General features: G+C 40.8%; 2 protein-coding genes across 8 annotated transcripts; one reads left to right on the top strand and one right to left on the bottom strand.

Annotated features, from left to right (window-relative positions):
• The first annotated feature begins 1,103 nt into the window (after positions 1–1,103).
• LYSMD4 (LysM domain containing 4) lies at positions 1,104–5,221 on the top strand. Its single transcript, XM_082769003.1, has 2 exons — positions 1,104–1,524; positions 3,535–5,221. Exons 1-2 carry the CDS (start codon positions 1,309–1,311, stop codon positions 4,168–4,170), a joined length of 852 nt encoding a protein of 283 aa, XP_082625129.1. The 5' UTR covers positions 1,104–1,308; the 3' UTR covers positions 4,171–5,221.
• A 432-nt stretch (positions 5,222–5,653) lies between these two features.
• MEF2A (myocyte enhancer factor 2A) lies at positions 5,654–91,494 on the bottom strand. 7 transcript variants are annotated; one of them, XM_082769381.1, is made up of 12 exons: positions 91,133–91,494; positions 57,399–57,597; positions 51,355–51,558; positions 34,716–34,847; positions 34,513–34,650; positions 31,246–31,465; positions 31,058–31,117; positions 20,732–20,922; positions 19,125–19,148; positions 15,434–15,560; positions 10,313–10,439; positions 5,654–9,807 (listed from the first exon to the last, which is right to left on the bottom strand). In XM_082769381.1, the coding sequence occupies exons 2-12, from the start codon at positions 57,450–57,452 to the stop codon at positions 9,444–9,446; spliced, it is 1,641 nt and encodes a 546-aa protein (XP_082625507.1). In that variant the 5' UTR covers positions 57,453–57,597; positions 91,133–91,494; the 3' UTR covers positions 5,654–9,443. The 7 variants fall into 7 exon arrangements, with proteins under 7 accessions (XP_082625507.1, XP_082625508.1, XP_082625511.1 ...); XM_082769382.1 differs by lacking the exon at positions 91,133–91,494 and adding an exon at positions 90,499–90,644; XM_082769385.1 differs by lacking the exon at positions 34,513–34,650.
• Positions 91,495–121,896: the final 30,402 nt, after the last annotated feature.

Genomic DNA, 121,896 nt, shown 5'->3' with positions numbered 1-121,896 from the left:
GAACCAAGACCTTCACTGAAGTTGTGATTCTTTATCAGAATGACATTAACCGTGACATTTCCCAGGAAGGAATTTGCGTCCATGTGAATGTTGGCTGGTGCCCAGCGTCACAGACACTGCCACTTGGGATTAAGGGAAAGACTTTTCAGTTCTGTTGCCCTCTGCATTGACATAAATCAGGAGTAGGAGGATTTCTTTCTGGAATTCAGGGGCCATATGACAATTGTGTTGGTTAAATGTGTATAATGACAAAAGCATTCAGCTCTCAGACAGGCTTCAGTTGTTTGTGGCTTTGCAGCTCTCACAATATATCTGTGGACAACAAAAACATCCTAATGCTTGGGCATGACGACATCCCCCATCCAGCTGGCCTGGAGCCAACATCAGCTCTCCTACAGAACAGGCAGTTGTTTCTTGGTAAGAACGATTGTGCTCTCCATATTGACCACAGTTTGCATAAATTCAGCTTCAGCAGTGCAGAAGGGCCGTGCTGCTCTGCGCTGCGGAGTTGAGCTGTCCTGCGTGAGCTGCAATGGCTCAGAAAAGGCTGGGGAGCCAGCAAAAGCTGCTTGGGAATGACGAGGCTGAACCTGAGCGGTTACAAACAGAAAGCTCAGTGGAGGACACTCACACTGAAAAAGCCTGGAAACGGCAGATAATTCTCTAAGATGTTTTGGAAAGCCTCCCGTCATGGTGCTTTTTTTTCAGGAAAATAAATCTTTGTTGTGTGAATTAACTCATAGTGGAATAACCCCACTCTGCTAGGAGCAGGATTCTTACTGAGGTGAGAACAGGTATGATATTTTGAGGTAAAATTGGGTAGTTTGAAGGCCCGGCGGGCTGAAGGGGCCGGGCAGCACTGAGGGGACGGCTTCTCATTGCCCCGCCTCACCACAGCGCCTCCGTCAGCGCCGGGGCCTCCCGCCAGGGGGCGCTGTCCCTGGAGGCAGAGCCGCGGCGCCCTCCCGCCGGCCACGTTCCAGCGCTCAACCGAACTCGCTGCCTTTCTGCTCCGCCTCCTCCCATTGGCCGGCTGGCGCTGAGGTCCCGCCTCCCGGCGCTGCGAGCCAATGGGAGGGAGAGAAGGGCAGAGGGGCGGTAGGTTGAGGTGCGCGGCGCTGAGGGGCGTTGAGGGGAGCCCTGGCGGGGCCGTCCCGGCGGGCGGCGGCGCTGAGGCGATTTCAGGTGTGGGGGGGCTGCGGGGCGCCGCCGGTGCGGCTGTGAGCGGGCTGCGAGCGCCCCGTGAGGCGATTCGGTACAGAACCCGGCCCCGCACCCAGCCCGGCCCTGCCGCAGGTGCCGAGGCCGATGGAGGCCGCCCGCAGCCCGCCCGGCCGCCAGCCCCGCGCCGGGCCCGGCCCCGGCCCTGAGGAGCGGCCCCGAGCCGGGCAGCTGCGGCCCCGCGGCGGGGAGCAGAGGCCCCGAGGGGCTCCCCGCGGCCGGGCGGGGGCCGTGGTGCTGCTGCAGCGCGAGGTGGCGGAGGGCGACAGCCTGAACAAGCTGGCCCTGCAGTACGGCTGCCAGGTGAGAGATGGGCGATGGGGGGGGGGGCCCCGAGCCTCCCGGCAGCATTGGCCCAGCCCGGGTCGGGAGCGGTCGGTGGCCGGGCACGCTGCAGGGTTGGGCTTAGAGGGGCAGAGAAGCCAAAGTCCCAACCACAGAGCCCCTGTGCTGTCCGGGGTGTGGGTTTGGTTGTTCCCTGCAGCACCCAAAAGCCTGAGCAGTTCGGCCATCAAGAGTGCACGGGCACAGGGAGCTTTCTCTGGAGTTGGAACAGACTAAAAAACATCAGCTCTGTTCCAAAGGGGTGAGCTTTATGGGAAAAACTCTTGGGAACTTTAATTACCTGATCTGAACATCAGAAGTACCCCATTGGTTAGCAGTTAAAGCTGTGTATTTAGAGCCTCCTTCATCTGCCAGTGAGACTGTGATTAAAAAGTTCCATGATGCAAACAGTTGGACAGTGACCTGCTTGGGGGTAATGGCAGAACTGGCTGAACGGCTGCAGTGCTGTTGCAGCCTGTCTTGCTTAACAACAGCTGTGAAGTGCAGCTGAAGCAAGAGGGCTTGGGAGGGGAGGAATTGTTGCAATTCCTCCATTCCCTTAGAAACAAAACCAAAACAAAAAAGCCCTCCTGGGCTCCACTGCCAAGCTGATGCTTGTGAGGAAGAGCCTGGTGGGGCTTGAGCGGGCTTTGGCTGGAACCAGTAGAACAATGAGACCTCAGAGCCACAGCAGATGACTTTGTAGTGGGGATATGCTCCTCTTTCAGCACCAGCAGCTGCATGGTTATTGCCACTTACACCAAATCATGGCAGTCCATGAACTCCGAGGATTCTGAACAACTCCTGGTTTATGTCAGGAACCATCCCAGTGTGCCCCGTAATGTAACATAACGGAGGGCTTGGTCCTGCCTCTGCCATCCCCGCAGCACTTTCAGAGCCCAATTGCTCATCTGGTGGGGTTGGGGAGCTGATGGGGGCTGGGGTGGCCGTGTTCTCCAGCAGGAGGAACATCCTACTGGCCCTGCTTCCAGAACGCACACTTCTGACCTGTCCTGGTTTAACTAGAGAGAGAAATCCTCATTGCTGGAGATCCGTGTGTCCGTCTGTGTACCTGCTGGCCCTGACATGGTACAGTGTGGGTGTATCTTGGGCTACTCGCACAGTTAAGCAGCCCCTGTAAGGGCACTGAGATCTGTAACTGCACAAGTCTGTGACCGTTCAAAAAGTCCAGGATGAGCTTTTCTGAAATCCAAGGGAGTTGGTTTGTTATCAGGGCCTATTTGGGGCAGGGGCACTGAGGCAGTGCAAGGAGTAGTTAGTTCTGTGTGTGCTGTAGACAACTTGGCAGAGATGCGAGGCACTTGAAACTTCTCCTTTTCACTCTTGACCATTTATAGTCTGGGCCTGGCTTTGGCATTGTTTTTAGCTGGGACAAGAGGAGCTTGCTGCAGCCAAAAATGAGTACAAAAAATGGCCTAAATGGCTTGCGCAGCCTCGTGCCCTTGCGTTCTTCCCATCAGCTTTGTTGGTGTGCTGTGGGTGCTGCTCCCCTTCCCATTCCTGGGGCTCCAGCACAGCATCGCAGCGCTCGGCTGCAGACGCTGCGGGGAACATTCGCTGTCCCAGTGATCGGTTCTGGATGGAACAAAACAAAACACTGAAGCATCACCTCAGTTAGGATGCTTTGTGTCAGCTTGTTAGTGCCTAACAAATTAACATTGAAGGGTTTAATTCCTGATGTTAGGCAGGGGCAAGCTGCCAGGCATCTGACCCCGCAGCTGAGGGTTCCCTTGGCTTCAGGGGCACCAGACCAGGCCCTGGGTTAACCACCCCCTGTTCAGGTGTCCCCAGCGTCGCAGAGCAGGCAGGAAAGGCTCCGCACTGCACTAAGCCACTTGCAGCCAGGGTTTGTTTTCACCTCAGGCTGGTGCTCACAGCCTGGTTTTGTAGCCAGTTCCTGTTTCAGTGCTGGCAACAGGTTGGTTGGGTCGTCTGAACTAATCCCGGTGTCCTCTTTGGGTGCTGCAGGTGGCGGATATCAAACGCGTCAACAACTTCATCAGGGAGCAGGACCTGTACGCGCTGAAGTCCATCAAGATCCCGGTGAAGCCCCACGGGCTGCTGACCGAGAGCAGCCAGGAGCTGAGGCCGGCCCCGTGCAGCCCCAGCGGCGTGACGCTCGTGGACCTTCCGGAGCCCGAGGCCGGTGCCGGCAGCTCTGAGGGCAGCCACCTGAGCGACTACTTCAAGGGGATCGACCAGAGCATCCAGGAGGCCGTGCGGGCGGAGGTCCAGCTGAACGCCGAGTACTGCACGGAGGCGCTGGAGAGGCCGCTCTGTGAGTCGGGGAAGCGGGAGCCCAGCACTGGTGCGGACTGGGGGATCCAGTGGTGGAACGCAGTGTTCGTGATGCTCCTGATAGGGATCGTCCTGCCGGTATTTTACATCATCTATTTTAAAACCCAAGAGAATGGCCACGCAGCCCATACCTCCAACACAACACTAACCTCAAACATCTCAGCAGATGGATTGGAAGGGAAACCACTACAAAGCTCAGAGGTAGAAAAAAATCCTAAGGGGGAGGTGCAGCCAAACACAGCCCCTCCTCCCAGCACTGAGGCCCATAAGCCTGTGACTCTGCCACGAGTGCAATCGGGGGGATAACAGTACAGAGATTTTTTTTAATTTCTTTTTTAAAGTAGCTGACAGTGTAGTCCTGAACTCGACTGAACCTGAGGTGATGTGGTTTTATGGAAGAATAAGGATGCTTTGTTGCTTGTAATGATGAAGAGGCAGCTGGCTTAACACTTGTGAACTCTTGAGGGGAAGTATTTTAAAGCAACCACTCCTGTTTGCTGCAGGTATTTCTTACGAATGGCCTTGCTGAAGAAGCTGAGCCCTTTACTGCTGTGACACAGAGTGCAGTATTAGTGTGACGGGAAAGCTGGCGGCTGTTTGTGTTATAAGAAAATACTTTTTGCTTAGAGTAGAAGTGGGGACACTTTTTTGCTGAATTGTTTTTCTCTCCTGCAGAGGGGCAGTCCTGGTGTACCTACCCTTAAAGCCAAGGCTTTGAGGGGATTAGCTGAGGTGCGCCACAGCACAAGGACACGGGGGGTGACTCACGAGCTTTTCTCCTGCAGGAAACCCTTCAGAGGCAGCGTGAGCGCTGCTGTCTTGCAGGCAGAGCTCCTGGCAGAATCCTTGCGTGTGTCAGGGTTCAGCTGATCCCAAGCAACTGCTTCAGCATGGCAGCAGGCATCCAGGCAGTGCTGTGGAGTGGTGGTGGGCCTGTGGTGTGTAGGTTTGAAAGCCTCTTCTGTTGCTTTTAAAGCTCTGTGAGCAAAAGCAAGGCTGAGTGAGTGCTACACCACAAGCTGGTGGTGTGCACAGGCAATCTGTTCCTGGCCTGAGGAAGAGCAGCCTGAGAACTTTTTTTTTTTTTTTTTTTTAACTTTTTTTTTGCTTAGAACAAACGCTAAGGGGCAAGGACCATTACACAAACCAAGCAGAACCGTGTGGTATTAATCCAGTACCCCAGGCTTCCTGCAACCTTCAAAAAAAGGCTCAGGCCAGCCCGAGGGGACAAGGCACATTATGTATCTTGTACTGAAAAAAAACAAACCTTGTATTTTCTTCTGTGAAGGAAAAAGTATCTCTCATGGTTGGGGAGAAGGGTAATTAATTACTACATTTTTAAATAAAGGAAAGTGAAATAAAAGCACAAGGGGTGCTTACCCACCCCAGACTATGTGTGGGTTTTTGTGTGTGTGTGTGTGAGTGATTTTTTGGGGGGGGCAGTATTGTTACCACAGCCTGCTGTGCAGCACAGCTGAGCAGCAGTCCCAGAGGAGCTGGGGTGTGCAGGAGCAGCACCTGGCAAGGGACCCTTTAAGCCAGGTTGTGCTGTCAGGGGTTGGCTTGTGTCTAGCCCTTTTGTAACAGGTGTCTTAGAGCACCCCAGGTCTTAGTTTGACTGTAAAGTGCATGTAACCAAAAAAAGTTCCTAATGGAACTTGTCTCTGGCTGCCACTTAAAACCAGTTACATCAAGGCAAGCTGGTGAGTATTTCAGGTACTGGGGGCGGGGAGGAGAAGCACACTAAGTCACAAAACACCGTGCTCTGCAAATACGACAGAGGCTGGAGTACACAGTAAAAGCCAGTATCTTTACTTTAGTGAATGCAGGATACAAATATTTTACAACAACCTCTAGCATTTTTCTTAACCATTTGATAAAAAGTTCACTAGAATATTTATTGTATATTGAAGAAAAAACAACACATTCAGGGAAAAAATTGAGATTAACTTATTTTTTTTCTTAAAAGATTCGTCTCAAGGATGGCAACAAAGTCCAGCTTGTGCCGCCAAACGGCTTATCATCATTAAACCGTGAACAGCTTCTTTGTGAACTGTTGACTACAAACATTTACCAAATACATAAATCTCTTTTAAAAAAGCCATTTTAAATATAGCAAAGCAGTGTTCTCTTGCACAGCAAAGTGAAGAAAGTTTCTACTAAGATTTAAATGTTTACATTTGTTAAGTCTTTCTTTCACATTCTAATTTAACGTCTTTCCATGATCAATTGTTAGGAGTTATTATGTTCCTTATTTACTATGTATTTCTTGTGCGCACAGTAATTCGCAAGTTTCTGATGCATTAGTGTCCTTTAAGTGAAAGGAAAGGCTAAAGCATTTTTCTCTGACGAATCCCTGATTACATGTGAATTTTTAAATACTATAGTGAGAGCTCAAAGATGGAGAGGTGATCTGTCACGATAGAAGATAAAAATCTTAAATCATTCAGACTTGAATGGGTTCAAACTAGGATTGGATCCACTTGCAACATCATTCAATATATTTAATTAAAAAAAGTATTTTTCAACTGTTGAAATATCTGTGCTATGTCTTTTTTTATAAAACTTTTTTTTTTTTTTTTTTTTTTTTACAATTCCTAAAAAAGTATGTTCCAAAGTTCATTACTCGTTACTAAAAATCAGGATTCCCATTTATTTAATGGCATGAGATTCTCCCACTGACACGGGAGGTCTGCAAAAGACTTGTTCTGCCGAGTCTGTTGGAGGGGTTTGGGCAACACGTTAACAGTCCCAGGATCAGTTCTTAAGAACCATTTTGTTTGTTTGTTTGTTTAAATTCACTGGTGCAATTTCAATACAAACTCTAACCCTTATGTAGCTTTTTTTCTTTAAGAAAACAGCAATAGTACTTACTGTTTAAAAACCTGCATAGAAATAAAGACTATTGAGATACAGTCAGCAAAGCCATCTTATAAGGCACACAAGAAAATAGACAGTAAATGTGAATGCAGAACTCCCACTCAGATGTACAGCAAAGTTCATAGATGTGCATAAATAATGAAAAAAATCACATAACTTTTCAAAGCATTAAAAGGTTCTCTGTAGTGGTAAGTGAATTCAGTCACTTTGGAAATTGAATTGCTGTTAGAAAAAAGTCTCGTTTTCCTGTCGGCTTCTGCAAACTGATAACGAACTGCAGCAAATGGAGAACGATTTCCACAGTTAAGTGGCTGAAACAAACTGAAACCTGTACGACTTCAGAAGTTACCATGACAACACGCGGTGGGTTTTAGAAGCTCTATGTCCTAACTTTGTTCTTCCATCACACATTAAAGCAAGCAGCCAAGATAGCTGTCCGCACCGGATTTTCATTTCCCATACTTCTTACTTACAGTATCAAGTGAGCGATTAAGAAAAAAAAAAAAAGCCAAATTTTATTTTATAAATAACAGGGATTACTTTAAAGGGGTTTCAGGAATAACACAACACTCTAGTTTTTCCTCAGAACTACCCACCCCAGTGAGATTTACCAATACCTACTCCCTTTGGTTCCCAGTACAAAAGAACATGTGCACAGGGAGATGAGATGCCCGGCACATAACTGGAATCAGATTTCTACAAGGCAACAACGCTCCCTAACACAAAACCACTCGCACCCAGCCAGGTCACACAGCCTGTGACACCAAACTCTTGGCTCCTGTGGCTGCTGCTCACACCCAGCCTTCACCACCACTCGCCCACTGCCCTGCCCAGGGCCTACAAGCCAAGGGCAGACAGCGCCACCAGTTCCCTCCTCACCCTTCTCCTTACAGCACAGCCGGGTTGTGCAAACCCCAGGTAACGCCACGCGGTGAATCCGAGCCCAAACCAAACTTCTCCTCGCCAGCTGTGACAACACCACGGGCCTCTGGATTCCTTGCTCTATTGGATGGAAGCAGCAAAGAGGAACAGCGCGTTTAGTTCTGAAGGCTGAGGTTTTATCCCAAACCACTTACCACTTAAAAAACCTTTTGTGCTCATCTGATATGTGTTATTTCCCTATCATAAGAAATTAGGTCAAGTTTTTTCCACTGTTTTTTTTTTTTCCTCCTCAGAAGAGGCAGTTTTAAAATGATGCCTTAAAATGTGTTGTAACAGATTTTTTATATTTATGCAGGATGAACTTAACACCGGATTTTTTTTTTTTGCCACTTTGCTATTTATATACATATATATAAAATGTATAATGAAGCTTAACCATACAGCACAGAGATTACAATTTAACGGCACACATTCACCACCAGTGAGGGGGACAACCCCTTTATACACCCTCTGAAAAATCTGGATAATAATATTAATAATAATTAAAATCCAAAGAAAGTACAGTATATTTAACAAAATAGTAAATATTAAACAGTGAATACTCTACTTAATAAGGACCTCGCCTTTTTCAAGTTGGCGTCAATCCACAAAAATATACTTTTTAATCTGGTGAACGTACAATACATAGGTACTTACACCAAAGGTGATAATATATTTAAGATGCTATATACACAAAGAGTTTGGCTCAAATTTAAATTTACATATAAGTGTTCATGGCTTATTTTTCCCCCAAGGTTCCGCCTGCAAGTTTTTCCTTTTCATCTTTGAAAGCAAAAACTAGAAAGTCAAAATAAGATAAAACTATACTCTACAAAAAAGCTACAACATACAGCTTTGGCTTATATAAATAATTCATAGCAGAATGTGTTCAAAAGTACTGTATATAACTTTATATATAGTCTTCAATTCATTAGGGTATTGTTTTCTTTAATATAAAATATACATGAGCTAAAATCCGTTTCTATATTTTTCAAAGGTATGAACGTAAAAACAAATTTGTCAAACATATTCCAATTATAACTTAATATATTAATTTTATTTTGTTAATGTTCTATTTTCTAGGCTAATATTTTCTGAATATTTCATGCGAGTTCTCTATGTCTCTCTTTCACTCATTAAAAAAATCACTTCTTTGACCCAATACACTATTTTTTTGCACGTGCAAAACAGGGTTTTTGTTTTTTTTTTTTTATGTTTTCTAGCATCAGCCCTTCTCCATGCACCCTCTGCAATAGAGACCCATGCCAGGTTGGGTAATATAAAGGTCATTTTATGTACAGTATTGCTTTCTTCTTCCTGCTTTTCTACTGCTCTGCTGCTACAAAGCATTATTTCTTAACTACAAGTAACCATACAGCTTTAATAAAACACACAGGGACATTACTACAGGCGAGCCCTCTTGGTTTCTGCAATCTAGTGTGGTAGGATTATAATACGGGTACAATGTTTCTTTGCAAAACAGGTTATATTATTAAAACAACAAGTCCAGGTAAGTGCCAGACTAGATCAATACCTATAGGATTGTTCTGTTACATTTTACCATGGGACATCTGCAGCTATACAAGAAGTTTGTAATAAGTGCCTGATGATTTTGTGTATGCTACACACACTAGCACATATATATGCATGTGAAGATATATATATGCATGTATGTATATACATATAAATATACTTATTTCATGTCCTTATTTATAAATTTAGATATGTCAGGACAGTTCATTTTGAGAACACAAAACTGAAGAGGCAACACTGCAAGTTTATGTCACCCATGTGTCCATCCTCATTCGTTTTACCGATGGACTCTCTCTATCTTCTGAATTTGGTGGCCTTCCCAGCACCACAGGTGAATGGAAATCGCTCCGTGGGTCTTCCCGGTCGCTGCCGTCGTAAGAGCTGCTGGAGCTGCTGAGACTGTCAACAGGAGAGCGACCCATTTCCTGACGCGACTGCTGCTGTTGCTGCTGCTGCTGTTGCTGTTGTTGTTGTTGTGGCTGCTGCTGTTGCGGGAACCCAGAGGGAGTTACACGGTCCCGGGGAGGTGAAATTGGTTCAGATTTTATGTTGATGTTTTGGTTGGTATTAATGGATAAATTTGAACCCTGAGATAGCTGGCTGCCAGTACTGGGAAAAAGAAAACCAAAAGGAAAAAAATAAGAAAACACGAGAAAAGAAAAGAAAGTGACAATTCATGCGTCTGTGGGATGGCATTGTCTTGTGGTTCAACACCCACAAAATGAGCACGTAAATAAATGCGACTTACTGAGGGGAAGAAAAAAAGTTGAAAGAAAGCATCAGTTAAAGGTCTGAAGTGCATTTACAGAAGCTAAAAACCAAATATCTCATGTTTCCAAACATTTAGGTTAACCGCGTAGGTGACTCTCCTGCAAGAAGATGGGCCTGGAGGGACCCAGCTTGTCAGCTTCAGTACTGAACTGACAGAAAGGATAAATAACAGAAATCATCGGTGCTCCTGCAGCCAATGAGCAAACTTGAAAAGCAACAAACACAGCAGCAGCAGAAACAAAATTAAAACAATCTCGTGCTAAGCATTTCCCAGCGCAGAGAAATCAGCTTGAAGGCAGTAGTGCCCGGCGGGATGCCGTACCGTAACCTCGCGTTTACTTACACAAGAGAGCTGAGGGTTGCTGGACCGAGGTGGTGCTGCTGCCAGGCAGATACCTGCCCTAGGGACAGCATCCCTGGGGAGTTAAATCCCTGCAAGGCAGACAGGTCTGCGCTAGTCAAGGAGTAATCTAAGAGGGGAAAAACAAAGAAACAAGAAAGTAATGAACAAATTTATTTATATATACACACATACACGCATAAATATGTGAGTGCATAGGATACACTCATACATGAATATAAAGGCTTTCTACCCAAAACAGGGCAAATGACCCAAAGGAGTTCATGGGTGAAAACTCTGACACCCAGAGAGAGTCCTCCTAACTTCACATGGATCTCAAAAGGACACCAGCCACCAAACACATCCTGCATTTCAATTCCTACACGCCACTGCCTTACACAGCTGCAGCTTTGATGCACACACACACACACACACACACATACACTAACTATAGACTCACATTAAAGTACAACAGGTACTTGCATTTCTCAAAAACGAAACAAAAAGGGAAGAACCAAGTCATGAGAAAGGAATGGTGTTTCTTGCACTGAACTCACCAAGGAAATCCTGGCTCCGGTTCAGTTCTAGATAAAACGTGCTCCAGATGGGAGGCAGCAGTTGCTCAGACAAGGCACGCATACCTTCTGGCTGCCTCATCTGTTGTGGAGCAGTTCGTAGCCCTACAGCCTATACCCAAAGCAAGGTGCGAAGCAGCACGTGCTGCTGTTGGCCTGGCTGCCAGGCACAGCAGGGCTGTGGGTGGTGGGGGCAGCACGACGGGCACTGCGACCAGGAGCCTGACCGACCCCTTCCATGTCATTTCTGCAGCCCTACTGTAAAGCACCACGTGCTCCCTCTTCCCACAACAGACTGGTTATTTTATGCCTGATTAAATTGTCATCTCTGTATCAAATAAACAAAAGAAATCTCTATTTTGAAGGCATAATATCATTACTTAGAAATACAATTTAAATGGGTAACTGAAAAGCAACATGCTCCTAATCACCAGTGAATGACTGGATGTTGGTTTTGGCTAGGCTGTAATGCTTCGACAGTTCTCACTTTTTGTTCACACATGGGAAGTTATTTTCATTTTATCATTATCACCCCTTGCTTTTCTTTCAGGTTTTGAAACAAAACTGCAAACACTTCTCTGCTTTTAATTATCTTGTAACATTGCTTCCTTAAAATAATTTCTGGTCTCTAGAGAAAGAGACAAAATGCCAGCAGCCAAACTTACTTTACGTCGCCAGCTGATTAACCAAAAATTTCACTAAGCAGGGTTGTTTGTTTTTTAAAATGTACATCCTTGCATTGTCCTGAAACGCCAAAACCATTACGATTCCTCTCTCTTAAACAGTTTCCCCATTCTCATCCACCAACTTGTTTTCTGTGGACAGTTCCTAGGTTTCCCTTTTAATGCCCCATAAGGGAAGGGAAGGCCTGTGGCAGCAGGCACACTGCGCTTTTCAGAGATGCAAACACATCACTGCGGGAGTCTTCGTGAAGATCTCGGGACTCCCAGCTGCACCCCAGCAGGTAAAGCTATGTAAGCTGCCCTTTGGTTCCTTCTCAGAGAAGCTCACAAGTATTTCTGCACAGAATCAAACTTGTCCTTTTGCAAGTCAAAAAAAAAAAAAAAAATCATCCTTCCACTCAACGTGACCTGTGCCAGTCTGCAACTGTAGGCAACACGAGCACCTGAGATGTGCTGGACTGTGTCAACGTCATTTCTGTAAGAGCAAACGAAGGAAATGTTTGCAGGAGTTTCGTTTCCATCTATTGTTTCTTCGTAATTATAGCTTTAGTGGTAATGGGCAATTAGGTTCTGATGCTTTAGAGCGTGCCTGATGCCAGGGGTTAGAGGAGACTCTTTTCCAAAGGTTACATGTGCCGCTACCGAACTATCTGCATTCTAGTTTCTGTAAATAATCACACATCTGCCAGCAGTAAAAACAGAAGACCAATTTCTACACGAGTGCCTTGGTGCAAAATGGACAAGTTGACAACAGAGTGCCTTCTGCGTGATGGAAACCTTTACTGCCGGGACCCAAACAGTCAGACACCTTTGAAGTCTGTCTGCAGAATGACTGACCAAACACGAATACAATTCAGATGGCTGGATATGCTCTGCTGAAGTGTAAGTTGCTACTGAGCTGATATCTCTGTGTATTTTGGCTACTGAAAAAAAAAGTTTAGCCTGTGTAAGAACAAGGACTTCAGCTTCTGGTGGCCCTTCTCTCAGCAATCTGCAGAAACAATATTTCTCTGGCAAAACAAGTGATATGGAATGGTATCTCTGTACAGAACTGATAACAAACACTGTAATAAATGATTAAAGAGTTGAATCTATCCTTTCTAGCCCTGGAAAAAAAAAATCAATCTGGGGAAAAAAAAACAACAACCATTGTTTATGTATTTAAATTTTATCTTAGCCCTTAGAGCTGCAGAAGCGCAGTTGCTACAGAAGCAGTGACCACCCTGATGCCCAGATGACAATTTGGTTTCAAAGTCAGATTTCTATTTGCAAGACTCCTGAAAGGCTCAGTCCAACACAAACATCACTGAAGTGTCTGAAAAATGCCAAAGGCTTAAAGCTTCACAAAACACAGCATTATCAAAAGGAAATGGACTGGTTTTTAAAATCATACCCTAGTGATAACAGCCCGTTTCAATAGCCCTTGCTGCTTCTGGAGCCTCAGACTCCAGCCCCTCTCATCCCAAGAGCCTGTGCCAGCCACCAGCTCACAGGTTATTGTGGATGAGGGACGCACACAGCACCGCTTCCCAGACAGTGCCCTACTGTATGAGGAAACGATGGCAATTGTTAGGTGCCTGGCAAAACGCGGGTCCTCTGAGTAGAGACCAGAGCTACTGATTTATTTTAAACAGTAATTAAAGGCAATACATGAACACTCGCAGTAGCAAGAACCAAAACAAAATCTGTGTCCAGCAAATTCGTGGAGTTTATAATTTGGAACAAGTCACTACGCACAATTCTCCACTCGTTATGCTGTTACTGCAACCCATCTTCTTCATTCACTTCTGCAGACTTTGACCCCCCTCAGGGCAGCAATTATTTGCATTCATGTTTAACAATTTAGTTGGGTGCTACCACAGCATAAATATTTACTATTGCTGAGGAGTAAACAGTCCCTCTCCAGCTGCAAACCTCACGCACGCCAGTAAGTGCTCGGGGCAGTGCCCCTGAGGCCAAAGCAACGGAGAAAGCACGATAATGTTGGGTAATGAAAACATTAATACCGTTGGGGAGAGAAGGGAAAAGGACCAAAAATGATTTGAGCTGCTTAGCTGATAGATGGCTACAAGCATAAACTAAAAAACCACAGTGGAGACTTTTAAAGGCAAAGAAGTGGACAGAATGTGTAAGATCCAACCTTTTTGCTGGGAAAATGGTTATGAAGGGATGGCTACTCAATCTATTCCATCTTTTAAAATTACAGACTCCTGATGGTGTCCTTCCTTGCAGGAAAGGAACAGAATTGTGAAACCTCTGTTTAACTCAAATTCTAGCTATTTTCTACACACTTAATAAAGTTTTTTTTTGGATTTGTCCTGGCCTTTGCACAACATTATTCTTTGTTTCCTACTGTGCCCTCTAGGGCTTTACACCCCACCACATCAGATCTGAGGTACCAACTGCTACGTCTATTCTTTCCCTTCCTGCAAGAACGCGTGACAGCTCATGAAACAACTTCACACGTGCCCTCTCAAAAATATTGCTGCATTAAAAAAACTGCTTAATCTTAAAACACTTCATACATTGCCTTTTCTGGTTTTTAGTTTCACAAAGCTGAGCTTTGAAGACTGCTTCAAGTCTCTGCCCACAAAGAGTGCTCATACAGTTAACGCCAGAAGTCTCCTTTCAGAATTTTTGTTGCATAAGACTACATCATCAACAAAATACATTTACACACTTAACTGCAGAGTATTTACCACAACTGGACTTTAACTCTACTTGTATATAACAAAGAGCAAAATTTATAGTTTTGGGAGGAACAACAGGACTACGCAGTGGTCAGGAATTAGATTAAACCAAATATCCAAAGTTTAGAGATGACAGACACACAGTGATTTTCAGAGAAAAGCCGAGTGAAATTTACATTTCAATGTCTTAATTAGACTTCACTTAAAAAGAACCGTGAACTGGGCACTTACTTCCTTTCTTTTCCTTCTTGCTTTTAACCAACAGCTATTTTAACTCAGAAAAATTTATTGATAATTATCTGCAATGTAGTTTCTCTGCAAGTGCATTTAAATTAAACATCACAGACCTGCATCAGGCCTGCATCACAGACCAGCAGTAATCAACCTTACGCCACCAAGGGTACAGGCGTATTTCCTTTCCAAGGAAAGGATTACCAAAAAATGCCTTTACCTGTTGCATACAGGGTCTGTAACAAATAGAGAACCTTAAGATTTAAGTCTAAGTTAACACTGTTGGTATGGAGACAAAGTAGGAGGCACCACATCCTCGACTACTTTTGAAACGGACAAACCAATTACGACTCAGATTATCAAATTCTTCGCATCACACTTTGGATAAAACTAGTTTTAAGGTCCTTTGGATACTTAAGTCTCCCTGTGGTGATACGCTGACAACACCCCTCCAGCAACTCCCCACCTGACTCTAGATAAAAATACTGAAGAGGAAGAGGCCCAGATTGGGTTTTATACAGCTGGGCTTTTTGTAAACTGAAAGTCCCCATAGAATCTGATTCCCTGGTGCTGCTGGAATTCAGCAGAACAGAATGCAAGGGACAGCATGCTCTGAAGTATCAGCTACCACTTCAACGTTAGGCATTTCAGTTCAGATGGATAGCTTGAATACTGCTGCTATAAAGCAATGCATTTCATTGTCTCTCTCCCTGCATTCAGCTGTGTGCAACCTTACTGAAAGCTTCTGCCAGCTGTAAGTTTCAACATTTACACATTTTACATGCTAAAAGCTTTTTTTTTTTTTTTTTTGGAATAAAAACCTTCATTTGAACTGAAGAGGAAAATCAAGTTAAATGTCACGGAAATGCAAATTTTCCAGGCTTACGAATCACAAAAGCCTTGTACACGCGACAAATCAAGTCACTTACTAAAAACAATGCTTACCAGTGTTGTAGGCAGTAGGCATGGCCGAATACACCAGTCCCTGCGGAGGCAAGCTTGGAGTTGTCACAGACACCACAGGGGTAGCAAGAGGCTGTGTAGACTGAGAACTACTTATCCTTTGGGTATTCTAAAAATGATTAAAAATAACATGTCTTGTGAGATATCAGTTAGAACAATGGAAAATTACGTGCCAATATAAAAATAGCATTTGATTAAAATGTGTTTCTTTGCTTTCTATTTTAGTTAAGAACATGTACTTTTTATCAGAATAAATTTTCTAAACAAACCAAAACATTTCAAGACTCAACCAAAAATTATCTTGGCTAACAGAAATTAAAAATTAAGACTTGGTGGTCCCCCTTCTGTGCATGCAGATTTCATCAGTGTTAATTTGAGTTGTAGGACATAAATAAATGCAATATCTTAGTGATACACACAATTCTCAGAAGTTCTTAAGTGATTTAAAGAGTTTTAAGCCATATTTTTGACGAGGATTTAATGCAGATGGCGAGGTGCAGTTCCATCAGAAAAGAGACTCCCACTTTCCAGTTGGTTATCAGATTTTCAAGTTTTAGCTGCCAGCTTTGACACTGTGCTGACTACACCTGTCCTGAAAGGAGATCTTATACATTTCTGTTGATAAGACCTCAGTGATAAAATAATCCTGCCGTTCCCATGGCTCCTGAGAAGCTGGTAAAGTACTTGTTACAAAGCAGATCCCTTTCAAAGCAAATGACATCTGACTTCACACAGAGCAACTATGCTTTTTGACAGGAAAAACAGCTGAACTACATTGTCTCAGATTATCTGTTCTAACTGTAGGCGTGAAGAGTCTGTCTTTGCCACATACTGCAATGAACATCTGTAGCAAACATATCACTCAAATTAAGCTCTTCAACTAAATTTGCTGTTTCGAAAGCCTTACATTAAACATTGCGCTGAATACCACCAGACAGAAAGCTGCTCTGTCACAGAAGTCGTGGAGGCAACTTCAAGTGCAGCAATGCCACATTTTGATTTTTGAACAAGAGATGCTTACCCTTACCTACAGAGGGCTTAGTGTCCCTTTGTCTATGCTCTGTATTTCTGCATTCTCAAAGAAGCATTCTTGATTAAGGCAGCTAGATTTCAAATTGCTTAATACGTTTTTAAAGTAAGCCTCCCTCTGTCTCTGAAAAAAATATTTGCTATAAGAATAGCATTTTTTCATCTCTTTGGTAGAGTTTCATTTCCTAGCTTTAGAAGGATGAAGCTGCTAGGACTTGTTCTCATTTAGGACAGGCATATGAGCATTTCAGTATCTGCAGTACTTTTTCTTTTCCCTCCACTCTGATCTTGAGAGAGTGAGCAGCTTTAAAAACTCACGATTCTCTTTATAATAATGGGATGAGCAGGTACAGAAATGTGGCTCTACTCAAATTTAAGCTAAAACTTATGAAGATGAATTGAGGGTTATCAATCCCTGGCTTTTATCCTTCCAGTTTTAGAAAAAATCACACACCACAGCTACCATATTAAAATGGGCTACAGTCTTCCACTGGCTACCACCTTCTGATCTGTTTTGTCTGGACGCTGCAGAAAGCCCACCTCTGGGCCTGGTAAGGCTTTGGCATTCGCTCAGTAGATGTACCCACTCTGCTTCACAGGTCCCAGATTTCAAAGCCAAAAGTCACAGAGAAAGTCCCACTGATCTTCTGTGCAATTTATCCTTCTAAATCACTTATGTACTTCTGAAAATCTCCACTAGCCCGAGTTGATCTGGCAGAAAGGTATGTTATTAGAGCAGATTTCTGTCTGTTGAATTGACCTTTTTCCAAAGCTTTCTTGGATGGCAGCCTATAAAGTTGGGATTACAGTATAATGGAAAAGTTAGGAGTATACTGGGAAACAATCCAGACCAAAGGATTTCCCCTTGGGATTTTTATTTATTTATTTATTTTGAGTGGCTAATAAAGGTGGTTTTCTGAGGTGGTTTATTTTTAAATAGAATTCCTGAACACTCAGTCAAGCAAGGACACCGAGAAGTACCTACTATTTGTTGTACCTGGGAGTCAGCCAATCCAAGACTTGTGACAGCCTTCAGATTTTTATTTTTTTTAAGCTGGTGCAAATAATAGCAGGAACAGGAAGAGCTGGATACCTTCGTTTCCTGCTATGCTACCGGTGCTATCTCTGGTTTTCACGTTCTGTGCTCGGTTCCAACCGCACAGAACGAGCACTCACAGCCACGGTTTGGAACTGCTGTCTAGCGCTAAATTTAGCATCAGAAACGAGCATAATAAGCAAGATTTCAGGTACACTTCGTATTGCTTTGCCATGTTTAAGAGCCTTTAAGGAAGGCATTGCTGGCTTTCCTTTGTGTGCCTTTCCCCTAGCACCGGAGCCCACGGGAGAGCCACTAGAGGGCCCACGCTGCACACACAACCCGCCCCTTCCACCCCGTCTCGGCATCTCACACCGCCGAGCAATGAGTTGAGCTGGTAGCAAAGCCTTAATTCAACTGCTTTTGAATAATTCCAATTTCTGACATGTACGCAACGCTATTTGATTAAATGTTCCTGTGTTGACTTAAAGCTCTATTTCCTGCCCTGGAAACCAGACATTGCTCTACAGAAGCAAGGACGTGCGTGACAGCTGTTTGGAACTGCTCAATTAGCAAGTCATTCCGATAAACCTTAAAAACCTCAGTACCACATTTCAAAAATCGTTTCTCCTCGCTTTCTTAAGTCTATTGTTCACGTTTAAGGTAAAAATCAACCAACAGCATGCATTTATTAAGAAGTGTATGCAAGTCACTACATTTTCCATGCTTTCATGCAATTAGAGCCTCATATTAGCAACAGGTCCATGTTCAAAACCACATCAAATTGTACAATCTGCAGAATTCTTTGTCTGTCTTTACAATTGCACGCTGTTGCAGCACCTTCTGCACGGTTCGTGCTACGGCAGCTAAACAATTTGCAAATTGCTCTAAAAATAAGTTATGAATTATTTCAGCCTTACGTTATTTTCCAGACAGAATGCCAAATGTTAAAACCTTTTGGAAAAAAAAAAAATAAATAGAAAAAAAAGAATCCCAAGGGTTTCCTTTCAAAAACAGAATCTTTCCACTGGAAAAAGGTAGAATAATTCATTTTGCAATTCTCTACTCCTTTCAGTAAACAGGGAACACCCCTGTGGTTTGATAATCTCACGCAGGATGAAATAATTCCGAACTCCAAAAAGGTGACCTCACCAGCAATGATGTAATCTCCATGAAAATAAGTAATACATGGCTTGTGTTACTATCTGAAGAACTTCATGAGCGAAGCCACTTTCTAAAAATATTTCAATAATTTAGGGAATAAGAGGTTGTTTATTTTTTACAAACAACAGTAATAAAGACCATTAAACATCCTATACACATGGACAGTTACTCTGTAAGGCTCTTTTCCAATGTTCCCTCCAAGAAAAACAGAAATTATTTCAGGAAAAAAAGGAAGTTTACAAATAGAAAATGCTAGACTTTGGATGTGTATTCAACTTGAATTGGTCAGGTTTTAAGTTTGATAAAACAAATCTATTTTAGTCTGCTAGCAAGGGAACACTGGAATTCTTTAAAATATTTAATGAAACTACAGTTAAGAAGAACTGTAGTAGAAGAAGTTTTCAGCATCTTGCTCTCTCTCATCAAACAGGAGCCCAAACTCACCAACTCCAATTCATCCTCCTCCGACTGTACTCAGCAAACAAGAGGGATAACAGAGTTACTAAAAATAGCATTGCTTTCAAAAATGAAAGAAAAAGTCATGTTTGTGCTTCTGTTTTTTTACTTAATTAATAATGTGAATTTGCCACCTGAATCTGTAAATAATACTACTACAGTTACAATACGGTACGCAATTTAAGTCACTTAAAAGATGTATTGAAAAAACACTTTGACAAATCAGTGCAGAAAGAGCTTCATAAGAACAGGGACACAACCACACAGTGACATCACACATAGATAGGTAACACAACAGTTACTGGCTGGACTGATGCAATGCATAATCAGCTAAGTAAAAAAAAAAAATTTTTCATATATAATCATTATGCCATCCTAGCATCTCTAGCTTGAAATCTTCCAATTTCCTCAGATAGACAAAAAAATAAATTGAATTTTAAGTCATCCTTGACAACAAAGCAGTAAGTAGGTACTGTACGCTACTAACATTAGAACTGCATTAACAAGATGCTCTTCTTGTATCTATTTCTAATTAATCTTAAAAAATAATCTCTACTTTAAAAATCAGCCAGTGCATTTCCTATGTCTTCTACCCTTCAGTATTCCTGAAAAAATAAAATAAAAAAAACCTAAAACTTGATGAATCATTACTCTGAGGATAATTGTAACTTTTGTTACTTGGATTCACTTCGTATTATTCATCATGAATACCAGTAACAAATGTAAGCACTTGTGGTATCTTAAAAACAAACACAAATTATTCAGAGAGTACTCTTATTGTTTATATCCTGCTCCTCCTGGTTATGGTTCATTCCTCCATAAACAGAAAACAGAAAATATGCACATAGATGTCTAAGATTTCTACGTGACAGGGAAAGAGTAAGGCCAAAGGATTTGGTCAACCAAATTAAAGGAAAAACAGAGCAACTCTTCCTGACAGACCTGTTCTGGCCTCAGTGCTGTGGTTGCCTCACGCCTGACACGAAACTTGTGTGCTATGCTGAACCAAGGCTGAACAAACACTATTACCAACATGCCAAACTGCATAGTAGTACTGAAAAGCACACAAATAGGCACTGAACGTGATCCTCATTACTCTTTCGTGTGCTCACTGAAGACAGGACACCAAACACAGGACACTACACAATGCAAGTTGCATTCCAGCACGTCACACCACACAAGAGTTTCTCTCAGACCACCATTACCACTGAAGGTACACTTTGCATCCCACAAACATTACCACCCAGTAAAAAGAGGTACAAGTGTGCTTAGGGGCACGTTAACAGCATTTACGTTACCAATAAAAACAGCTATTCCTGCACAGAATAATGCATAATCCTTGTTAAAACCCACATCCTCCAAACCAGCAAAGTTCTCCGTTCCCAGTCAGTGAGACATCAAAACAATCCCAATCTACGTCTCTGGGATCGCATTCTAACCACTTTTAGGTCAGATTGCTATTTTTTGCTTTAAAAAAGGCTTTTCTGTTACTGTAACTTATGGTAAGCAGATGAGATAGTGTCTCCCTGTGCAGACCACTTTCTTTTTAGCCTGCCCTAAAGAAAGCAAATTACAGAACAAATGTTTTAACTTACCAATGGTGGCATCATACCCTTGCTGGAGGGTGGGATGACAACACGGAGGTCTGGTTTGCGATTGTTCATTCCAAGGTTACCTCCTCCAGGTGGAGGTGGAGACTTTGTAGGCATGACTTTCCCTAAGCCATTCCCACCGCCAGTAGTTCCGAGTAGGCTTGGAGAAGCTCGAGAATTCACAAACCCATTTCCTGAAAGAGGAAGAGAAAAAAACAAATGTACCTTAGAATAAATGGGTCTCAAGAGAATCAACAACAGAACTTTTTGGTGCATGTACAAATTACGTAATATTTCTTTTGCTAAAATAATTATTAATTTCTCCAAGAGGAACAGTATAGAGAACCAGACAAAAACCACTTTCACCACAAGATCAATGCATAAAGGCAGTATCACCTTAAGGGCACACTGTGGCAGCTTAAATGCTGAGAAAAGCATACGACAAAGAACTTTTCCTAGTAACATCTGTTGTTTTCTTTTTGTTGTTTTTCCCTTTTAAGTTTCTCCAGGCTGAGCTTGCAGGAAAGCGTGTGCTTTTGCACAACCCCACCTCATCCCTACCACCACCCCACACAGCACACAAACATTATTACGTTGTGGCCTCAGAATAAGAAGTCAGCTCCTCAAGTCTCCGTTTCTAAAATGGGTGCTTCAAATATCTTTAAGATCTGCAGGACTCCAGTATGTATTCAACAACAGAAGTAATTTCAAGTCTCAAAAATATATACTGTCTGGTTGTTATATTTAGCAACAGTAAGGAGAACAAAATCCTTCCCTTTGAACTCGTGCCAAGCCCTGGAAACAGATACACATGTCATTTATGTCCACTGATTTATTTTGCACAAGTCTTTGTCTCCCTTACTCCCAATACTCATTCCCAAGGAAAATTAGACAAGCCCAATCCTACAAGTCCTGAGCACAGTACTGAAATCTCCAAAACCTGAATGTGCTCAAAAACACAGGCCTTAGCTTTCGTTCAGATCAGCAGAGAATAATGTGGTGCTGAAATAATTACGTGCATAGTACAGCAGTTCCTGAACTGAAAAAAGCACCCATCATGTTACCAGGAATACCTTTATCAGATTTTTTTAAGCTCCACTCTAATGATTTCATCAGATTTACAGCAACAACTCCTCAAATACTTGCAGCTTATTCAGCTTCAAATGAAAAAAATTGTTAAACAATGGGATATTTCAACAGGGAACACTATACTTCACACTACATAACGTGTGTGCATATACATAAATACAATTCGTGATAAAATTATGGTTACACTGACATTCCAGTACTGAAAGTGGCCTTCGTAGTCAAAATTCAGGGGAAATTCTGTTATACAAAGTTCACTGTGTGGGAAATTCTCTTCTAATAGCCTGTAGCGCCATACTGGCATGAATTTTGTATTATTATTCTAATTTGAATAGGCCCCTGTGCCCAATCCAATTTTATTACATTAAGTACACGTTAATCTAAAAGCAATTAAAATGAGAAAGTTGTCAGTGTCACATTCTACCTTCTTTGGTAAAAGTTCTAATGCCTTTAAACGCTTAACAGGAATGAAGAACACACATCAGTAGGACAGCACAACGTGCAAGGGCAGGTGACTGGTATGGATAATATCCTGAGCTAAGGTATGGTGAGAACCTCAGTGTGAACTCTCCAGGAGGCTAGTGAAGGAGCCTCTTCTATTAATTATCTTTGTTACACAGTGGGGGAACTGCCAAATGTAGTCCTCATCTTTTTCCTCCCCACTCTGAGTAGAATCCTATATATTATTTTCTAAATTTAGCATGTGAAAAAGCGAAGATTGATATAAGAATAACAAATCCCTTATGCTGATCTGGAAATGTTCTGTGGAGTTTTACAAAGGTCTTTTGGAAACCAAGTTGCTACTAAATATTTTTCAAGAAAAAACTGTACGTGGATGGAATTTATTGAAACTTACAACCACTGAATTCTTGTTCGCATACGGATGAGCAGAAAATCCACAACTTTCAAGTTCAGATTTCGAATTATGGATCTGCTTGCCCTGTGAATTTCTTACTGTGCCAAAAGCCTGGCCACATATGGATGATCAGGTATGTCCCTTGTTTTTCAAGGGAAACAGAGCAAGAACAAGTTTTTATAATTTAATACTTTCCTGAAGGACTTGTATAGGAGATAGGGGAATCAGTATTCTGAGAATTCTACCATTTTACTCAGAAGTCAGGCAGGAAAGAAAGGATACAGTGACAGCAGAAAGAAGCAGCTGGTTGTGGCAGTGTTCTTCCTTAAAGACCACAGCAAAAATATATTTCGTGGTTAAAGTGTCTACATTCTTCAACGAAAAACAGCAGAATTTATTGGGATGCTTTATGTTAGTGACAAAATTCAGCTAAAGTGGATGGAAAGTTTGCTAAGAGTGGAGAATACATAATGGAGCTAAATATACACTTGAGTGCTAGGAGAAAATTGGTAACTTTTTGTCATGGGTTAGAAGAGATTTGCAGGAGCTCCAGGCAAAAAAAAAAAAAAAAAACACGAACAAACCACACACACAGAGAAACTGAATCCACACAGAATTGGTTTATTTCCAAATTACTGCTGCAGGTGTCTGGGTTGCTTTATGTGGCTAGGACAGAAAAATGAAGCAAAAGAGTGTGCAGAACAAGTACATAGACAGGGCAATTATAACAGATGGAGAGAGCGCGCACACTCCAGGTCACACAGGAAAAACAACTGAAAAAGAAACCAAGTTCTGCGCTGTGCCTTTAGGTTCCCGAAAGTGCAAGACAGCTTTGTTAGATAGGTGTGCATCCATACCCATCCACTGTAAATGAGCGTACACATTAATTATGAAGAGCCTACACAGCATCACATTGCAAAGCAAATCTCACACGATGGACAGAGGAGAAGTGAATAAGGAAAAAGATGCAAGGGAGGAGAAATTATTTGAAAATAATACCTATGCAAGTCTGACAAACTGTTACAGTATCCACCGCTGTATCAAAAATGACAGTATATTTAAAGCCCTTATGGTAATAACAAAGAAAAGTTGGTGCTTTCAACTAGTAAGAAATAGCATTTTACTGCTCGCTAGGCTGTAAGGACTTTCATATGCCAATGCTACTGTGTCTGAGTTGTATTTGAAACTTGAGAACAATAACACTTCTCAGAAACAATGGAGTTCTGTATCGCATTTTCGCCTCTCCTATGATACCATTTCCTGTCCTCTGTTTTCAAGTATTTCGGTAGCTCATGTGTTAAATCTGGACAGTGTCTTTCTTCCACACCCAATACAGTCATTTCCTGCAACCCTTATTACAAGGCTCTGCCAATCCTTCAGAAACATTTCATGCTTTTATTGGTGCTGTCAAAAACAACAAACTCCTTGCCATTGCCTTCTCTGGGCAATACCATTCGGCAGCAGGGCAGAGTCAAGCATTTGTTCTGTCAAAAGTCAGAGCACTTTTTAAAAACAGAGTGTGAGTGTTTAGAAAAAAATGTATTAAGAATGGGAGAAAAAAATATCAGAAGTGTACAAGAGTAGGGGTATTGATCTAACAGAAGCATTTTGCTGGATGTTTTAAGTATCTTATTTTTAAGAAACGCTGAAGTACTTGTATCTATTACTTGAAGAACCAGATGCTGTGGCTGCAATAAGACTGTAAAATATTAATATTTAATATGGAATTTAAAGCATTTTCTCCTGTTAAAGATTACAAGTTAAGAGCGAAAGGATAACTAAAAGCATGGCATTTCTTTGAGTAAGGTCAGGAGCCAGAAAAAGATAATGATTACAGGATGATGCAACTGTTAGGCAGCTTGCCAAACTGAGGCTTTAATAACCCCATAAATTCTACTTACTATGTTGTATAATACAGAAATTGTATCTACCACACCCACCATACATCTTCCCCCAAATACAATTATTTTATGTTTTAAAAACACCAAACTGAAAAATGGAAACAGAATATAAAATCCTATGCAAGTGTAAATTAAGACTACTGTTTTTGCTTCCATCACAAAAGTTTTATTTAACTCTGAGTTTTTTAAGCACAGCCATAAAAGCATTTTCAAAACATGTATTTGGAAAAATGAAACCAAGGCAAAAATGATAAACTAAATTATACGAACCATTTTAAACAAAGATTAAAATAACTCGAGTAGATTTTTATGACAATAAGCATTACCAACGGACATCAGCCCCCTTCTTGTTTAGTCAATGACTAATTTTGAAATAACTTTCTGAAGCTAAATTTTAAAACCCAGCTATTTCAACAACTGTATACCCTGCCTTCAGAAACGTAACACAGCTTAATCTCATTTCTTGTCCTACAGTCCAAGATGCAGCTTTCAATTACATGAGCCAGACTCATATTTCACTGTATAAATCGCATCAGCTGAAACAATGAACACACGTGGCTGGAAAGTACTGCATGTTCTTATTACTACTCAAGGAATAAATTATAGTCATCGATGCCATTAATCTTTTTTTTTTTTTTTTTGTGGTTCACCTTCGGAAAAACTAAATGGTTGTACATAGTTCTGAAAAATAATCATGGGCAAGGAGCTAAGCAATGTAAGACTAAGCAAAAATGAAAACAGTAGCAAATAAATATTTATGCAAATGACATCATGTAATCTGACAAAAGGCACACGATTAGGAGTAAACTGAAAACCGTTTGCAATAAGCCAAATCATGATGCATACAGAAGATGAGATAAGATCTATTTAAGAAAAATGTTTACATGTAGGACCTCGGAGGGGAGGTGGGTAGGGCTAGGTAGGGGGAGTTTTGAAACTAAATACAACAGTAGCATTTCTATGCGCATTGTGCGCCATTTAATTGCATTTCTGAGTATGATAGCTTTAAGGGGGAAAAACCAACCTACAGCTGCAGTTCCTACGATTTGCAGCTTTGCATAGAAATCACTGTCGATTGTATAATAATTTCAAAAAGACTAGTTCTCTGCTACCTTTGGAAAAACTTCATTTTAACATCTTAAGGAAGGTAGAATAAATGTATTAGCATAGATCTTTAAAGAAGAATACTTCAGATAACACCATGATTACAATTAAAGTATACCTTCAACAGCAGCGTAAGATTTTAAAACATCTAATATATAAGATTTAGACTTCTAATGGCAGTACTTTAGATAATAAAATACAGCAAAAAACAACACATGGAAATGCCAAGGAAATGTATACTTATGTTACAAAACTGAAGAAAATTTTTAAAAGACTCGTTTTCAAGGTTCCTGGAATTTTTTTTCCTTAGGTTATATGGAAGGATGAGAGAGAATTTTCAGTAATACTGACATTTAGATCAGCCTTCTTCAAGATGAGGGTTATTATTCAGAATGCAGCAGCAAAATTAAAACAAAAGCAAAATGCTTTTGTATCTTAATATTATAGAGAATAGAAGTGATATGTTCAGAAGATGTGTGATGTGGTATCCTGGGCAAGCTGACATTATACAAGTAGCTGATTCTAACCAGAATCCTTGTACCTCCTCATAAATCAGAAATTATGGCAAGGCAATGTGAAATTTTAATGAAAAATCTAGATGTGGTTCAGAGGCTGAAGTGATCACATGCTGATGTGTTGTTTCCAAGGATATTTTGCTACAATTAGAAAAACTCAAATGCTTTCCTCTACCAGCTTATTTTCCATGTCAATATTAGCCCATCATTTCTCATGAGCACATTTAATCAGAGGACGATGGATGGATCAAACTTTTTTTTTTTTTTTTTTTTTTTTTTTTAAATGTGCTGACAACTGGGTCTGCATCTAGCAAAGGAGAAGGGTTCAGCGAACCAGCTGGTCTGCAGTCCACTTTCAGTAGTCTTCCTCGAGGAGAGCTTGGAAGCTGTAAGGTGCAAGGGTGAACAGGCTGCTCTCTGTGTTGCTCAGGCATCCTTCAACTTCTTCCTTAGAGAAGAGTGAAACACTGACTTGTATTTACCTGGGTAACCCTGAACATCAGAGCAAGGCAAAACGTGCCAACACTGAGACTACAGAGCAAGAACCTTTGTCTACTACTATTTGTATCACTTGAACATCAATAAAAGCTACAAAGTGAGGAACTGCATCAAGTGAAAGACTACCTCTGACAGATACTACCTGTCACACTGAAGAGAAAGGCCAGCAGATAAGTACCACAGGTAACGTACAACCTTAAGCAGGAATTTGCTCAAGGTTTATGGCTGCTTTCCTAGGGCACAATGGTGGTAAGCTGTTTATCTGACACAGGAGATACAAAATGATGAGTCTGGGCAGAGGGTGAAGGAAGTGATTCCTTCAGGAAGCCTTTGGTACCAACAATCCAATTTTAAGCAGGAGTTTTGCAAGAGGTAGTTTTTTTTGTTTTTTTTTTTTTTTAGTTAGTTGTATACTTCTCATGAGGTGCTCTCTTTCCTTTAAGAAGCAAAACAACATGAAGAGAAAGGTATGCAAAGAAAGATGTTAATTGAAGCCTTATGGGAACTGCAGCATATTGTTAGCTGTTTCGCTTAACAGACTTGTGAAAGACCAATCTGAAAGATCGTTTCATCCTTAGGCACGTAGAAAAGGTCTCCCAGTCAGACAAGCCCTCAAGATAAAACGAACCATTTACCGGTGTGGTCTTTCACAGTCCCATCTTGATCCCTTTCTGGAAATGCACAAGGCAGGTTACAGTTGCAAGCAAGCTGTTAATGCAACTCCCATAATTCTTCCTGATGTCATGGTATCATGATGAAAGATGACACATGATCTAGATCGGCTCTTAGCAGGGATCCGGTAGCTCACAAGACACAGTTGTTCAAGCAGTTATATCCTTCAGCTCTAGTCCAAAGAAAATCAATACACCTGAAGTTACTTCACATTCTCAGAACCTGAAGATTAATGAGGATATTACAGAAGACGTGGATCCGGAATGAAGAGGAGAAATTCAGTATTCAAGACAACTGTATCTTTCTTACCCATTCTTTCTGATGACAAAATTGTAAGAGGAAAAAATTCCCCAAATGAACTGAGTCCATACACTGCATTACTGATTAGAAGGGCTACTTCACTGACAAAGAGACTTACAGACAGGTTGTATTCTGTCCCTGCAAAATTATAATGACTCTCTCAACAGCTCCTTCAAAGTCACCAAGGACTGGAAAATACTTAGGGAGCTCACCGCACTTCAAAGGTCTCAGGGTTTGTGTTTTTCATGCAAGCTTAGCAACAAAGGCCACAGTCCCAAGTGGCAGCTCAGGTCTTTTGCATGGATCTCACTCAACACCATATGAAAAAGGCACTGGAGCAAAAGTAGGAATTGGTTAACAATGGTACTCCTTTTAAGCCTTTTCAATTTTTAGAGTTAACACGAACAGGACAACTTCAATGACAATGCACTTCAGTGGCAAATACCACCAAATGTACTGGAACATAGTGAAACAGATCTCCTTGTGACAAATTTGAAGGTGATCTGTCCATTGAGCATCCTTTCAAAGTCAAAGAATCTCTCTCCTGTATTTGTTTATTCAGAGCAAGTGATGGTATGCTTGGGCTAACAGAATCCACACCCTTTGGAAAGGAATAATAAAGACATGCAGCATGCATTCAAACCATGATGATCTTGATAACAAATAGCAAACCGTACACGTGCTAGGAATATTGGATTCTTGAAGCACATTAGATGCTCATCACAAACTGAACAGGGTTAATTAACACTGATCATGGACAACAGCATCATGAAAATTCTAGCTCCAAACCATCCAATTAACAGAAAAAAATGAATTAGCTCAAAAGCAAAGACAAACGTAGAACATTTTCCCTCTCTCAAAACTGATATATTTGCTAAATGAAAAAGATCTGCTGAAGTTTTCATGTGGTGGGTTAATTTTTTATAAAAAATTATAGAAAAGCTTTTTCAGAGTTATGACAGCTGCATGTGAAATAAGCTCTCAGTATTGTAAAATGATCACAAAATTTTCTGTTCTAAACATAAAAAGCCATCTACCAATCTTTGCTACAACACGCAGATATTTTTACTCATCAGAAAAAGCTATTTTCCACAGAAAAGCTGTTGTTGGCAGATTGACTGTTAAAGCAAACCCTATCTATTCCAACCAAGTTACATAGGACATGAGGAAAACAAAAAAGACTTATGTGAACTAAATGAGCCATTTTATGCAACGTTGTTGCTTGAACTAGGTCCTAAGATAACCTCTACTTGTTTCTCACCAGGAGATTAAAGTGTATAAGTATCTTTCGATGAAAAAGAGAACAAAATCTTAAACGCTCAAAACTTTGTAATGGTAAAAGCCGGGTTTTTGCTTTATCTCTATATCAGAAAATATGGGCATTTTTACATCTAGATTGCAAGTACTCCATCTTCATCTTTGACACCTCTCCTTTAGAGAGCTGCAAAATTAACAAATGACCTTTCACAACTATATCCATATGAGAGTTCTCCATTCTTAAAAAGTACAAAAGAACAGACTGAGAGCTACAAAAATGAGATATTTTGTTTCCAGTGAATTCTGCAGTAAAGGTAGCAACAAACTAAAGCCATTGTTTTCTGCAGACATTAACTTGATGTACACAATTCATTAGCAGCTGCCACGCTGAAATTGACAGGGTAGCAGATTGAGTCAATCTGTTTATGCATGGTTTCTTAATTTTGGTTGCAACTGAGAAGGTTACTGTGCACCTGACAGTATTTGAAAGAAGCCATATCATACCCTAGTGGACTGTGGAGCTCTAAAAACTTACGTGTACTAACTCTGTACTGTGGTGTTAACTAGGTATATGGGTTTTGCTAGAGGTACTTCGTATAGGTCTTCCACTGTTCTTATATAGCCACAGCTCTTATTTGAATTAAAATCTTTTTAGAAATGAGTGGGTATGTGTGTAACATTTTAGGTGTGATGTTCTGGAAAGCAAGAGATAAGCGATGCATTTTGACTTTTCACATAAACTATTAATAACTGTAAGAAGGAAAACATTTCTACTGCATTAAATTATGTTCACCAAGCTGCTCTAAGTGGGTATTTCTCTGGTTTAATATTCTATAGCAAGTGCTGTAAACAACAGTTTTATTTTCTTACTGATAGATAGCGTCATAAACGTGAAGCCGCTGTTACTAAAGCTTGATTTTGGAAAAGACGACTGAAAAGTCTTGATAATCAGTTTATTTACTCTGACTTGAGAAATACTATAGAAATCCACATCTGACCTCCACAGTTTCTAAAAATAGTCATTTTTCTTCTACCAAGGAAGTTTCCTCCATTCAAAATCTTGCTTACCCAATGGAAGCCACACGTAAATATTTATTTGCTGCACATAGCCAAGGAATGGATAAAGAATAGAAAGTCAATGCTGTGCTTTCTGCCTGGTAGTTGCAGCATTTTTTATTCATAAATTCAATCAATTGAACTTATCTTCAAAGAACCTGTTCCCAGTTGCTACATTAAGTAACCAGTGGGCAAATACTGAAAGGTCAAGAGTTGCTTCTTTAATTCCTTGCCATGAACATTTACCAAGGCAAGTTATGCACATTTCCAAAATCAATCCTCAGTTATCAAGACATCTCAAGGAATCAAAGCAGTATGAGGGTGGTGTGTGAAGTATCATTTGTCTTCCTGTGGCATGACAAAATTCAGATCTGCCTGTTCTCTATCGGAGTATTAAATTTTGTTTACATGAGACAAAAATATTATTTACCTGCAAAAGTGCTATCATCAATTTACTGAAGCCCAAAAAATATCGTCAATTTTATTTTTTGGCAAGGTCTCTAATTTGTTCTGAACACCTTTTAAAATTAAGACAGAGCCTAGGTATCATCTTCCAAGCTTTATTGCTTTCTTTGTATAACTGCTAGAAAATAGTTAGCAAGATACACGTGGAAATATAAACAATATATTCTGTATTTTCTTCATTTTGATTGGCACCAGAACCAGTACTGAACATCCAGATCTTCAGAAAACTAAAGCTGAGAAAACAGCTCAGTTGTCTTTATTGTGATAGTTTAGTAAGCATAGAGAATTTCATGTAAAGGAAAAAAACGGGGAATATAAGAACTCGCTAGAGTGCTGTAATTACACTTGCAGGGAAGCACAAAAGCAAGAGCAGCAAGCTACTGAAAACCACTAAAGTAGAAAATGCAAATGTTACTGCAGTGGAAGGGTCATGGCAGTAGAAAGTTAAATGCCTGATAAGAATTTACAAGACTCAACAATTACAAGGCAATTAAAAAAATTATGACCTTTGTACTTCCAAAAGTACTTTTTCAAAGGAGTCAAAATACAAAATTGTTTTTAAGTAACTGTACAAACTGAAACCCTGTATTTTTCAACACAGACATGATATTGCACTTACCAACTGGACTGGTACCAGCTCCATTTGGCACTGTGAGGTCAGTTGTCCCCAGCATTGCACCTAATAATAATTTAAAAAAGAAAATGCATTGATACATTAAAAACTTGTTATTCTTTGTTGCTGTTGGCCAGTTGTTTTAAACAAAACATAAAGATAGGGTAAAAAAGGTAACAGTTCTGAAATCCTACCTGCGTTGCCAGTACTCGGTGGTCTCTGAGGAGCCCCAGGTGATACGTTCCGATGCAGGGTGGTCTGAGGTGGGGAGAGCATGGTCGTGTCTGTTAAGGATGAACTGGCTGCCAACGATGGGGATACGAGGGAACTCCCTGGGTTACTGTAGGTTAAAGTGTTGGGATTGGACACTGGGACCGTAACCGACATCGAGAAGTTCTGAGCAGGCAAGCCAGGCTGAAGGAAAGTAGATGAGGAACACAAGAGACGACAACGTTAGCATTAACCATATTTGCAGAAAGAGCACATTATTAAAACACACATGAGAAGTTTGCCAAGAATTACTGAAGTAAAAAATAAAAGTTAATTATGTTAGTTTTGAAACTCTAATTCATTAATCATACAATTTTAAAACATCCATTTGTTGTGGATTCTGGTGTTGAAATATCATACGTCATATAAATACAGTTCCAGAAGAATTACTCATAAATTTAAAAATACTGAGAGGAAGTTCACATACAACAACCTGAAGATATTCATATAGCTCAAAAATACAACAAATTCATCAGTTAATTTGGATTATTATAAAGCCACAAGAAGATAAATACGTTGACAAATTAACAAACTGTTACATCTTCAAAATGTAAGCATAAACATGCACATCATAAAATAGTCAAAGACAAAAAAGAATAGTTAGTAATAACATTTTCTATTAATAACCTTGCCAAAATTTTGCTTATCTCAAAATTTTTTCAACACACTAAAAACATAAACAAATCTTTATAGAAATTTACGAACTTCAGTAATTTAGCCATTTCAATTGGTGTTATTCTGAGCTGTTCCACAAATCCCTGCTTTAATAGTATCTTTTCTGCAAAACTTTTTATTCTAATTTTTACAGCATTATTCAAAAGGCAACTATTTTTCTCAAGCATATATGTTTGTTATTCAACAAGTATTTGAATCAAAAGCTTAAATGCCTGCCCATCTATGGCACTCATTTGGTTATGACTAACTTCTTTGGCCTTTGTCTCATTCCTATCCTTTGACAGTGATGTGTTTCTGAAACAAAAGCGACTATTTTCCTTCACAACTCTCAGAATAACTTGAAACAAAACCATGACAGGTACACGTTAAGGATAAATAAAGAAATCATTGGAATTTGTTGACAAAGATAATAGTTCAGATTTAGAGGTCATGTAGATGACAAACATTCATGACCCAGCAAATATATTCATCAATATATACTTTGTCATGTGCAGCTTAAAATTTACTCAGAGCGATACTTCTGAATGACAATTTTGAAAACATCTGAAATACAAGAAACTACACTAATGAAAAAAAGCACATTGTATTTGACACAAGAAACAAAACCTCTTACTAGTGAGAACTAATCGCAGTGTCCATACTGAAGCATTCTTCAGAATTATCAATTTTTGGCACAGATAGAAACAAAAAGTAAAGCACAGCAACGGAACGGTGGCAAAACATTCACAGTATCTAACTAATAACAAGCTGTGCTGATACCTGTCTTCATGGGAAACTACTTCAAGAAACTGTTTAACATCTATAAAATGGATGTTTTTACACAGCATGCTGTTAAGTAACTCAAACTGAACTCGAATAGCTAAAGTATGCTTAAAACAATGCATACAAGTTAACAGTTGGAACATTTTTCTATAGGTTTCTCAATATAGAAGCTATAAATGACAGCTTCCCCCCACACCTTACAGTAAGGGCTGCATCTGCCCATCTATGGTACGCATTTAGGATGACTGAATTCTTCATGCTTTGCCTCATTCCTATCCTTTGACAGTAATACTGCACTAGAGTGAAAGAAACCACGTACGTATAGAAAACCTGTAAGTGTTGGAACCAGGACCATTACAGGTATAATCTAAACTATAAATATAGAACCACAGAACTAAAAAAATAACATTTCCCTTTTATTTACATCAATATCAACATGGAGAATTTAGGCTACTCATTAATACCACCAAAAATCAAGGGAGAGCAATTTATCCGTATCACACCAAGAGATGAAGCCTAAAGATGCCTCAACACACAAGTGTTGGGTATCAAAAGCTTCAAAACAATGTGCAAATAAGAGATACTGACTGTATTCAAGTATAAAGAACTTGCTAAAAGAACTGATGCTAGGTGTCATGACTGCCAGTTTGCTGTTAACTTCACAGAGATGGTCTTATTCCTGTGAACAATGAAATCATTTTCACTATCAGCAAGTCATTTAGGGACACGCTATCCAATTACCCCAGGGTCTGTGCCAATTAACGTAGCCAGTCCATTTATTTTAATTGCTACAAGATTTGCAACATTAAAAAATTCAAAGGCAGTGGCAGAACCCCATATAGTTTTCTTAGAAAATAATTCACCTGTAATACTCATCGTGTACACCTCCATGAGGAACATTTAACTTTTACACTACTGTTATCCCCAAGTATGTCTCACCTAAAAGTACTCCTGCACTAAGTCTTCCTTTTGTCTTTGACCCCAAAATTGAAGGGGAGGTATGAAACTCAGGAGAACATGAACAATCTGTCCAGTAAACACATGGAGTTCAGACAATGACAAGGCTCATTTTTTAATTAGATAACATTAAAATGAAAAATGATGCCCTGATCACACTATAGAATAGGAGATTATATCCTTCCAGAGTAATTGAGTTATGCCTACAAATGGGTTAGACACTTTACAAAATTTTCAAAAGATCTTTCAGCATGCAAGAAAGTTCTCTGTTGCAATTGCAAGACAATACTAATCTTTTTGAGTATCCCATTGTGCACTAATCTTCACCATTAAACAACTAAATACCCTTCTAAACCCAGTATTCAGCAAAGTAAGCTCCACTGATTTAATAACAATATTGTACAACTCGATTTGTCAGCTTGTAACATACTGTGAAGTCTTGATCAGACAGGAAAAGGGCTATAAGATGCAAATAAACTAATCTACACCCCAGAATAAATACAAAGTATTTTAGGCAGAATCAGGCAACACAGCTAAGTTCCTGAAATTTGGAAGTGTTACCTCATGTTGACAAGGTAAGAAAAAATCTGTGAGCATAAATGAGAAGCTAGAAATACAAGTTCTTCTTTATTTCTTAAGATAAAATGTAATCAACAAGATCAAATATAAACACCTCATTTTTTCCCTCACAAAAATATGCATTCCCTTCTCAAACCAATATACTTTACAGCTGTAAGCAACATCTGTGAAAATTCTCATGCATGTAATAGAAGCACAAACCATACTTAAGTACTCACTGCGATTTTATGATTCCGCATCATATTATCAAACTCTTCATTAATTTTTTTATATTTTTCTTCTGTATGTGGCGTGAGCACATATGAAGTGTCAGGGTCCGGGCTGTCGCACCCTCTGTGTTCCTTCTTGTTCAGAGCCTAAATAATGAAGTTAATAAAAAGGATCAACAAATAAAAAGTAGAGATAAAATAAAAGTACTTACAGGGCCTCGCTTGAAAATAAAATCACTATCTTCATTTAGTTTGCTGAATCTGTCCTCCGATAGTGGACTGTGCTCAAAGTAATCGTCAGCATCAGGGCTCTCACAACCATTAAGGCCTTTCTTTCTTAAGGTCTGAAATACAATTGGAAAATTCACATACAAATCATACTAACTTGCCAAGATCTTTTGTACACTACTGAATCAGTTAAGAGCCACTGAAACTACACGAAATTTTCACAGACAAAACTCAATAGACAAGCTCAGTCTTTCAAAATAGTGGCAAAGTATACCAACAGAAAAGATTCATTCAGAGGCAGACTCTCCCAAGGTGCCACCTCATACATGTAGGTAGCTTTAACCTAAAACCACTTCACCTCGCCAGCATTCTTTGCAAAACCACTTTAGACACTGGCTGACAGAGTACAGTTGCCTGACATACAAGGAACATTCAAGCCTACAGGAAGGGAGTTATAAGTCCACACCGGTAATTAAAAACCATCTTAGTGTTTGCTGGATCTTTAGTGAATTGATTTTCACATCCCAATTGTAATATTCACATTTTAAACAGCGTACAGTTCAACCTCAGAGATACAATTGCTGATTTTTTTTTCGTTTGAATTTAGTGACTGTATGACATTAATATATGTAACACTCAGTTTCGGTGGTTTACAAAGGCAGGATTTTCCTGCACTGCAGTCATCCTGCATGGTAACAAGAACTGAAAAAAAAAAGTATAAAAAGAAATGACATAATCCCGCTCCAAAATGACTTAGTTTGCTAAATATAAGCTTTTTCAGACTCCTTCACTCTAACTTGATGCAACTGCTTTGTGGGGTACTTCCTGTTTTCTGATGGAGAACTTGCATCAACATCCCCTCGAAACAGGACTTGTCTACAATCTAGGCATTGCAAATAAGCTGCCGAGAAAGGATGTGAAGCTGCAGCTCTTGGGGCCAAACAATTAAATAACATGTGTGTTCCTTTTTGTCCTTTTCATCCTACTATACCATCAGAAATTTCTAAGGATTCATTTACAACAAGAAAGATTTCAAAGGCTAACCACAGAAACATCTTAAATGTTTTAATAGAAATTTAATGGGGAAAGCAATCTACATTTTTCAATAAATCCACATTAGCAGTATATAAGGCAGCAGTGGGACTACAGAGGCACAGGGGTAGGGTCCTTTTGCTGGTAAACTGAATTCTATGAACTTTGCACTAGGAGACCCCAAAGAATCGCAATCTGCAAGCTGACATTCCCAGCACCGTAAAGAAATTCCAGTCATTTTCCCGTAGAAGCTATGTTTCCATAACATACCGAATCTTAGAAAAAACAAAAACCTGTTTTAGTTTCATCTAGAGCAACCATCAGCATTTTTGTTCAAGTGCTATCTTTAATTTCTAGTACAAGCACACAAAGCTTTCTTACTGCTCCTATCTGCGCAAAACCCTACCCAGTCCTACTTCAGCTTTAAAGCAGTCCCTAAATCCAGTTACGCTCTCTGAAATCCTTTAATATCACAGGTCACCCTAAGCCCTAACTCCTTCTCAAGTTTCTTGGCTGGCTCGGTGTATCCCACACAGCCTCTGGAGCCCCACACGCCACCGCTCGAGCGGAGCAGCACGTGGGGCGAGCAGGTGGAGCTCCCCCAGCACCTGCCAGGGCACCGCGGGCGCCCTGCAGCCAATCCCCTGGGCACCAATCCGGCCGTGGCCATACAAGGGCCGGCCGCTCAAGGTCGGGGCCCCGTCTCCCTCCCAGCCCTTCCTACCAAGTCAGGCTGCCAGTCTGCTACACTTCGCTATCAGGAGGGAAAATGTTAACACGGGGTAATCTGCATCGCACTTAACCCCCACAGCCCAGAGAGCTCTAAATAGAATCCCAGTAGGTCCTTGCGCAGTGCTCAGCGCAGAGTTCGAGGCACGGTTTGGATATTATATGGAAAGATCTTGCAAGAAATACACAGCAGCCATAGCATGGGACTTCAGTTGACTTCACATCCCTGGATAAAAACATTAGAGCGATTTTAAGTATCACAACATGAGGCATTTGTTAGTTCCTCCTTCTAAAAACCAACCGAGTGAAAACCTCCATGTAATGCTGCTGACCCTATAAAAATCCTACTCACAGCTCTAATCCAAAGGAACGCATTCAGTTAAATGCAAAAATGCATCCTTCCTCTTGGCAATCAGTTATTTTTATTTTCACTAACAATGGGGTTAACTTTGCTTTGACTCATGAGGAAGGAAAATGCCTCAGTGTCTCCTGATTACGATTCTGGAAACCCTCACTCCAGATGGGGTTCCTGTCATTGTGGCAGGATTTAAGCCAGGGTTTGCTGTTACAGATAATAAGTCTGGGTCTGATAGCCAAAGCTCTGTCTCCTTATCGCTGAAACACGAACTGTCGCGTTGAGGACCTAACCATAAAAAGGCTGCCTGCTTTATCGCGGCCCGGGAACACCACAGCCAAGCATTTCGGCTCCGCGGCTGTACGAGCAAGGGGAATGCTGTCATCTGTTCGCAGGGCCAGGCGAAGCCTGCACGACACAGCCCAGCCGCAGCTCCTGCCCCGAGAGCACGGGGCCAGGGGAGCCAAATTCCACACGCGAGTGCCGCCTCCACCCTCTCTCAGCGCGGTAGCTCAGGTTTGTCGGTTCTCCAGTGAAGGCAAATAACCTGCCCTACCTGAGCTATTTCCAGGATGTCATCGTCGTGAGGACTGAAATTTTACCAGCTCTGCAGATAAAAGAAATCGTGGGGGGGGCATACAAGCTAGTGAGACTGAGTAATATTGCCGTAACAGAGTTTCATTTCTCTGCTGTGATACGGCAAACTTTTTTTTGTAAGTAAAATCAGACACAATAAAATAGAACATAAATTTTCTTCCTACCGAACGCTCACTGCAATTACCCTCTGGTGTTAAGCCTTATTTTGCAGATCAGTTAGAGGAATGCACAGCCCTTGGAGTTAAGTTGCAGTACTTTCTGCTTCCTTTAAGACTTGTCCAAAATTACTGGAAATTGTTCCAACATGTTTGCCAACACACTATGTTATGCCCTCAGTCACTGAGATTCTGCAGCTTTGATGTCAGACTGCCTGAACTAACGGATGAGGGAAAAGCGTTGATTTTTCTCAGAAAAACACATAAAGCAAACATTTAAGAGGAACCGAGGCAGGTATGAAATCTTCTTAAAAAAATAAAAAATAAACAAAAAAAATAAACAACATAGTTGTGTTGTATATGAAGTTACTATAAAAATGCAACAGGCAGCTGAGGTAGCACGGGTACTGCAGAACAACCTAGAGGTTTTAAATTGCTTTTGTTCCACTGTGTAGAACAGATATGCAAATGTAATAATTATTAGTCTTATATTGATTTTTTTTAAGGCAGAGCTTAGCAGGCGTTGTATGAGAAAGGTTGGACTAGCAAAGAAAGGCTTAACTACTATATTCAAGCACCCAGTACAAGAGCCCCACTGTTCTCCTAACCCCTCCCACCCCCACAAAGAAATTTTAATTGCTCTGCTTTTTGTTAGTTTAAAGGAAGAATCATGCCTCTGCAAGAAGCATCTAAGGAACAGAAGGGCTTCCTGCAAAACAACAACAAAACATAATTAGCTTCTCTCTACAAGTCAACACATCTTCTACTTAAACCGCACTGCAAAGCGTACAAAAACACCAGTTATTTCTGGTGTGACCCCTGCGGGTGCAAAGACGACTCGGCCGTCACAGGGTGACCACCTCCTGTCACAGAAGCTTACACCGGCTCAGTATCAGCAGGTCATCAGCAGGGCTGGAAAGCAGAAACTGAACTGACAGGTACAGATTACTGCTACCAGAAAGTCAAAGGGCAACACCTAACTGTCCTCTTCTCCATGAAGATAATGGTTTTTATGTCTGACTCTGAAAGGAAGAGTTGCTGATGGTCAGAAAGCACAAGCAGCATGTTTTGTGCTCTCACCCGAACTGCGGTGAAAGGGCCAAGACTTCTGGTAGCAGTGATCTGGGCTCCTCACCAGCTCCGCTGGCAAAACTGCAGAGAAGTTGGTTATGTTAATTGTCACCTCAGGAAGTCTTTTTCTGCCTTAAAAAGGCAGAAAAGTAGGAGGACCTGAAACTCAAAAAGCGTTACGAAGTGCAAAATAAAAAAGTCCATTCAAAAAAGTTTTCGCTGTTGGGTTTCTGGTAGCCTACTAATATTACAGAAAGGAAATGTTTCTTGCTATCAGTGCATCAAGTCAACTGCTCCATTTCTGCACTTACTATTGGAGCCGGCCAAACAGAATTTTTGCTGGTGTTTCATCCCAAACCATGAGGAAAAAACATTTCCAAAGTTTTTACTAAGATTGAAATGATAAAAATGATTTCCTTTGGAAAAGGCAAACCTTTCAAATAAAAATAATGGCTAGTTCTGTTTATGCTGTTTCAGTACAAGCATGGAAAAGATGTGAAGCAGCACAAAGTTGGAGTAAACACTTGATTAAAAAATGTAATTCTCTAAGTGTAAGTATTCCTCAGGCATGAAGTAATGGAAGAGGCTCCACTAGTACACTTCTAAATATCACTGCTGCTTTAGTAAGCATCAACACCATGGTTATCAGAAAGGATAACTGATTACACGGTTCCCTGATGCTCCAGAGAGAGCTGCCGTGCAATAGCATGGAGGGAGAAGGCACTGCTGGCACTTGCATCAAAGTCCAAAGGCTCCTTATTCACGATGCAATTGTCAGCACTCAGCTTCTGTGCAGGAAGGACAGGACTGAGCAGCACTCTGTCATCTGTGATGGGAAGAACCAGGAGATCCAGAGGTGAAAGACTGAAGCTGCAACCTCACACCAAAATGCAGAAACCAGTAACGTCAGTCCACATAGCAATAAAGCTTTTCCTGTCAATGTTCAAGAACATCAAAAAAATCGTAAAATAGAGAACTGAGGGTAACTGAGCTATTCAGCCATACCACAGCCTTCAGGATCAGTCCCTCACTCCATCTCTGCAGAAGATTATAGAGATCCATGCTTTAAAGGCACTTCCCGTGCTTTAAGGGAACTGCTGAAATGTCTGTGGGTGCAGTTTGACAAGGTGACAGAACAACTTACTGCCACAGAAAGGCCATGATCCTAGATATAAGTCTTAAGCCAGCTCTGGCATCTGTTTCAGCCTGCAGTGAGCCATCTTCTTTCTTCACTAGAACAACAGAGTTCTCCTTGGCCATTCTCTAACTTATTTTTGGTAGGTTTGTTTTCAGTTGTCATAGCAGGAATAAACGGGCTGAGCACCAGAGATGCAAAGTAGGCAAAGGGGATGGCCTGTCCTCTCTGGCAGCTGCAAACCATTGTCCAAACCCATCACGGGTAACAACAACCTACTAAAAAGCCCCACCTTTTTTCTGAGATATTCATACACAAAGGAAAAAGGAATAAAAAAAAAAAAAAAAAAAAAACATGGTCACAGCACCAGACTCCCACCCAGTTTTCATTCTTATTACATGAAACATCCGAGAGGAAAAAAAAAAAAGGGCATATTCCTTGCATGCAGTTCACCTTCCTGCAGCAGAGAGAGCTGGGCTGGCGAGAACAACATAAATCATTACAGACTCACATAGAGCAAAACAGCAAGCTGAAAGCATGACAACTGCTTTGTTATTTGCTTCGTATTACATGCTACTGCCAATGAGCAGAGCCTAAAACAAGGCTGAATTTCTTCTTTGATAACACGAACTATTTCACTCCTCTCGCCCTGAACAATACTGCTGTGTATCACCCTTTACATATCGCTGTTTCTCCCCTACTATGAGGAGTATTTTTAGTCACTGGAAACTATTTATAGTTTTTAAACTTCCTGCAGGTCACTTGGCTTCAGAAGTAACATTGTTTCGTTTTTCTCCCAGGTAACAGCATGGCTCCACAAATTCAAGGCTTGACCCAGAAATACTGGATATAGAAATTTTGCCACTCTCTAAAATAAAAGCAGGAGGGAACCTTAAGTGCAGCGAAGTGAGCAGCCGGAGAAAAATACTTACTTCAACTCAGTAACACTGTTTAGCATGTGAAGTTCATCAACACAGTCTCTGTAGGCTTAAATTTCTATTTTAAAAAAAATTATAAAATCATAGAAAAATTAAGGTTGGAAAAGACCTTCAAGATCATCTGGTCCAGCTATTCCCCCACCACCAATGTCACCCACTAAACCATGTCTCTAAGCACCACGTCAAACCTTTCCTTGAACATCCCCAGGGACGGAGACTCCACCACTTCCCTGGGCAACCTGTCCCAATGCCTGACCGCTCTTTCTAAGAAGGAATGTGTCCTAATTGTTTTAACTGTTGCAGAGTAGCGCTCTTTGTCCAACTCTTTGTTTAAATTGTTGAAGAGTAGGGACATGACATTTCCATTTCTCCACTCTCCACGAACATCACCCAACTGCCAGGACTTTTCAGCTACGATGGTGAGAGGCTTGGCAACATCATCAGCCAGTTCCCTCAAGACCCTGGGATTCACGTCATCTGGTCCCACAGACCTGTACCGGTTTGGATTCATCAGCTGGTCTTGAATGTGCTCTTCACTTACAGTGGGTGGGACTTTCTGGGGCTGGCTCCCCCAGGCCATTTGGTTTGCCAGAGAGAAAGGCTGCCCCACGCAATCCTGCCTCAACCCATTTTTCTTCACATCTCCAAGGATTAGAATCTCTTGTTAACAAAACAAATTACATGTACTGGATTGTTTCGTGCATTGTTTACTGACGTTGTGAATCTTCCTCTGGATCTCTTAATATTCTCAACTTCAACTATGTAAGCATCTGCAAATTTCATCACAAAGCTGTTTTCCTTTCCTTTGCGTTAGGAGGCTACTCAAATTCTGCTCTAATGCTGTTCTTTCCAGTACTGCAGTCACTTTTCAATTGCATTTTGTTCTGCCATCCAATTTCACATTCTAGTTATAGCCCCAAATAAATACATACCAGAGCAGCACAGTAAAAAAAATAATCAGTAGTGCCCAGCCTTCTAAACTTCAGTGCATAAGAAGTCCAGTTAGATTACAACCACCATTTTTACAAGCTAAACAACTTGGAGAGCTCCACTTTTTAACAAAGAAGGGCTCACCAACCTGTCTGGCAAGCTCCCCAACTAAAATAATGTATACTAAGAAAAAGCTGAAAAATTTATGCACTCTACTTTTAGTCAGCTCAAATACTATTTTCCGTACTTGTGCTCAATTAGTAGCAGTATTATAACTGTTTAAAAAAATATCAAAAGTAAATAATTGACACTATGCAAAATATATCTAGACATCAACAATTCTGAGTATAGCACATCATGTTCAAGTTTGTTACAATGATTTTAATTCCTCAGCCAAATATTATGTTAGGAAAAATATTTTAAGGATTAATTACTTAATGCAAGGTTTTAAAAACCAAGAAATCGGAAGCCTGCAGAGCAACAGGCTGTAAAACATGAGGGAGAGCTCTGTAGACAATGCTCTATGTTCAGTTTTAGGCAAAGGTATTCATCATTTACAGACAAAATGTTCATGACTTGAAATTTTATCAGTGTCCCTGTTATATTCCACTCTAAGAAAAGACAGGGTCTTGTTTCAAATGTTGGAGCACTTCCAGTATCTGGCAAATTTTAACATGTATCCTTAGCTTGCCAAACATGAAAGCTAGCTGTCAAATTCCTCCGAGATACGATAAAGATGGCACTCAGGATTCAAACTCTCATTTATATAAAATAACACATACAAAAGGTTTTTAGACTTGATATGGTATGAAGCTTGAATTCTGCTTTGAACCATCTTTGCTGTGAAATATTATTTTAAAATAGATAAACCACTAACAATTTTACAGGCTGTAAAATCCACTCCTCTCGCTCACCACCAGAATATTACACAATGCACTGGAGCAGTGAAGAAGGGAAGCTCTGAAATCCTGTTTAAGATTTTTGAGAAATTTTCAGTGAACTGTGGACTTTATGATGCAGTTACTCACCTACAGAATCAGACAGATTGCTCATTCCTAAATGAAGTGCTTAAGGCTTAAAATGATTAGTAATCCATTAGTACTGATAACACTGTTTCCTCTGGGAAAGCTAAACTAGGGTCTCAGTCTGATACCTGATGCATTTGTCTTCGTTTCACTTTCTAAACACCGTAACAGATTATTAAATCATATACTGCTGAGCAAGTTTTCATGTTACCTGTTTTACAGAAGGTACCTTCAACTAGAATTTTCCACTGAGGAGTACTAAATCGACAATCTAAATCAATCTTAATCTTTTTACTAAAACCAAAAGACACAAAGCAGGATCTATGCTAGCCTTCAGGAAGCAGAAACTATTCCTTAACTTACAAATTAAAGGCATTCCATAGACCTTTCAAGTAATGATGTCTGCAACAAAACAGAGTAAAACCAAACAAAATCCAGTTCTATCTGTAAGAAAGATCAGAGAGTGTCTACCTATATTTTATGGTACAGAAGGGCTATTTTCAACCCTTACTCAAGTGATAGCATGTGTATGTACATATGCATCCTCCCATGTATACCTGTCCGCATACCTACAGGGGTTAAAGCAGCCCATCAGCATGGCAGTTCCTGACTGAATGCCTCCTTTCAGTAACACCATATTGCAGATAAGTCCTATGGAACATGGAGAGTTTCCAAATGCAACAAACTCAGCTGCATAATTCACTTCGGAGTCTTTCAGAAATTCTTCAGGAAAAATATTATCTACTACTCTGCTTGCAAAACTTGCTTAGTGGTTTGCTAAGAAAATCTTCCAGCTCTCGTACAACCCAATGACCATGAGCATACAAACCATGGGTTTCTTACAGCCAACTGACCTATACGGAAATGTCAAATTGCTGCTTCAAGCAGTTCACGTCCTGAATTTCTCTTTACAGCTTGAAAAGTAGAAAGGAAAACAGAAACTATTTCAAAGGCTTGGTGCTCAAGATAAATTAGTATTATGAGAACAGTAACTAAAACACGAATAGCATCTACTTCCAATAAATATGTTTGGTAGAGTCGAAGTATTCATAAAATAATTCAAATACCATTCACATGTAAGATCATAGCAACTGGATACACTACTGTCTACCAGAAGCAGCTTTGTTTACCTTTACTAGTGGTACTGGGGTTAGGGCAAGGTGTATGAGCTTGATCTAGCAGCATTATCCCAGCTCATAATACTGCTGCAAAATGTTTACAAGAAGTCAGCAAAACAATAAAGGTGAATAAAACAACAGGAAACGGGTACTTGAAAACACCAACTGAGATAAATATTTACAACAGGAAGCAACGAACCTCTCTGCAAATAAAGGTGCCAAACAGATGTATTTCTATTCTTCCTAAACTAAACTAATTACAATCTAGGCTTTTAAGGCACATAAAGCTGAAGTATTTCATAACTCATGCTGAATACTGAACTTCTCTGTTATGTGTCAAAGGAATATATTCTATGTGCCCTTCCTTGCATTCACTTAGTGAATGATTCAAAAGCAAAAGCAACTCTTTTGAAGACTGTGCCCACCAAACCTGGAAAGGAGAATATGGATGCAGAAATTGGATCTACCAAGGTAGAGAGAAAAGGCTGAATAGGAATCAGGGATAGTGAACTCTGAGTAAGCTTCACTCTGCCTTGTGTAATTAATGTCAGTATTGAGCAAAGACTGGCTTGGCTCTGGCATACTTGATTTTATTATTTTATTTTTATTTTTTAAATAGTCTGCAAGCATCACATTGTAAATCAATGCAAAAAAAGAGCAGGGCTTTAAATATCAATTTGTACAGTTAGACAATCTTTAGTGGGCCAATGTTTAGGTACTTAAAGTATCTTCATAATTTTCCCAATAAATGTAGGAGTTCTTATTAAAATGACATTAAACACTTTCTGTTGAAAGTAACTGATTGATGTAATTCCAGAAAAAAACATCATTTATATGTTAATATTCACACTATCACAATTTAACTAACTGATATTCCATAGTCTCTACTACAAATGACGTAAATGCAAGCTTCCATGTGAAATACTGGATTAGTGATGTGAAATTATGAAGATATCATAACTATCACCAGTAAGTCACAGAAAAGCCATTACAGACATCATGCATACTGCCTCGTAAGTATTTTGAAGAACAAGAAAGATACAATACAAAAGAAGTCCATTAGCAGATTGATAGGTCTGTACCACAACAACTACCACCACAAATACTTCCTCTGTTCAACTGATAAAAACATTACTAAGCAGAACACATGTGGTGAAAGGATCAGCATCGAGTCCTCTGCTCAGATGAGTGTCAAGAATCTTACAGGTGGGCGACCCTACTTTCAGTAAAACACTATGGGCAAACCACTTTCAGTAAAACACTATGGGCAAACCACAACCACCATTATACGATGAGAACTCTCTCATCACAGCCGCATCTCAGTGTAGGTGAGTAGGAGGTTAGATGAAAGAACCAACACCCAGACCAATTTGTCTTGGAGGGCTACAGACTCGCCCAGCTCTCTTCTGCAGAAGCACCATCAGTTAAAGGCCCAAACATTAAAACTGTTCAAAAACAATGTGTTAGAAGCTTCTTCAACAGAAACACAGCACATCAACATGCTGAGCTCCAAAAGGAAACAAGCAGTAAAGCATCCTATAAATGACACTCTCCCTCCTCTTTCAGGGTTTGTGCTAAAACAGTTTGATGAACACCCATGATCAAGATGTTGGCACTTCTGCTGTCCCTTCTGCAAGGTGGTTAGTCAGGCAGATTGGCAGGGTTGACAGCTGAACACATGATCAAACTGTCATACCCTTGAGCTTGAAAGTCAAAAGCTGGGGCTGCGTTAACCCTACAATCAAATCGAGAGCATCTTCAGAAGGAATAGTCATTTACCTTACTGTAGTTCCAGGTGATGCACTATTCTGAGACCTGCTCTTTGCATGCACAGCTTGCCCGAAGTCACTCTCTCGAGTAACGGATGCCACAGTCCCCGCTTTGAAAATCGCCAAGTACAAATCTGCTGTTCTAACTAGCAACACAGAGCTTCAGAAACACCGAACCCTGCAGCAGCACAAGAGCTGCAGAATGCATAAGACAGCACAGCCTGAAGAACTTGTTAATACAAGGTAGATAATTATGTCTGAGTGTGATTGCCTGCATGAACTCTGGCACTAATGAGTAGTGAGAAGCTGCTGATTCTCTTGCAGGTGCTTTTCAGTCCTACTTAACACAAAGTCACCAGAACAGCTGAACCCAGAACCTCATCTTGGATGCGTATTTTGAAAGCAGTGTGGGGAACTGGACTGTGCGCGCCCACCCTATATATTAAAAAAATTATAAGAAATTCTTCAAACACTGCAAAAGACGCCCGAAAACAAAAACAAAAAAGTCACTTTCACAACATGAATTTCTCTATTTTGAATTTATTTGTGAAGGTCTAAAAAGACCTCTATTTAAAATTTGTAAGGGTTTGTAAACACAGCATTCTTGTAAAGAATGTCTTAAATCAAGCTACATTGTAAATACCAACAAAATTAAATCAGTAAGAATACAAAGAGTAGCTAATGCTACTTCTGAAGTCAACCACTGACATTGAGAACAAGTTAGTGGCCGTGCACACTAATTTTCTATTTTTTTATGCTAAAACACACTTTTTTTGTTAAGAGATAAATGTAGTTCTTTTAACCCTATAAAACTAAATTTAATCATTGGTTTAGACACAAGGAAAGCATAGCTTTAGATTATTTAGAAGCAAGCCAGAACTTCTATAAAAAATTAAGCCTCTCTCACTTCTGGCAATTCTTTATATATCAGAAATGAAGGAACACAAAACAACGTTAACTAAGAATGATTTTTTTTTTCACTGTTTTCACTTTTTTTTTTCCAACACTGTTGACTTTCTTGAAGTCACTAACAATTTTATTTTTTTTTTAATAACACCAATGTTATTCACTGGCATGCCCAAAGAAATTTCAGCAGGGCCAAGTAAGAATTAAAAAAAACATTCTACATATGTAACAGAACAACTCCACCAGATGCAAAATACAGAAAAATTAATGAAATCAATAAACAAATTAAAAAAAAAAAAAAAAAAAAAAAAAGACTTTGGGGATTAAGTCTTGAACTTAATCTCCCAAATAAGGGGACAAGGAGGAAAGCAAGTAAACGACACCCCATTGTGAGAGGTAACTGCTCTGCTCAGCATGAAATATACCTATACCCACGTTCAAAGTAAGGATTTGCTACCTTGACAGCACGTTAGATTTTTCAAAGAAGCCATTTCTTCCTGAACCCCGAGTGGGAAATAAAACCCCAAGCCACACCTTGTTTACAAGTCAGGTTTACAGTAGACACTTCCACTCGGAAGAAGCAGACTCAATATGTGTATGTACACACATGTATTTATACATCTACATTTCTTGGTGACTCATATTCCAAAGCAGCTCAGTTTTTATGCATTTTCTCTCTTTTTAAGGTAAGCTAAAAGTTATTTAGTCCTTAACCATACATAAATCCTTCTGAATCACCTACTTAAGATGTCTCAAAGGCATTTGCATGCTGCCTCCAAGTATTTCAGATGTTATATATGCAGTATAATTACATTTACATAATCATTTCGCAAATCAAGTCCAATAATGCCTACATCTTTTCAGCACCATGAACAGATTATCAAGTCATTTCCTTACTCAACTGGAACCATTTTTTAAGCTCCTTCATTCTTTTAAATGGATACCAGTTGTTTCCACAGTGCAGCTGAAGCTATCTGGAGACCAAAGCAAGTGGACCAAACAATAGTAACACAGTTAAAACATTCAAAGTACTCGTGTTTGTTGTGTGTGTGGGTTTTTTTTTTTTTTTTTTTTTTTTTTTTTTTTTTTTCCCCCCCAATAGCAAAATACAGAAGCCCAAATCCTGTGCCTAATGCATATCTAGATTGGATGGATTGGATATAAAGCAAAGTGTGAAAACTACTAAAGAAGAAAATCAGATCAATTAATTGAAAATCCTTCTCATCAAATTCTGCATATCCATGTGTGTATCCATGTACGTCTAGGTGCTATTCCCAGACCTTCTGTTTCATATCAAGCCTATGAACCCAGCACAGAAGTGCCATACAAATTATCCTTTAAAGCTGATTACTGCCTATCTGTCACTAGACAATTTCCCTTAATTTTCACACTACCAAGTGGCAGAGAATAGGACTATTGTCAAGTATACCATTGGTATATACAGAGCTAAACGTAAAATGAAATCTAAGTGTATAACATAAAATTCCAGCTATTCACACATCTTTGACTCTGCCAAGATGGCTGAAAAAACATATTTCTTACATAAGAACACAGAAAAGAATATAGGATAAAAACAGAGCATTCACATCTGCAATAAAATGTACAATTCAAAATGTACGGGTGCAGGGAACATATAAAAAAATCTAATATTCATTTAAGACATCAGTGCTCTCCCTCCTACTATGTTTTCACACAAACGTTCCAGCAGCAAGACGAGAGACCAAGCTCTGGGCATACAAAAGCAATTCCTATGCCAAAACTGAGCAGTAGGCAACTCTAAGGGGAAGATGTCTCATCAATTGCATTTTATCATTTACAATATCGCCATCTACACATTGCTGAAAACAAGCATCAGCAGATCTGTTTCTTCCCTTATACAGCTTCTGACCTGCCTGGAATTAGCTTTCTCCTCTACCACAGTAACAAAACCCCCGTCAAACGCCTCAGGAACACAGTGGGTCATAACGAGTTTCGCGGTGAGCCTACAATATAATAAACACTACCTGTCACGTTCAAGGATGCAAATGAATTACTAAATGTTAACTAGTAACATAAATCAGCTGTAACTCCTTAAAATTAAATTAATTATGCTAAATTGGTTTAGGATATACTTAATGGTATTTAGTCTCTTTGTAATACATGTACATATTGGTTAAGTTGTATTTCCAAATAGGCACATTTTAGAAGCCATTTCATGTTCTTTCAGAACGTTTCTAAAACGGCTGGTGTTGTAACTTGACCTGCATCAGGCCACAACCATTCATTAATGGTGAAATTACATGAAGCACCGAGCTTTTGACAATTTGCTGCTGCTTAAGTACAGAAATCTTATTCTCCTCCTTCACATCCCTCCTCTCACACCCCTGCATACCCACATGCTGTACCTATCACTGCATCTGCTCCAAAGCAGGTCATATTCTCTGCTGAGCCAATTCAGTTCTGTTGCAAAGCAGAGAAGTAGGTAATTTTCCACATAATTTGTGAGTCACATCTGTTCGTGACCCCATCATAAGAATGAAACCTGTTCCTAGAAAATTTAAGATAATCTTTCTCCTTTTATCACTGGAATTTAAGTACAAACAAATAGGCATGGGAAGTTCTTATTTCAACTTTTTTTTTTTTTTATATGACAGGATAAGAAATGGAATAACAACTAAAAAATAGCAACACTTCATCATCACATTTTAGCTTTCCTTGTGTTTAAATCAAGAAAATTTATGGAGAAGGTTGTGGTTTATATTTACCGAAGTGCCTATTTTGGGTGCAATTTTAAGAAACAAAGACTTTGACTGTGATCTCTCTCGTATCTCTTCAATTTTTATTTTATTTCACAATATAGTCACATTTAGAATTTGGGTGAGTTTTGTCCAAATTGTGCTAAAATCCTAGATACAGCTATCTCCTATACTTCCGCAATGGTGAGACTCAGTAAGATACCTTCTGGCTGTACAATATTGTTAAATCCAGAGACCTGATAGCTGTAGAATTACCACTAAGTAACAACAGAAAAAATACACACTGGAAATAAAGATCATATGGCAAATATAAGCAGTAGAATAAGCCAACAATCTGGAAAACAAAATTAATACTGCAAAAACAGGAAAACCGGTATTTTTTCTCTAAGAATCGCTATTTTTATGACCTTCTGAAAAAAAGATTGTTTTTCTAAATTAAGGAAAAGATGTGATTTACTTATAGTGGGAAGCAAACCATTCTACCCACGACTAAAATCTCCTAATTGCCTAAAGAACAACAGTCAATAGAACAAAGTTACCGACCAAATAGAGCAAATCTAAAATGCAATCAGTTGCAAAAATGAAACTGCAGAATCTCTCTCAACTACTGTACAACAAAGTTTTTATTCCTGGAATGCAACAGAGAAACAATCAAGCTACCTTAAATATACTGAGCTTATAAATATTTCATCCTACTGATTTATCATATTGATTTAACATATCTCACAGAAGTATACACTTCCGTCTTGGGCTAAATGACTTGGATTTTTTTTTTTCTAAGAATGAAGTCTGTTCTTAGGAACAGACTAAAAGTACTCAAAAGCACTTTAATTCATTCTCCTGTTTTTCAAGCATAGTAGAAATCTCAAGTCCCTTACTAGTATAATACAATAAACCTACAGAAGCAACATTCTAAGCAATCTGCAGGTTTGCATATTCCCCCCAGAAGAGAAAAAAAATATGCACTTTAATACTGTCTGCCCTTTCTTATGTAGCTGCCAGGAGTCAAATACTTGACATCAGTTTGAATAAACAAATAAAATACAGGTGGCCTGGCACAGAAACAATTTTGGAAGAGGTTCCCATTCCTCAGGATGAGAAGCAGCACTATTTCAACAAATCATAACATAGCAAGTAAGGCCTGCAAAATGAAAGTCAGCCCGCCTGCATCCCTATCTCTAATCTGTCTGTCACAGGCAAAAGCTTACCTTCCAAGAATTAGGTTTTCCCTTCCTCTACAGTGGCTAACCTTATTTATACTAATCCAGTGACTAAAGAATACTCCTTCAACTCTTTAAAGCTTATATTATCCCTCTCAGTAGTACCCAAAGCTGAAGACAGAAGCTGGGGAGGTTTTCCTTCTGATCACAAAAGGCAGCTGACACTGAAGGCTAATCACTATTCCTAAATCACTCCTAACAAGTACTGTGTTTGTTTGGAGACAACTTCAGAATTTTAATGCAAGTCAGCCACCTGTTCTGGCCCATTTACAAGACTACAGGAGACATGACTCCTCTGAAACCCAGTCACAGTACAGAAAGATTCCAACTGCCAAGACAACCCCTGATTTATGCTGTACCTACTTTAGAAATTACATACTGTTATTATATAAAATACATACATACAATCTGAAATTATATTTGAAGCACAAACACAGTAAGACCAGAAGCTACAACCTTTGAGCAAAAATATTCATGCTATTCTATTACTGCAGAAACCGGTCCTTTTACTATGTTCTAACAATGTTTTAACTGACATACAAAGCAACTGGACAACAAAATTAACTGTAATTGCAGTTTAGGTTGAGGTCCGCTCTCTAGACCTTATTTTTATTCTTAATATGCAATTAATTTGTTGTTTCCAAAAAACAACACCCTTCATATGCTATTTCCATTATCAAACTTGGTTGAAATCAGCTGGCAGGGGTAGATGGCAAATGGGAAGACAACATAGATTTCAAGACAATTTAACCCCTTAGAAAAATCAGACTGAAAACAGCAATTGACATTTTACGACAAGGTTTTGACGTTATTAAATACATTTAGTTAAAATAACTTAAAATACTATATTGTTCAATATTTGAAGCGTTAAGGAGATAAGAACACAGATCATCTTTTCAAATTGTTACCTCAACAATATCTGAGTTGGTTCTGCTTTCATGGGGCTCGTTGTATTCTGTGTATTTAAGTAGAACTTTGTCCATATCAGTGCTCGCATACTGAAAGAGTTTGTTAGAGCTGTTAAAAATGATGAGTGCTATTTCACAGTCACAGAGTACACTCAACTCATATGCCTTCTTCATTAATCCAAACTTCCTCTTTGTAAAGGTGACCTAGAGAAGAAAGAATAATAATTATTTTTTTCCAGATAAAATGATAAAGGACTATAATCAAGTATATAACTACCAAGAAGAGTCAAAGCTTGCAGGATCCTCTAACTTTATTTCCTTCTCTTTAACCAACATTATCTCCAGGTATTAAAACATTTTCTCCTGTGATGATTAGAGTTAGCCTCTGTCGGCTTTAGTTACTCACAACCTTGATTCTTTTAAGGGACAGAATTGAACTATCATTTTGTCCTATTAGAACTGCTGGGTGAAAATAAACCCATTACAGATGATCACAAAAGGAGCATTTGCCAAACGGGGAAAAGGGAGAGGTATTTATTCATAAAAATTGCCATCATTCATGGAAGAAAGTTTTAAAATGCAGTCCTTTCACAAGATTTCAGTTACTTAAGGATATAAGAGTGTCAACGTATTTGATGTCAGATCAAATCAATGAAACCTGCTTTATGGATTTCTGAAGTTTATAAGGCATTTTTGGAATATGGAGGGGAAAATGCTGTGTATAGACACCTTAATGTATTTTTTTCCAGAGATTATGATCTTATACGTATTACTTCATTACTACCCATAATGCAAAATGCATACCATCCTTCTCAGTACGTAACAAGTCTCACAAAGGGATGCAGACAGATACCTGGGCTGTTAACACATAGCCACGGTACGAATGGAGGTAATAAACATAAGAGCTGGACAGATGAGAATATGGATCAGTTCTGGTTGTATCAGTACACTTTCAGGACGGATAGGAAGTGAGAGTGCCTTGTGTTCGACAGCAAGTCGACTCATGTCTGCTTGGCCAAGTTCCAGGCAATTTCCCATTGCTTTCCTTCTATCCCCTACTTATGCTCCACTTACTATACCATCAGTACTCTGCAGTATCCACTTTTTGTTCTTGCCTAGTAATACTGCATAATACTGAACAGATTATTTGACTGTCAGTTTTACACATCCCTGTTTCTAAAATAAGCACAATTCTCCCAGGGAACAATGAAGTTTAATGTTTGAAAGTACGCGATTATGATTCTGCACACTTTTAACCACGTAAAGACAGACATCATAACATATACAATGAAAACACATGTAAAACATGGTTTCCAGGACAAATAAATTCCTAGTGCGAGGAAGAGACCAAGTCTAAAAATAAGCCAAGTTACCATATGAGAAATGTGTGTGATCGTTGACAAAGCAGTACTGTGGACTAGGACAAGCACAAACAAAGAAAGAAGAATCATTTGTTTATACTCATTTAAAACCACAGATTTCATTTTTAAGAAGCCTTCTTGGTTATTTCAATTTACACTAAGAACAGCAAGGAAAATTCTCACTTGTCTTGTCCCTTTCATATGAATAAACTTAAATACCTATTAAACTGTTGATTTAGCATTTATATTGGGCTTCCTTATAATATCTATATCATTCTACAAATATAATTTTCAACAGAGAAGGTTCTTTTTGTTTTCCCTCAATTTCTATGGCATACATGTAAGAAAAAAATCATTTGAAATATGCTTACTATATGCAAGTAACTGGATGCCAATTAACTAAATCCTAAAAGCATACCTGGTACATACTGTGCATAGATTTGAAGTTTGCAACAAAACTTAGGATTCCTTGATTTGAGGGACGGGCGAGTCATTACCTTAAGGGGTGCACTACTAAAGCACTGAAACCAGGCAGAAAAAACTCCCAGGGATTCTGTTGATCTAGTCTTGACCTCATTCTGAGGAAGCTAGTTTGAGATTTCAAAGTAAGTTTCAGGCAATGATCTAGTTTTTCCTACGTCTAAAAAATCAGTGCGAATTATAAAAAAGCAACCTTCTCTTTATTTCAGCTCACCCACTGACAGTCAAATCAATCCAATCGTTGAACAATGCAAGACAGTAAGAGCCAAAAAAGGTTCCTTTAAACATCTCTGTAGTTCCATGGAAGGAAGTTGAACAGACTAGATTTTTTTCCCATGAATGCACTCAGACACATTATAACCCCAGTTCCACCTAGGTTTCTGTGCAGTGTTTCTGACAAAGAAACTTCTTGAAGACCACTAATCATAGCGCCTTGCACGAGACCTGAATCATCTGTATTCAGATGAATATTTGCAGTAACATTTTTATTCAATCTTTTGTAAAGAACCTCTATTAAGACACAAAACTCTTTCGGAAACAATTTTATGTCAGAGTGCTCTAACACAAATTCCAACGATGGCAAGCAGATCCCCTTAAGCTATTTATTGTTAAACAATTACAATACATTATTGAGACAAGATGCCAAAAATACAGCAGGGTGGACCTTATTGCATCTTCTGTCAGTATTCTGTTTTTAGTTAAAAATTCAGCAAGTTGACCAAGTACAAATGTAAGCTTGACTGTTTATATTTCTCACAAATGTAGGTGGAAATTTTGCTAACCACATATAATACAAACCAGCAGCTTTTTAAAGAAAAACTTTTTTAAATCAATCTTGTTTAAGTCTCCTAGCAGTTCGGCCACTTTACGCATATTTTTTCAGAAAACTTGGGATTTATTTAGCCTGTCTTGGATGAGATGCTAAGAATTACATAAGAATTACATTTTTGATTCCTCTGTGAATTCACATTTTTTTTTATTTTATTTATTTATTTATTTATTTTTACTTATTTTTAAAGCAGTTGTTCTTCTTCTGATACTGCAATTACAAGACACTGTTAGAGATTATTACCTGAGTATGTGCAGGTATAGACAGGTCCATTTATGTTTATTTTTTATCAGAAAAAAAGGCATCATAAACAATGTGTGTGTGTACTACTGTACTTTGAGAAGTCAGCAAGTAAAAAGACTAAAAGCTTGGTTCCACTGAGGACCTGTATGATCCTGCAAAAGGCAACTTCACCTCTCTACTCATTCATTATTTTTCTCATCTCATAAGGCTACTTTCTTCATGCATGTCCAGCAGTTAAAAGCCCCACTCCCACCAGAGTCCAGGCCTAACTTTGTGCACATCGCTTGTTATGAACTCAATTCTCACTTAAAAACTTACAAAGCAGTCTATTGGTTTCTTTCTGTCTCTTGCCATTTAGAGTGCAAGTCCATTCTGGACCACACTAAAAACAACCTATGGATCACTGCAAGCCAATGGTTTCTTCAGTACTATTCTATTTTGGTTAGCAAAAAAGGACAGAGGAAGAAGAGAGTAAAGGCAGCAAGACTGAGCTCCTTGGGTATCTAATTTACTGTACTTTATTCTCTTCAGCTTAATGAACATAAATGCCCTGCAGCTCATTCAAGCAGATAAGACTTCTTAATTAATAATACAATGACAGCCTCATGACAATTGTAATCCCCCAGAGTAATGGTCTACATAAATTGTTTTGAGCTCACATACAATCCCATCAGAAATAAGATGCTTCTGATATAACACTAGCTTTTCTTCCCACAAGTTACACAAACTTGCTATACAGGCAAAGATCTATCACATTCTATTTGCATTTCCAAACAAAAAACACACTAAACAGCAAGACAGGACATCGCTCATATTCATGCATGACCTACTAACCAACTACACATGCTGTAGAAAACCTGACAGGATACAACTGAACCATGCTCTGCAGTTGGCAAAATAAACCCTAAATATCCTCCTTATCCTTACCTAGATCAACAAAAAAAATCTTAAAAGCAAATGAATACATCAGTAGTGTTAAAGAGCACCATCAACACCTCTACAAGATTGACTCCACTGACAAAAGCTATGATATGGAGATCCTAAAAAAAGGAACAAAGCCAATGAAGTCAGGGTATAGTATAAGGATATTTCATATTTCAAATCTGACAAAGTTATCCAACTTCCTCCAACCAAGTTAAACGGGGGGTGGGAGGAGCAATCATTTTCTACCTCTTCAATTTGCCTGAAGTTCTAGAGTAAGATCTAAAAGAAGTTATAATTCATCTGCTTTTACTACTTGTACTTCAGACATTTATCTACATCAAACACACAGTCACTGTGTGATTAAAGCTGTTCAAACACAATACCTGGCTTTCTTCCAAACTCCAATAATACTTTTCTTGCTATATATAGCCTTCTCAGAGTGTACACTGCTTTAAAGTGATACAGGGAGAAAAACAATCCTTATTTCGCAAAACAATAGGCTCTGAGCTAATGCAGCAGCAACAAGACAGCCTCATGGAACTCCATCACTACCCTCAGCATCAATCATTATCTTTCTAAAGAAATAAACAACATCAAGTTGGTGGTCTATGAAGGGAATAGAGAACAACCATTGCTTCATTGCTATATGTTCATGTTTTCTAAGCACTTTGCGTACCGAGTGCAGTTCTGGGTCACTTTGCCTTCAAAAAAAGAATACAGCGGTACTCAAGAAGGTTTAGGGACAAGAAGCAAGATTGATCGAGGTGTGGAATATATTCAGTATAAAAACCAAGTAAGCCAGGGTTCTTCAGCCTGAAAAAAGTTAGCTAAAAAGACAATATGGCAGAAGTCCACAGAATAACAAGCAAGATAGACAGACTGGGTAGGGACTGATTCCTGCCTCCCTCATAAAGAGCTAAAAAAACTAGCAGAAGCATAACTAAAGAGATTTTTTTTTCTTGAAATAACAGGTAACAAACCTATACGAAGTCTGAGCCAAAAGATCTTATAAATGCTGCAACTTTATAAGAGCTCAAAGCATGACTGAACAAGTCCCCTGGGGAGGGGGGCAGGAGGGTGGAAATCCATTAATGGTTACTAAATATACGGAAACCACATCCAGCTCAGGAAATCACTGAGCTAAGAATAGTTAGAAGTTGGAAGAGGATTACAGAGCAGTGTAACATGTGCACCTCTATCCTACACTTCACTCGTTATTTGCTTCTGACCATCACAGGAGAAAAGATACTGGACTAGCTGTTTTTTGGTCTGATTCACAATGACTGTTCTTGAAGATCCTAAGTCATTCCTACGTTACTTTTCCTTAAAAAACATAGCTTCCAAATACCCCCCACTATGCATTTCAGCATTAATTAAATTTTTGCCTAGTATATCACAAAGCAATTTTTAAAAGTAAGAAGAAACGCTACTTTGGTGAGTAGACATCAACTTCCGATGCTTTTCAAGTTGACAAGATGCAGCTTTATTAGGGCAAGAACAATGAAGTAACCAGCCTTCCCTAAGCCGTTCTTAAAACAATCCACTTTTGAGTACTCTTCTCTTCTGACAAACAGTTTTTGAAGACGGTTGTAGTGAACAGCTCTTGAAGGAATATAATTCAATGTTTTTGAATGGATGCATGTTAACAAAATCCATTGCTATACTATACCCACTGAAGGGCACGGTATTCGCCACGACCTCTTCACTAGCACTGTAATATTCACTGTAGACTACCACAGCAGACCACTGTCCACAGATCTGTCAAACAGCTCTACGAAACATGCTGCAGAATATACTTTTACTATATCCTTTCTGAATTTCTCATCCTGTCTTTTCATTACCATGTGGTCCTGGTAGCTACAAGATCAAATAAGGCGTCTGTTTCAATAGAGCTTGTCTACAGTCCTCCAATCTACTGGAATGACTAAGTGAGGTACCATTTAAATAGGAAAAGTTATAAGAGTTATACAATGATTTTGATTTAAAGCAGTAATTGATGTTACTTATAACAACAATTTTCCCTACAAATGCAGTATAAACATAAAGAGATGTATTTCTTATTTGTGTTCTAGTAATGCCATCTGTAGACACAGATGAAGACAAAACTCAGCTTCAGAAGGGTGAGTTAAGGAAATGAAGGTACTTAAGTCTCCATTCACTTTTTGGATTACTGATGATCATGTTCATGCAAACTCCTTGTTTCTCACCTGTCTGTTCCGTTCATCCATTATTCTCGTGATCTGTATTTTCTTTCTCCCCATTTTCAACCTCTTCTTTTCTTCACTTCACAATCCAGAAATATACTAATCCAGGAAATTTCACTCTTCGGTATTCTAACACATGATATGGTTTTCTTTTACTTTGTCTTCAGCTTGAGAAATGGTTCTTATTTCTTCTTATAAACCCCTAAAAAATAAAATTGGAAAAAATTAATGATCCTCCTTTTGTAATTTTTAAGTAAAACGCTTGCATAGTCACAAAACATATGCACACAAAATAATTTCACTGATTAAACAAGTATTTTCATTACTAAAATATACTGCACACTTTGTTTAAATTGAATTCCAGCTAGCGTTGTGTTTTTTGTTTTGAATTACTTCAAAAACAGACAGTAATCTCATTCCCTTTCAACTGATGCTTAGAAACCAACAACTGTCCAAGGGGGCAGTGCTTTAAGCTCGTTAAGCTTTAAGCATCAAGTTACCTTAGGTTTCAAAAATTGACCCAGAAAGTTTTAGTAAACTCTATCCATTATTTTAGGAATCCTTATATTGTAGGGGACAAAAGAGGGAATACTTTTACTTAAAAGGATGAAGTCTATAGAAAATATTCTCAACAGAGAGAATTTCGCATCTACCGAGACACCAATGAATGATCGAGAAATTCACAGCTACTCTCCACAATAATCTCTAAGTTTCACATTTGCCAATAAATAAATTACTAGCCCAGCATGTTTAAATTTGGTGAACTGTAAGATACATGAAGCTGCATGCAAACCTGAAAAGCCAAATGCCTTCATAATGTGCTTATCTAGTAATTATGCAAACTAACTTGTCAGATGCCAAACATTTAAAAATTTATATGCATTTTCTGTTTAAAAAAAAAAAAAAAAAAAAAGAATTACCACAACCACCAAAAACCTTTTAAAACATATTCCAGACCGTGTTTGAATTTTAGGATAACATTAATTCAACAAAACAGGAGAAAATGTCTACATAAATAGCCTCTAGAACACTGACTGTATACTAAAATTCATATTAAGACATGAAACATGTACAACTTACTCTATTACCACCTAATATTCATTAAAACAAAAGGGGTAAAAACAGCCACAACATTAGTTTATAACCTCTCTAATTTTCCAACCCAGAATGTCACTGGAAATCAAGTGCTGCATATTTTAATATGGGTGTCGCCATGCCAGATCCTTGGGGCCATGTGTAGAAAGTGGTACAACCACATCACCGTCAGTCAGTTAATAGGCAGAGACAGCAAGAGGCGATTAGTCACAGGCTACACTTCACAATGCATTCAATTTACACTGAGCAAACAACCATGCCATTCTGATGCAGCTTGGGGAAAGAAAAAAAAAAAAAAAGAAAAGGGAAAAAAAAAGAAAAAAGAGGTGGAGGAACATCACAAAATGAAGGGATGTCATTTTATATTTACCTGATATAAACAAAGGACTGCTTTGGGAAAAATATAAGATGCCCAACGCTATTTAGAAATACTACTCAATGGAATTTAAGACCAAAGGAACATAGATTATGTGATGTCCACTGGTCAAAAAATGTATGTTAAATGTTATTTATACTTCAACACACTTGAAAAGCATGCAGTGTTGCATTCCTTGTTTTTTCTTCAAGAAAAAAAAAAAAAAAACAAAAAAAAAAAACTTCCAAGGAGCTAGTAAAAAGTATTAATAGCTAGTTCAGGCCAGATGAGCCAGCCTCTACACAACCAAAGGCACACAACAAGTATTTTACATGGAAAACAACAGCTGGCATATAATTTCTTTTTTTGTGTGTGTGTGAAAAAACATAAGAATACCCTGCAAACTATTAAGTTTCAGTTCATATAACATGCAGACTTCAGTCAGCTGCCTCATTCCCTTAAAAAAAAAAATCACCTCATGTTATGATCACGTTAAATTTAGTCATGCGAAAATCTGGTTGCATTCCCTGGACATGGCTTATCAAAGGGTCTCTGTGAGCAGCTATTAAAAATTCCGTTTTCTTCTTCATGTGCAGCTTCATTTTCTCATTTACCATATACTATTGAAGTAGTTCTCTGAGTACAAAATTATCAGATTCCTGCCTCTGCTTTGTGAGACTGCTCACCATCAGAAGCACTCTTAAGAACAGCCACCACATGACAGACCAGAGATCCATCTGGTCCAGCATTTTATCTGGGGCTATTAGCAAAGAGCACTAGGATGAAAACGGAGAGAAACAGAAATAACGTAAGCACGTATCACTTAGAAGCAATATTCAGAAAGCATTTTCTCCAGATATTCAGTGATTTTTAAATAAAGAACTTGTGGAGCGATACATGACATCTTAAATTCAAAACTCTTCCTCAAATTTTCTTCCACTTTTGAAACCGTGGAAACTTTTTGCATCCTGAAGCAAGGAGCTCCACAGCTTAGCTATGCATCAGAATGAAAGACACATCCTTTCATTTAAGCCTGATCCTGTTTGTTAGTGTTGATATCAACAGATCTTGAACAACACGAGGCAACGAACCATCTGTTGTCTTCACCCATCACGTCAGTTCTGATTTTGACACCTATCCTCTATCTGCCTTCGGTTACTTCTCTCCAAACTCAAGAATACCATACCAATCAATCATTTCTTGCTCGAAAGCCACTCTCTGCCTAGCTATGCTGTCCGTCTCTCCACCCTTTCCAGTTTCGCTCTGTTCTTTCTGCACCACAATGACCAGCAGCATACACAGTACACAAGGTAAGAGGTCTACAAAAATTTAAGGTAATTTACCATAAATTTGTACAGAGGCATAAGAATATTTTATGTTCTACTACACAGACATTAGACATAGACCTACGGAAATATGCCAGTTCTCAAACTTTTCCTGAGGAACTCTGGGAAGCAAAGCAGTGCTCCCAAACCCAATTTGAAAACCCTGATGTGGGAGCACTCACTCCCTTCCTACAAACCTGCCTCATCCACTCACATCTTCCACCTCCAGCAGCAGGTGTTCAAAACCAAGTCTCTGCAGTGAATAAAACAGGCTCATGGGGGAAACTGGGTAGAGGAGAGAAATATGGTGTGAAATTATATGATCTGTACACTTCAGGAGGCAAAATAGGAGACAAACATTTTCTGTCAGCTAAAGGAAAAACCAGTAGTAAGGAAATGCCACTATCTGCTCCAGAAACTCTCACAGGAAAGAAATGGGAAAACCAACAGCCATTTTCACCAACATTTTGTTATAATTCTGGGTGCTATTTCAGGTCCTCTAAAATTAGTATGCTCTATCAGGCACAAACACATCAATCCGTCATCCATTTACCGCCTCTGCTTCACCCTGTTCACTAAGCACAAGGCTTCCTCTTGTTCCAGGTCCGCTACCTTCCTCAACCTCCCGCAGCCTCTCACTTGGCCAATCCCCCACCCATCTGCACGCCCATCCTGTCTGCATCAGCCAGGGCCGCCTCTCCTCCCTCTGCACCAGTTGCTGTGGACACCAGAAACATGGCTTGGAAGAACATTTGCCAAAGACAACCCTTTCAGTCAGACATCACACAAGAGGTGACTTTCAAAGCTAAGGGGTGAAATACAGGCTCAGCATGTACTTTGGGAAGAACCCATCTTGCTACTAACGGCGTAATCAGGGTAAATCACACAGTAAAAAAAACCTTTTTGGGCATGTTCATAAGATCCAAATGAAGTTAGCACCAATGACAAACACACTCTCAATTCCCAGGGGAGCAATGAGTTTTCCTTTTCCTAATCCTTGATCACGTCACAGTTGCAGTTCTATTTTCCTTCCTGCTCAGTAGCAAAACGCCTAAGAGACAGTGTCCGCTGTACAGGTACATCAAAAACATACTTGGCAAAGCTCTCAGTTTGCTGTCATGGCTCCATTGCAAACATACCTAGGTAAAATTCTTAAGTCACAACACCTTTTCATGTAGATCATCACCAAACTTTTGCCCAAATAAAGGGAAGTTAGTAGGCATATGAAGATGAATGCACATTTATTCCCAAAAGCAAACATGAAACAGACATTAAATAACCTCGCCAAAGGTGAAGTTCTACTTCCCTAAGTGACAAACCAATGACAACCACCAAAGCTTTACATCTGCCTTCATGGGCACACATAAGCAATTCTTTAGGGGTGGCGGTGGTAACAATTTCTGGTATCTGTTGAACAAAAAAAGTAGGACTAAGGGGAGAAAAAAGAGGAAAAAATGATGTGCCTCGTGATAAGCTTCAAACAGAAAATCATGTCAGCTCGCAATAATAGGGAGAAAAATGAGGTTGGTAGCTAAGTAGAAGCCTCTATTACTGCATAAAAGTACTATTTACTCCAAATTTTGTGGATTGGATCGATTCTTTTTCTACACACTAACTACTGAAAGACATCAGGAACATATGCAGAGATATACCTTCATAACTGTGCATTTTGTGCATAACTGTGCATTTTGTGCATAACTGTGCACCTCAGAACAGTTCGTTCATTCTCAAGATTGCTTACAGTTTCACAAATAGCGGAAGATATACAACTTTAAAGCAAGGAAATGGTATTTGACCTACTTTGAAAGATCCTTTCAAGGGTTCAGTGGAAACAAATTATATCGGTCTTGAAGCCTTCTGGCATAACAGGTTAGGAAAAAACTGTGTCAGAATTATAATCCTTCCATTTATTTTCCCTGTATTTCCCTCTGCTTCTCTTTGGTTTCTTGGAACTTCCATTTCCCCATCATGGTTACAGGTTGCGTTTGACAGTAACCACATCAGCACAGCTCGCTCCGCTCACTGCAATGCATGCAAAGAAACGCGTGTCATCGCGTCAGATCATCTGCATGTTAACTCTCAAAAACCAGAGCTGCGTGGATCTGTATAGATGCACCTTACAGCCATGAGCCTTGCCTGGGGCTTACTGCATAGCAGGGCCATATCACAGCTAACAGGTGTTTCTAGTCTCAGAAGAGCCAGGGCCAGATACTTTTATAGATTTGGCTCCTTTACCTGTAAGCAGGAACTGATGGGCATAGACTGATAGACTGCACAACCAACCCAAGGCTGAACACAGCTCTTTCACTCATAATTCGAAGTAATACTTAGCATGTGTGACAATGACACACCCAGAATGTAAATACTGAGATGGAAATGAGGCCCATCATCAGCTCCTGACTGCTTTACATCCACGAAGCAGTTATCACAGCTTATCTCATTTTTCTGTAATACCTAGAAACATGAAGTGTCCTCCTTCCCCACCCCATAGCTCCAGTAGCAATAGCTAAAGAAAATGAAGAGTCAGAGAATGCCTTCACCAAAACAATTCATCAAAAGGTTAATGGGGTGTATGGAGCTGGGTCAAGCATCAGACCAACTTACAAAATACACTCAATCGGATTTGGATCTGCACTGAAACATGCCAAGAGCCAGGGGGTGTTACCACAGCTCTCTAGACATTCAGCCAGCCCTGCTTCAAAATTCACTGCTGCCACTTTGAAGTCAGATTTTAAAATTAAGATTTCAACCACAGGGACTCCAGCTACCTATGTTTTCATTTAATAAAGATGAAGCCCACATTCTCACTGGGGTTTTTGCAGCGCTGTGCAAAAACAGTGACCAAAATATTTCCTACAACGGTAGTTCTATAGCCTTTCATCATTCTTTGTTACAAATAATTTAAAAATGTGTAGAACAATAGCAAGGGCTACCCCTTTAAAACAAGACTATGTTGCCATTTGACCTCCTAGTTCTTGCCATACTACAATATTAGGAAAAAATACTTTTTTCCATCCTCTGTTTTAGTCATTCTTCTACATCCAGATAGAACCATACAGTCAGGCCAGTGGACTGGCCTCAGAGGGTCTTCAGCTAACAAGGGATACACAAGCATTGTTATAAAAACAATAATCCAAGCCCTAGCCAAAATCACCTTTTTTTTTTTTTTTTTTTTTTTTTTTTTTTTTTAAGTGAGACAACATGAAAAAAACAGGAAGCCATCAACAATTCTTTACTGATATTCTTTTCATGCATGATAAAACACTCATTTCTTTCAGCTGGGAAGAACACCACACAAGTATCCACGTCTTTCACACCAGAACATTTCAGTAAACTTTGAAGAGTGGATTTGTGGAGCTCTGCAACTAAACGTGCTCCTCAATTTCAACATTAGAAACAACAAATCTACTTTGAGCTTCTAATTTGTAAGTCACATAGCTTTTCAAATTAGGTTCTCAAGGCTTATTATATGACCTCAGACTACTTTAAAAAAGTCTTACTGAAGAACTGCAACTCCTGATGATGACTGACCGTCTCTTAACATGGCCTTTCCTGCCATTCATTCACATGCAGTTAAGTCCTGCCTAAAATGAAGTCAAGTAACATCTTCTTGTGAACAGAACTACTGCAATATAAACTGCACGAAAAACCAACTGAGATTCAGATGGCTGCTTTTAAAGCATGTTTTCTTACTCCTAGAACATGCATTATTAAGGAGAGATTTTCTTGAGCTGAGGAAGCAAACAGATTTCAGGAACTACCAGCATCACCTACGACAGGATGTGCACTCCTAGATAACAAGAAACATGGCATGGTCCTGGATCAAGGACAGCCGGGAATTCTGTTACTGCTAGTCAAAAGTAAATGGGTTCACTTTTCAATTAAACTCAACACCTAAATATTTTCATGTTATTATTATAAACTCTTGGCTTATTACTTCAGTCCATAAAATACGTATCAGTCCATTCTCAGCATTTACACTCTCCAGAAAGAAAACAGCCATTACCAAGCTATCTGTAAAAACAGACATCTTGACCATGGACTTTAAGTGGCATTAAAATCCATTTTCTTGTTCCCATTTCTTTAAAGCTATCCTAATGATTCGGTGAGAATCACCTGAAAACAGACCTTCATGAACACAGGTAATTAACTAACTAACACCTGGTCATCAACAGCGTGGACAGTTTTTTTCATCTTACAACAAGAGAGAATAAAACACAATTCAGTGTTAACTGAGTGTTACCTCAGTGAAGCTCAGGCTTTAATTACTGCAGTCTTGGCTTATTACTTTTTCCATCTCAACTGAAGTTTATAGATTAAAAGAATACAGATAACCTTACACATGGTGGGAAAAAAAAAAAAAAAAAAAGAAAAGAAAAAAAAAATCATGTATTTGGCAAAGGCACCGTATCAACAAGAACAAGACTACGGGCAGTGAATGAGACTGGGGACAAGTGGATAGAAGATGGTTTCACAGTCAGAACAGCTGAACCTCAGCAAATAACCTACATAAAATAAACATTTATAAACAGAAAACTAGACAAAAACCACTCCGTATGTTCTGATGTACTACAACCACATCTCATGGTTAGATTACACAGAAAAAAACATACCTGAAAGCAACATCAGTAAAAAACAAATACAGCTTAGTATTTTCAGGCAGTTCAAAATTAAAAAAAGGTGCCAACTGAGCTAACTCAAAACAAGCAACATGGAATCACAGAACATCAAGCTGGAAGGGACCCACAAGGACCATTGAGTCTAACTCAACATCTTGACATAAGATTTAAAGCTTCTAGAAATGGAGAGGCAGAGAAATTATTCAGAACACAGCACATACTGCAGGGCAATGTTATGAGATTTACTACTCTTATCCTTCAAATACTCTTTAAAATTGTATTCAAATTGTGCAGGCTGCACTTCAGCTCCTTTGTGCAAATGCCAAATAAGCAATTCTCCACTTAAGAAATACAGTGTCTGTTCTCAGTACGTTAAAATTAATTGGTGAACAGCTGGCATAGTTTTCCAAGGTATAAGTGGAAATCATAGGAGATTTTTCCTTTATATGCATGTATGAAAAAATGAAAGGAAGATATATCGTGAGGTATTTTTTTTCTACTAGCATAGAAAACTGTATTGGCTGTGTACTTCAACAAACTGACGTTGTAATTTGTAGCAAGACCCTAAAGCTCAGCGAAGTTCTGGTCACCCGTCAGTGACTGAACTCGTGGTGATTCTCTTTGACTTTTTCCAGAGGAAGACTGCCCACCCCGCCTGCAGAGCACGAACTGCTGAGGTAATGCACCAACCAGCCGCCTAACAGCGCCTTCAACACATGTTATTGAACAAACATCACTGCAATCAAAAACATCTACAGCTGACTTCAGGAATGTAATGGGATACAAAGGCAGCCGCAGCTTCCACATGGCTCCGCTTACACTGTCGCCTTATACAGTTTGCTCAAAGAAGACTATAAACTAAAAAATTGGCAAATTTTAAGTTCTTAGCAAGAGAGAAAAGTGAGTAAATGAGTGAATGGAAATACAGAAGGATTACAAACAAGATCCTTCCTTGAACACTGTGCCTTTGTGGTGTGCTTTGATCCTGCAGGATCTGTGCCATGCAGCCATTTGCTCAATCTCCCCCAGTGGGATGGGAAGAGAAGCAGAAAGAAGTTAACACTCATGGGTTGAGATAAAGACAGTTTAATAGGAATAAAAGTAAGGGAATAATAATTATTATGATGATAAAAGAATATACCAAACAAGTGATGCACAAGGCAATTGCTGAACACCCGCTGACCGAGCCCAGCCCAGCCCCGAGCAGCAGCTGCCCCTCCAGCTCAGGCCCCCACCGCTGTTGCTCAGCCTGATGCCACATGGCACAGGACATCCCTTGGGCCAGTTGGGGCCAGCTGTCCTGGCTGTGTCCCCTCCCAGGTCCTCTGTACCCCCAGGCTCCTTGCTGTCAGGGCTGAGAAGTCCTTGACTTCGTGTCAGCGCTGCTCTGCAACAACTAAAACATCAGTGTGTTATCAGCATTCTTCTCACCCTAAACACAGCACCACACCAACTACTAGGAAGGAAATTAACTCTGTCCCAGCTGAAACCTGGACACCTTGAAAGATGTCTTCATTTGCAAGTCTAGCTTCAGTCAGAGGCTGTGTGAGGCAAAGCACCACATGCTCCCCCTCTGTATTTAAGCAATTTCTTCCCATGGCTTAGCTCCTTCTTAGCTACCTGCTTCTTCCTGATCCTCTCTCTCAGCTTTTCCTCAGGCTCTCCATGAGCTGCAGGCCCCAAGCTCCTTGCCTCTCTCCTTCTTCCTCCTGCTGTGACAGGTAGTCCCCACAACCATTTCTCACCAAATACACCCCTCTGCTCTTGCAGAGCATTCCATGGGATCCAGGTGTCCCTTTTAAAGGGGACAAGACAGGAAAAATGAGAAAAACAGAAGAGAGACCACGCATCAAAGAATCTGTAAGAAGCTTTAAACCACTAAACAATTATCCAGAAAGCTTTCTTGATCATTTATTCAATGTCTGATTAAATAACAGCATGCAGTCATATTGTTGAAGTGCAACAATTATAAACCAGAGACGCGACAACATAATGCCAGAAACAGCCTGCATGCCTCAATGAGACATTCAGCAAGCCATGAAGACACCTACGTGTTTCTAACAAAGGTTAGCACTAAGATTCTGCTTCTGCGGCTGCATTTGTTTAAAGCTCAGTCTCTTCTTCTAAAATTTAGGTACATCACCAGTTTAAACTTCTAAATAAGAAAAAAAATATGCTGTACATCAGAGATAAAAACCAAGGTCCAGTGAATTATTCCCTGTATCCTTTCGCGCAAACAGCCATTTTGTATTTAAGTAAATTAAAATACCATCTTGGCAGGGGAGGGAAAATAGGGGAAGAGGTGTACTACAGCAGGTCTCACAGGGCAGATCCTTTACAAACATGCACGTAGACAGTGTCCTTGTAATCTAAATGTTTCAGAACGTAAATGAGACAGACAGGTGGCAATTAATAAAATAACATAAAGTGAGCAATCTCCTCAGCTGCATCTCAGGAGTGATGTATGACAAAAGACTAAATCCAGGTAGAAGACAGCGTTACTGGAAGCAGGGACATGGTGCTACGCATCTACACAAAGGAAACCACCTGATGCCCGTGAACTCTCTAATTTCAGCAGCCATTTTTAAAAGCAGACCTAAAAGCACCTTATTGATCCAAGTTCTGAAAAGCACTTGGTTTTTCTTGCTTAAGCCTGAGGCCACTGCCCTCAGCTTAGATGCCTACATTCCTAAAAACAACTGCAAGCTAAGACTAACGAAATAGAATAGTGGGCAAACTACTAGAGACAGAGTTAATTACATTTAAATACGTACCCCAACACCTGAACACACTGCTGAAAGCTCAGTTTCCACTTAAAAAATATATATATTATTCAGAATATTTTCTTCTGTTGATTAACACTAACTTTATTGGCAGGTGACATCTAGTACTCTCATTGTTCATGTTATTGACATGAACCTAGCCACTTGGATTCACATATAAAGACACTACTTACACTACTGATCACAGCACACTGAATCTTCAGATAAGAACTGTTCTCTGAATAGAAACCTAATTCTAAAATTAACTTTGAAAAGTTTTTTCCTTACCAATGGCAACCAACCAGCACACACAGCCAATTAATATGCTTTAGCTGATGAGCAGAAATTCACAATGCTACAATAACTCTATTATGTTATACCTGAAAGGCAGAGCATATGACAAAACAATTTGATTTCACATTTCTCACAGCCTGCAACAAATACAAAACTTAAGTCATTTGATCCTAACTAACGTCACTGCTTCACAGCAAAACTACAATTCAAGTGGTGCATAGCATGAAACAACATCAACAACTTCTGAAATCAAATGACTTATCCTTTAAAACATTCAGTGACTTCAAGAGAACAGAGTGCCCAAGCTTGCTCCCGCTATTGTATTAAAACCATTAAACATTGGATTAGGAATCTCAAGAACTCCCAAACTTTTCACCTCTCATGAAAATGATTTTAAACCTGCCCAAAGAAAGCAAACCTTAAATGCACCTTTTAAGCATGGCCATAGAATTGCTTTTCCCTAGTGTAGCCATAATCCTACTTACAAGACCTACCCAAACCCAGCAGCCAAAATAAGAAGAGACACTAAAAAGGCCTGAATGAGAAGATAAGAGCTGGCAGAAGTGAATGCCCAGACAGATTTGATTGAGGTCCCAACCAAGGATCAATTCAGTTATCCGTATGTAAATATACAAAGCCTTCTGATAAACTACATCACTGAGGACTTAACCAAGGGCAAGAGTAATAAGAGAAGCAAAATATCACATAGGCTGGATCTTAATGTATGGTGACTGGCCTATTTGCAATTACATTAAGTAGCCAAAAGCTGAGGGTGAAGCCTAGACAGGCTCAGATTATCACAGAGTCTCCTTATTGAAAACCTCTTCCATTAAAACAAGGATATTCAATTAACGTGCACAAACAGCATTAGATGCAAATGCAAGCTTTTTCACACTGAAAGGGAGACACCTCTGTCTTCACCACTTCATCAGCCAAGTACTGCTCGATATAATGCCTGCCCTGATCTGGTGGTAACCAGGATCACAGACTACAAATACAGCTCAATGTTCAGATCCACCATTAGGCATTAAAAATTAAGTAAGAACTATAACACAGCTTACTCTCCTGATTTTGGAAAATCAAAATTATCCTATCAAATAAACTGCCAGAAATGCCAGCAAGCAGCCCTGAGAACCACTTCTGAAGGAAGACTACATGATGAGCCTGGTCTCTTGCACTATTAGATAGTCAAAGTGGACATCTCAACATGTAGTTATTGCATCAACAATTTAAATCTGCAAGGAAAATTACAGAAAACAGTACCCATTTCACATACACTGCTGGATCCCTTCCATCCAGCCTATCTGCTTGTTCATCTCTGACAAAAAACTATCAAAGAGGCCCAGAGAGCTCATTTGGGTTGTAAAGCAAACATGTAGAAGTCAAACAAAAATGACTTTGCTTCTAGGTATTAGTTGAAACTGCTACAGTAAACGTTAACTGCAGTATCTTATTTTGGTAAGAGCAGTTGCATGCCACTACAAAACTCCCAACGCTGCCTGTAGTCCTGGGAGGTGGCTCTATGAAAGTATGCCATGGGCAAGGTCAGAGTCTTCAGGCAATCTCTGAGCTTGGAGAAGCGAGTGGTTAAAATGATGTTAAATTCCTGCATGTGAAGCGAAAGACTTATTAAGGCACAGAAATATTTTGTTGTTGTTCTAACAGTATCACTGGAGTGCACGAAGAGGAATTGGTGCTCTTCCATTCCGTCCTGGTATGACAATAAAGCACCTCATCTCCATGAAAAACTACACAGTAATTCACCTAAGAAAAATTCCCACATATTAAATGTACTCATGAAAGTGGATTCTATATACTAAAATCAGATGCTAGATGTATTATTTTACAGCATCTTATTTTATTCAAAGTAAATCTTCTGTCAACATATGATCATATGGAGTTGTGGGGATATAAAGGAAGAACCACAGCCAACTGCCATGCAGTTTAAATGCAAATTTCAAGAACCTGCTTAGAAACATCACACACAACTCCATTTTTCCCCATAAGAAATGTTATATCCTAAAAGAAAGCAAAGCAAAAAAAAAAAAAACCACATATATTAAGGTTGAGTTCTCCTGGCCTTTAGGACATGAAAACCTTTTACATGCTGACTTGAAGCCTTGCAGCAGCTGAAGCAATAAATATTGACAGCTAGCTGGCAAACAGCAGAGATACCAGTGCTCAGGCTCCAATTTCACTTGCATCAGCAAAGACAGATCCTAGAAGGGGCAGCATAACCAGGGCCTTATATGTGCATCGCTATCGCTGCTGCCTTTGTCTGTATTGAAAGCACATTTTCCCCTCTAAGACTGGAGTTCCTTCAAACATACCTGCTTACATATATGACTCTGAAACCTTTCACTTAGCTCTTCAATCCCATTGCAACATACATGGTAATACAAAACTGACTGGCTACAAAGCGTACAGCAAAAACGTTGTGGTTATTCAGTTCCATCCTTCCCTCTTCTTACATAGCCCCACTCATTCTCTCCGATGCTTCTCAAGTCTTACATGAGGCCACACACTGCTTATCAAAAACTGAACAGTCAATTCATCGCAAATAAGAGGGAAAACCCAGTACTGAATTACAAGATATTCAGACAGCACAAAGAAATGGAAGAATTAATAAAATAGGGTTTAATTTAGAAATTGTGTTGGTGACTGAGTTCTATTTTTCTCCCAGCTCCCATCTCAAACATACTTTACTCTTGAAGCTGGACTACAGAAATTTTAAGGAAATAAATCCAGTTTGCATAAAGGAAACAAAGAAAAAAGACAAGACTACAAAACTCTGTCTCTATCTTCACACCAGAGAAAGTTAACTTCCAGCAACTTACACTGCAGTGCAGACTGATAGTTTCTTTTCAGCTACATTTCATCCTGCAGCCAACTCAAACAGATTTTAAACTGAGGTTTAAAATAAAGAATTCTTATTAAAAACGTAAAATATTGTGTTTTACCTGTCCTGCAGCAGGAAAAAAAAAAAAAACAACCTAAGCCGGTTCTCAAAGCTTCTGCTCCTGACTTCATCTGAAGCTAACAAATTTTTACCCCTGCACAAACACATCTAAGATCATGCTGTATGTTTATATTTGTACGAATCCACCAGCGCACAGTGCCACTGTCCTCCCCAGTGCATAGCTCTGATGGGTGCAGGGGCAGACACATCCTCTGCACTATAAGCATTTGCCTGCTTTCCAAGGGAAGATACGAAAGACAAGCTCACCCTCCAACTTTGAGTAAACACCAATCTTAACATACAACCTGAACCAATACTCATGAAGATTTCTCTTTCTGGCTTCCTGAAGATTTTCTTTCCTCTTTGTCTAACGCTAAAGATACTTCATTTTGATGGCAGTACCTGATTAGCAAGCCTTTCTAGATGACAGGCACTTCCTTTTGTACGCCTCACTTGCTCAACAAACGCAAATTCCACATTAGAAAAAGTACCCTATGAAACCTGAAGACTGCCATAAATGCACGGTTCATTAACCAACACGGACGCACGAGAGTGATTTTATTGCACTGGTGTGGAGCATCTAGAAAGTAGCAGTGTACTGAGGTTCAATTCAAGCAGAGAACACTAAGATTTCTGCTTTCAGGCTTCCATGCTACCAAGTCAGTCCAACTGCAGTATTTGCAAGCCATCAATTTGGGCATAGACAGTAAGTATCTAGTTTACCTAGTGAATCCTCAGACTCAGAATCTCATTTGATTCAAATAGCTGCCATTGCCTAGTTGTTTCAGTAGGGAGGTCTGAAGTCAAAACATTTATGAACAGGATGGAAACATTCCCTACAGGCTTCACAAGTGACAGCTATCAAACCTCGCCATTGGTTCTGTTTTGAAGCAAATCCCAGTCAGTTTCAGGGCAGATGTTCAGTCCCTACAGTTTGAAGAAAGGCACTACAGAGAATAGGAAAGCCCCAAGAGCAGAGGACAAAAATGATGGAAGACAGCAGGAAAAAGAGTTAACACTAAGTTTATCTGGGCATTTTATCCAATTTGATGCCATTAAGCGTAGAACAAAGAAATGAACATGTTGGCATGTTTGTTTTAATTTAATAGACTCAAACAGACATTAAAAAGAAAACAGTTCCCATTCACTGTCCAAGCTTCATTTTAAGGGAAGATACTTCAAGGAAGAACATGGTATTCTTTGGCTCTCCGAAAGCAAAATCAATTAAGCAGAAGACTCGGTTCTTGTAACCACAATTTATTTGCAAGAGCCACAAGAAAAAGCAAGCTAAAAATTACAAAACTGAAATTAATAAATACTTGTCAGTAGCACTGACAAACCAACTGCAAACAAATGACAGCCTTGGACAGAGATCTGCATTATCACTGCTTCTGCAGTGTCACAGATCCAGACTGCTAGGAAAATGTTTTAATGTTATGAAAAACAAAACGTCAACTCTAAGGGGTCACTGTTGATTTCATACACTATTAATCCAGGAGCTTTGCGTGAGAAGAATTTTGATATTTTGAAGCACTTAAAAACACCAGCCTTGGCTTCCAACAATTATATTATGGAGGCCTAGGAAACAGCATGGATGCTAAGGTACATGGCTCTACACCTGAGAGCATAACATTGTCATGCTACATTAAGGGATAATTTCAGTTCTCTGCTCTGTTTAAGGCTAACGGCACACATAGCAAAACAGTATTAAAATACTCAACAGAAAGTCTACCGGGCTTCCTTCTAATTTTTCTTAATGCAGTACCTACCAAACCCTGAGAACCTGATAGGCAGTATCTTCAAACTGAAGGAACTTACTAGGCCATAATGACAGTGAGTCTAGAGAAATGCTATTAAACCCACACACACACTTCAACCACCTGTTAGCTGGAAGAAAGTGCCTACAGTCTTTTCAACAGGAAATGGTGGGAAAAAGAAGTTACCAGCTGGAACATGTACAATTTAATTCATAGCGAGGGGAGGTGGAGCCACTCATTTCTCATGCTTTTGGCCAAGTCTTGCTGGCAAGAGATTCGAGGCATTGTGTGTGACCACTGGACACGAAGAAGAAAGGAGCTCCCAAAGCACTCAGAACCCACTTGAAACTTTAAGCCTGCAGAATGCAATTAGGCAGCTCTGAGGCTAAGTAAATTCCTTGGCTATGGGTCATTAGAAATTGTCTCACATTCAGTATCAAAACTGCACTCTGGGGCTTCGAGCCAGCCTAGGACATTTTTATTCATCTGGGCCCATTCTCAAAGTGCAAGAAGAACCTTGCTGCTGCATGCTAAATGGTATCACACAACAAACTGGGCATAACATGCAAGCCAGCTCACTCCTTCCACACAGAATAAGATGTCAAAAACACTGAAAACAGTAAACCAACATCAATATCACACCTGCAGCACCACACCACCCAAAAATCGGCATTAAATTTTACTAGGGTTCTGTATCAGAGAGATTATGTGGCATTGAAGAGATTATCTGCCTTGCTACACTGTCCTGATAGTGGATTTATACGTGCCACTCTTCCCAGCACTATGTCCTAAATGTCTGCCTGTTAAATGTGCAAAGAACGTATATGACACATGAACTTTTAAGCACAGATACCAGTAAAAAAAATCTGACAGTATCATAGCATTGTGAAAATTCACAATTTGTAGATTATATATACTTATAGATTAAGTACCTAAGAATCAGATTATTTTCATACTTCATTTAAAAATTAATCTTCAGTCATCATGACAGAAGAAAACTGTGAATCCTAACAGCCTAGATCCAAACAAAATACTCCTAAAACGAAGGTGGATTAAAAAATTCCACGTATTTTGGAATTCTGACTCCTGTTTTCCACAGATAGGAAGATAAGGCTTTGGCATTCCAAATCCCTCGGCTGGTTACTTCTCAGTTACAAACAGAGCCATAGTTTGATAATATTTTATTTAATTAACAGAACTCTGAAAATAATTAGGGAAATAACTGCTGAGAATTTGCTTCATTCACATGTGTAAGATCACATGGTTACTAGACACATGCATACTAAATATACCACATGCTATCATGGCAGGAGCTCGGTTCTGTACAGGCCCCTTGTATTAAATTTCTCCCGCAAGTGACATTAGAGTTTAGCTCTGCTACAGCAAATATACAAAGAGGCCGCACATTCCGAACAATCATCCGAAGGGAAAAGCTATGCCAACAGAGCACTAAGTGTGCCAGTGCTACCATAACCCACTTAGTGCTTTAGAACACACATGTAACCCTCGCATTTGTTATTTACATTAGGAGGTTTTAACATTCAAGACTCCAAAGCTCATTTCTTTGTCTTTTATTCTCTCATTAAACAAATTTAAGGAAAAAGTTATAAGATTTTAGTCCATAACGCGTGACATAGAAGATGGATTAAATTCAAAACTGGACACGTTATTAACCAGATATGATATTTAACTACGTTTGAAATGTTTTAGTGGTTTATTAAACCAACTGGGTACACAATAGCTACTAGAACACATAATAAGCTTCATGGCATGCTGTTCTAACAATTTCATAGCAGATGTTCTCTATAAAAGATATTGATATATAAAGACACACATTGTCACTACATATATTGACATATAAATATACACACATTGGCATATAACAAGTGCAAACAAATCTGAGTTGTCAAAACTGAGTGCACACTTCAAATATTTAATCAACCTCTGTTGCTGCACTTTCCGATGTCATACCACAAAAACTGATACCACGGCGAATGCCAGCCCGATGGGCAAAGGAAGGCAACTTCTTCTGAAAGCTGCCCAGGAACTAACACAGGGGGCACCTCAGATACCGTGGTTCATGGCTGCAGCCCACTGCCTCGGAGAAAGCCAAAACGAAACGGAAATAGATTTGATCACAGAGCTCAAAACAGATTAGAAAAGTATCTGTATTCTGCTGTATTCACATTAATCCTTTCCTTTACAGAAGCACAGAGGAAAGCCTAACTCCTTCAACTCAAATACTCATCAGTAACAGTGTAATCACAATAAGCTTCAGCGCTGAAGCTGGAGGCAGGGGAGAGCATCCAGACCTTTAGTAAATATTTAGGCCACTAGCTCACATATGGAAATCTCAGACTGTTGCTAATGAAACCACATGCATGGTGGCTAGTTTAAAAGTTATCCCCTGTACCTGCTTCAGATGCAACTTGATGTTTGCTGCATACTATGAACACATCTAGACCTGTTCCACTCAAGCAGTAACTCCACAAGAAGGCTCAGACATCCCTGGTTCTCCACGCTGTCAGAAGGACACCTGGAAGTATGCCATGGGCAGATCAAGCTAACATAAAGGGAGGCAAACCTACAGCTATGCCGTGATAAATAGCTGGATTTTGAGTAGATGATATTTTAATGATTGCTCATTATGTAATCTGAGTAGCTCCTTAAATTAGCCTGCAGAGACTAATGAAGCAGCAGTTTATCAAATAATACAGTGGCAGAGATACAGCACATCACGTTTTTACAGAAGAGAAACAGTAGAACCTTTGCAATTTCATTCACTCAGTGGTTATACACCAAACTAGCTCAAGTTTACAGTATGGTCCCAATACACTGACCGGGTTCCATTCAGACATTACAGCTTCAGTACAATTAATGAATATAAAAGTTCACGTTATTGCTTTCATGCTTCATAAAGTTTATGATTACAACACCATACTGAGGTACATCTCACTTCACATTCCTCAAAAATAATACAGTGTCTAAGGGACCATGCTGGAGGCACCCCATCATCTCTGCAAAGCAGGAAAGATTTTTTTTAATGAACCAGGAGAAACATTTGTACTAACTACATGGAGAATCTGTATTTACTTCATGCCACACATAAGCACATTCTTTACGTGGTCAAGTAGCACCATGTTGACTAAGCACTGGTACAGGGCAGCATTCCACCTGATAGCTTTAATACTCAATCTGGGCCACCTGGGCACTGTGCAGCTGGTGGTAAGGAGTCCCCACACCCTACCCTGTGGGAGCACAGAAAGTGCTGTTGCAAAGAAAAAAAAAAGAAAAAAAAAACAAACACTTTTTTCAGGAACTGTGGTTCACCTCCTTCTAACTGTCAAAAAGGCAAGCCTATCCCATCAGGGTCCCATTGTCTGCTTTTGCTAGACCCAGCACTTGACTTGTTACTGCTCAGATACTTAAGCAATCACTGTATTTGCATCAGGCTTGAACCCATTTTGGTATTACATTGTATTTGAAAACTTATTTCCATCTTGATGATTGAAGAATTACATCCCACTCTGACCAACTACTACAAAGTCACAGCACTACAGAACAACGATGTAAAGGCGCATTACAAGTATACAACACATTCAGAAGTTTGATACCTGATATTGCACCAATACAGTAAACATTGAAATACAAATGTTTCTACTGCAAGCAAATAATATTAAGGTTCTACAGATCACTTGAAACATGTTTTGACTAAGAACAATGCTCAGTATTACACAAAATATTTAAAAAATGCTGACCTTGGTAGAGACTTGGCATTAAATTATCTGCAACTGTTTGATGTGTTACAGTTCTCTTGTATTTCAGAAAACAAACAAAAAGCAAAAACAAATCAAAATCTACCTAAACATTAATAATAAAAACATGACATAGAAAATGTAAAGCTATGCAGATTTTAAGATCAAAGCGTTTTATTTCCTGAAAGTACTGATATATAATTGATCAGTTTGGGAGCACAGACTTTTCCAGACACAAAGTGGAAACAAGGAATAAAGCCCTGTTCATGTGATATATGCACCTGACTGATCTGAAACTGTATTCTTGAGAGCATTACATGGCAAATCAGAAGCGGAAGGGAAGATATTATGAAAAGAAAAAAAAAAGGTAGTTACTGAGTAGGTCAGATGTACTAGATAAATCTGACAGAAAACTCGTATCTACCCAATGGAAAATTAAATGAATGAAAGCTACAGAAAAAAAACAGAGAAGGGTAGAAAAGTTGGGGCTCAAATACTTCTGGTCTGCTTGCATCACTCTCAAAAAAAGATTAGAAGGAATACACAGCTGAAGTCCAAAACGTTCACTCTTCCAAATTATCACATCAAGTCACACCCCGCATAGCTTCAACTGGTTACGTCACTTCATTTTAGCCGTATCACAGGGCACGCCACCTCTCCTCTTCAAAATACTGTTCCCTGTCCGCGTGACAGGGCAGAACAGGACTAGAGATTGTTAACCTGCACACAGGCAGGGAGACAAGGCTTAAAGTATTTGCACCAGGGTCAGAAAGCAATCAACCAGGTTCAATGGCAAGGCAAAGCACCAATCTTATATTTCCTCAACAATTAAACACTTGAGCAAAACAAAGTTTGGCAATAAAAGTAACATTTGCTGCTAAAACAACTGCCTAACAAAGTCCTCCAGACAACAATTGAAACTTGTAATTTAACCTACAGGTATCAGCTGAAGAACTGAAAACAAATGGAAAAACACAGCACTCACTGGAATTTATTTTTATATATATATATATATTATTTTCCATATTTTTCCCTAAGGAGCCGGTGGAAATTCTACTCTGCAGAATTAAGCCCCACAGTTAAAACTGACACCTCTCAGAGCCAGGCACCCACTCGGTCAGGTCTAACAACAACACAGTAGAACTACCACCACCAGCCAACCACTATCAGCACCACGAGATCTGGATCTGCTCAACAGAAGCCTCTGTCACAGAGTCCTAAGTGAACCAAAACCCTGAGCTCACCAGCTCTCATGATCTGTGAGGGCCGACTGAGCCAAAGCTTTCTTCTCCCAGCAGAAGCATTGATCTGAAGCACAGACAGATTCTGGAGCTACAAGTTTTACTGAAAGCCACAAACTTCATTTTAGTCTAATTGTCTAATTTAAGTATTAAAAAAAAAAAAAAAAAAAACGCTTTTTTTCCTTATAAAAAAATGACTGATGTAAATTTGCTATAACAGAGTTTCAGGCCTACTCCAGAAGGCATTTTATGCCAGTTTTGATAGACATTTTATAAAGCAGTTTCTGCTAAATCAAGAACCTTGAGAATCACGCATTCTCACAACACAAGAAAATGACCAAACCACATTTAATAAAGAAACAAAGTAAAAGTTGGCTGGTGCTGGCTGTCACTTGTTTTACTGGAATGTATCAGTTTCAGTAATTTTCTGCTAAAGACGTGAACAAGAGCTGAAACAGGAATTCACAGCTACAAACCACACGAGACCATGTGATAAGACATGCCCCCCTCCAAATGCAGGTGCACTGCCACCCACTTCTCACTCGCAAATAGTCATAATTGAACTCACTCAGTCTCTCAAACACTTAACAGATGACAAATTCAACTCTTAAGAAACGTTCTCCATTAAGAAACAGCTTTGTCCTCTTTAGGGACTACAATTAAGCGCACTTTGTGACACCACGGATTTTAAAGCAGTAGGGATAAAACCAAAGCAAATACTTTCTCTCCGTGGGTATCCTAACATGTCATTGACTTGCACAGCTACACTAAACTAACTAGTTTAAAGGTAGCCTGCATATATTTATCTACACAAATTGCAGTCACACCTTTAATCACAATATAGCTTTACCTTTGATCTAGGAGGGGATCTGAGCAATTCCAGCTAAACAGACTAAAAGACTATTTTCCTGAATTTGGTTTCTAATCTTAAAGACAGATCTAATTAGTAATATTTTTCCCATCATACGTTCTCGAGCAGAGTAGCTCAGCAAGTCTTTCAAATGTGAGCATTATTAAGATAAGCCTGTGCACGAAATGCAGATAAGGCCTGTGAGCCTGTAACATGTCTGAGCACACGGCACAGACCTACCGGACGCACCGCTCCCTTGGCCACCAGCATGCCATCTGCGCTCCCTGCACTTGTGCTCAAACCCTGGAAATCCAGGAGAGCATCTCAACACACTGGGACATTCAAGAGTGGCAGTTACGTGCATTTGACTGAAGAGCTGAGTTCATTGTTTATTGCAGCTCTCTCAGATACGCACAGTTGTGCAATGCAGGATTGTAGAGACCTTCTCTAACCAATGATAACCCAGTCAGGTATCACTCAGATAAATTATTTGTTGTGCTCATATTGTCTCCCTAAAATAAGAGTTAGACAATTTAAGATGGAAAAAAAAGACAAAGACTGCTACTCAAGTAAGTTTTCTAATCCGTGAAGGAGAAGAAAGTTCTGTACACACATACAGAGGGACCACTACAACCTGGTAGCTTTTTTGTTTTTATTGCCAAACACAGCTTTACACTTTTTTTTAAACACAGCTCCAGAAGTTTTTGCTAAGGCAACTTGTATCTTGACTATAATGTAGCCAACACGCTGCATTATAAGGAAGACAACAGCAAGATCTGACTAATGTGTTTAGAAGAAAACACATTCACTGCCATGGGAACCCTGTCAGAATTCTCCAACGTTTCAAGTAGTCCAAAGGATGTGTTTCTGTGCTAGACTTCCTCTTCTAATAATCTCTGTACTAATCCTTCAGACACAAACATTAATACTGTAACAAGCACACATGCACTGAGGACAGCTTACAGTATTTTCATTATAGATGTAACAGGCACAAGAAAACACTGTAGAAATAATACAGGAAGAGAATCTCCACCACCTACATCATCAGTACAGCCAAGGGTTTAGCCACAAAAGCAAAACAAGTTCACTGCAATCTCACTGTAATTACAGTTAATGACTGTAGGAGAAACAACGAAATATAAAAAAAAAGAAACCAAGCATTTCAAAAGATGTACTAAATTCACAGTCCAAGCTGCCTTCACCTAATCTGGTCTAGAATTATAACCAGAACAATTTTGTTTTGACCTAAGTGAACCATACCAACACGATGGCCATCCCAAGCTTTTGTGAAGTACAGTCGTAACAGGAAGGAATCAAGTTCTACCTCCCAACCTTCAGATTTATTGTAACTCTAGCTGTATACAGCAGACTGCCAGCAAAACAAAACTGAGCTAGTTTACAAATAAACTACCTTCAAGATTTCTTAAGTTGCTGCAATTTACAGGAAAACCTCAAACAATCTTGCAGCACACACAAGACTTCAACGCACACAATAATGCTTAAAACCGTTTTTCTCACTTCCTGGGTGGAAAACACTGTATAAAATTTACCTGTCACATGGGCAGTAGTAGTAAATCAAATTCTCCTAATAATGTTTGAGTTTCACTTCCAGGTGGATTTTTTTTTAATTGCTTGTTAGAATCCAAGTTAGTCTTTCAATAGGAGCCGAGGTAGCAAGTACAAATTCAACTACTACCTAAGAAAGTATTTCTACAAGTTTTGTTACAGGGCCTGAGATCAAAAATCAGGACCCAAACTTGTCAGTGCAGAGTTTTTAGTCTCCAGAATGAGCAGATTTATCAAACCAAAAACACAATAAATGCTCCCTAAAAATCATTTTACATGCTGAAATAATGGAACATTTTCTGCTTTCAGTCCAGAGCCGCCAGTATTTGTTTCCCCAACATCAGCTAGTAACGATCTAAGCATTTAACCAAATGACTACGTGTATCAGACTAAGAGCTGAAATCAGATTTTAATCAACAAAAAGCTGGGCAACTTGGCACATAATTTTGCTTTTTCTCAACTTCAGAAAGAGGTACTCTTCTACAGAGATCAAAATTAAACACATTCCAGAAATCATGAAATAAAGCACATGACAAACAGCATATTGAATGTATTTCACATCAAGTTCCTTCTCATACATAATAAGAAAGAAGTATTCTAATCCCTCAAATCATGTAGCAACTACAAAGACAACTGCAGCACAAGCTCTTCCAAAAGCACGCATTTTAAATGCTTACTTTATCGTTCAGAATCAATATAACTATAAGCCGTTTTTCCTTGCCCATATTTGTTTTTTGTAAGGAAACTGTAATGGAAAAGGCAAGCTAAGAATTGTAGAAGGCAATCAAACTTGGATACATAGTCCCAGGTAAGCTGATAGATTAATGGTAGGATACTTCAAAATGTAAAGGTCTGAGACCAGAAATACTTGTAACTTCAAAACAAGAAAGCACTTGAGCTAAAATTAGAAAGGCTCACTCCCTCTCAAAAGTAAGAGTTGATAAAGCAAGCTACAAATACAAAAAACAACCTCAGCAAAGAGATATCTGAGGAACTGTCTGTCTATTAAATTCTATGTTGCTTGTATCTTTGTTGAAAGAATTTTTGAAGTGATCCCTCCTAGTTACTTTAACTTTCATTACAAAGTCCTGAAGAAAACCATCTGTAAATACACAGGTGAGCCGAAACGTTCACATTCAGGACCCTGTTACAGCTTTGAAAGACTCTCACCTACTCCTTCCTTCCTTCCTCCCCTGTGGCCCAAATGCCTACTTACCTATGAGTGCCCGATGCCTGCTGGGCTGGCTGTCTCTTTCCTGGTCCAACACTGCTACCAGATCAGACTGTTTTAGGATAAACTAATTATGCCAGTGCAGCACGTTATAAGCCATTATGATTAAAAGAGAAGAGACCATTAAAAATTAAAAGCAGTAAAGCACAGATAGGTCAGAGGCAAAAACTGTGATCTCAGCTACTGAAGATAAGAAGCCTGGAGGATTCCTCATCAGATAGCAACACAGAATTGTAGCTGGGAGAGTGACTTCAGATATCCAAATACTTGCTTTATCCTGCTTCTAACAGATTTAACAGGCACAAAAGGAACTTCACATGAAGGGCTGTTGTTCCTTAGGCCTTCAGAAAATTAGTAATCCAAGCCTGAGAAGAACAGCATACTATGATCTCTGTGGCTTGCTCGTAGGCATTATCTGCACTCATTAAGACAGACAGCTACAGAAACAAATACAGATGCCTTAAATGAAACAGGTCCGAAGAAAAATCCTTAGCTGATGAGTACGTTGTACCAGGTTTTCAAGAAGTTTATCTGATCATCTTCTCATTAACATTTCATCAGAAGAATGTATGATGGAAAAGCAGGTTGAAACGTCTTTTGAGAACTAGTCAGCCAGTATCTTCAGGAACACCGTGGTAGGTTTTGATACTGCACAATTCAGCCTTAAAAATACCATGCTAAGAAAACAGTATCCAGGAAGCCCTCGATAAAACACAGATACGAGCTTTACATACAGGGGGTGAGGGGAGTGAGGATTTTAATGAAGTTATCAGTGTCTCATAAGAACAAAACAAGATTTCCCTTCCCTTAGCTGCTCCTTTTCCTTGGCAGGGAGGAGGAGCGCAGGGAAGATTACGCACGTGGCACAGAAACAGAAATCCGAATGGTTTCTAGACAAACAGGTCTTCTGCCTTTCTTTCATGCAAATAACCTCCTGTTCAGGACATAACCCCCATCCCCAGGACACAAGCAGAAGCAAAGCAAACTGCTGTCCAGAACTGGTATAAAACCATCATACACAATTATGGTCCAAAGTCTGACAAGGGAAATAGCAACGGAGGACAGGCAGTAGTGATCGCAAGCCATTGAGCTCAAATTCTAGATCACAAGAAGCAAATCCTATGTTGCACACAGAATCCCCAAACCCTTACAGTGTTCTGCAGATGGCATCCTGTCCAGGTTCTCTGGTTAAGAGATCACACATACTTTACTAACATCCTTCCATATACTTTTAAGCAGGCATGATCAAACTGAAGATCTGTTAAGATTTAACTTCTCTGACTGAATGAATCACAGCCTACTACGACATTTAGGTCAAATCAAGCACACTAAAAGCAAGGCAAAATAAGAAACCGAAGGCACGGTTTGAAGTGGTCCTACCTTTACGAGTTTACTTCCATAAAATCAAATAAAAACTTCTCAGAAATAAGAGTTTACTTATCTAAGAAAGAATTATCAATAATGGCAGTAAAATCTTGAAGAAGGACCTATCACTAACAGCCTTTTCAACCTCCTTGAATAAAATGTGATTGCTTTGGCCCAGTCTAATCTTCCTCATTGATAGCTTCTGATTTATTTGGCCAGTTTCAACCTAGTGCAGCAGTAAAATATCAATTATTTTTAAGAGTTTATGGAATGCTCCAGAGATTTGGACTTGGCGATTGCACACACCCCAAGTGAAGCATCTGCGGCAATGTGAGAGGCAGCAGCTCCTGCTGGACCACTCGAGCAGGCAGCAGCCACCTCTACCCAGCCCAGCTACAGCTAGCGGCCATTTAAGATAAAGAATTTAAGAGAAATGCACTGTACACAAAGAAAGTTCTGGAAGATCAGGGAATAATAGAAGAAAATTAGAAGTTCTGCAAGTTTTGTTCCTTGCAAAACCACTACCTCACTATTTTGTTTAGGCTAGGTTTAAGTTTAGCGCATTTCATACTGGGTAAGTAACGAGGTAACTCCAGTTTCTGCAGGCCATGTTTTAACATCATCCATAAAATGGGCTGTAATAGACAGAACAACAATTTTAATACAGACATTCTCTGTGTCCTTCCCTCTTCCCCATACCATAGGGCATTTGCTCCTGAGCAACACAGCCATGATGCTGGAAGCCTTTCATCTCACAAAATCACACTCGTTACGCTTGCTTAGCGCCGATATTGCCAATACAGTCTACAGATCTTTTAATGACTTCTGTCTCCTCCTAGACAAAAAAATCAGAAGGTAAAGACAAAAAAAAAAGGCAGCGAAACCCAAGAGCACCTATCGCTAACATCAAGCCGGCTGTAGCCCAAACTTGTTCTGAAGCACGTCCTTCAGCCCTACACCAACACACGATGGCTAGGCTCATTCAGAAGCTCAGGCAGGACCCCAACTGCTGCACAAGCATGTTTGGATCACCAGAGGGTGCTGCAGGGGCTCCTAACATGACTACGCAGTACTTTGGGCTGGGATCATGAACACTGGGCAAGTCCTTTTCTTCATTTTTAAAAACAGGTTTTTTTGGTTTTTTTTTAATTTTTTTTTACCTGGGCCTTTTCATACTCAAAATTTCAATCCCCTTTTGAATGACTATATGCAGTTATTTTCTGAAAGAATCTGGTCCAAGTTTTTATATAAGCATCTTGTGCTAGTGCACAACAGCGCTCACTGTAAATACTCACGCGCTTGACAACAGGTTTCGTAGACTAATCTAGGCCAGCCTCCAAAGCTAACTAAAAAAGCAAGCATGTCACTGTTAGGCTTAACGTGACAGTTACAGGACTCCATAGATTCCCCTTATGCTTTTGCTGAAGAGACAAACAGAAAAAAAGACTGCAACCCACTGATCTAGAAGGCTGGCATACAGGGCACGCCAAAAGTACCTGCATACGGATTTACAAGGAGCAGCTAGCGGGGAACTGCGGGCTGTCAGGTTTGATTTCACCTCACTGTGAATCCAAGGCCACTGCATAGATATAAGCACGTAAAAAAAAAAAAAAAAAAAAAAAAAAAAAAAAAACACAACTAGGAGTCACCAGGAGCATCTTTCAGCATGAAAAGACAGTGATAGCATTTGACATGGTCAGCTCTTACGTAGCTCTATTTCACTGCTCGAACAAATTATTTGTCTTTGAAAGGGCTTTCCCTATATTTTCATAAAGGAGCTAAATGACTCCAGCATTCACAAACATCAAATCATTTATGTCTTAAAATCCAAAAATTTCTATCATTTCAACATCACATTTTGTCAGTTCCTTGAAGCTACTGAATTAGCAGCATGAAGCAATGAAGAGAAACTTTGACCACTAGATTCTTTTTCAAAGGAAAACAAAACATTATTTGACAAGCGTGTTATGGTAACTCTTGCCATTGCCACCCTCCCCTCACATTTCAACCCACAGTAAACCCATGACAACTGAAGAACTTGAATGTTTCTGTGGCCTCCATTAAGAACAAGCATGCTGTATTTCTAGCCAGTTATGTAACATGGGTTTGGTCAAACAGCAAAAATATGCTCAAAACATCGGTTCATTTGGCTGATAACTCCCCACTACTTTTTGACAGCAATCCAGGTTAGCATTTGTGACAAAGACAACAATAACCACCTACATAAAACTGAAAATTGTTCTTTGATACGCAGCAATGTTACTACATGCTCTACATCCTCCTTGTGAATTTTCAGAGCATTTGTGTTACAAAGTAGAGCTGCTGCACAACACCCCACGTTCCACACCTCCAGTATGCAGTGAATACCTGCCTCCACCTACTGCCACATCTCTCTCCAGTCAGCCATGGTTTTGCCTCCTTCCCTCAGATTTCTTTTAATTTAGCACTTCTTTGTGGTAACCATTGATACCTTTACCGCTGGCACTTTTTTCCATAGTTGAGCCCAACATCAAAGCAGACATCTTAATGTATGTTTCAGTAACAAAGGAAGACACCACCATTTACCATGCTAAGAACAAAGGTAAGGAGAACAAGAGGACCAAAAAGGGGAAAAAAAAAAAAAAAAAAAAGCGCCCTGGTTCTCTGAAAGAAACAGAACAGAGGGGGTATCAAGGAGTCTCAAAGGAAATTCTTCTGCAATCCAAAACTTTAACTCCCAAAAGCCGACTAGCCAAGCTAATAAGTGCATCATCCAACCCAGACTAACAAAGGTAATTTTACAGCCTACAGGCACAAAAAAAATAGGAAAAAGCAACTTCCCTTTCTGCACACACCACGTGAAATACTGTATCTCCTGCCATACCTTTTACTTTCCCTTCATTTACCCTGAAACAAAGTGGCTTCTGAGTGCAGATTTAAGACATCCTGTTTGCAATTAAAACCTCATATTACTACACATAAATTTTAACACCTTCAAGGAAAAATATTCAATTGCTCAAAAGTTTAGTTTATTACCCTCACTGTGTGATAGCACAACATGAGCACAGTGATGAGGGAACATCCAATTTTCTTAAATATTCTTGGCAGACTCAGTGATTTGAAAGCTCACAATGGAAAAAGCACCGTTTCTGAACTGCTACACAGACCAGCTTACTAGCACTCATTCTTGTCAGCTTACAGTTTTTAAAACAGGATGCATGCAGTCATATCAGGAAGAGGGCAGTTGCTGTGAAAGAATGATACCAAAAAGAAGACATCCTTAATGTTGATAACCTCAATGCTTCTGAGCTATGCTATAGAAGTTTTCCACACTACTAAGACCATCAATGAAATACAGTTCAAAAAATCTGGAAAAAGATGCTCGCTTTCAAGTACCATCGCTTTTCTTTGATACATGAGGAAAGAGAAGCCCTCATTGCAATTATTCCTACTTCTTTCTCAGCCTCCTCAAGTATTAAAAATTTTGCACAAGCAAAACAAAAAGCAAAAAAAAGACTCACTTCACCCTGACACCTTTCAGTGGTCCCTAACAGACCCTTCACCAAGGCAAGTCTGTTCTGCATTTTAAGACCTCTCACTGTGCGCTCATGCACGCATCCCTCCCTCAAGGTTCAACTGAGGTTGAACCCGGTTGTTTATTCTCTCCTTTTAAAATTATAGTTCTTCCATACCCATCTTTTTACACATGCAAAGTGTTTCTATACATTATACATATAATGGATACCAAAATTATCACCTCTGAATCCTTTCTCTCAGCTCTCTATGCCAGGTTCGTCATGAAAGCAATGTTTAAAGCATTAACAAAGCAGTTATAGATGTGCTTACGTAATTATATAGGTAAAAGTTTAATAATTTATTGCCCTTGAGCTTCTAAACATCATAAATCATCACAGAAAATAACAAGATCAGGCCTATGTATATTGCTATAGCACTCAATGTTGAGACTGACCACAGCTTGCAAACATTAGTACATGCAGCATGACAACGCACCCACTCCTATGCATCCTCACAGGTCTGTGGTTAGCTTTCAAACAATAAAAATAACCTTAGTCCAATCCATGCAATCCCAAATTACAATACTGGAAGCAATCTGGTTTTCAAATAAAGGCTAAGTTTCAAAAACTCTTGCAGGGATTTAAAGGAAATGGAAAAAAATCCTCCTCCCCTAGTCACTGTCATACAAGTACCAAAAGCAAAGATACACCCATTCCACCTTTTTAGGGCATCTCCAACCACTACAGTGAAGAAAAACACATTTTTCTCACAATTATTTAGTTCTTTAAATCACCTTTATACAACTACGTTCAGCTGCTAACTCCTAACACTACTTTTAACTTAATATGCTTACAATAGGCTGTAACAATATTTAATAGTTCATAACGAAACCCCTACTGGGCACAAATCAATACAAAACGCACTCTCAAGTCTTTGGGTTGGTCCATAAGGACCTCAGCAGAATAGAAAATCTCTTCAGGGACAGAGATGAACGTAACTGGGACACCTACCCAATTAAGCACCAGTAGGAATTCGAATACACCTTCCATGAAACAATGTTAATAATTCCTTAAACAATAATTTCACAGAGAAATGTTAATTCCATTAAAAACAGTTCAATTAATCATGCTCTCATTAAGAAGGATGTGTTTTCTTCTCATCACATGGGCACACCTGTACTGTTACAACAAGGGGCTAACAAGACCCAAGTGTTTCCTACAGAAAAGGTTCCATGTTCCTCTGCATCAAAGTTCTGAGGGAAGACCAGCCAGAAATCTAAGGAACCAAGCTGTCTTGCAGGAGAGTAATTCCCCTTCCATATCAAACGTAAGTTATTTTTCCAGATTTACCTTGAATGGGTGTTTCTTTAGGAATTTTCTCACAGAACCATTAAATATAAGTTTAAACGAGAGCATTCACTAACAAAAATAAGGAGTACCTCAATGCGAAAGAAAAAAAAAAAAAGACTTTCTTTCAATTCCATAAGCGGTAACTTGAAAGAACAAGTGTTAAAACAGGAACGCATGAGGTGAGGGGGTGTAAGAGGTAGCGACCTAGATCAGCTGCTTACTTTACAATGAAGCAGACAGCACTGCTGCAGACTACCAACTTCACCCTCCATAGCAGTATTTATTAGCTGGTTCCCTATCACAGAGCACAGAACTAACGGGGGGAGGTGTGACTGTCATATTACACAGCAGAAGCCTGTCTTTACCTCTTAATGATGCCATTTTGTTAATTTATTAGATACTGTAGCAATGATATAAGATCTATTTTGATTAGCTGACCTCCCAAAAAACGTCTGATCTCTTTTTACTGGAAGATCGATACGATTAACTTTGGGAAAAAAGCAAAAGAAACAATGTCTTGCTGTAATCTTACAAACTGAACAAGACACTAAAAGCACTTTATAAACTTCCAGGAAAAACGTCATCTAGATTTAAATATTTCAGGACCTGAATAAAAGCTCCAAAGGCGAGGTCATTTTGTCTGATAGGAGACAGAATTAAACTACGCCCCCGCTCAGTGCCACTTCAGTAACATATTGCCTGCTTAACTCAAATATTGGGTGCATCTGCCTTCCAATGCTAGCAGCAAAGCACACAAGAAAACAAAATACAAAGGAGGAACGATGCATTTATTTTCTCTGGTTCCTTTACTGAATAAATGAAATCTGAATGCAAGACACCAGAACTCCCCCATATTATCATGGGCTGAGATTCTGACTTCTGTTCCATGTGATCGATTAAAGAACACATTATTAAATACATGAAATAATATGTTTTTCAAAAATAAGAAGTGTGAATAAATAAAGCCACTTTGTGCATTAAGAAGCTACACAGCATTTACGTCAGCACACGCTGTTCAAATTAAAGCCAAGTAAGGGTGGTTTCAATGAGAAGGAAAAGCAAGTCCCAGTGTTAAGGCCTCCAAAAATAAAAATTCAGGTTTTAGTAAGGTGAATAAAATGTGATGACTTAGATTTTTAGAAAACGTTTTTTGTTTTTGTTTTTTAAATCAAGCTGAAACACACAAGCATCTCACATGCAAGGCATAACGAGCCACACATTACGAAACTGAAATATTCCTTATTCAGACAAACAACTAAGTTCACAAACTACTCCAGCTTTTCCCATTTCCAGTGCTGTCCGACACTACTTCCACGGCAGCCAGAAGTAACCAGCTGCTGTGTTTGCTGTGCCTGCAGGACGGAGGGAGGCAAGGAAGTATGGCATTGTTTACAGCCTTGCAGGCTGCTTCTGGTCTCTGAAGCAGCACTTAGGCCCTGAATACTCAGAATGACATCAACAGGTTATCTGAGAAACTTGGCTAACTTTCTAAAATAAACCCTGCAAAAGCTTTGCTGCCCACAGTAACCAGTTTAAGGTAAACCGCATTCACTTCGACTCAAATAAGGTTTCTAAGTAAGACAGGTCTTCTGCCACACTAAGCTGTTCTATTCTCCAGAATTATTTCAAGTTTCGATCCCTCCAAGTCTTTCCTATATTATTAGTCCAACCTAACTCAATTCCACAGATCAGCTCACTTAGCTTCTTTCAGTGTTCATTTATTTCTTCTTCTGTTCCACAGCAGAAGAAAATAAGGTTCCATGACATTACAGTAACCTAAATCCAGATACCTAACCATAAGCAAAGCGTTCTGTGGACCCACTCACAGACGTGAAATATAATTACAATTTCTTAAATACACACTTAAACAATAGAGCAAAACAAACAAATGTGCAAGCTAAAGACTAACATATTTCTTCCACAGTTTACAATCTGGGAATGCCTCCTCCCAAATAAAACATAAGAAATACTAGAACATTATAAGTGGTTTAAGATGGGCTGCGCTGGCAGAAAAAGAGCCTGCCATCTACGCTAAAATTGCTCCAAAGGAGACCCCATCCCTCTCACTGAAGGATCCTTCTCTCTTCTCGTTTACTAATGACACTCTTCTACTACTACTGGTGGACTATGTCAACTGCACATTTAGAACAGAAGTACAGAGAGAGAGAAAGAAAAAAAAAAAAACTAACAAGGGCACCAGGGTATTTTCCTTGCCAAATTCCAGACCGACTGCCCTCAAACACAAGACCCTCTAACTGGGTACCGCTGTTTGGACACCTTACCATCAAGACTTTTTTTTTTTTTTTCCCTTTTTCTCATTTTTGTACTGCTAGTCCAACAAGCACAGAATTTTAAAAATACCACTTGGCAGTTACGCCCTTTAGAAACCCAAAGTGTTAAAATTGCATCCTTCATTACAACTCGTCTAAATTATGTAAGAAACCCCATGATTTTGCACACCTTCCAGCACCTAAATGAAAAAAATAGTTTAAAAACTCATCTCATGGTTCTCCCCCAAATGGAAACAGATTGGAAAGAAACAAGAATTGCGTTCTTACATGGAAAAGATACACAGAGATTTTAAATAAAATATACAGGATAGAATATTTAGCTGTTGCCACTTTTGTGCAGGTTGTTTAAGCACTAGCTATCGATAAACCAACAGAAACAGCTATAAAAATGTAGATACCTAGATCCTAATAGCAAAAGACTTGCATAATTAACAATACTGTGTCGACAGTTAACATAATGAAGTTTGAACGCTTACAGCCTCCCTTACGCTACATCAAAATTTCCCAGATTTTGAAAAGCATTTTAAAGAAACGCTGCGCATATTACCAATTCCATACCAAAAGCAATATTTTTTCCTTAGTACTATTTACAAATTATTCCTTTCAGTTACCTCTTCGCATTCCCACTAGCCCCTTCCTCCCTCCCGCTCCCGATATATTCGGTCCCAGCGACACGATGATTTTTACGCTTAGTATAGGAAAAAAACAAAACAAAACAAAAAAAAAAAACACTCTTCTGAGCTTGTCATATTTCCTCCAGAAAACTCCTGCTTTTCAACTCCGAAATTCATTACCTGTCAAGCGGTTCGCTACCATAATTCGCGAGCGATTCCCTTCCCTCCGCCACCCAGCATCTCCGAGGCAGCCGAAACCGCGTCCGAACTCCCCCCAACTCCGGGCACCTTCCCGGGCAGCAGCGGAGCAGCCTCGCCCTCCTGCCTTGTGCCGGGGGCGGCTTCGCAGACCCCGCGGGCAGCGCCCCGCTCCCTGCCTCCCTCCCTCCTTCCTTCCTCCGGACACGACCCCCCCCCCCTCCCCTCCCCTCCAGCCCTCCCCTCACCGCGGTGCCCCCCCCGGCCGGTCCCTGCCTCCCCTCCCGTCCCCCCCCCCCCCTCAGCGCTCCCCGCCTCACCCCGCGGACCCTCCGGGTGGCCTCGCAGCCGGACAAAAGGCGCTGCCCCTCGGCGAGGAGCCTCAGCCGCCCCTCACTAAGGCCTCGCCCTCTCCTCACCGCCCTGCCCTGCCCGGGCAGGCCCCGGGGGGGATCGCGGCGCCCCGCGGCCCGGCCTCAGACCCCCCCCCCCCCCCCCTCCGTGACAGGACTGACAGGACCGGGGACCGAGGCCAGGCCCCGGGGGCCTCCCCCTTATCCCCCCGCCTCCCCCTGCCGCCGCCCGGCCGCTCCCCGTCCCCCCGAGCCCCGCTCACCCGCCCGCGGCCCCTCGCCGCCCGCCGCCGCCCCGGCGCCCGCGGAGCCTCCTGAGGAGCCGCTGCCGCCGGCGCACGGATCCTCTCGGGCGCTATTTTTGGGAAAGGAGGCCCGGGCGGGCCGGAACTACTTTCCCCCGCCGCTCTCCCCTCAGAGCCGCAGCGCGCAGCGCGCTCCCCGAGGTATCCTGCCGCGGGCCCCGCCCGCCCGCCCCGACGCGGGGCGCTCAGCAGGGGGCGGCGCGGCGGGGGAGGCCGAGGGGAGGCTGCAGGGTGCCCGCGGCCCTCGGCGGGGCCGGCGGCGGCCCGGTGGATGGGGCCGGCATGGGCGGATTACTTTGTGTCGCCGCGGGGGAGCGGCCGGCCCCGCGTCCTTGGCCGCCACCCCCGTGGCGCGGGGCCGCCCGCCGATAGGGCAGCGCGGCCGGGCGGAGGGGGAAGGCGGGGCTAGCGAAACGTGGAGGGTCGGAGTGACGGGAGGGGCGGCCAATGGGAGGGGAGGAGAGGGAACGGGCGGCCAATCAGCAGCGGAACGCGGTGCGGAAGGCGGCGGCCGGGCCCCGTGCTCCACAGCCTCGGCAGACGAGGCCCCCCCTCCCCGCCCGGCTCGGGCAGAGGATGACGCACGTAGGAAGCCCCGCCCCCGAGGAGGCGGCGCATGCGCGGAGCTGCAGCCCCGGTGCGCGCCCAGGTCCGGCGGCGCCGTGCCCAGGGGTTGCCTGGCAACGGCTGCGGCTCCGCGCCCCGCCCCGGCCGCGGCCATGTCAGGGCCCCGCCGCCACCGGGCCCCACCTTGGTCCCCTCCGTTATCGCCCCCTCAGGGGGCTGCTGGGGGGAAGGGGGCTTCGAGGAGGGAAGGAGAGCTGGGAAATAAAACGTGTGAAATTTTTTCTCCTTCACAGAAAGCTGGAGAATGACCCCAAAATAATAATTTCATAACAAAACCAGTTAACTTGCCCAAAATCTGTGCTCTATAGGGCTTCTTCCTCACACGAAGTGGCTCAGACACAAACAGCTCTGCTCCGTGACACCAGAACCAAAGTGCTGCCTGTGGGAAAGAGACAGCAGCTGATGGGCTGTGGGGCTGGGAGGGCAGCTCCTGGGTCAGGTACAAGAAACAGCTCCAACAGGGTTAGAAAATAAGAAACACCAAGTGTGTTAATCACACCACTGGGTGGAAAAATGCAGATCCTCCAAGATCATTCCCTAAAAATGAACATAAATGGCTGCTGTCTGGTTGCAATTATTTAGCTCAACTAGAAACAGTAAATTTTCTGAGATCTGTGCCTTAAAGATCAGTATTTATAATTCACAGTTTACTTGGAATTTAAATACCTGTAAAGAAGTTGAACAACTTCTGAAGCATCCACCTTTCCTTCAAAGCAGCACCTAGGAAAGTGCAGGAGGTAAGAGAGAAATGACAACATGCAAATAATTCTCATCTATTGTCATGTTTCCGTGCTGATTGCTATTGACCTACAAGGAAGAGATTTAAGTACATACAGCTTTCTTGTATTTCTCAACACAAACAGTTCAATTGTCATTGATTTTTATATGAATACAGTTTATTCTCTTGTTCTTCACTACACCTACCATCCATAATATTTGCGAAGCTTAAGACTACAAAATCCTCTCATGAAAGCAATAAGCTTAAGTTCTAAAAGTCAGGGGAAGTCTGAATAAGACACAGAAGCAAGGCCTGAGCAAGGACTGCTGGTAATGCTCATTAATCATTTTCAGTATGTAATCATTTATTCTAAACTGGAAAAAAAAAAAAAAAAAAAAAAGAGCAGGAAGGCAAAGAGATAAATAATTGGTTATAATCTGTCCTTTTCAGTGGCACTAGCAGAATAAGCATAGCATGTGTTGCTCCAGGGATTTTTCTATATGCCCTGCAAATGATAGTTAAGGGGTACAGAGTAGCATCTTTCACACTGAAATGCAGTCCTGTCTCAACTGAAACACTACCCTGTGTAACAATCGAGAAAAGGAAGTGCAAAATATGGCATCCAATTGAAATTACAGATGTTGTTTTCCATACGCAATGATTTGCTGCTACATCTGCTTCTACAGCCCCCTCTTGGGACTGCTGGTGAAAAAGAATGGGTGGGAGGGAGGGCACAGATGTTCTCACGTCACAATAGCATAAATGAAAAATATCACCCCTTTGGGTGACACAAATAAAGCCGCAGAAGGATTTATATATCAAAACAACTAAAATCACTACATGACTTGACGGCCCTGCTCTGTGTTTGGTTTAATTTCCAGAACAAGTGCAAAGGCAAAACACACCTGGATAATCTAAAGGATGCAAAGCTGTAGGTGATTAAGGCAAATCCACGCTACAGAGAAAAAAAATACCATTTTTATAAGACCGATGAATTTCTGTCCATAGAAGCAGCAACATAACATGATTCCCACAGAGCATCACACTTGAGCGCCAATATGACAATTGAAAAAACATTTCAAGGATCTGCCAGGATCGCTCTTGAGAAATAAGGGAGCAACTGCTCCACACATTTCTGTCTGTCTTACGTACAACCCAGTGACTAAAGAGAACCACCTGAAATCTCTTCCCTTGGCCAAATAGTAGGCCAGTGTGATCTCCATTATATCCTATAAGGAGAAATAAACCCCCAAAAATAGGAAATAAAGACAACTGTAGGAAAAATAAAAGACAACAGTCTTAATTGTAACTAAATAATCTCACAATTGAATAGAATCACCATCCAGCAGTTTACAGTTTTTCCTTGCATTTCTATTCTAGTGCATTTCCACCAACCCACTCAAGGTATTTTGGAGATGCTACCACCAAAGTTTTATCTGCTCTAACTTTTAACTTACATTGTGGAACCTTCCCACAAAACACTAGAGAGAGGTACCATGGCTACCCCTCAGACCTCCTTTTAAATGTTTCTTATATTCCAGAAAGCAGCTTTTTCATCATATATTCTAGAGAAAAATTCTTAGGTCTCATGCTTCTAAAATTGAACTTTTTATTAAAGCATAATATGGGACTTTTAAAGCTATGGATAGGAGGAGTAGGGGCTATTACATGTATATAGCTTTTGCATATTTCTTAAACAATTAAGTTATCCTTCATAGGGAAGAAGGGTCTAAGAACAAGTTTTTACAAACAAGGTTTCTTAAAATCACAGGGTAGATTAATTCCTAACATTGTTTCACTTACAATGGTGGAAGTACCCTATGAATGAAGATGTTGTAAAGGGACTACTTTTTGCAACAAAACCAAATTGTATTCGCAGCATTTCAGGATGGGAACTTGCATTTGAAACAAAGGATATGAGAAGGGGGACTCCAACCTACAGGGCAGGAAGCCAGAGAGGAGCAGATAATGGTTCCTTTCCATGAATACTTCGGGCAACCCTGTTAACCCCGTAACAACCACTTCAGTGCAGACACAGACTTTTCCTCTCCGAATGCTGGCTTGGATCAAACTCCTATGACCTCTCTCTGTGGTTGGGAGTATTGCTCTTACACTATTATTTGGCTCTGGTGCTCCACCAAAAACAGATATAATCAAGTAAAGATTTCCTTAGTTTAGTTAAGTCCAAGCTGCCTGACAATGCATGAATTAATTTCACTCAATCCATGTCATAAACTGCCCTCTGTAAACCGCTAATATTTCCACATCGTTATATGGTGCATTCAGTAATCTGATTGCCTTGGGAATATTTGTTTTTCCAGAACTTGTGGCCAAGGTACATAAGATTAGATCAGACACAGCTTGTCTAAGAATGCTGTAATGTGGGTGTACAGTATATTTGCTAGTTTGGAGTTACAGGTAAAAGTTCTCTTTCCAACTTTTCCAGCCTCGGGTTCAGACAACACTATCTGAAGGCGCCTGCTGCAGCATTTGGTACTTCTCCTTTTGCTTTGTTGCTGGCCCTCTAATACCACAGACAAACACGGAAAATATTTGTATTGCATGCCTCACTTACAGCATGGGTGATCCGTATCTCTGCAGAACTTGTGATATTTTCTAGGTCTTCACAATGACAGAATACAAGTCTCCCTGGGATTCACACTCTTCTGCTGGGTTTTTCTCACCATTCTGCATGTTAACATGAACCAACAGCTGGGTTTAAGAGACCTGATATAAATAGTAACATCATGCTGCAAGCAAGCTTCTTGGAAAGTTAAGAAAATATGTTATTTAATGCACTCTGACATTTGCTTTCCCTCTCCTATTCCTAAACTGCATTTCTGTAAACACCCACAACGACAAATGCAAAGAAGTTGACTTCTTCGCATAGACATAACAAGTGCTGCCTTGAGCCCAGGAGATGATATCCAGAACAGCTTACCTCTCTCCAGCCAGACAGCTGGCAAATTCTGCACAGTAGGAAAAGGAGTCGGGAGTGTGGATGGAAATTCCTGCTTCCAGCAGCATTCAAGATTACAACCTTCGGTATTTTATTTTCATGGTTGCTCTATGTTGCTTCAGAAACTTCCTGCTTTTGCCATATCTTTCCATTCATTAAAATTGCAGCTTGCAATTAAACATTCTGACATAACATAGCTGAGATTTTTTGGCAGCAGCCTTAACCAGAGGTTTTCAGAGTTTCCTGCAGACGGCTTTAAATTTTCATATCCTCATGAATGCTTGCCACCTTCTTTTAATAACTTGAAAAAATAAGCTTCTCTTAGGAACTTCATTGTTTCTGTATTTCCCCAGCATTCATTTACTGCTTTTAGAAATGTGTCATGCACATGTATATTTATAGAGAGAGCAAAGTGTACATATGCACAGTATAGTTTGACATCTCATAGAGAACACACAGATTGCTTAGTAGATCTAAAGAAAAATAGTTATGTTCAATATTTTCTTTATTAAAATGTATTTTACTCTTGCCATGGTATTATATCATTTCACCCCTTTAAAATTTATTTATTATAATATTCAAAAACGTAATCCTTCATCTGTTAATAATTTGGTGGCTTTACACATATTATGACTGTCATATATTGAAACACTAAACTAGTATTTTTATGCAATTAAATATTTCCTAGGATAGAACTTGTCCCTTTTCCAAAGAGCTCGAAATCACAAGGATTTTCAAGTTATTTGCGTTTTTACAGTTTAGAATATATCAGTTGGAAGCACGTTCAAACACCGCTCATCTCTAATCTAGACTTTAGCTTGATTTTAAAGGGGGTCTTTCTAATGTTCAGACTGACCCTAAAGTCTTTTTTCTTCTAACACTGCCTGGCAAATAAATTCTTAAGGGGATGTTATCAATTTAAGAACCATGCTTTAGTCTAGAATTTTTTCCAAGAGATTAAAGAGAAAATGTCTCCTTTCTTCTGCAAGTTTAATTTCTATATTTGACTGCAGTATGTGTGGTCAGTATGCCATGCTGTTAGGAAACAAAAGGTACAGAAATAGATAAAGGAGACCGTAATACCTGAAAAGTTTTTGAGCTACTTTTTAAAGGAGATGTGAAGTTGGTGGGGCCCTTCAAGTGACAAATTGCGTATGGAACTCAAAGTCAAGTAAGTTGCTCCTGACTTGTGCAGAGCATCCTCAGCTCCCGCTGCACTCGGCTAGTGCAGCTCCTAAAATTTAAGTTTAAGGATTATTGTTCTGGAATTTCATCTGTTTTGCTGTAACCTCCATTGACCAAATTGCGCATAAGAAAAGACATATGCTACTGGCCTGATCTTGCAGTCTTCACATATGGAGCCCTGATCTGCTATAATATACAAGGTATTGCAAAGAAACCTTTATACCAGTTAACTTCTGAAATAAAGTTTAAAATTTAAACTTGGGCAGTATGCAAGGTGCATTTCTAGTATTTTACAATTGCGTCAAGGCTCCAAAGTACAAACATGGCTTTGGTTTGCCTTCCGTTGATTTCTTTTGGCTTATACCTGGGATGATTGGTCTGTGTCATGCAGGATATATAAAAAATATCAGCTGCCCTGCTCCCTCTGGCACTTTCAGGTAAAGACCTAAGTGGCACTGAATTTATGCTGAAAGTTTTCTCTAATTTGGAAAACAAGCCTTAAAAATTTAACCAGTGTTAACATGGCCCAGCTAATGTGAATTTTTGAGTTTTTTATCTGAATGAACAGTATCAGCCATTTATTAATGGGTTTACTGGTTGTGCGGCTGTGATTTAGGATCATTGCACACGTTCTCAAAACTTTACTACAAATAAGCCCAGTTCTAACAATGAAATGTAGCAGCATATTTGTTGCTATTTCTGAGTATTGTTTCTTCATTTGCCAAACGGTTTAGAAGACAAACTGGCATTCCAACAGCTCACCTGTTTTCTGTAGCTGCTTGATGATCAACTACTTCACAGCCCCTGCTGTTGCATCTAGGACAAGTGTTTTGAAACACAGCTCCAGTACACGCGTAAACGTGTCAGCTCGTGCTAAAATGCCATTTCATTTCCAAGCCAAGCCAGCTGGCTTTGGACAGAAAGTTCTTTTCTGCTTGCGTAGGCAAACTTTATCACCTTCTCGTCCTTTTTCCCTTGCTGTCACATTACTGCAGAGGTGGTGGTGGTTGATAGAGTGAGAAGCAGTGTTCAAAATGTGTCCATGTTAGTCGAGATAATAATGCCTGGTCTTGCAGCCATGTGTTGAATCAGTCTGCCTGAAAAAGCATCTCACATAACCTTATCAAATGTCTTTCCTTTTATTATATGGAAGCAGAGAAAGATTAACTGAGATTAATTTGACGGTACTGAATAAAAATGGAAAAGGATCCAAAGTTTTGGTGTCTGGTCCTGTGCTTCCTTGGCCAGTCATAATTTCATAGGGCCTAGATTGCTCCTGGGTTTGGAACTCTTATCGTTAGGATCAGTTTAGCAAATCCTGTTGTGTTCCCAGGTGGAAATGAGCAAACATCTTCTTAGCTCTCCCACAGGGTAGAGTAAGAAAACTCATGTGATTTGGGAGGAAAGATGGAAGTTTGGGATTGTTGGTTTTCTTCTATTGTTGGTCTTGTTGATTTGCCTTATTGTTCTTTTTTTTTTTTTCCCCCCTCCAATGCTTTTTAAGAAAGATATAAGTTCATCTTTAAATTAGACTCTAAAACATAGCTTCTTCAATCATGTTTGCAATGTAACAACTCACCATTCACAATATAATACTGCTCTATGAAGTCAATGGACAAGTTCTTACTAATCCAAAGATTTGACCAGAAAATGGCACCATCTAAGCAAAAAGTAAAACATGCAATAGTTTCCTATTTAGATACCTGATTAGCTGGTAGTTTGAAGTAGTTTAAATGTTTTATCACACTTCACCCAAGCTAAACTGTCCTAAACTAGGTTAAAATTACTACTACAACAGAAGCCAGGTCTTGGATTTAACAAGCCTTAGCTATATGTTCCCCTTACGGGAAAAGAGGTCAGTCTACCTCAAACCACCTGGCATTTCATGCAGGTATGCATATGGAAAAGCTGACACAAAGACTTGTTATCCCCACACTAATTTTTGTCCATGTGTCCATATCCATAGTTAGAGTTGTTTGCGTAAAGCCAATTTCAAATGATATTTTCAGGGTCTGAATACATGAATGAGTGATCTCATTCATGTACTGACATGCTTGACAACTTACCATGCATCAACTGAGCCGTGGTAATTGACCATGTGTGTTTGCTCTTTGCCTGTGGCGATCTCAGATGGAAGCAACCAGTTTCGACTTTTCTTTTCCTTGCCCCTGAGGTTAAGCTGACACACTGAACCTCACATTTGCTGCAGGCTAGAGAAAGGCACGCTGCAGTTCCTGCCCCAGCTGAGGTGCGGTAACTCGTTACGTTGCTGGAACTGGACAGCATGCCTGAGCTGTTGGTTAAAATGGGATAATGAGGGCATAAATCAGGTGTTAGTTCAGTTCAGTGCAAGTCAATTAGGAACGGATTTAAGGTAAATTGACACAAATCACTCTTAGTCCAGAATAAAAGTGGCTACCCAGCGCTAGCTTAACTAAATCAAATAGAGCTTAATCTAACATAAATGGAAAGACTTTCAACTAGCCATAAAAAGCCAAAAAAGTTATGCCCAGTGCTCTGCGTTGCCTAGGGCATGTGCGTTCACTTCATGCAACAAAAACAATTTGACACATAAACAAAGAAAGTGAGCCAAATTCACAGCTATCTGTGCAGATAACGTAGGGAGAGGACCTGAGGCTGTGAATGCAGCAATACCTTCTTTGGCTCTCCTAGCAGATCTGGTATATTTTCTCATTTTTAATTGTAAACTGCTGAAGGTGAGAATGGGTAATTCTGCTTTGTCTCAGAAATCTGCATTCTGCCATCGTTTAATAATAGCTATGCAATAAGGCTGACATGATCGCACTAAAAGTTGATCATGAACAAACAAAGCAGCTGAGTTTGTTTTCATTCCTTGAGCTTGATGAAAAGCATTAAGGAACAGAAAATGATAGAGATACTGAAAAGTAAATCTAGGTTTCATAAATTTTAATAATCCATATTGTTATTAGTAATTCAATCTAGCAAAATAATACCCAATGAATAAAAGGCAAGTAAAGCTTGATTTTCTCAAATGGCTTCACCCTTCATCTCTAGGAACTGTTACTGAAGTTAAGGATGCAGATTAGTCATCGAGTGACAATTTCTCAAATCCTTTACCAATGAGAGATTGACTCAAATGAAGGAATTTGGTCCACTAGTTTCCATTTCCTGGCTGAGTTAGCTCTTCTAAAAAATGCTTTTACAGAGAACGCCCGTGGGAAACTATTCTGAATTCTTTGTGTTGTGTGAGACTTGAGAAGACTCCGTTACGGATCAGTATCCCACTAGGGAGGCTACAAGATGCATATACACAATAAAATGAGAGTCTTGCCCATACAACATACCACATGGTCCTAGCAGCAGACTGTGCTTCAAACATATTCCTGTAAGGCTGCTGAGAACCAGTAAGGAGCCCTCCTTCCACAGCCTGTGGGAACAAACAGCCATTTCCCATGGTGGTTACTTGGCTCAGCTATCCAAGGTATGGACACAGCATAAGTCCCATAGCACAGAGGACAAACGAAGTGCCCTTTGCTGTGACATGAATTTTGTTCTGTGTTATTTTTTCCCCCCTCACTCCAAACACCACTGTATGCACACTGCACAGTTGCAGCAGGCCACACATTTTGAACCCAGGGGGGAACAAAATAGTATGCTATTATCCGGATAATTGAGTGTTGGAAAGAAAGTTGCCTCCAGCACTTTGTCCAGATTAAAATCTCATCAGTACCGTTATCTGGGAAGTATCTGCGGTGACACATGCGTGCTCTGCATCTCAGTCAGCAATCTGGTCTATAGCATTTGCAGAAGCTTTAGCAGTTTAATGACTCTTATAAGCCCTCCACTTATTCAAAAGCTAAAATGCTACCCTGTGTGGGACTGAAACTTCTGAAAGAGCAGATTGAAGTACTCCATGTAAATTGAGCAATTTCTGTTAACACGTGTCGACTAAGCCAGGGCTGCCAATCAGCCAGGCTGCTGCTCTGTTGCAACAAACATCTGAGGTATTGGAGCTTGAACTTAATCAATGTTATTTTATCATGCAGAGCTAAGCCATCCACTGCTGCTCTCACAAACATGGCTTTCAACTACCCCTTCACCAGAGCATAACATTTCTTCTAAAAAAGCAGGTATGTACTTAGCTCTAATATTAGCTTTTAAGAAATCCACTATTACAATTGTTGTTTTTTCAGCCTCTAGTACCAAATTATACACACAGGCAACCTGTTTGGGGAACTGCTGAAGGAAGAAAACGCAAACCATTGCTGTTGTTAAGTCAAGATCAAGCACCCGTGTTTGTATCAACATACAGTAACCAAGAGCGTAGAACCTGTAGCTTTTTCCTGTCATCATGGTAGTCATCCGAACAGTTGCTTCAGAGGATTATCATCTAAGAAGTAGTTTAATGTAAGAGTAACTAGTTTTAACGTGTCTACTACAAGAGTCAGAACTGAGGGATGTAGCAGGAACACCAACCAACACAAGCAAGCAAAGCCAACAAGTCAGTTCCCCAGCACCATTTGTACACCCTACCGCAAGTCATTTCTTTTCTCTGGTACATATTTTTGCTTCTCCATCATCAAGAGTGAAATTATCATTCAGTTACATTGCTGTAAATTTGGACCAGCTCCACTGACTGCTGATATTCATTGCCTCCAAAAGCCCTGGGGATGCATGTTGTACTGCATGCTCTGTGTGGCTCCTCCTAAACAATGTGGAGCTGATCCCTTTCTTCATGCCAGCTTGCTTGTGAGCCATGCGATGGTGTCACGGTTCCAACTTCCTTCTGTGTCCTGAAGATTTTGGCTTGGGTCTTCCCTATTTGCCGTGAGAAGGTTCCAAAATTAGAAACACATTTACTCCTGGTGCCTCCTCTTCATATTGCCGCATTTATTCTTTCTTTGAATGCTTTCCTCTCGGCACGAGGCTGGGAGTATAGGTGTCCTGGACTCACAAAACAATTTATGTGCTGTCCCAAAGATTTGCACCGATTTGAGCTGGTCTCCTCTGATCTGACTTCACAGCCCGTGTAGCTTTAGGTGCATCCAATGATTCCCTTTTTTCCTTCATTGTTTTGGTTCATTAGTTTTAGTGCTGCTGACAAAAACTGTGCATTTCAAAAGGCATCTTTCCTGTGGGCTCTGTTTACTCGTTAATGTGGCTAAGTGTCATCTGAAGGCCTGGGTGACAGCTTGCTCTGCTTTGGATTGTGGCATTCCCATATATGATTTATTGTGTCTGAAGGAAAACACACATCTGTAGGAAAGTGAAGAAGAGCCACAGGAAAGGGGGAGCCGTAAGAGGTCTGGCTGTGAGGGGGACTGTGGAACTTGACATTTAGGTTCCTGCACAAGATGTAATTTCCAGCTGAATAGCTCAGGCACTTACACAGCTTCACTTTGGCCCCAGCTGTGCACTAAGTGCTACCGACATCTATCTTAAAAGCTGCTCGCAGCAACCTGACTTGATGCGGTTGTTTTGTTTTCACTAAAAGACAGGCGAAAAAGTTGCTTTAGTGAAGTAGTCCACATCAACAGGGCTGGAATATTTTGTCCAGGCCACTCAGAAGGGAACCAACGTAGCTGGGAAAATGGCAGATGATTCTGACAGCTTGCAAATAAAAGTTTTGCTGGAAACATTGCACATTGAGCTGGTGCCCGTGTGGCTTCTGGTACTGAATTATTGGTACGATCCCAGTTCTTTCCAATGAATCACATTTTCCTCAGTTCAGGATTAATCAACGTGTCACTGAGATGTATTCTCAGACAATAAGCACTATGATATGGATGTCAAACTATTTTAGGTCACACTGCCGTCTATTTTTAGCTTATCTATTCCACTATAGGACTAATGCCTCAAATTCAGAAAAGGCAAGTGTTAAAAGATAGGAAAAAAATCCTGACTCCACAGAGGGTCAGTGAAAGTTATGTCCTTGACCATAACAAGGCCAGGATTGCACCTGATGGGTCTGTTTCAATTAAAGCTTCCTGTTCAAAGTGTCATTCTGTCCCCAGGAGCTGAGACATTTATTCAAATTCCTGCTTTTACAGTGCTTTAGTGTTCCATAAATACTGCCGATGGGGGAACATAAGAGCAGGAGAGGGAGGCTACTTGCTTTGCGTGAAAGATAAAACAGGTCCCCGGTTCACTGCACCAGGCTACTGCCTCATACACATTCTGCTGCATTCCTAGTTTTTTCCATGGATCCATAATACCTTTGTGTTGTTCTAAGGTAAGCAAGACCAAACTATGTGCATGTACATAATATATAAGCGTAGCTGCATTCTTGTATTATATGCAGCATGTGCACATAAATGCGTACACAGAGTGCTTCCTTCTTTAACATTAAACGATAATACATGGTGAAACCTCTTAAGTGAAGCAGTCTTCAAAATGAAAATCATGAGAAATACTAGGAGGAAATTTTTTTAGGTCAGAGGTTGGACTCGATGACCTTGAGGTCTCTTCCAACCTAGAAAATTCCGTGATTCTGTGAAAAAAAAACATATCCATCCAAAATGGAGGCAGCCTTCCTTCTTACTTAAAAGTTGGACTACACAAACACATACATGTTTGTGTACTCCCTTAGGGCTCTGGACTCAGTGTGGATCACCAGGTGTCACATTCAGCTCCTGCAGAAACTCAGAGACAGTGAAGACTGAATTCAAATAACAAGCCCATAAAGACTCGCTGCCATCCAAAACAGAAGAGAAACGCTGGGTATGCCTGCCACAGGGATAGCCAACTGGAGGCCCACACAATCTGGATGAAGCCCACAGAGCAGTTTTCTTTGGCCACTGAGAAGCTGGCTGGCTCTCAGGCTAACCATGTGGTGTTGCTCTTTGTGCTTGGGGCAGAAGGCACAATAAGTTGTGTCTGCCTGAACTTCATGTGGTCAGCTAACTCACCAGAGCATCGGGGCTAGGCTAATAAAAATGGCTTTCCATCTGCTATGCACGTTGGCTATCCTTCTCTACATGTTTTTCTGTATAGAAATGAAAATTTGCTTTACCCATGGTCTGAGCTGGCCACAGCCCTCAGCCCGAGCTAATATCCTGCCTCTCAGCACGCCACAGTAATTTGGGCATGTAGCACACAAACTGCAGCTACATGGCTTCTGGTTCTCTTGGACGACAGCCAGAGTAAGCTCGTATCTGCCTTGAAAAGTCCATGTAGACATCGTTTATGTAGCTGGTAGTCAGAAGACCTACGACAGGAGTGGAAAAATACTGCTCCTGCACTGTGGAACAGGAGCATAGCTTGTGCTTTACCTCTCAGTATCTTTTCCAAGTCCTGGGTATGTTTAATTCTGACCAAGATTGCAGACTGACTTGTCAAGGCCTAAAAGTCAGCAAGATCTGCCTTGACCAGTGAATGGCAAACACACAAATGCCCACGCTGCCGATCACAAAGAACCTGCTTGCTTGAGACTTGATCACTCTTGAAACTATGCCTTCTTCCTCATTATTAGTTTGCTAATCTGCAAGCCATTATTCCTCTTTAAACTGCCCCATTGATTTAGTAGCATCTTTAAAAAGAACATTAAAATTACTCTTCTTCTGCAGCACTGCTCTGGTTCATTAATTACTTCACATTACCAATATAAAACTTGTAAAGTGAAAGAAAATTGCAGCTCTGACTCGCAACTGCAATCACACTTTGTGATCCCCGAGTTGGGGACTGGCTGTACTCTGCAGTTACAGCCCCTGCCTTCAGTGCTCACTGCACAAACCCCAACAGTCATGGCTGCTTTGCAACTAACTGGAATGCCACATTGTGTATTAGGGCTTTTTTACACTTATCCCGTAAGATATCTCTTTCAAACTGTATAACCTGAGTGTGAATTAGCTTTTAGGGTCATTCTGGATTCTTTTTAAGAAGTTTTCTTCCTCTGTCAGAGGAGGAAAAACCATGTGGCCCTCCAGTCTCTTCCTCCACCCAGGCTGAACTGCTACCCTGTATATACAGGTAATGAGAGGTTACATTTTCTTTTTGAAATCTGCAGATACTGCAGAATAAATGATGGCTCTCCTTATCCTGCCATACATTATGAGCTGGACGGGAGCTAACAAATGTCTGCAGAGCACTACACCCCCATTGATTGCACTCAACCTGAATTCACGGTGAAGGTCTAACTGGCAGCTCTCCCAGGTGGCACGCTGCAAAGGCTGGCTCCGACAATTTTGCCTCCCCTTGGGAGCAGCAGTGCTGAGAGCACCCAGGACTCAAACCTGCTGAGGAGGGAATGTTAACAGGCATCCAAGACTTTGTTTCATACCGCGGCTGATCTGCTGCTCCGCATCCTGCCCGTGCTCCAGGGGATCCTCTCCTCCAGCTCTGCAGGGAGCCTCTGCAGAAACACCAAGCATTTGCACTGCACCTGCCCACGCTCACCTCTGCCTCTCACTGCTGCTTTCTGTGGTCTCTAGCTTCTATCCTCTTACATCTCACTCTCTAACGGGGGAGCCTGCAGAGTAAAGTTGATTATCAATTCGCTGCTCCTCAGCCTTAGCAGAAAGGGAACAGCAGCGATGATCTTCCCTGTGAGTCAGTGCTTCTTGCTGGAGGATGCGTGACTCACCAGTCCCCACACAGGCTCCCTCCCTCCCCCATCCCTGTGCCTCACCTCCAGCCTCTCCTGCTCCAAGCCCTCCTTTAAGAACACTGTTGTGCAGTACTCCCTCCTGCCTTTACCTTCTTCACTATAACAAGCTTGGGGGCAGAGAAAACTTCACAGTTTTCCTGTTTTCACATCAGGGAAAAAAAATGTTTTCCACTTTGACCACTCAGGTATGTCTGCCGGCCCCTCTGGACACACACACAAGCTGTGGAGCCACAAACCTGCCTGCAAAGTGACTTTCAAGTGAGACCTATTAGAAACAGCAATTCCCTGCTTTAATGCATTCGTTCTGGGCCACAGGTAAGATCCTCATGTTGTTCAGCTCTCCCTCCTGCTGCTGAGTTTTCTCAGGGGTGTTTCTGTTAAGAACCTACTCCAGTAAGCATTTACAGACCTGGATTAAGGAAAAGCAGTAACTGCTGATTGAAACAAGAGAAGAATCAATGAGCCAAGTGTTGGAAATCAAGGCACAGAGTGCTTTTTCCCCCTATCAGTTCCAGTGCAGTAGTGCTCACTTTTTGCCTCCTGACTTTTACAGAGGCCTGGGTATTCTCCTCTTACCCCACTGGGCTGATTTTCTTCCCAGAAACAAAGCGCTGTTTGCTCTGGACCACACCAGGAAGCAGTCAAAGTGCAAAACCAGTGCCTGAATTTTGTGCCATAAGGAAGGACAACCGGCTGTAATGAAGAAATGGTGACAGAAGAAGAGAGCAGCCTTACAAAGGGAGTGAGGAGTCATTTATTTACCTTTGGGGAACCTACAGACAATAACAGGAAACAACTTTTGGAAATAGAGGCTTTTGGATTAGAGTTGAGTGCCAGGGTGGCAACACAAGCATGTAGAACATGGACTCCAGCCCAAGCAGGGTATGATTTGCAGCCACCAGCAGCCTCATTTAAATCTTTTGGGTGGGAGAAGAGCCTTCGCCCTTTGTGGTGGGGTCCTCAGTGGATGAGCTCCTCTGGAAACAGATCCAGCCAGAGCCCAAGCACCGCCCGTAGGTGTGACGGCAACGCAGCCACGAGCTGCAACACTCACCCCACAAGGCAGGTGATCCCTCCACAGGGAGGGACTTGCCCTGCCTCAGCCCACACTGTTTTCTGAAGAAAAGAGGCAGCTCAGCAGCCAGAGCTCTGTGAAATGTGGTATTTTTCACTAGCAATAATCACATGTTGCCATTATAAAGAGCAAAACCTGACACCAGGCAGCCAGGCCGGATTTCTCCAGAAAATCGTGAGAAAACAGCTAAGAAACAAAACCCCAGCACATCTGTGTGATTGAGGTGAGACTTCCCAACTGGCTGCTTGTGCCAGTTCCAACATGTACCCCAGCATCAGACAGGACAGACCCTGCTGGTGCAGGACAGAAGCCCCAGTATCAGCTCATCTGACTCCAGAGCTGGACAGTGGCTGAGGCATCTGCTGGATAAAGGGATTCAAAGCCAACTCATCAGCTTTCAGAACAGTCCCTGCCCAGTGGAAATGCCAAAGCAGCAGTGATTCTGCTTGCTTCTCTCCTGCAGTGAAACCTTTTGCCTGGAGCAGATCGGGATTAGCTAGTTACAGGGCATGTGCATGACACATCTTTGCCATGTTTGAGCGAACAGAGTGCACACTCCTTAGGGCAGTCCCTGCCTCTCCCTCAATCTTGTACAACACCAGAGACGCGAAATAAGGCACGGTATAAATAGCAGCTCTGTCTCCCTCCTGTTCTAAAATGCAAGCAATTTAAAATACTAGTCTTTCTTACAGGGAGGAGCAGAAAGCCAGCATTTTGAAGCCACTTTCTTCTCCCTTGTTAACATTAAGCCCAGCCTTCTGCTCATAAATAATTCATATGGCCTCTTTTTCCTCAATTACATGGTAGTGTCAGATTCCACACTCTGCCTTCCCAGAGTGACTTTCTGGCTCTTCTGGAGACAGCAAGGCTCACTTGGATGTCTGCAAGAGCCACAAACTCATTAGACTCAAGGAGTAGTCTTTCCATACACCAGCTAAAAGATACAGGACACCTTTGTCTTAGAGTTTGAGTAATTATCCCTTTTCTGAACTGAAAGGCTGAGTGACAACATGTTTACAGTAAATCAGTTTTGCTTTAACCCAGTATTTGTGGTGCAAGTTCTAAATATACTGAAGGATGCAAAGATGAGCTGGGTAAGAGGAATGCATAGCTCACGAGCTAGAGGGCACAGAGAGCTGAAAAAAAAAGAGGCATTAAGACAATGCTCCTGGGGGCCTAGGAGAGAGACAGAAATCACAGGGAATTCAGTTTGTCAGGTGAAAAACAGATGTGCAAACAAAAGCAAACAACCCCGCTCCCTCTCCTGGCCACCATCTTTTTTGATTAATTTCAACTTAACTTGTTGAGATTAGAAGCCAAGATTTCTGCTCTGCTATCAACAGCTTGCTGTCTGTACATCGCAACTCATTACAGAGAGGCTGTCTGCATTTGTGCCTTAAACTAGTCAGCCAGAAAACATTAGACATGTATTGCATGCTATAGATTGACAACACTTAAAACCTAGATGGCCAAGCTACTGATATAATTTCCATACTCATTAACCATGACATCTCCAACTCTCCCCCACAGCATTCTGTCAAATTCAGCAGGCCCAAGAACCTGTCTGAGCTGCCAGAAATCATTTCATTACTCCACGGATTGGCATCGCCTGAATATACTCTCACCCCTCAGAGCACAAGTTTATAGAAATCTCTTTCCAGTTGCCCAGCTGTGCATCTTGCCTTCCCTGCACACACACACGGTCTATTAGCTGTCCGCTCTGCCCGCCTCGCTGGCAGGCTGCCTGTTCACAAGCTGCTCCAACAATCGCCCTTGAGCAGAAGCCAACGCCAAGTCTCCTCTCAGGAGTTCATGCTCCGTGCGAGCACTAACGTGATTGCACTGGATGGCTTCACCCCGCGTGCTGCTGACAATGACCCCCTACAGACCCCAGGTTTGCTGATGGCAATGAGCTCCTGAGTACGTTTCAAGCTCATTTTTGCCAGGTTGTATTGTCAAAGCCCTCTCACAGATTAATAATCTGTCAATAGCAGTCAGGCTGCAATGCAGTGTGACACAGGAATTTGGGACTTCTGTAGTTCTTGGTATAAAAGACTATTTCAGATACACTGGAGAACAAGCACAGCCACGTTGACAGAGGCAGAAGCTGGGTGCTGGGCTGGGACAGGAGACCTTATGTGGGAATTTTGAAAAGGAAGAAGTTTGACTGGTGGGTATTAAAAAGGTGAGCAGTGGCATTTCCAGATATCTTCTCTTAGAAGCAAAGCAAATTCACCTGCTGGCAAATTGCGTCTGTGAATGAGAAACAGTTTACCAGACTCTTCCTGGCAGTGAGGGTGAACGCCAAAACGTCAGAGGGTGGGTCACCTCAGCACTTCATGACTCAAGTGCGATTTGCTTTGTAAAAAGAAGATAAAGACAAAAACAAAACACTGACTGAGAAACAAAGAAAAGGGAGAAAAGCAACTCTGTAGCTCCGGGTTAGGGTATTCACCTGTAAAAGGGCACAGTTCAATTCTGGCCCTGACAGAGCCAATGTATGATTATTGCTACAAACTGCAGGAGCATCAACAGGAGATAAAAAAAAAAAAAAAAAAAAAAAAAAAAGTCATTTCACCCACCTTGTAACCCTCAGAAGAACCAATGGTGTCAGCCTGCACAGTCAGCATCGCCACAAGACACACGCCACGCTATCAGAATGCCTGAGGTGAAGCTCTCGCTGGCGCTGCATTGCCTCACAAGGCATGTTCCCTGGCACAAGAGGAGCAATGTATTAGTGGCACACATCACGTACCATTGATAACTTCTGGCCATCCCCCACATACACGCTCATCATGGGTCAAATTACTTTTGCCAGTGTCGGCGCACTGTGCTATGTTCAACGGGAACTAGTAAAAAGATGCTTCGCTTTCCACTCTTCCAGGCGTAACATGTAAACACACGTGCATCTTAAAAATTTTGCTTAAAATATGAGAACACTTCACATGCTTCAGACTGAAGCTGCTCAAAGGAACTAAGAAGAAATCTTTCTGAAGGACTCAGAACCCAGTCAGGAACAACGGGGCTTAGATTTAAAACACAACCCAGAACTGAGTTCTTGCAGTTCATGGAAAATGTGAGTGCTGGGCTGGTGCATTTTTTTATTCGCTATTATTATCTCCCATAGACATTCATCCTGATCTTAACATCTTTATTGTCCACATAGAGCAAGCTTCCTCTCTAACAGAAATGAATGTTCCAGTAAATTTCCTTACACACACACACAAAAATCCAACAAAAAAGACAAAAAAGACTCCTTTATAACTTTTTTTTTTTAATATACACTTCATGTTGTGATTCAAAGTGCTCTTTGTTTCAGTAAGTATAAATACTGAATTTTACCAAAAAAAAAAAAAGCAAAAGTGAGAAGGAAAACTTATGTGATACACAGGTTAAATAAAAATTGCAGTCCTAGCTCCAGACCAATTGCACCAAGAGGCAAATGCTAGGTAAAGTCAGGGCTGTTATTTTGCCTCTAGGACAACAGTTCTTTGTCCTGAATGCCACAGTCAATACCTATAAATGTTCCACAAGTTGTCATAAATTTCTGAAAAACCTCTCTGCTGCGGACACAAACACGAGACCTTCTGCTTTAAAATTATAGCAGAGTTAAGTTAGAAGTTACAATTTACTTCTTAGAAACAGTGAGACAACCGTTTTACACACTATTCGTCTGATGTAAAAGATCTGTTTGCTTGCATTGGTCTGAAACCCTTTTAGCTGACCTCATCAGCAATGAGGACAGAGAAAGCAGCGTTATCTTAAAATTGTCCACATGGCACCCTGTGAAAGAAAAGTTAGTTCTTCTCCCTGGAAAAGCACAATGGCCAGATCACGGGTCAGGTTCAAGGCTATTGCCCCTGCCTGAGCAGTGAGCGTGGGCACCTCCAAGCCTTCCATCCCTCATCTTTAAACAAGGCTTAATAAATAAATCAGCCCTCCTGCAAAAATATTTTGTGACCTCCGGTGAGCGATGCAGTATAAATCCACATGAACATTTCCTTTTATTATCAGTAAATACTCTTGGATTGGTTGAAATTGTTCCTGCCACTGATATCACTGATCTCTGAAGAGATAAACACGAGCTGATTGATGACTTGTCTGCAGGATCTATTTCAACCACCCCCAGGCAGGATATTTTCCATGTGGGTAATAATAAATCTTACTATTGAATGTCATCAAATGAAGGCAAATTACGGTAAAAATAGGCACAGTTATGTATTTCTTATTATGTAATACTAAAGAAGATTCTTCAAAGATGAGGGGAGCTTTCATTTGCATGTCCAATTTTTTGTAATGTAATTATTTTGCCTACTTTTAATTTATCTTTTCCTTTAACAGCCTTATACAGTCAAGTAATATAAAGAGGCTCTGTCTCCTCAGAATAGACTGTCCCGCCGTCAGGTCTGGAAGGTAAGTTTCTTATTACGACGGAGATTGAATAACGTCCATTCTCAACAGCTACCTGGGCTGCCTTGGAGTAGCACTCAATGGGATATTTTGAGGTACCACTAATGCTATTTTATACATTTTATTTGCAAAGGAAGCAAACGGCATCCTTTCTTGTCACTTAACAGAAAAGCTTTGAAGAGGGAGCTGCCACTCACTCTTACTGCTCCCAATTTCTTTCTAAAAATGATTGTAGCATGCCAGGGAAAAGTTCTACCTTCATAATGAGAACAGCACTGAGAAATGCTCGTGCCACGTTATTTGTGCCAAGCTCAGAACTAAAGATCTAAGGATCTAAGAAACTTTCTAGGACCTGTTAGATACAATAAAGCTAAGGCTTTGTACCAGGGTGGCTGTGCTGCTGAAGGAAAACGTGCAAACCCAAATCTTACATTAAAGACGTAAGCATGAGAAAGAGAGCTGTGAAATAAGATTACAAGTGGTCCACTTACCTCCTGTATTTCACCATTGTGATATCTGCACAGAATCAAAAATCTTTGTCCCCAAAAGCAATGAACCTGTCAAAGAATACATAGAGACAGAAACCACTCCATTCTGAGAGTAACTTGTGCAGGGCAAAGATGGTGAGCTAGAAAATAAAAAGGGATTAGAACAGGTATGGGAGAGCTACATAACTTGCAGGGAACTTCTCAGCTCCCTTGGGGACCTGAGAAGCTGTTGGACATGGCCAGTAGGACATGTAGGTAATTTTTAGAAAGAGTGGGAAAAGCCAGGAAGAAGTTTAAAGGCCATGGCAGAAGAGCCCGGTACTGCCAAAACGCAACACAACCACGGATCTCACGGGCAGAATGGCAGCTCATTGCATAATCGTGGCATTCATTTCGGGCTACAGAGCTACATCAAAGAGTTAATACAATAAATGACAAGAACAAATCAGCCTGGAGAAAGGTGGAAATAATTCCTGTGATTCCACTGGCCTTCAGACTGCCATGGAAAGTCTTTTTTCCATACCTGGAAGGCAGCCTGTTTGATTTTGATATGACCCTGAATACCTAGATCAAATTTTCTGGGCTTTCCAGTAATAATACAAGCAATGCTTTAGCATCCAAGGTCTAGCTCCCTTGGAAGAGGAAAATTTTGCTCCTCAAACGTGTTTGAGCTTGCAGACTGCCCTCAGAAGGAGCACAGACTACACTAAGTGAGCTTAGAGTCCCACTACTGAAGATGCATGCTGTAGCTCAAAAGAAGGCACTAAATTAACTCCCTAAGGCTGATTCCCTTCTGCCATTTATTCATTAGCTTTGTGCACCTGAACATTAAGAGCAAACCTCATGTTTGTAATGAGAAAGGCTTCACAATGCTCCCCATGGATGACAGAAAAGCTCTTGGATTTGAAGGAGTCAGCTCAAACTGACTGCAGGAAAAGCCCAAAAGACACCACCTGAAAGAGGAGAAAACAAAGGTGCTAGCTTCTCTTAGATAGCAAGACCACCTTCAATTGTATTTATATATACACACATGTACTTTCACAATAATTGTGTATATAAAATATGCACATATAATTCTACATCACATTATATGAAGATACAGATATAAAATCAACAAAGCATTGGTATTTTCTATGCTCACAGTGGGACAGGATTGATGAAAGCTACCTTCCACCATGAGATCACTGTGAAATTTACACTGTGAATGTGATCTGGCCATGCTCCGCTCTTTCTGGACAGCATGGCCAGAGATCCAAGCTGCTCAGGTGTTTTCAAGATCTCTCTGCTCTGTGATGTTATGTGGCATTTAATATCCAGGGATGACTACAGAGACTGGAAAGCTTTTGTAAGACTAGGGAACCTCACAAGCATTCCGGTCTGAACAGTCCTGGTCTAGATAGTTCTCTTCTAGAAAAGAGATAGCTACCAAAACACTTTGACCATGCCCAAGCAGATTTAAAAAAACCTACCCTAACTTTGAACTCCAAAGCAAACCCAGCAAACATTTTTCCTTCAGCACATCTGGCTAATGCAGACTTTTAAGAGCATCTCTGCTACGGGCTTGGGGCAGACAGAGGCACTTTTCAGAAGCCTTCAGCATGTGATCCACAAGAAGGGAAGGAATAAAAGACTTCGGTTTATTAGTTTGTTATTCTCCAATCCCAGTTATTACAGGACAGGCACTATGTTTATGATGGATTTATTCGGAGAACATTTTCTCCCTGCCCACGTAACTGTGCTTCAGACTGAAGCCAAAGCTGTATGGGGGGTTATAAAAGCTGCAAACATTTTTCAGTACCATGTACAAGCTAAGTGCTTCAGAAGTACATACAAGGAGATGAGCCAGCAATGAGGAGATGGCTTAGTACATAGGAAACTACACCCAGTTCCTCATTGTACCACCATGCTCTCCCGTAGCTTTAGCCAGCCCCACGTTGTGAAATAAAACTGTGAGAAGGGGGCAGAAAATTCAGCATCGTACACACAATCTGCCATTTACTCTTCCAACAACCAACTTCTGTGTTCTTGGATGGGTTTATTTTTGCCTCAGCCTGCATGAAACATGGCATTACTGACCATTTCTGAGCAGCTCTCATCATCACTGGTTTCCAAGCATCGCTGTTGCCATTTCACCTGCAGTTCCAAGCACATCAGCCTCATATCTACATACATAGTCAAATCACTGTGCCCACAGGGACCAATTTATTTTTCCATCACCTGTAGCTTCCTTCATTTTATGCAGCAAGATGCTAGCAGCTTCTAACAAGGAGCATTATGAACAGTGTGGTAACACCTTGCTTCATCCCTGCTAAGTTTCTCATGACATCTTGTGAAGTCAAATCCTGGTTCCTGCAAAGTCTCTAAAAAAACCACCGTTAATTATAACAGGATCCATTGTTGGAGTGCACATATTTTATCTCTGTCTCTGTGGATTTGTTGCCTATTGCTGCTGTCTTCCTACGTTTAGGTATTTATCCCACTGCCCTAGAGTTCTGGCAGCTGGAGGTTGCAACAGTCCTGACAATACACAGGAGAAGGTCGCTCAGTACAGAAGTTCCTTTGTGTTCCTGTCTGTACATCACTCATGGCTTTAGCCTCTGCCCTCTGTATTTATCACCCCTCTTCCCCCAATAGGAGCTGAACATTCAGACAACTGCCCACTTGCTGGGAAAAAGCATGGTGCATGGCAATAGGATCCAGTCTCTTTGGGTGGCTTGTGATTTGTATTCTGTGTTACAGAAGCCAGTAAAAACAAGCCAACCCATCAATTTATGGCTTGGGTCAGGCCATTTGCATATAATTTGAAAGCACAGTAATTATGAATTCCTGCTGGATTCCCGTTGTTGTTTGAATATAAAGAAATATGTAACACAATAAAACTCAATGAAAAGCGTTGAGGCTTCACCTCCCCAAAGCCGCAAATACCACTAACAAGGCTCACGTCACCGCTGAGGAGCTCCTCAATAGGGTTCACGAATGTGTCTGAACATGACAAATTTGGTCTTAAGTAAAAACAAGAGCCCAGCAAGTCCCATCGATATGAATACTTCTCACATTTCTGTTATTTACTTTTCTCATGACTAATGTGCACTTCAGTCCGGGCTTCAGAAGGACAGATGCTGCTGGCCAACTCTGCACCCTTGGCACCATGCTGTCAGTAAGGTCACTTTGAGCAGTGACATTATGGGCTGGGACACTCTACACATTGCCTTACTGTGCTGTATCGAAATCCAGGACTTTTCAGAGGGCCGCAGATTTCTTCCCATGTGTTCCATATGGCTTTGTAGCAAATCTATCACAACAGTGCTTCATACAGGTTTCTTGTTGCTAATGCATCCCCTCGGGGATTATCTAAGTGCTCTTGGTACAAACCCTTCTGATAAGCCTTGGAAGCAGCCAGCAGCACATCTAGTGCTATCAGCAACACGTTAGGAAAGGAATGTCATGGCAAAGTGCTGCCGAGTCACAAGACAAAAACCAGCCTGGTGTTTACAGCAGGGTAGGAAATACCACATTAAAATAAAAGCATGACAAGGGAAGAGCGTGGACTTTGGGAGAGAAAAAAAATGAAAATAAATCAAAACCACCTCTAAGCTCCTGGTTCCTTTGTCATCCAGTCAGTGCATTACGAAGAAGCTGTGTTTGGAGCGAAAGGGTTTTTGTGAGGCTTTATCTTGGCCTTTAGCAGACAGAACCGACAACCCTGAAGTGGCAAAAACCACTTGCCAAGTGCCACCTTCAGTGAACAACGGAACACAACACCATGCACCGAACAGCAAACTATCAGCTCCCAGGAGGAAGTGTCATTTTCACATCCAGTTTGCTACACAAGAGTGGGAGAGAAGCTCCAACTGTTTTGAATTCATGTGTCAAGTCAATCACAGGAACAGATAATATTGGAGTTATATAAAATTTCGGAAGGAACCCCCACCCACCACCTGCAACACTCACTCGCCACTGTCAGAACAGCTCTGTAACTGAAGACAGCACTGAAGAGAAGTTGTCCTCCTGGCTTTCTGCAAAGTAGCTGATGGGATCACTACAATTTCATTTTACATACAAGCTGAGGCAGAGGACGAGTGTTTATTTTTGCTCCTATCAGAACAGTATCTGAGAGTCCCCACTAGACTCTAAGTGCCAACTGTTTGGTGCAAGTTTAAAACTCTTCCATCTGATCCTAGAAATTTGAATTCTCAAAAGACTTCACAGGATCTGCATGGAAGGAAGGAAACATTAGCAGCGCGCCCTGCAGATTGCTCCAATCTCCCCCCTCCCTTTTTTTTCCCCTCTCTGCAAGGCCTTGCCTTCCCCTCTAGGGAAATCAAAGCAGATCTCTCTAGCTTCCTCTGAGTGTCTTTACTTGTGACTTTTGTTCCTGCACACAGATGGCATCAGTGTCAGAGCTGCGAAGTTAGACATCAAAAGCTCTGTTCAGAAGAGCGGGTCTGAGGATGAACTGAACCACGCTGAGCTGTGAGCCCTGCACGTTGCTGTGCACCTTACTGACCGCTGCCCTGGCTGGAGGCCAGGCACACCGCCTCTGTGCTGGCAGCAAGGGATGGTCTCGGACTTTCTGTGGGTGCTGTCACGTAATGTGCTTATTCCTGTCCACACCTAAAGCAGGCAAATGGTATTAACAAGCCCTGAGGAGATGAGCCTCTTCAATTATTCACCTCCAAAGAGTTAAGAGCTTGCCCTAGGGCTCTTTCCGAGCCCAGGCAGGAGAGCTTTGTGTGAGGGGTACCTCAGAGTCCTGCTGCCAGGCACCACGCTGTCCCTGTGGAGACCCAGGGCTTCCTGATGCTGCAGGCTCACCCTCCCATCTTCCCCAAAGCCCTCCTGTCTTCCCCTACCTGCATTCAGGGGTAAACCCCATAGAGTACAGTTTCACTCTGCTGTGCTGCAGTACACCAAGAAAGAATTGCACCTGCCCTGATTTCCCCATCCACCATTAGCCAAATTAAAGCCGCGCCAGCCCTGTCCCCTTTTACAAGCTCTGCGTGAGCGCAAAGGGAGAAAGCCACAAGGGGAACAGATGCTGCGGTTTGAAGAAAAAGAGAGAAAGAAAAAGATATCATTGCGCTCTGAAAGCATCCAGAAACGTTTCTATTCAATTCATTCAGGCCTACACAAGATCAGGGAGAGCTCAGGACTACTGTGAGCAAAATCTAGGTCACATATGATCACAGCAGCACAGCTGCCATACTCTCAATGGCCATGTGAAGCAAGGACTGCAGCAAGGACCTAGCTTTGCTAGAGAGGGTTTTTTGTTTTTTTTTTTTCCTTTTTCAGTCCGGTTTTACAATTCCCCCTCATTAAGGTGTATTTTCCGGCAGGCCTGTGAGTACATTAGGTCTTCAATTGGGGTGAAGGATTTAGCTATAAATCCCAAAAATGATTCAGTAAGTGGAATTTCTGTAGGATCGTTTGAATAGTTTATAGGCTGCCAGGCAGGATTTGAACCTTCTAACAGCGACAGGAACAGTATTACTTTCCTGCTCTTTTGAATGCCAACACATTTCTGAGTTCTCTTTGTTTCATATCTGTTGTAGAAAGATACATATTGCTCCCATTTTCATTAAGGAAACAAGAATCTTATGCTATTTTAATACACCTGTGAAAACTTCTTGAAATTATCACATTTGGTGCTCTTTTTATTAAATACACAGGTCAGTCCCCGTGGTCCCTTCCCACCCTTCAAACACAAGAAATAAAATAGATGCATGTGCAAAAAAAAAAAAAAAGACTAGGACAATGTAGCCCCCGATCATTACTTCTTTTCCTTACATTTCACCAGACGCTCTGTCACCCTCTCTTCTCCCCTTTTTCTACACCTGAATAAAAACAGGAAGGATCTGAAGCCAAAGTACTGAACACTCCCACAATTCAGGGGATTAGAGGGAAAGGACAAATGTTCATGGGTGCCATGCAGCTAAGCCAAGCATCTTGGAGCAGCATTCATTACGGAGCTCTGCCAAAAGTCCTCACGCAGGCAGCTGTAGCACGAGCAGCTGTGCGGCTGGGGAGCAGGAGGAAGTGATACACAGCCCAAGTCAGGAAAATAATGCACGGGGGATCCTTTTGGTGGAAGCGAGGATGTTATAGATAAAGCATTAATAAGGATTTGTTCCCCAAAACAAGCAGCCCAGACAGCAGAGCAACAGGAAATCAAATCACCTAACTGCAAAGAAACTGACTCATGCCTATTGTTAGTCGCAGCCATTTGTCTCCCAAGGTTTTCTAAGCCTGACGATGCTGCAGCCCTTTCCAAGCCCTGGGACCAGCACAAACTGCTTCCACGCTTAGGGGGAAGAGGGGTGACACTTGGGGCTTAGGGCAAGGACTCCTTTGAGTCATGGCTGCTAATTATATACATTAGTATGTTTCAAAAAGACAGGCATTTTAATGCATGACAGCTGCAAGAGCAAGGACTTCTCTCAGTATCTTAGGTAACACGTCTGTTACCAGGGACTAGAAGCAAAGTCTCTGCTCCAATGTTAAAAATCTGACACAGAAATCACCCTGGCTGCAGATCGCACGTGCCAGCTAACCCTGGCAGCACAGCCCCTCTGCCTCCCCCTGGGGAAATCCTGGGGGCCCCCGATCCTTGCCCAGCTGCATCGGCCTCAGATTTGTGGGGACTGGGTGAAAGGGGCTGGCAGCCTGTTCCACAGTGACTCTTATGCTGCGATTTTGCAAGTGGCAGAGAAGTGTCATGCCTGCGTGCTAGCTGGTTTCAGTGCTGAATTCTAATCAGGTGAACTAAGTAACTTTGAGTCTAATTAGGAGAACAGTAGGTTTGTTCTTAATCCACCACCATTTCATCTTCCGACTCATTAATTGTGCACAGGCTCTATGAATATGTATATATGGGAGGAAAAAAAAAAAATCCTTTGACCTTGATGAGAATGATAACAGACACGAAGTAGGTGCGCACTCACCTTTCATCACACTCACTTTATTATGTAGATTCAACAATTCCTATTGCTCCGAATCAGGCTATTGAGAATTACAGGCAATCCCGCAGCCAATTAGGAATCTAAGTCCTGATGAACCATAGAACCTGTAATCATTAGCACAGTACTTACAAGGGAGATGCCGCCTCTGCCAATTTGCATGCAAATAAAAATACATCTGTTTTAAAAGGCCATGCCAGACAATATAACCAGCACACCAACAATTGGGTTGAAAAAGAGAGGAAGTACAGAGACAAAAGATTCAGAGCACTAATTAAGACTTTGTTTACGATCTTGAATATCCTGTTCCAATGCAGTATCATTCATGCAATCACTAAGGAAAAGCTATTCGTACCTTTTTACTGACCCTTCCATTAATGAACAATTTTATTCAGCATTCGAATATACTTAACTCAGTCATACTATTTCTGCTGTAGCATAAAGAGCTCAACTGTCAGAAATAGTTCCTCATGATATGAGATTATTCTGTACCCCTCAGAAAAATAAACTTATGGGCAAATTCTGATTTGCTTGACAATATTTTATGAACATTCACTGGGGCTCTGTCAAGTGACTCTGCCTCATTTTCTCATTAATCTACTACAGGAATTAGTGTCATGTGTTGCCAAAAAGAGTAGTATCTGTACTGCTGAAGATCCTACTCTCCCATAACTATCTGGTGAAATTCAAGTCTTTAAAGTCAAGAGCAGCTCTCGACTGGAAGCAGTAGATTTCAATAGGATTTAGACTTGATTTCTCCTTGTATTTAAATTCATGGGAGACCTTCCTTTGACTGCAGCAGAATCCGAACTGCAGAAGCCACAGCTTTAGGTCTGTTCTCCTCCTCTTGCATTCAGTTACAGAATCCCCTATAACTGACCTTAAAGCTCACACACTGCCTGCAGCGGTAGTTGCATAATGCCTACTAAAGTAAACGGGAATGGGGCCTAAGTACCTGGTGTGCTTTGGCCACTACACCTAGAAAATATTTCACTAGGCATCATTTGTGAAACGCAGATGCAGGTTTAGGCTGGAGACAAGCCTAAAGACCAGGGACTAGAAAAAATTCTGGCTCCGAGACCTGAGTAGGACTGTTGTGAAGATGTTGGTAATCTCTGTCTAGGACCTCTAAAATAGCTGAGGAGGAGACCGGAGGAGACCAGAGAAGCAAGCGACTGTTTCCCTGCTCACTTGAGTTTTTTTCCTAGAAAAGACAACCAAGCTGTCCCAGCAGCATGTGATGGAGCCAAGGAACAGCATAAACTAAAAAGCACAGCAAGTAAAAGGACCCTAAATCCCTGTCAGGCAAGAAAGACCCCAAATACCAAGAAGGACTGTGTCAGGGAACTGCAACCTCCTGTTGCTTGCAGCAGCTGGGAGGATGACAAGAAGAATGTGGGTCTCTGCTATGCAAACAACCCGGCAAATCCAGCTTAAATGGGGAGTGCAAGGCCAAGACATCGGGTGACACTGTAGAGTGGCAGTACGAGAAAAAACAGGGTTGTTTTTATCTGTTTTCTTCTCCTGTTCACCCATTCTGTTTCCAGCCCTTTGCTGTCCCCTTGTTTAATTAAAAGCCTCTATGGACCAAAAAATTCAACCCAGATTCCCAGCTTGTGATGTGAGACATGGCAAAAATCCTTCTTCCCTCAGCAATGAGGCAAATGCCGAAAGAGAAAGCTCTTTTGCTGCAGAGACAGCCTTGCCCTTAAGTGAACCAGCATTTACACGTGCAAAGCCTTCACCCCAAGTGGGGAAGACCTTTTAACTTGACTCTACCAGACATCAAGGGGATTAAGGGTACCATTTAACTCAGCCCAACTTCTCAGCTAACAGTATCCTGCACTGCTCTTTTCCATGCAGTAGACAAGTTCACTCGAGCCAGCACTTAAGGCTTTTAACTCTAAAGCAAGCATGGATAAAAAGTTCAACGGGCCACGGAGATGCAACCTGAAGCAGCCCCAGCTCCTGCCACAGAAGGGAACAGGGGCAGCCACCAACCTGTGAGGTCCAGGGCTGTCACTTGGGCTCACAGGCAGGCTGTTCCCATTGACCTCAACAAGCCAAGACCTGCCATAGCAGAGCAGGATTCGTCCACCTAGCAGCATCCCCAAAGCCCAGCTTCTGTGGAGAGGCTTCTCACAAACACTGCCTGTGTCCAAAGGATGGTTTGTGCAGGGGTGAAACGAAACAAGGCCAGTTGTTGCGTTTCTTTTTCCCCGTGGAGCAGGTTCAGGCCAAAGAAATTTAACTTCTACTCAGCTGTTTTCTGCTGACATCGCTTGCATTCCTCTCTCTTCTCAAATAACATTCGGAACTCCCTGCCAGATAGTGCAATTTGATATATGCCCCGATGATAGAGGGTGGAGGGGAGCAAAGTACGTTTGCTAATATTTTTCCATTACAAATCTAAACGCCCCAATCTACAGTTTAATCTGCAATAAACCCAGCAATTTCTGAAGGCTGGGTTACTGACTCAGGGCCAATACTTGTACCTGAAACCTTTACATCCAGATTACTTTTACGTATTGATATTAATTTTACCACCACCTCTGTTTCCAAGCTACAGATTTTGAAATAACCCAATGAATTTTAAGCCCCACTCAGATCTCAAGACAAAATTTGATTCTGTTTAGAGCTGTTCAGCTGGCACGCAATCACAGTACCAAAATCCTCATTCAACCCCAATGAGATTTTTCCTTCCCAGGTACCTCTAAGGACCTTCAGAGCTGAGAAGGACGGTTTGCCTTTCATGAACCCAAGCTTCAGTGGCTGCCACCAACAGAGGAAAAAGCCAGCATTTACCACACAAGGTTTTTCCTATACTAATGGCAGGAAATACCACAAATACCAGGATGAAATAAAAATCCACAGCCCCTCCAAATGCCACATGAATTAGCAAGGTAAGGGCTCAGAATTTCTGGTATTTAGAAGTCAATGCTCCTCTATGTGCTTAGAAATTCCGGGGTCTATTACTGCCTCTTACCCACAAATACGTATTTGCTTATTTTTGTCTCCTTGTCAAGACAGCAGTGCCCTCAGAATTATTATGTTTCAGGCATAAGCAACAGGGATGAGCATGTCAGGGGAAAAAAATAAAAAACTGTTCTGCCCTTGCTCTAAAGAAAAAAGAAAAAAATCTCCCTTCCTTTCTGCTGGGACTGAACCATACTGGGATAGTTGGCTCCATTTATTTTACCATCTCCCTGCGCTTCTCTCCCAGGGCTGGGAGAACTGAAACACGATGAGAAATTTTACTCCGCTGTCAGCTGGCCCGAGGACAGATCTCTCTGAAGAAAGTCACCTCCCAGGGGGCTCACAACCAAGCAGCGTTTCAGCTGCCCTGCTGTAAAAGCCTCGCTCTCCCCATAAGCAGAGCCTCGGCTACTGGACATGCAGCTGGAGCACAGCCCCTGCGCACACAAGGGAGGGACAGAGCAAGGACAGCACTTGGAGGGACAGACAGCCCGTTTTGTCCCTCACAGCCGTGTATTAGTGGCTGTTTGTCTAGCTGCATGTGCTAGGGGATTAAGTCTCAAGCCTGGTAAACTTGCCCTGCCCTAAGTTTTACTTTGCAAGTAAAACTTAGGGCAGGGCAAGTTTCCATTTTTTATATTACTTCAAGATTTATCACCTAATCTAAATGATACTATCACTCATCTAAATTGCTCTGTGACCACTTCTCACTCCGGTGTCTGGGGGCCAAATAGCACTGGA

Source organism: Aythya marila (assembly GCF_965140915.1).
Source record: "Aythya marila genome assembly, chromosome: 11".
In the NCBI taxonomy this organism is placed as follows: domain Eukaryota; kingdom Metazoa; phylum Chordata; class Aves; order Anseriformes; family Anatidae; genus Aythya; species Aythya marila.
This window is presented reverse-complemented; position numbering and strand designations above follow the sequence as displayed.

What these genes read in the sequence shown, in the direction of transcription:
- MEF2A (XM_082769381.1), bottom strand. Translation starts at nt 57,452, where the DNA reads ATGGGGAGAAAGAAAATACAGATCACGAGAATAATGGATGAACGGAAC. An exon ending in CCAACTCAGATATTGTTGAG is followed by an intron (nt 34,848 to 51,354) that starts GTAACAATTTGA and finishes ATTGTATTTCAG; the next exon opens with ACCTTAAGAAAGAAAGGCCT. An exon ending in AGCTGGTACCAGTCCAGTTG is followed by an intron (nt 20,923 to 31,057) that starts GTAAGTGCAATA and finishes TTCCTCTTTCAG; the next exon opens with GAAATGGGTTTGTGAATTCT.
- LYSMD4 (XM_082769003.1), top strand. Translation starts at nt 1,309, where the DNA reads ATGGAGGCCGCCCGCAGCCCGCCCGGCCGCCAGCCCCGCGCCGGGCCC. An exon ending in CCCTGCAGTACGGCTGCCAG is followed by an intron (nt 1,525 to 3,534) that starts GTGAGAGATGGG and finishes TGGGTGCTGCAG; the next exon opens with GTGGCGGATATCAAACGCGT.